The following is a 122,443-nucleotide window of genomic DNA, read 5'->3' as shown; positions in this document are numbered from 1 at the left end:
TACCAACTGTGTGGTACTGCACTTAAGGTGGTAGAAAATGAAAAAGACCTGGGAGTAATTGTGCAGGCAGATATGAAGTTTTCTGAGCAATGCAGACAGCGCAGGTCATGGGATTTTGTCAATGATATATAGGAATTTTGCTTGCAGGGAAAAGGAGGTGATTGTCCCTCTGTATAAGGCAATGGTCAGGCCACGCATTGAGTACTGCCTACAGGTCTCGATGCCTCATTTTAGGAAGGATTAGATTTGCTTGAGCGTGTACAGAGAACGGCAAAGATTGGTAAGGGGAATGAAAGGATCCTCTTGCCAAGAGAGGATTAACTTCTGCAATTTGCATTGGCTGGAGACTAGGCACCTGCCCAGTGATCTGATTGAGATGTATAAGGCCTTGAATCAGTTGAGCACGCTGAATTCTGATGGGATCCTCCGCTTGTTCAGATTACGAACCTAAGGGGGCATAAATTCAAATTGAGGAAGGACAGATGTAGAATAGATGTGCAGAAATTTGCCTTTAGCCAGCTGGTGGTTAATTGCTGGAACAAACTTCCATCTGTCGTTGCGGAAGTTTAGCATTAGTAGAGGCATTTGATGCAAGAAAGCAAGCTTATGCAGCATCAGCTAAAAAAAAAAAAAAAACACTTCCACTTCACCCCTCTGTTCGTTCAAAATACCTGTCCACCTGAGCCTTAAACTTATTTAGGCTAACAACTTCCACGACAAGGGATGGAAGTCTGTTCCGCCCGCTGGCTAAAGGCAAATTTCCTCACGTCTATCCTACATCTGTCTTTCCTCAATTTGAATTTATGCTCTCTCAGGTCATTATTCTGAGCGAGAGGAAGAATCCCATCAGCATTGAGCATGCTCAAACCATTCAAGGCTTTGTACACCTCTACCAGATCACCTCGCTGCTGCCTAGTCTCCAGACACTGTAATTTGCAAAACTTAAGCCTTTCTTCATAAGAGCACCCCTTTGTTCCATTCACTAATCTTGTTGCCCTTTTCTGTACTCCAGCAGCTCTACATCCTTCTTGAAATGAGGTCTCCAGGATTGTATACAGTACTCTATTTGTGGCCTGCGCATTGCCTTATACAAGGGAATAATCACCTCCTTATCCCTGCTAGAAAAATTCCTATATATCATTGACAATACACCATGAGCTACTCTTGCAGCCCGTCTGCACTGCTCAGAGTACTCATATCTGCCTGCACAACCACCCCCAGGTCCCTTTCATTCTCTACCACTGTCAGTGTAGTACCACAGAGTTGATACGTTGCTCTCTGGTTGCTGTTTCCCATGTGTAGTACTTTACATTTGTCAATGTTAAACTTCATTTGCCACCTCTCCGCCCATCTGCTCAACCTTTCCAGATCCTGTTGCAGCAGCATAGTGTCAGTAGTGTCCTTGACAACCCTGCCAACCTTTGTATCATCTGCAAACTTGGACATTAAGCTTGATATACCATCATCAATATCATTTATAAATACAGAAAACTAATGGACCCAACACTGAGCCCTGAGGGACTCCACTATTAACATTAGTCCACGACGAGAAGTGTCCATTGATTACCACTCTCTGACTTTTCCCCCTCAGCCATCCTTTTATCCATAGCAGCAATTTGCCTCCAATGTCACACTGCTCCAATTTGTGCAGCAGTCTTCCATGTGCAACAGTATCAAAAGCCTTTCTAAGATCCAAGTATATAATATCAAAGTTATTCCCTGCATCCAGTTCCTTTGTGACTGCATCATAGTATCCAATCAAATAGGTCAAGCAAGACTTCCCCTTAACAAAACCATGCTGTGTCCGAGCTATAACTGAAGTCTTGTCTAAATGGTCCTGCAGTGCTTCTTTAACTAGTACCTCCATTAATTTTCCTGGAACAGAAGTTAAACTCACAGGTCTATAATTACTTGTGTCAGCCTTTGATCCTCCTTTGTGAATTGGGGTCACATTTGCACATCTCCAGTCTGTGGGTACCTCCCCTGAATCCAAGGAAGCCCTCATAACTATGGCTAAGGGTTTGCTTACTTCCTTTGCTGCCTCCTTTAATATAACTTGATAGATCCCATCCACCCCAGGTGCCTTTCTTGTGTTTATCTTCAACAATTTCTCTTCCACTTTACTCTCAGTTATTACAAGATTCTCTAGCTTACTGCTAGAGTTGAATACACCTCTGGCTTTCCCCTCGCTGTATAACTCCTCATGTGTGAATGTCGATGCAAAATATTCATTTAGTTTGTTAGCTACCTGAGCAGGATCATCAACAGTGGACCCATCGATATCAAGTGGACCAATCTGATTCATCCCCTTCCTTCTAGAGTTTACATAAGTAAAGAACTCTTTGCTGTTTTTCTTTGCATCCCTTGGCAAAGATTTCTCGTAATCTTCCTTCGCCTGCCTAACCTCCTTTGCGACTTGGTTACAGATCAACTTGTATCTATCATAGGCTTCTGTGTCATGTGTTAATTTGTATGTATCCCATGCATGTTTCTTCTCTGCCATATGCCTCATCAGTTCATCTGACTTCCATTTAGGCCTAAACTTTGAACAATATTTCTTAGTTGGTATGTAAAGCCTAGTAGCTTCCAAGTTAAGTTCTTTGAATGCTTCCCATTTTGCATTTGCTGTTGGTAACATCATCGGTTGGTACCACTGTATAGAATTTAAGTACTGTCTAAGCCCATCGTAGTCGCCTTAAGAAAGCAATAACCCTTCCCTTTTCTCTTAATGGTAGTTACCTCTTTGAGTAAATCCCACTTCAGCACACTGTGATCACTACTTAGTGGTTCATTTATCTGCAGATTCTTAATGCATGAAGAATCACTGGTGATAATCAAATCAAAAGCATTCCTCCCTCTAGTTGCCTCCCGAACATGCTGATGTAGAAAACAATCATCCAATAAATCCACAAAAGCCTTGCTAGTGTGTGAGTGACCAGTCCCCAAATTCCAGTCAATATCTGGGAAATTAAAATCTCCCATTATAAGACTCTCTGATTTACTGGCCCACTCTATTTCCCTGTACAGTTACTTATTATACTCATCAGAGTCATTAGGCCTATAGCCCACTCCTACTCTCAATTTTGATCTCCCAATGCTTATGTCACACCCAACTGACTCGACACTGCACTGTCCACTGGCTTCACTTCCTCGGATTTTATGTATTTCTTAACTAATAGCATAACCCCTCCTCCCTTCCTATCCAGTCAGTCCTTTCTGTAGACGTTGTACTCCCCAAATTCCAGTTCTGCATTGCTGATATCTGTGTGACACCACGTCTATGATATCTCAACAATATCTGCCTTTGATGTTTTGAGCAATACCTCAAATTCATCAAATTTATTTATTAAACTCCTAGCATTGGTGTACATGCAAGTATACATGCACCTATTTCTATTCTTAGCTACCCTAACACAACCCATGTGTTTACTTGTACCGCAATGACTCCCGGCAGTCTCTGAAATATCCTGCATCTTGTTTTTCAGGCTTCTGCTCATTCCAATAGAAGCAGTGCAAGAATCTCTTTCACCTCTGCCAGTGGCTACTGTTAATCTATTCGTCTTTGTCTCCTCCCAACCTAACACTGCCTGGGTGGCATCAGCAAATATTCTTGCACCCTTTCTATTTAAGTGTATCCCATCCCTGTAGAAGCAGTCTCTCCTGTTAACAAGTACAGTCCAGGCTGAAAAAAATTCTACCCCTTGAGCCTTGCACAATCTTTCCAGGGCCGAATTGATCGACAAGGCTCTCATCATATACTCCCTCCTATCGTGTCTGGGCAGAATTGCAGACACTTTCAAATTCAACCCTATTTCACGGCTTTTTTTCAACAGTGACCTGTACTTGTTAAGCAATTCTGCCGGTCTCCTACTCTTGATATCATTAGTGCCAACGTGTACAACTATATCACCTTTTGTGCCCTTAAAAGATGATATCTGCTCTACAACGTCATCAACCTTTACCCCTGGCAGACATACCCTGGTCCTGTTCCACCTGTCCTTTTGACAAAGCATGTTACCCGTTTCCCTGACAATAGAGTCACCAACAACTACTAGCTCCTTTGGGACCAGCGCATTCTGCCTTGGGGGTTGCCGCTGTGTTGCGCGACGACCAAGTGCAAGATCTGGCGTTGATGTGGGCAGCTGAGAGCTTGATGGGCCCCTCAATTTAGTTCCTTCGAGGGCATCCACCCTGTCCTTCAAGCTCTCATATAGGCCCATAAGAACGCTGAGTTGTTGCCTGATTTCGATACACTTCTTGCATCGCGCACACACAAAGATACCCCCCCATGGCAATATCATGTCCCGTACCTGAATTCTCCACAAACATCATGCAAGCTGTGCATTTTAGAAGGCTGTAATTCAGAAGGCCACTGCCCCCTTCAGTTCTCCTCTGAGCCACAGCACTTCCATTAGCTTGAGCCTTTTGTTTTCCTGCTCTGGTCTGAGTCATGATTTCTTTTAATTTAAATAAAATTTCAATTTCAGTTTATAACCCTAACTTATCTCCCAACACAGTTATAACGGGATATATATTTTTTAGTGTCAAGTATTAATTATCTCCGAGTTCCCTTTATATAACTTCCGTATCAGTTATGTATTAATTAATTATGTTACGTTTGTAATCTAAGTCGGTATATGTATTTAATTAAAAGTACAATTTAAATGCCAACGAAGTTCAACAAGTTTAATAGATTTTACCGATCACTGAAAATATTATAACCTATACTATACTAACGTTATCTAGGTTCGATATATAACGATCGTATGACAAAGACAAAGGCGGGAAGTTACGAACGGTAATTCTATGGACACTTAAGTATTAATTAACTTTCAAATCTCGCTGTAAATAGTTGATAGGTTAAATAAATTTAACTATATAAAGTTGATAGGTTAAATAAATTTGACTATATAAAGTTGATAGGTTAAATAAATTTAAGGAGGAACTGGACAGGCATTTGGAGGGAATGGTGTGATTTTTTTTTTTTTTTTTTGGCTGATGCTGCATAAGCTCATACACTTCTTTCTTGCATCACATGCCACTACTCTTACTACTACCACGACATTACACTACAGAACAATACCCATATACTTTTTAAATCTCTGGCCTCCACAGAGTACTGTGTTTCACAAACAATACATACAATGCGGAGATGGGGGAAACCCCTGGTGCCGTTAGACTCTAAATACTTTACTTTACAAATACTTTATCTAAACATCATTGCTGACCAGGTACACCCTTTATGGCAACGGTCTTCCCCTCAGGCAATGCTGTCCTTCAGCAGGATAATGCGCCATGCCACACCGCCTGGATTGTTCGAGACTGGTTCGCGCAACATGAGGAAGACTTCCAGGCATTGATCCGATCGAACATATGTGTTTTGTGTTTGAACAGTAACTCCGATTTGCGGCGTCTCAACCACGTACTTTACAGGAATTAAAAGGATCTGCTGGTTACGTGTTGGTACCAGATACCACAAGAAACAGAAGCCCGACTGTACTTATTATTTGTCTGCGCGGTAGCACAGTGGTATCATCACCGTTATACCCACACCGGGTGGAAAAGGCCTGGGTCGAATCCTGTCGATGACGCGAGGAACTTTAATGGGGTGTTTTCACTCCGTAGCTGAGTTAGTTGGTCTCAGGCGTAGATAGCAAGGTTTTTCTCCCCAGTAACTGGGGTTTTTTCGTCCAGCAAAACAGGCAAATCAACCATAGAACATACGCAATTTACAGACACAAAATACGGGTTAATGTATTTAATTACGGCCAACCCTAAAATAATAATTTTTAATTTGTACTTATTATTTATTATAATTTTACCAATTATCGAAAAAAAGGCGCGTAGCCAGGAATTTGCCAAGGGCGCCGAAAACCTCGCTACGCTTCTGGTAGGGAGGACAATGATGATACAACTGTGCTACCGTGCAGACCATTTTTGAGTATAGTGGTCATACATGGATCTGCATCAGTATCCCGATAGGTACTTAGGGATATGGTCTCACATCCAGACATAAGCATTGCGAAAGCAAAAATAAGAGTAGGAGTGTGTTATAGGCCTAATGATGCAAATGAGTACAATGAACAATTGTACAGAGAAATAGAGTGGGCTAGTAAATCAGAACGTCTTATAATGGGGGATTTTAACTTCCCAGATATTGACTGGAACTTGTGGATTGGTCACTCGCACATTAGTAAGACTTTTGTGGATTTATTGGATGATTATTTTCTGCAGCAGCATGTTCGAGAGGCAACCAGAGAGGGTAATACTCTTGATCTGGTTATCAGCAGTGATCATTCGTGTATTAAGAATTTGCAGATAAAGGGACCACTAGGTGGCAGTGATCACAGTGTACTGATTTGGGATCTGATTAAAGATATAATTACCATCAGGGGTAAAGGAAAAGGTTTTTGCTTCCGTAAAGGTGGCTATAGTGGTCTCAGACAGTTTTTAAATTCTGTACAGTGGGATCAACTGATGATGTTGCCAGCAGCAAATTCTAAGTGGGAAGCATTCGAGGAATTAATCGTGGAAGCTACTAAACGTTTCATAAGTATTAAGAAATATTGTTCAAGGTTGAGGCCTAAATGGTTATCAAGTGAATTAATGAGCCTCGTTGCAGAGAAGAAAAATGCATGGGATGCATACAAATTATCAGGCGACACAGAAGCCTATGGAAGATATGAGCTAGTTTGTAATCAAGTCACAAAGGAGGTTAGGTAGGCGAAGGCAGATTACGAGAAATCTGGCAAAGAATGCTAAGAAAAAACAGCAAGGATTTCTTTACTTATATAAACTCTAAAAGGAAGGGGATGAATCTTGATATATCACTTGATATCGATTGTTCGACTGTTGATGATCCTGCTCAGATAGCAAACAAACTGAATGAGTATTTTGCATCTACATTCACTACAGTTATTAAGGATTCAGAATGGCAGAAGGTTATCAGATTGTAGCAGGGTGCTTAATGATTTTGTAATAACTGAGAGCAAAGTGGAGGAGAAATTGTTGAAGTTAAACATAAGAAAGGCACCTGGGGCGGATGGAATCTATTATACAAAGGAAGCGGCCAAGGAAGTAAGCAAACCCTTACCATAATTATGAGAGCATGCTTGGACTCAGGGGAGGTCCCCACGAACTGGAGATGTGCAAAGGTATCCCCAATTCACAAAGGGGGATTGAAGGGTGACACGAGTAATTACAGACCAGTTAGTTTAACTTCTTTTCCGGGTAAAATAATGAAGTCACTGGTTAAAGCTGCATTGCAGGATCATCTAGACAAGATTGCAGCAATAATTCAGACACAGCATGGGTTTGTTAAGGGAAAGTCTTGTCTGACAAGTTTGATTGAATATTATTTTGTGGTTACAAAGGAACTGGATGCAAAAAATAATTTTGATAACATATACTTGGATTTCAGGAATGCTTTGACACTGTTGCCCATGGAAGACTACTGTACAAATTAGAGCAGAATGGTATCAAGGGTAAGTTGCTACAATGGGTAAAAGGATGGTTGAGTGGGAGAAGACAGAGGGTAGTAATCAATGAGCGCTGCTGTTCGTGGACTAATGTTATTAGTAGAGTTCCACAGGGTTCGGTGTTGGGTCCACTGTTGTTTTGTATATTTATCAATGATATTGATGAAGATATATCAGGCTCAGTGTCGAAGTTTGCAGATGATACAAAGGTAGGCAGGGTTGTTAATGACTGTAATGGCAGTGTGCTACTGCAACAGAATGTAGAACATTTGGGAAGATGTCCTGAGAAGTGGCAACTGAACTTTAACATTGACAAATGCAAAGTACTGCATATGGGTAGAAGTAAACCAGAGGAACGTAACAGTTGTGTGGTACGACACTTAAGGTGGTAGAAAATGAAAAAAACCTGGGAGTAATTGTGCAGTCAGAAATGTAGTTTTCTAATCAATGCAGACAGTCCGCCAGAGCAGGTCATGGGGTTTTGTCAATGATGTACAGGAATTTTGCTAGCAGGGAAAAGGAGCTGATTGTCCCTCTGTATAAGGCAATGGTCAGCCGACGCCTTGAGTACTGCGTACAGGTCTGGAGGCTTCATTTTAGGAAGGACGTAGATTTGCTTGAATGTGTACAGAGAAGGGCAACAAGAGTGGTGAGGGGAATGAAGGGATCCTTTTACCAAGACAGAGAGAGGCTTTAGTTCTGCAAATTGCAACGGCTGGACACTAGGCACCTGCGCGGTGATCTGATTGAGGTGTATAAGGCCTTGAATGGGTTGAGCACGCTGAATTCTGATGGGATTCTTCCACTTGTTCAGATTACGAACCTAAGGGAGCTTAAATTCAAATTGAGGAAAAACAGATGTAGAATAGATGTGCGGAAATTTGCCTTTAGCCAGCGTGTGGTTAATTGCTGGAACAAACTTCCATCTGTCGTTGTGGAAGTTGATAAGTTAAATAAGTTTAAGGAGGAACTGGACAAACATTTAGAAGGAATGGTCGTGTGAATTTTTTTTTTTTTTTTTTGGCTGATGCTATATAAGATCATGCGCTTTCTTTCTTGCATCACATGCCATGATTACTAGCAAGTATTTTGGTCATGATCAATATCCTCCTAGACCTTGTGGAGAAGACCTGATTTCGTATCCTGTCAATGATGCCAAGAATTTTTATGAGCTTTATTGGCAATTTGGCTGAGTTAATTGGTCTAAGGTGGGGGGTTTAATGATTTTTTTTTTTTTTTTTTTTTTTGCCAATTCTTCTGCAATCATCATTCTTCTCTTTCTTGCTTTCTTGGTGATTTTCTTCTACTTCTGACTCTCTCTCTCTCTCTCTCTCTCTCTCTCAGGGTAACATGGAAAAATTTTTTTTTTTTTTTGGTTGGTGCATCATAAGCCTCAGGCTTCCTTGCACCATATGGCTAATAATAATAATAATAATAATAATCCGGAGACGTACTTCCTTTAACTGTATTATAGTCTATTGTTGCTATTGTAACTACCGAATGGGGATATTTGGATGTTTCTATGACAACACGTAAGCAATTGGAACTAGCACGTACTGATGGGGGTCACAGCCGTAATACTAATTTTTGATGAGAGAGCAACTAATTTGATAGGAATATATAAATACAGTATATAAATTTTTCTTAATTGTAACGTTTCGAGACTATTTAAATTTATTACAATAAATTTAAATATTGTAATCCACGAATACAGTAGTGGCGTGCTCAGTTCATCAATTTAATGAGTAAACGTCATTTTAATTTCTAAAGTGTAATTCTTATAGGGACAACAGTTGCTTTGGTGCTAAAACTTCCATTAGAAACAAGATTGAGTAGAAAGGTAATATATTTCATTAGATACGATTAATTTTGCGGTAGTAATGGTTGATAATAAGTTTTAAAAATATATACTACATATTTACATGATGTAAATATGTCCCTTCACCACAACAGCTGAAAAGTTTACACAAAGATAAAGATAGGAAAGGGATATAATCACGAATATAATAACAGTAATTAAAAACACATAGTCATTGATTTTCAGAGCATTAATTCTAATTCTTTAAAAGTTTATGAGTAATACAGCTAGTCTGCCAATTCAGTATGCTGGAAAATTCAAAAGTAGCCTTACAACATTTTAAGTATCTAAATTTATGTATTAGAGCTAAAAACATGACCATACCATCTCAGTGTGATTATTGGCAGCTTTGCAGCATACATTTCAGTGATGGGGAGGATTCATAATGGCTAATTAATGACTTCGTAACAGATTTTTAATGGTGTATTATAACATCTTGGATTTATACTCAGCTTAGGTTTACTTAATTTTATATTTGTACTATGTCTATTATTGGTAGTATAAATGATGCAAGGAATAACAATAACAAGGAACAGCAAAAACAAGAAAAAAAAAAAAAAACTGATCTCTGCATCCTCTCTAACACTTCGTCTAATGCTTCCTTAAATTTATTTATTCAAACCACCCACTTCCATAACACAAAATGCAGTTTTGTTTCAGTAGTCGGTTCCTCGTATTGAAAGCAAGTTTTACATTTATCCTGCAATTGTCCTTTTTCAATTTAAATTTGTCTCCTTATGTGCACTGTTTCAGAAAGAGCAAAGATGCCACCATCATTTAGTTTACCCAACCAATTTAAAGCCCTAAACACTTAAATTCGGTCTCGTTGCAGGTGCCCAGTGTATGTGACCCCAGTTCACAAAGGAGGATCAAAGGGCGACACAAGTAATTACAGACCTGTTAGTTTAACTTCTGTTCCAGGGAAGTAAATGAAAGCACTGGTTAAAGAAGCACCGCAGGATCGTCTAGACAAGACTTCAGTTATAGCTTGGACACAGCATGGTTTTCTTAAGGGAAAGTCTTGTCTGACCGATTTGATTGGATGCTATGATGTGGTCACAAAGGAACTGGATGCAGAGAATAACTTTGATATCATATATTTGGATCATAGAAAGGCTTTTGATACTGTTGCACATGGAAGACTGCTGCATAAATTGGAGCAGTGTGGCATTGGAGGCAAATTGCTGCTATGGATAAAGAGGACTAATGTTATCAGTGGAGTCCCTCAGGGTTCAGTGTTGGGTCCATTGTTGTTTTCTGTATTTATTAATGATATTGATGATGGTATATCAAGCTTAATGTCCAAGTTTGCAGACGATATGAATGTGGGCAGGGTTGTTAATGACACTAATGATAGTACACTGCTGCAATAGGATTTAGAAAAGTTGAGCAGATAGGCTGAGAGGTGGCAACTGAAGTTTTTTAAGATTGACAAATGTAAAGTACTGCATGTGGGAATCAGTAACCCCAGAGTAACGTATCAACTATGTGGTACTACATTGACAGCGGTAGAGAATGAAAAGGACCTGGGAGTAATTGTGCAGGCAGATATGAAATTTTCTGAGCAGTGCAAAAAAGGCTGCAAGAGTAGCTCGTGGTGCCTTGTGAATGATGTACAGGATTTTGCTGGCGGGGATAAGGGGGTGATTGTCCCCTTGTATAAGGCAATGATCAGGTCACACCTTGAGTTGCGTATACAGGTTGGAGGCCTCGTTTGAGGAAAGATATAGAGCTGCTGGAATGAGTACAGAGAGGTGCAACGAGATTGGTGAGTGGAACAATGGGTTGGTGTTACCAAGAAAGGCTTAAGTTCTGCAAATTGCAGCACCTGGAGTGTAGGCACTTGTGACTTGATCTGATTGAGGTGTATAAGGCCTTGAATGGGTTGAGCTAGCTGAATGCTGATGGGATTCTTCCTCTTGCTCAGAATAATTGCCCGAGAAGGCATAAATTCAAATTAAGGAAAGACAATTGTAGAATAAGTGTGCGGAAATTCGCTTTTAGCCAGCGGGTGGTTGATAGTTGGAACAAATTTCCATCTGTTGTAGTGGAGGTCAGCAGCTGAAATAAGTTCAAGGCAGAACTAGACAAACATTTAGAGTGAATGGATGGGTGAAATGGGAGGGGTGTTTTTTTTTTTTTTTTTTGGCTGATGCTATATAAGCTTGCTTTCTTGCATCATATGCCCTGCTAATGCTAATGCCAAGTCATGGGGCAAGAACCAGACTATTACTCTAATCTGAGTCGCAGAGCTTAAAAAGTTAAGAACCATTGATGTACACTGTTAATTTTTAGGAAATACACAAGAAGGAAGATTTTTTTTCTTAGAATAGAAGTTGAAGGGGGAAAATGAAAATCCAGCTGCTGCATGAATTCAGACTGGTTTAGAAAAAAAGAGATAAAATTACAGATGCATAATTCAGAAGAATGATGCCCATGGAAGTATCTGCAGAAAATTAAGAAGAAAAATTACATGCAGTAGAAACTGAACATCTGTGTGACCTAGAAAATTGAGTGAGTTTGTAAGAGAGGGATCATTGACTAACCTACTACTCCTTAGGATAATGTGCCTCCGTAGCCAGGTACACACTTCTAGCACACGCTTCTTGATTAGACTGGGATTCGAGCCCGTACCCACCAAATACGGAGGGTGCGGAAAGGTCAGAGAATGACCGCTGCATATCCCCGGAGCAATATGGCCTTAGTTGCTAATGCTCCTAAAAACCAAATAACAAACAAACAACAAACCTTAGGATAAAATCTAGTAGTTTTAATAAATATTTTGGCGGAATGAATATATTCCATGGTTGGGATGTTTTGTGATTTGTAAGGGTTAATAGCTGTTTGGAAGAAATGTTAATTTTATTCAATGCAGAGGAAGGAATATTTTTGATATCCTTATGCCAAGGAAAATTAGAAGTAGAGTTATCACTAATAAAGATATGTTTTTGAACAAGTTTAACATTTTTCTGTTCTTGAACTGCTCTATTGTACTTATGTACAGCAGGCATTTTTTTTTTTGCAACATTAGACTAATTTTTTTTTATAAGGATTGAAGTTAAATAAATTTTATTCTCCTTATTGGTGACCAGCATTTGAGGAACTGGTGGTTACTTGCACAGAGAACATTAGGTTGAACTGGAAAATGGATTATAATTGGGAGGTTTTCACTGGGGTGTTAATGTACCCAGACCATCTGTTGGAGAGGGGCCTCCAAATCCAAACATGTGGCTCCTCCTTGTTTGAAAGGAGGAACCACATGTGGTTCCTCCTTTCAAACAAGGGCAACTGGGTGATTCCAACATTAATTCTTGCACAACCCCCCCCCCCAAAACTTTAGGATTGGCTTCAGACTGTGATGTGCTAACACCAACAAAATTATGGATAGGATTTAACAGTTATTGAGAGAAGATCCTTGTTGGGATGGAGAGAATGCAATTCCAACTGCCGAAGGTGCAGAAATTAGCTGTTGTTAAGTTATAGGAGGAAAAGGTGGGAAGAAGATAAGAACCTGAGAGAACCCCAGCATAGTTGAGAAATTATGGGATATAAGTTTAGGGTTATATTTTGTATTGGAATTTTATTGAACTTGAATAGAAATCATGACTCAGACCAGAGCAGCAAAGCAAAAGGCTCAAACTAATGGAAGTGCTGTGGTTTAGGGGAGAACTGAGGGGGACAGTTGTCCTCTGAATCACAGTCTATTGAAATGCACTGCTTGTTTGATGTTTGTGGATCAGTCAGGAACGGGACATGATATTGCCAAGGGGAATGCCTTTGTGTGTGTGCGTGATGTATGGAGTGCCAGGAAATCAGGCACCAACTCAGCATTGTTATGGGCTTATATGAGAGCTTGAAGGACAGGGTGTATGCCCTTGAAGGATTTAAATTGAGGAGCCCATCAAGCTCTCAGCTTCCCACATTAATGCCAGAGCTTGCACTTGAACATCAAGCAAAACAGCAGAAAACCCCAAGACAGAATGCGCTGGTCCCAAAGGAACTAGTTGTTGTAGGTGACTCTATTGTCAGGGAAACGGGGAACATATTGGGCAAAAAGGATAGATGGACCAGCAGGACCAGGGTATGTCTGCCAGGGGCAAAGGTTGATGACGTTGTAGAGCAGATATCATCTTTTAAGGGCACAAAGGGTGATATTGTTGTACAGTTGGCACTAATGATATTAAGAGTAGGAGACCGGCAGAATTACTTAAGAAGTACAAGTCAATGCTGAAAAAAAGCTGTGAGTTAGGGTTGAATTTGAAAGTGTCTGCATTTTTGTCCAGACACGATAGGAGAGAGTATATGATGAGAGCCTTGTTGATCAATTCGGCCCTGGAGAGATTGTGCAAGGTTCAAGAGGTAGAATTTTTCTCAGCCTGGTCTGTGCTTGTTAACAGGAGAGACTGCTTCTACAGGGATGGGATACACTTAAATAGAAAGGGTGCAAGAATATTTGCTGATGCTATCGAGGCAGAGTTAGGTGGGGCGGAAACTGCTAGCTTGGGGGGATACACGGATTAATATATTAACAGTAGCCGCTGGCAGAGGTAAAAGTAATTCTTGCACTACTTCTATTCAAATGCAATTGAGCAGCAGCCTGGAAAGCAAGGTAATGGGGATTTCCAGGACTACTGGCAGTTATAGTGGAACAAGTAAATACATGGGCTGTGTTAGGGTAACTAAGAGTACACCAATGCTAGGAGTATAGTTAATAAATTCGATGAGCTTGAAGTGCTAGTCAAGACATCAAAGGCATATATTGTTGGGATATCAGAGATATGGTGTCACACAGACATAAGCAGTGCAGAACTGGAATTTGGGGAGTATAATGTGTACAGAAAGGATAGAGAGAGTAGGAAGGGAGGTGGGGTTATGCTGCTAGTTAAGAAACACATAAAATCTAAGGAAGTGCATCCAATTGATGTTGGTCGACAATGCAATGTTGAGTCTGTTTAGTGTGACATAAGCACCGGGAAAGGAAAAATGAGAGTAGGTGTGTATTATAGGTCAAATGAATCTGATGAGTATAATGAGCAATTGTGCAGAGAAATAGAGTGGGCCAGTAAATCAGTGTCTTATAATGGGGGATTTTAATTTCCCAGAGATTGACTGGAATTTGTGGGTTGGTCACTCACTCACACACTAGCAAGGCTTTATTAGATGATTGGATGATTGTTTTCTACACAGCATGTTCGGGAGGCAACTACAGGGAGTAATATTCTTGATCTGATTATCAGTAGTGATTTTTCATGCATCAAGAATCTGCAGATAAAGGAACCACTAGATGGCAGTGATCACAGTGTGCTGAAGTGGGTTTTACTCAAAGAGGTAACTACCATCAGGAGTAAAGGGAACGGTTTTTGCTTTCGTAAAGGTGACTACGGTGGTCTAAGACAGTATTTAAATTTTATACAGTGGGACCAACAGCAAATTCAAAATGGGACGTATTCAAAGAATTAATCTTGGAAGCTACTAGGCTTTTCATACCAACAAAGAAGTATTGTTCAGGATTTAGGCCTAAATGGATGTCAGAAGAACTAATTAGACATGTGACAGAGAAGAAAAATGCATGGGATACGTATAAATTAATGGGTGACATGGAAGCCTATGATAGATATAAGCTGGTCTGTAATCAAGTCACAAAGGAGATTAAGCAGGCAAAAGCAGATTATGAGAAATCCTTAGCAAAGGATGCAAAGGAAAACATTAAAGAGTTCTTTACCTATGTAAACTCTAGAAGGAAAGGGATGAATCAGATTGGTCCACTGGATATTGATGGTTCAACTGTTGATGATCCTGCTCAGGTAGCTAACAAACTAAATGAATATTTTGCATCGACATTCACACATGAGGAGTTATTCAGCGAGGGGAATGCCAGAGGTGTATTCAACTCTAGCAGTAAGCTACAGAATCTTGAAATAACTGGGAGTAAAGTGGAGGAGAAACTGTTGAAGATATAACACAAGAAAGGCACCCGGGGTGGATGGGATCTATCCAGTTATATTAAAGGAGGCAGCAAAGGAAGTAAGCAAACCCTTAGCCATAATTATGAGAGCTTCCTTGGACTCAGGGGAGGTAACCATGGACTGGAGATGTGCAAATTTGACCCCAATCCACAAAGGAGGATCAAAGGGAGAGACAGGTAATTACAGACCTGTTAGTTTAACTTCTGTTCCAGGGAAAGTAATGGAGGCACTGGTTAAAGAAGCCTTGCAGGATCATCTAGACAAGACTTCAGTTATAGCTCGGACACAGCATGGGTTTGTTAAGAGGAAGTCTTGTCTGACAAATTTGATTCGATACTGTGATGTAGTCACAAAGGAACTGGATGCAAAGAATAACTTTGATATCATATATTTGGATCTTAGAAAGGCCTTTGATACTGTTGCACCTGGAAGACTGCTGCACAAATTGGAGCAGTGTGGTATTGGAGGCAAATTGTTGCTATGGATAAAGGGATGGTTGAGTGGGAGAAGACAGAGAGTGGTAATCAATGGACAATGCTCTTCATGGACTAATGTTATTAGTGGAGTCCCTCAGGGTTCAGTGTTGGATCCATTGTTGTTTTCTGTATTTATTAATGATATTGATGATGGTATATCAGGCTTAATGTCCAAGTTTGCAGACGATATGAAGGTTGGCAGGGTTGTTAATGACACTAATGACAGTACACTGTTGCAACAGGATCTAGAAAAGTTGAGCAGATGGGCTGAGAGGTGGCAAATGAAGTTTAACATTGACAAATGTAAAGTGCTGCATATGGGAAGCAGTAATCCCAGAGTAACGTAGCAACTCTGGTACCATATTGACAGTGGTAGAGAATGAAAAGGACCTGGGGGTAATTGTGCAGGCAGATTCTGAGCAGTGCAGACTTCTGCAAGAGTAGCTCATGGTGTCTTGTCAATGATATACAGGAATTTTTCTAGCAGGGATAAGGAAGTGATTATCCCCTTGTATAAGGCAATGGCCAGGCCACGCCGTGAGTACTGTATACAGGTCTGGAGGCCTCATTTTAAGAAGGATGTAGAGCTGTTGGAACAAGTACAGAGAAGGGCAACAAGATTAGTAAATGGAACAAAGGGTTGCTCTTGCAAAGAAAGGCTTAAGTTTTGCAGATTATAGTGTCTGGAGACTAAGCACCCGAGGTGACTGATTGAGGTGTATAAAGCCTTGAACGGTTTGAGCATGCTCAATGCTGATGGGATTCTTCCTCTTGCTCAGAATAATCGCCTGAGAGGGCATAAATTCAAATTGAGGAAAGATGGTTGTAGGATAGATGTGCGGAAGTTTGCCTTTAGTCAGCGGGTGATTGATTGGTGGAACAAACTTCCATCTGTCATTGTAGAAGTTGATAGCTTAAATAGATTCAAGGCAGAACTTGACAAACATTTGGAGCGAGGGGATGGGTGATATAAGGGTTTTTTTTGTTTTTTTTTGGCTGATGCTATATAAGCTTGCTTTCTTGCATCATGTTTCCATGCTAATGCTAATTATTTATAGAAACCTGCATGCCAACACTTCAGTTAAAGAAAAACTAGCCACCCAGTCTCAAAAATTGGAAGGCAAACTGGAAGATCAAAGCTTGCTTATAAGGCCTTTGTGCCAAGCACAATCTTAGATTTGTTGACATCAGCTGCCTGAATTTCACAAGACTTTTCCATGGAATTTATTCAGAGATGGATAAATTCCATGGTGATGATTAATCAGATGGAAGGTTTCAAGGTAATGTAATTAGTATTTTTTTTGCTTATTTTCCCTGAATATATTGTATTTCATTTCAAATTTAGCTTTTTTTGAGTTGGAGTTAGAAAATCATAAATAGTGTGATAAATATATTTTTGTTTAATTGTACCTGAGTAGTTTGAAAAAAAGAATGGAAGCATTTGTTTCATGCCTCTTTTTTTTCTCTGTTGCTGTAGATATGAAGGGGCATTCTTCTGCTAGACCAACCACTGCACCTATACCTGTAAGAAATATGTCACTAAATTTGGATCGTCCTTCTTCTGCAAGGTTAGAGAAACTATTTTTATATGAAATGTGATCAGAGTTTTATATTATTGTAAACATTTTGGGATTTTAATATCTTAAATCTTAATTTACATGAGATGAATTTGCGCATTTTTGAGCTGAAATTATTGATATACTTAGAAACTAAATTCTTTTAAATAATCATCATCGTTGTGTTTTTTTTTTTGCCTTACTCTCCCCTTGAAAATGAATGTGTTATAAAGGGGGGAAGAATCTCTGAATGTAATAACAGAAAGCCACTTTGATGCATTATTTTATTAGTTGTTTGCTCAATTAGTCCATTAGTCAGTCATTGTGGTAGATGCCAATTAAAGAATACGATGTTTAATGGAATGTCAATAAGAGAATATGCTTGTTCAGTTTATATGTAAAATCCATCATCTGTTTTGTGTCCTAGTTTGAAGTGATTTTTATGCAAGGACATATACAGAATATATGCTGCGTTCTGCATTGGATAAAACAGTAAAAACAAATGATTTGAATTTTCTGATTTTTAGTGAAGGACAGATCAGTAGTGATGGGTAAATTAAAAGCCATAATAATCAATTATGAGAAACAGAAAGAATAGAATGAGAAAACATGGGGGGGGGACACAATTCAATCTAATGTTCTCAAAAATAATGATAATGTGCTGTTTCTATTCAGCCAATATATATATATTGGCTGAATCGTAACATATATATATATATATTATGGGTTAGCTATGGTGTATTTACACCGATATTATATAGTTAATTACTTAAACCCATAAGGAATTATGCCTTGTGCATTTATTTTTCTAATATATATATGCCAAAAGTTTGTTAAAATCATCTATTCAAAACTAATAAAACATTTTCCCACATAAACAATGTGAAAATGCAAAACAAATGTAAACTTTGTTATAAACACTAAATTAATAAAAAAACTCCATAACTCACAATGATTATGCTATCAGAAAAAAAAAAAAAAATGGTGCTTTTCCTTCATTTCTGTTTTACCTGCCCAGTGAATTCTGTCTGTTTTTATTTGCTGAGTGAATTCCAAACAAAACTCGCGGCAAACAGCGATCTTTTTTTCTCTTCCCAGTTCATATATCACTTTATATTTTTCCTTCACACTTAAAACTGTTCTTTCTTTTCAACTGCACCAAATAACAAAAAAATAAAGAAAATTGCCCATTTTGCTCTTTACTTGTTGGCAGACTGAATATTTCACTTCAGAACCATAAAATTATTTAGCACAATACAGTTGTTTTACAGGTTAGGAATCTATTTTGAGCATTTGTAATTGATTTATGATGGGGCAGTTTTTCTGAAGAGCAAAGGACTGTTCATTGCTATATCGATATTGTAAACAATATCAATATAGCTTTCACATGTTTGTATTTGATTCAAAAAAGAAAACAGTACTGTAATCTGCCTCTAATTCACTACATATGAGTAGTGAACATGCTGTATATATGCTGTACCCATTGTATGTTATCACCGGCTAAAAATCGAGAAGGTGAATGCTTTGTTTTGACTAGTAAAAAAGAATGCAGACATCTTTTAAGAGGAATTTGCTTATTGAAACTAACCATCAAACATCTATCCATTGAAATTGCATGTCAGAGTGACTGATAGGTTCATTTATGCAATGAGCATATATTGGAACTACTCTAAGTTTCCAAAGTGTTAAGTTAGCTCTTTCACTTTTTTTTTTGGTACAAATAAAAAAATTGCTATAATAAGCTTTATATACAAGCAAATAACATTACTTTGACTCAGGGACGTCCATCTTTTTTGCACTTGAGATTTGGTTTCTCTTTTTGGATGTGAATTGATCTACTTTTATCAACAGAAAGTATGGACAATGTGGTTTTCTTTGGAATTCAGAATTAAGTTAGAATTCAGTGGCACAATGTCATTTTCAACCATCATTCTTAAGTGACTCATATATGTTTTTGTCTATTAATGTTTCAGTGAGCACACTAAAAAAAATCGGATAAACATATTGCATACCACTCAATATTTTTGAAATACAGGAAAGAAATATTGTAAAGTTGTGCTCTTTTTTGACAAGATTCTTTATTTTGATATTTGAATACAAGAACGAAATATATATATAGTAACAAAAAAGAAAAGTAAGGAAAGTGAAAAAAAAAATAATACAAATAATAGATACAGGAACCTTTATGGCATTACCAAGGGCTTAAGACCATTTCATTACATTACTAAGAAGGCTACTAAACATTACTGTTCAATTATATTAAGGTGCCTCCGTAGCCAGGTGGGCAGGAGCTGCAGTGCGTAGCACACGTTTCTTGATTAGACTGGGGTTTGAGCCCGTGACTACCAAATATGGAGGATGCGGAAAGGTCAGGGAATGACCACCGCATATCCCCGGAGCAATATGGCTTTAGTTACTAATGCTCCTAAAAACCAAATAACAACAACCAAATATATTAAGGAAAGCAGCAAAGGAGATAAGCAAATTCTTAGCCATAATTATGAGACTATCTTTGGATTCAGGGAAGATCCCTATGGATGGAAGATGTGCAAATAAATATGCAATTCATGAGGGGGATCAAAAGGTAACGTGAGTAATTACAGACCTGTTAGCTTAACCTTTGTTTCAAGAAAAATAATGGAGTGATTGGTTAAAGAAGTAATGCAGGACCATCTAGAGAGGAATATGATTATACTGCAGTCACAGCATGGATTTGTTAAGGGGAGATCTTATCTGACCGATTTGATTGGATACTATGATGCAGTAACAAAGGAACTGGATGCAAAAAATAATTTTGATTTCATATACTTGGATTTCAGGAAAGCTTTTGATATTGTTGCATATGGAAACTACTGTACAAATTGGAGCAGTATGGCATTAAGGGCAAGTTGCTAACGGATAAAAGGGTGGTTGAGTGGGAAAACACAGAGAGTGGTAATCAATGGACACTGCTCTTCATTGACTATTCTTATTAGTGGAATCCCCCCCCTAGGGTTTAGTGCTGTGTCCATTGTTGTTTTCTATATTTATTAACGATATTGAGAAGGCTTAAAGTCTAAATTTTCAGATGATACAAAGATTGGCAGGGTTGTTAATGACAGTAATGATAGTACGCTACTGCAACAGGATCTGGAAAAGTTGAGCAGATGTGCTGAGAGGTGGCAACTGAAGTTTAACATTGAAAAATGCATGGTATACTGCATATGGGTAGCAGTAATCCCGAACTAACGTACTTACTCTGTGTTACTACGCTCAGGATAGTGGAAAATGAAAAAGACCTGAGGATAATTGTTCAGTCAGATATGAAGCTCTCTGAGCAATGCAGACAGGCTGCCAGGACAGCTCATGGGGTTTTGTCAGTGATGTATGGAAACTTTGCTAGCATGGATTGCTAGCAAAGTTTCCATACATCACTGACCTTAAGCATTGGTCAACTTCAAGTTCATGACAACTTCAAGGACCTTCAGCATTGGTCCTTGAAGTTGTCACAGACATTCTCTCAGATATGCCAGACAAGCTGTACTTGCTACCTGGGAGTCTAAAACGCTGATGGAACTGATATTCGGGTGACACTCAAGTCAAGTGGACCCAATTTCGGTGAAGTCTGGACGGTCTGTGACAGCCAAATCCTCTGCTTGCACCTTCATGATGGTGGGACTGTTTGTAATCCTGGGTATAACCTCCATGCACAAGTACATGGTGGGTGACCACCCAGGTGTGAACCAACATAAGCAGGGGTCGAGGTGTGGTGCCCACACCACATGGAGGAACGCTGCCCCTCTATGTTACCAGGCAGTACTAGGTGGTAGATGACTCTCATAAACCGGTGAAATACCACCACTTGGCTTATTGGAGGCTTGAAGTGGTGGAACCCATGTTTAGTCTCTAGAGCTAAGTTCCGGTCAACCCTTCCCTATCTCTTCCATCATGCAGTATGATTGACGACTTTTGAGGTTATGATGAACATCGTGGCGAGATCCAATATTCCTTACATTTCGAGGTTACAGCTCTAAAACGGTGTTCGCAAGCCGGCCGCTAGTTAGTACACCGGACCGAACCTATTGGTAACTCTCTAGGAGGCTTCCGGATCAGCTAGTGTATAATCTTGCTACCTCTACTCTGCCAGATAGTGACTGGAGGGAGTCCGAGTAGTGTGTATGCTAGGAGCATTGTCGAGGCCACGTTATGTCAAGGATCTGGGTATATTCTTACCACGTGTACGTCATATCCAAAAATTTCATTACTTCATACAGCATGTCCCACCCACTTTTTCTTACTATTGAATACACCACGAATTGTCAAAATAATAGAGCAAGCTTATCTGCGAAAACATCTAAACTTCCCAAGCACTTCCTAATTCATTTCACAAATATACGTGGTCTCAATTCTAATCTCAACGATGTCCATTTCCACTTGCAGTCTTCCAAACCCCATGTACTTTTTCTGACAGAATCTCAGTTATCGGTTGATTCAACTACTGCTCATCTCAGATGCCCAAATTATTCGCTGTATGATTCCTTTCTCCTCAAAGGTGGTACTTGTGCATATGTCCGTTCTGATATTCCCTGTCAGAGACTTGGAAATTTGGAATCTCCTCTCTTTGATCTTCTCTGGCTTAAAATCTGTCTACCTTATTGTGTCAAATTCATCTGTTGTCTCTACCGTTCTCCCAACTCCACTAATCACTTGGAGCTCTTTGACTTTCTCTCTTTGCAACTTGACTTTCTCCAGTCCAACTTTCCTAACAGTGAGGTAATTTTCCTTGGTGATTTTAATGTTCACAACTCCAGCTGGCTTCCGTTTTCTAGTCACACTGACCCAGCAGGTCGAGATGCTGAGGCTTTTGCAATTACTAATGACCTAGCACAGATTGTTCATTTACCTACAAGAATTCCGGACAATCCTAATCATACAGCCAATACGCTTGATCTTTTTCTCACAAACAACCCTTCTAAGTACACGGTCGAAGTGAGAGGTCCTTTAGGCACTTCAGATCACAACTTGGTGATTGTCTCTTCTCCAATGGAATCGTTATCTCATGGCTATTCCCAACCTCGTGTTGTTTGGCATTACAAGAATGCAAAATGGGATGACCTGCGAGACATCTTTTCTTCTTTTCCTTGGTCGGATTACTGTTTCAAAACTTCTGATGTCAACTTTTGTTCAGATCGTGTCAGTGAAATTATTCTTGAAGGAATGGAATCCTTTATCCCACACTCCACTTTAAAATCTCGTCCTTTATCGAAACCTTGGTTTTCCAATAAATGTGCTAAGGCTGTTCAAGAGAAGAATGTTGCATATCGTAATTGGCTTGTTTCTAATTCTTCAGTTTCATTTTCTGCCTACACCAAAGCTCACAACAATTGTAAAGCAGTTATTAATCAGTCCAAACTAGAGTTTGAACAGGCTAAGAGTAGAAAACTTGCTTCTTGCCCTAATGGTAGCCAAGCATTCTGGTCTCTTGCCAAAGCTATTGGCCGCAAATTTTGCCCATCTCTGTCCAGACCAGATGGGTCTGTTGTCACTTCAGCCAAGGATAGAGCTGACCTGCTAGCATCCCATTTTTCTTCCAGCTCGTGTATTAATGATCTTGGTAAAACACCTCCCACCATTCCCAACACACTCCATTCAATGCCTCCTGTGGTCTTCCGTCAAAAGGATATCAGAAGGATTTTGACGAATCTCAATGCTAAGAAAGTTCCAGGTCCTGATGGTATTTCTCCACTTGTTCTCAAAACCTGTGCTCCTGAACTTATTCCTATTCTTTGCCACCTTTTTTGACTTTCTTATTCCAAAGGTGTTTTCCCTTCTGCTTGGAAATTTGCTCATATCCAGCCAGTTCCTAAAAAGGGTGACAAATCCCTCCCATCCAATTATCGTCCCATTGCAATTACTTCTACTCTTTCTAAAGTAATGGAGAAATCAATGAACCGCCAACTCTGAAACTACCTAGAAACCTTCCGTCTGATCAACGATCGCCAGTATGGATTCCGTCAGTGTCGATCCACTGGTGATATTCTCGCTTATGTTACCCATTTATGGACTAATTCAATGGAAAGGTTCGGTGAAACACAGGTAGTTGCTCTTGACATCTCAAAGGCTTTTGATCTTGTTTGGCATAAAGGTCTTCTAAACAAGCTTCCATCTTATGGTTTGCCAACTGTTTTTAGTAATTGGTTATCCAGTTTTCTCTCTGATCGCTCACTGAGGGTGATGGTGGATGGCTCTGTCTCCTAACTTCTCCATTAATGCCGGTGTCCCCCAAGGTTCAGTTCTTCCCCCCACTCTTTTCCTCTTGTTTATTAATGACCTTCTTCCATTAACTGGAAATCCAATCCATAGTTTTGCCGATGACAGCACATTGCATTTGACTTTCCATTTTGAGAAACCTTGTCCTGCTCAATCAGCTTCAACTTCTCGAAAATCTGCTACCAATTCCTTAAATACCGATCTTCAGGTAATTCTCCAGTGGGGCAAAGACAACTTAGTTGATTTCAACCCTTCTAAAACTCAGTCTTGTCTTATATCTCACAAAAAGGATTCTTCTGCTCCTATGCTTATCTTTAGTGACACTCCGATTTCTAGGCAAAATGATATATCTCTTTTAGGGATTACCCTGACTTCTAATCTCTCTTGGCACAAGCACATTACAAACGTTGCTTCCTGTGCATCTAAAAAACTTGGTTTTCTCTTTCGCTCTCGGCGCTACTTTTCTTCCAAACAGCTGCTCACTCTGTATAAATTGCAAATCCGCCCTGCCATGGAATATTGTTCCCACATTTGGGGGTGGTGCCCCCAAAACCTCTCTCAAGCTTCTTGATTCCATTCAGAAGAGGGCAGTTAGGTTAATTAATGATACATCTCTAACAGAGTCTCTCCACTCGCTTTCTCATAGATGTACTGTTTCTGCTGCATGCCTCTTCTACAGATACTTCCATGGGCACTGTTCTTCTGAATTGGCTTCTATAATTCCTGCTCTCTCTTTCAAAACAGTCCGAACACGTGCCGCCACCAGCCAACATCCATTTACTGTCCAACTTCAAACCCACAGAACCAACTTTTCGTCTTCCTCATTTATTCATTCAACTGCCGTTTTCTGGAACAACCTTCCTTCATATGTATTTCCTGAAAATTACAATCTACAGAAGTTCAAGTTCAATAAATACCTTCTTTCGTCTTCTCAACCTCCAACCCAAGCACGGTACTAAGTACTATAGGTTCTAATACTTCTCGTGTTTGGGGTTCACATAAAAAAAAAAAAAAAAAAAGAAGGTGATTATCCCATTGTATTAAGGCAATGATAAGGCCACATCTTGATTACTGCATACAGGTCATGAGGTTTCATTTTAGGAAGAATGTAGATCTGCTAGAACAGGTGCGGAGAAGGGCAGTGAGGTTGTTAAGTGGAATGCAAGGATGATCTTACCAAGAAAAGTTTCAGTTTATGAAAATTGCATAATCTAGAGACTAGGCACCGGCAAGGTGATCTGATTGAGGTGGTTAAACTTTTGACTGGACTGAGCAAGCACAGTGCTGATGGCATTGTTCATCTTTCTCTGGAGTACACACACGAGGGGTATAAATTTAAATTGAGGAAAGATGGTTGCAGGTTGGATGTGAGGAGAAAAACTTCCATTTGTTGTGGAAGTGGGTAGTTTGAATAAATTCAAGGAAGATCTGGACATATTATTAGAGGGGATAATCAGGAAGTGTTTTTTTTTTGTTGTTGTTGTTTGTTGCTTTATAAGCTTGTTTTCTTGCATCATATGGCACTACTAATACTAAGCAGTTTAAATCCTGCTGGCCACAAAAAAAAAAAAAAAAAAAATGTCTTTTCAATGCAGCTGGAGATGAGGGCTGTGCAAAAGGGCATGATAAAACTTTATACTTGAATAATTTTTTTTTTATAATTACAGAGAGGACAGAATAGTTCTAACTACATATACTTTAATTTAATAATTATTTTTTAATTTATTAAATTTATAATATTACTATAATTTCGTTCAATTATTATCTAATTCTGTATCCAGATTTATAGAATGGTATTTGTTTATTTTCAATATTCTTTAAGTTTAGGCCATTTTTTCAGGGATTTGAACAAGAAAAAATGGCACGCCTTTCCTACAGTGGATTAATAGTGTTTTTTATGTGTATGTACAAACTGTGATTATAGTGCTGTTCCTTTTAGTGCTCTTTTCTTCTGGTCAAATGTCAATATTATAAAGTGCCATGCTATTTTTCAACTTCTGTAGCACCCCCAGAGTACCATTGCATATATCATTGCATCTGTAGCACATTCAGAGTATCATTGCATATATCATCTCTTTTTTGGGATTCTAAGAAGGAATAAATATAGATATAAACCTCCTTCCCCTTGGGGTTTAGGTAAGGGATAATAGAGACTAAATTCTGGGAATTGTTTATTTATGGTGCAGTTTATTTACTTCATAGAAATCATTTTTAGTATAGGTGATATTTTATTTTTAACTTTGAAGATAGAAAGAATGCTCCTTACAGTATCTTCCCATTTGTCAGTGCATTTGCATGCTCTCCTCAGTTTTAAATTCAACATTGTTTATCCACTTTTCTTGCTGGTGCAGTAATCACTGTCTTTTGTGTATGTATATGTGTGTTCAACATTGCATCAATAAATTTCATTAATGACATCACCATTTTCATGATAGTGTATTAACATAATAATCATTAAGGTGTTATTAACATGGTAGTGTATTAATGTTTAGTTTAATGTAATAAAATCTTTTCATTTTTTTTTGATCCTTGGTGACATGCAAAAAAAGCAAGCATGTACGTTAAGTGTGCAGGTATTCAGAGTATCATTACTTCATAAACACTGCAGAAAAAAAAAGAAAAAAAAAAACCTTGAAAAATTGATGGTATCTACCAGAATATGGAATATGAAAAATAGGCTCCAAAGAGAAGGAATCACTCATAATGCATTCCCACTCTTTAGAGCTGGTCCTGTAGAAAGCACTGTACGTGCGTGTGTGTGTGTATATACATATACAGGAAAGATAAAACTTTATACTTGAATAATTTTTTTTGTTGTTATAATTACAGAAGGAAAAAACCAGAGCAAATAGTACAACAAGTGACAGAAGTTCAGACTGATTATATTGAAAATCTCCAGCAACAGGTTTATCTACTAGAACAAGAAATTGGTTATTTATATCCTTTATTTGAGATTTGTGTTTTAAATATATCTTTTAGATAGTGAAGAGGAGTGGAAAAATTGTAAAAATGTAATGAACTACACTGTGTGTAGGGTGTAGAATGTGAAAATTAAATTTAATTAAATGAAATAGATAGAATATAAACAAAATAGATACAGTTTAACAGAAAATGATAGTACTCTAATGAACTTACTCTTATAAATCTCTATAGGTTTACAATTTTGATATAGCTGGGATGAATAAGTGCCTTTAAATTTAGAAAAATAATAAACAATGGCCACCCATTTCGGCCCTCTTTTCTGGTACCTCTACTTGTTGTTTAAAGTTAAACAAATAGCAGAAAGTAAATGAAGTGATAAAATTTGTAATATGGGATATTAAAATTTATATATCAAGAAATTAAAAGCATCCAAAGAAGATAACATCAATTTGCAATTATTATATACTGATAATTCATTCATAGACAATAGAATATCCAGTTTTTTAAGGGCCTAAAGATCACATATATATTCCAAAAAAATAAAATTTAAAAATTAGTTATATATCTAAAAAAAAAAAAAAAAAGAATCGCAACTGACTGTGGGAAAAAAAGCTGAAGTAAAGATATGAACAACTATGAAAATCCAGCTTGTTTTAGATATAACATAAAATATATATACTACCAATACAAAGGAAACATATAGAGAAATAGAACAAAAAAATTTCTGAAGAATAAGCTGTCTGCAGAAGTGGAAGATATTGATTGATGCAGTTTTTACACTTAAGATCTTTACAGAAAAACAGGAGTTTTATTCAACATGAAAGAGCTAAGGGATTAATAATGCCAAGATGGACAGTTTATAAAATAAACACTCCATGATGCATTGTAAGAATAACAGCCTATCAGAGTAACAGCATGTGTTTATTTGTTTTAAATTTATATATTATTCCCTGCAGAAGAAGGGGCTAAAAAATTTACAAAAAATTTGGTTAATCTGTATTTAATGTTTATTTAATTAAAGTTTCTAAATTATGTCTTTTCAATGCAGCTGGAGATGAGGGCTGTGCAAAAGGGGCATGATGATGGATGTCAAGTACTTGGCCCCAACACAGGAGCAGGCACTAAATGTTTTTGTTAGATGGTTATAACAAAAGGTAGAGACCACTCAAAATCAACCATGTACCTGGGTCTCGATTATTGTTTTATGATCTTGCCAGAAACCCATGTAGCCTTCATAAATTATGATAAAATATTTGACAAGGTCAACAGGAATATGTTGTTCAAAATTTTCAAATCCTTGCTAAACTACTTCTAATACTGAAAGCTATATACACAGGAAGAAATTTTGCCTTCAAAATCCTAAAAGAATAATCCTCAGAAAACTCATGAATATGACAGGGCTGTAGTCTTTCATCTGTTTTATTAAATGTATGTGGTATGATCTAAAAAATTTGTGGATTATATTAAAAACTTTTTATCACTTTCACAGGTATTCTTCATTGTCATCCTCAGAGTAGGCTCTTTGAGACTTTATGCAGCAAGGCCAGCAGTTTTGACACTGTTGGAAACACTTCTGGACCGCTTGTTTTCTGATCTCCTGTGCATCCTACAATTTTTTTTCCATGATCTTTGAAATTTCATGAAATATCACCCTTTGAGTGCAAAAGTTTACTTTTTAGGAATAATAATATTAGTCATATAGTGCAAGGAAGCCACAGGCTTTTGCTGCACTGGAAAAAAATATATAAATATTAAAAATAAATAATTAAAGAAATAAATAAAATAACAATAATTAAAAATAATGAAATTAAATAAAAAAGAATAATAATAATCAACAATAAATAAAAGAATAAAATAAATCAAAAAATAATAAAAGTTGCTACCTACAATAACTACCTATATTAATATAGGTAGTTATTCAGTTGACTTTGAACTTCTTCAAACTGTTAGCTTCAACTAATTGCAGAGGCAACTTGTTCCAGTAATGAGCAACTCACTGGCTAAAAGGAAACTTCTTGCCATCCAGCCTAACCCTAAATCTCTTTTCTCTTTCCCCATAATATTAATTTATGGGCCCAGTTCTGAAATCCCTTATAATACTGAAAATTTCACTCTCATCCATTTTACTCTCCTCTTTCAGAGCCTTATAGACCTCAATCAGGTCCACTCTAAGGTCCATGGTTGCCAAGCTCTGTAGTCTGCATATTTGAATTGCAATTTTGCCAATTCTTACCATGCGAGTTGCACATTTTTTGATCCTTTTAGGAAGCCAAATGTCTTTTTTTTTTTTTTTTAAAATAAGGTCACATTTGTAATACTGGACACAGTATTCCAAGTGTGGCGTTACAATTGCCTTATGCAGCGGGATTATGACTTCCATATCTTTACAGGCTATTGTTTGATAAATCATCAATAGGACACCATTGGTTTTCTTACAAACATATTTGTAGAAATTCCAATTGGCAGTTTAGCTCAGTGAAATGAATTATTGATGCATGATCCTGCCAATGTCAAAAAACACAATCAATTTTCTCCTGAAATTTGAGATGACCTGGTCCTGCTAACTTGAATATGTGACAATTTCTAGATTAAATAATGTAATGAACACTCTTATACACATGAACAGTTCAAAGTTCATGTGTATAAGAGTGTTCATTACATTATTTCATTTTCAGTCCATTGAAGACATTCAGAAAAAAAAAAAGATGACTGAAGTGTTAAAAGGGTTTACAGAAGATGACTTCCAGAAATGTTCTTGTGCTTGGAAGAAACATATGGAACAGTATGTGCAAGCTCAAAGCAATTATTTTGAAAGGTACAAAACTTGTACCCTTCAAAATACCTTATAACTGTATAACTTGTAAGGTACAAAATATTTCATTATATTTATTTTATTGCAACATTCTCGTTATTTAATATCCATACTTTGCATATCACTGGTTTCCCTTGCCTTGTTATCTGGCAATGGCTATTATTTTCCAGAGTGAGGAAAGTTGTTTGCCTTTACTGAATAATAGATATTTCCATTTGAAACAGCTTATAAAATAATGCCTGTGTTAAATTTTGCAGTCAGCCATGGATTAAAATTCTTATTAAAATGGATTTGAAATGGTCCCCTTTTATTATTATACTAGGATATTTCCTTATTTAAAAAATGCAAAAATTTAAATTTCTGAGATTGCTAATCTTTATATATATACACATTTCCAAATACAGTATATATATATTTTTCCTGCTTTTATAGGGTTGTCAGGTTTTCCTAAAAAAAAAAAAATATTTTAATTGTACTTATTTTAACATTTTGCCCTTTTTAACAGTTGTTTATCCTGTTTTACATACTGAAGGAACTCTTTACATGTAAAAGAGAAATTCATTGCAATCTGCAACTCTGCTGCGATTAATTCTCGGTGACTTCTGTTTCTGAAATCTGTCCACTTCGATTTCATTAACGAAAACATCCTTTCCACTACAGCATTTGAGTCAGGAATACTTAACAAATATCCTACTATTCTACTGATATTGGGTATATTTTCTTATATTTTCAAACCACTTGTGTACATCACTTCCTGTACACCTAACACTTGCCAGCAACTTCAACCTATTCTCACAAAACTCTTCATACAACTCGTCCAGATTTACATGTCCTTGGAGTTGAAAAATATCAATTACTATTTCAAAATCTTGATACTTAATTTCTTCTGTTTCCAGAGAAAAGTTTATTAACTTAGAACACTTATTTTTCTCACTGAAGTCATAGTTTTTTTTCTAGGTATTGCAATAGATTTGAATAAAAATCACAACATTCATCAAAAATCTTTTTCTGTTTGCATTGGGGTAACTTTTTCAAAAATTGCTTTGCATAATTTCCGAAGTATCGATCCTGGATTCTTTGATTGTATGAATCCATAATACTCAAGTCACTTTTCTCAAGAATTTTAGTAGTAAAATCTAGCAATTCTCCAACGTTGACAAAAAAGTTAAAAACCACTTGCAGTTTTATTTCAGAATCTTCATCTTCACTTTGAAATAATCTGGAGAAAAATTTGGGGCAATCATCAATACTTTGGAAATAGCTGTTAATAGCAGGCCAGTTTTGAAGTAATCTTTTGACAGCTGGTGTCAAGGCAACCATCTCATTGGTGCATGCCATACCAATTCAGACCACTCAAAAACACAAAGTCAAAAAATGATTCTAAGTTTTTCCTTCTTTTAGCTGATACAAAAAAAATTGTAAGTTTTCAGTATAATGTTTTCTATATCTACTTCAAAACTGTCACAAGCATATTTCATGGCATTATGCAATATATGGTTAGCACATGTGAACATGTAAGGGCGGCACCTAGAATGTTTGTTCAACTCCGCCTTGTATCTCTGTGAAGAACAGTATCACTACAAATGGGCCAGATATGTGTGTGATGTAGGTTTGTGTGTATTATGTGTGTTCTGTTATTAAGTTCTGGTCTCTTCGCTCTACCCAGTAGCATCAATCACCTGGACAGATGATTCTGGGTACTCATCCACACCACGGGAAGGTGGGCCAGTCCCAGCAAAACCCGTACTGTCTCAAGAGAGACTCTGACCCACCTAGTGTTGTCAGGTGGACCAGATTCCTCTGGGGGTCCCATTCAGAGGGAGGAGGAAAAAGAAAGAAGAGAGGAAAAAATAGAGGAAAAAAAGAAGGGGAAAAAAAAAAAAACACAGTCACCCATGGTGCAGTTAGGAAAAAAAAAAATCAAGAAATAATAATAATAAAAATAACAATGAAATAAATGCACTAAATGGGAACTCAAGGCAGAGTGCGTGAAGAATAAATAAGAAAAAAAATAATAATTTAATAAAATAAAATATTAAAATAAATAAATGAAATGAAAATAAATGAATAAATAAACTAGCTGCACTAGAGTGGGAATTCCAGGCAGTTGGTTGTGTTAGCACGTGGAAAAAAAAAAAATAAATAAAAATATATATATGTATATATGGTTAGCGCTACAATATCAGCCTTACTTGCCCTTAACAACTGAAAAACAGTGATATTTTTCAAAATTTACATTTGCATTATCAGCACTGTGTGCAGAAATATATTTTGGGTTAAGGTGAAAAGCCTGAAGCTTTTCTAACAATGTTTGAGATATAGAAATAGTTGTTTCATCAGCCCTTTCAACAACACCTAATAATTTATTTTCTATACCTTTAGTAGGATCAAAATATCTAATGCATATGGGAAAAAGCTTTCTGTTGCCCTTGGCTTAAGTATCTGTAGCAATACAAAAGAACTGACTGCATTTAGTTGGATCATTAAGAATGTCCACAAAGTCATCTACACTTTTAGGAGCTAGAACATTTTTAACTAACAGTTCTGATTTTGTTCTTCCACAACACAATTTTGTTGCAGTATCAGAATCATGGAATAAGGATGATGCCAGTTTGTTACCACTGTCCAAACTATTATAACTATGATTATGTTTCACATTGTGGTATATTAACCCTAGTTCACATGCTGTCACACTGTTGTATTTTGGTTTTTTAAAACTAACAAAATAGCTTGATAACTTGTTTACATCCACATTTCCCTTTTCTTTTTGCTAATGCCCTTTGTATTGTGCATGCTGCTTAAAGTCGACTGATAGAACCATGACTGATAGAAAAATTCATGTTGCACAATTTGCAGTAGGCACAATCCTCTGAAGAAGCTGGAGCTACCCACGCAAAAGTTTCTTCCCACTTCTTTAAGTAGACGCTTATACTGCAATTTCTTTTTTTTTTTCTTGGGAGGAGTGCTGGGGGAACTAATGGACTGTGATTCTTTACTCATTCTATCAAAAATTATTCAATGGCAATCTGAAAATAAAAAAAATTTAATAGTAAAAGTTGCACAAATATCAAATATTGTCTGTCAGCTTAACAATGTATTTCAAACGTGGAGAAAATTAAATTAGCATTTTAGCATTAGCAACTCCGTAGCCGAGTGGGCAGGAGCGGGAGTGCAGTAGCACACGCTCTTTGAGTAGACCGGGGTTCAAGCCCCTGACTGCTGAATACGGTCGATCTGCCAACCCGCACTGGACCAGCGTGGCAGATTACGGTCCATTTCCCTCAGCATGAATTGTTGAGGAGGCTTCCATCCTGCAGTGGGATGATAATGGCTGCACTTCACTTCACTTCATTAGTAGAGGCATTTGATGCAAGAAAGCAAGCTTATGCAGTATCAGCCAAAAAAAAAAAAAAAAAAAAAACCCACTTCCACTTCATCCCTCTGTTCGTTCAAAATACCTGTCCAGCTGAGCCTTAAACTTATTTAGACTATCAACCTCCACCACAAGGGATGGAAGTCTGTTCCACCAACCAACCACCCGCTGGCTAAAGGCAAATTTCCGCACGTCTATCCCACATCTCTCTTTCCTCAATTTGAATTTATGCCCTCTCAGGTGATTTTTCTGAGCTAGAGGAAGAATCCCATCAGCATTGAGCATGCTTAAACCATTCAAGGCTTTATACACCTCTATCAGATGACCTCGCTGGTGCCTAGTCTCCAGACACTGTAATTTGCAAAACTTAAGCCTTTCTTCGTAAGAGCACCCCTTTGTTCCATTCACTAATCTTGTTGCCCTTCTCTGTACTCGTTCCAGCAGCTCTACATCCTTCTTGAAATGAGGCCTCCAGACCTGTATACAGTACTCTAGGTGTGGCCTGACCATCGCCTTATACAATGGAATAATCACCTCCTTATCCCTGCTGGAAAAATTCCTGTATATCATTGACAATACTCCATGAGCTACTCTTGCAGCCCGTCTGCACTGCTCAGAGAACTTCATATCTGCCTGCACAACCACCCCCAAGTCCCTTTCATTCTCTACCACTGTCAGTGTAGTACCACAGAGTTGATACGTTGCTCTGGGGTTGCTGTTTCCCATGTGTAGTACTTTACATTTGTCAATGTTAAACTTCATTTGCCACCTCTCAGCCCATCTGCTCAACCTTTCCAGATCCTGTTGCAGCAGCATAGTGTCAGTAGTGTCCTTGACGACCCTGCCAACCTTTGTATCGTCTGCAAACTTGGACATTAAGCCCGATATACCATCATCAATATCATTTATAAATACAGAAAACAATAATGGACCCAACACTGAGCCCTGAGGAACTCCACTAATAACATCAGTCCACGATGAGCAGTGTCCATTGATTACCACTCTCTGTTAGTTATTAACAGTATATAATAATTTGTTAATCTTATCTCATCAACAAATAATTCAAAGCCCACGTCTCTCCTAGGATCTTGCTCTCAATTTGAGAAAGAAAGAACTGTTAAGAAGAAATAATGTGTACAAGTGTTTTTATATTTAATAATAGTGCACAATGTACATTAAATTTCTATAAAGTTCAATATTCCTTACTATAACTTATTAACAACTTCACATTTCAACATGTTTATTAACAACTTTACATTTCAACATGTGATAAACTACATTGCATCCTTCTCCCACACGATGGACAATGAAAGTGTCCTTCCTTCTTCCGCCTTTCTCATGGTAGGCAACTGTTGAAAAAACCTTGTTGCTAACAGTTTTTGAATAGTTGCACTGTCATCTGATGGTTGTGTTAGCAACCAACTTTTAACTGTATTTACCGGGACGTTTAAAACATGATTTTCATCGTAAAAAGAAAAAAAAAGGAAGACACCTACTTACAGGCAAATTAAAAACGTAAACAGTAAAATCAACCAAAAAAACGTAAAGCTTACAGGAAAAATAGGACTTGGCAACCCTATGCTATTATTATATTGCAGCCTCATAAATGCTGCATGCTCAATACTCTTCCCTTTATGTTGCGGCACAAGTGTGTCAAGTTAACCCTAGGGGCTCACATCTGGTGAGTATGGGCTTGGCACACCCAAGGTCCTGAGCTGGATATCATCATTCTTCTCTTTCTTGGTGATTCCTTTTTACTTCTCTCTCTCTCTCTCTCTCTCTCTCTCTCTCTCTCTCTCTCTCTTCTCTCTCTCTCTCTCTCTCTCTCTCTCTCTCTCACAGGGTAACCCAGGAATTTTTTTTTGGCTGGTGCAGCATAATGCTTCCTTGCACCATATGGCTAATAATAATAATAATAAAGAAATCTACCAATATGAATTAGTTTTCTGTTTGTTTTTAATGAAACACAATCTTTATAGATGTTGAGATGCAAAAAAATTATGCTGTTATTTTGTTTAATCTTGATTATATAATTTGTTATTGTATAGCTATTAATTGTAACAGAAATAACAATAAAATGAGATTGAATTATTTACCTGAATTATGATCAAGAGATCTCATTTAGAAGATTCCAATAAAAATCATCCTAAAATGGTTACTGAAGCAGAGAGAATGGTGAAGAAGCTTGTGGTAAAGTAGAATAATAATTATAATTTTATTATTATTATTTTGAATATTTGTTTATTTGCAAGAGGAAATACAGTGATATACAGATGTTTTACAATATACATTCCCTGAAACAGCATTCAAGCCAGAGGGACATATATTAACCCCAGGGACTCACATCTGGTGAGTATGGACATGGCATACCCAGGGTCCTGAGCTGGATATCATCATTCTTCTCTTTCTTGGTGATTCCTTTCTCTTCTGACTCTTGTTTTCTCTCTCTCTCTCTCTTAGGATAACTCGGAAATTTTTTCTTGCTGGTGTAGCATAAGCCTCGGCTTCCTTGCACCATATGCCTAATAATAATAATAATAATAATAATAATAATATCAGAGAAATTGATAATAAATTACATTTTTTTTTTGTAAAACATTTTTTTTACAAAAAACGTACAAAAATATCACCTTTTGCATCCTTAACGGATGATATCTGCTATGCTCTACAACATCACATACCTTTGCTCCTGGCAGATACCTTGGTCCTATTCCTCCTATCCTTGCACTGTATATTTCCCATTTCCTTGACAGTAGTCACCAACAGTAACTGACTCCCGAGGGATCAGCACATTCTACATTGGGAATTGCTACTGTGTTACCTGATGCACAAGTGTAAGTTCCAGCATTCAGTTGGGCTGCTGAGAGCTTGATGAGCCCCCCATTTCAGTTCCTTCATTGGCATCCACCCTCTTCTTTAGCTTCTTATAAACACCTATCAGAATACTGAATTTGTCTAATTTCTTCATACTCTTTGCACTGAACACACACACACACACCACATCCTTGGCTGTATCATGTACCATTCTTCAGTTCTCCCCAAGCCATAGCACTCCTGCTACTTTGAGCCTGTTGCTTTGCTGTTCTAGTCTGAAGCATAATTTCCCTTTATATTATATTGAGGATATGCTGCATTTTATTTAAATTTTACATCCTATCCATGTTTTTTTTAAATCGTAATTAAGGCTTTCAGTTTTAAAACTAATTGTAAATTTCTGAAATGTAGGATTCTCAAAAAGAAATTCAGAATCTTAAAGTAGACTTAAAACGAACACAGACCACACTGGATATGATGAATTCTGAAAAGGAAAGAATTTTATATGAACTTCGTGAAATTGAAGGTAACTAATTTGAAAACTTTTTTCTTAGGAACATTTTAGAAGTTTAAAATTTTCTGTGGTTCTCGAAACAATAATAACACTACTACTTTATGGATATCATTAGGATTTGGAGCATGCATGCATGGAAATAATGCCTTAATTCAGACTCAGCTAGGTCACAGCTCTCAGGCATTATTACCCACACGTTATCAGTACAGTAAAGGGACAATATATATCATTGTATCGAAATTTTGTTCTAATGAATATTGCTTAAAATTATTTCAAAAGAACATCATAAAATAAATTCTTCTGCTCTTCTAAATTTCTACTTTTGATATGTAAGAAGTAGTAATTTCTGTTTTTTTTCCCCTTAAATATTGACTTTAAAATCAATAATAAATAAATAAATTGACAGAATCTTATACAGTAGACTCTCGAAATAACGGAACGTTTCAGCTAACGGCACATTGAGATCAGATGTTTACGTACAACGAAGAGTGCAGTGCCCAAAAAAGAAAACATCAAGTCATGTGATTACAGTATTTATTTACGTTCACCATCTTGAAAGTGAATTCTGTATTGTTATTATGGATTATACCACTGTTTTACATTTATTTTAAATTAAAACCCCTCACTATGGCTCCTAAACCTTATACAGAGAAGAAAAGAACAGCTCAGTGAAAAACTCGATATAATAAAGAAAATAAAACGGGGCATAAGTAGGAGTGTATTGATGGCAGAATATAACATTGGATCATCAACATGTTTATGATTTTTATGTGTAGTTAATAAAATTTCATTCTTAATCTCTGTTTTTTATTTAATCTTATTATTTCTGCATTAAATATATTAAAAATCAAACTTTCTAGATAACCAAAAAATCGAAATAACGGCACCTTGAATCCCTGATGGTGCCGTTATTCTGAAAGTCTACTGTACTACAAAAGAAAAAATATTTTGTATAGAGAGTATCATTGAAGGCATATTTTGTTTATAAGAAATAACACACATTCAGAAATAAAATACAGTTGATCAACTTATTGTATCTACATTAATATGGGAATTGAACTTTAGTGCAGTCAAAAATATATAAGTTCAGCTTGCACCAATTCTGATACTTTTTATGGTGGTCAAGAGAACCTTTACACAAATGCAAGTGAAAGAGCTTGAAATCACAGAAACACAAGGCATTTTTTGTTACTCTCCCAGTTTGCTTTTCATACTTTTTCTTCGAGATGAGCACGTTTTGGAATTAAAAACAGAATAAAAAATGTAACAAGCACAAAAATTCAAAATTGTGCATTTTTTGTGAAATATTGATGGAATGCTGTACTGGCTGCATGTCCTATGGCATGAACCAATATAATGCTACAAAATCATCTGATTAATGGGCTCTCTAGATAATGACTGCAGGAAGGAGAATGAGCTGATGTAAAAATTAAAAACCTCTGATTAAAGAGAAGTTAATGTTCACTAATTTAGGCAACATTATTCATTTGAAAGTTTGAATTTTGATTCAGAGTGGCCAACAAATGGAAATGGTTGACGAAGGAAGAAAAAAAATTTAAAATTTTAGTGTCATTACAAAAAAATAAAATAAAATAAAATACATAAGCCATTGTCAGTTAGTTGAAAAGTAAGTTGAACAACAATATTTGGGCAGTACATTATTTTAATTTTTGATTTTACAGTTTTAACTTCAAAATTATAAATTTCCTTATTGAAATTATTAAATTAAGTTAGGAGGAATGTCTTTTCCATTCACGTGTTTTGTGGCTAGTAAGATTTAAACTGCATAGTAAATGATATGGCCTTAATTGTTCACAGCAGAACAAACTTTGGCCTCACAATGAGTTTTCATGGTATTGCACCAAAATCTGCCATTTATTTAAAACATGAGACACTTGCAAACAATCTTATGGGAACCTATTTCAGGACTTACTGGTCTCTCATCAAGTAGCAATGATGTTAAAAGCAAAGAGACCACACTTTTTTAAAGTTATCAGCCTTAATCACTTCAGGGTTAAATAGGGAGGCAACACTATAGGTCGATGTATTTATGGTTAAACAATTATAATTTCCTTCTTTAAAGGTTTAATGTTGTAAAAACATAGATTGGAAATATTTTAAAGACCAAAGAGAATATTTATAAAATCTGGAAAGAAAATGGAAATTCTACTTCGAAAAAAGAAACAAAGCTGATTCTGCAGACAGATTGTACTATGTACTTTCTTCTACAAAACTCCTTTATTTTCACATTAACAAACACATCTTTATAAGGGATGCTTCAGGCAGTCCTCAACTAGATCTGCTAATCAGAGATTCCACTGCATATGTATTTCTGATTATGTATTTAATAAGTGAAGTAAATGTCTGCATGCATAATTTTGAAATTTTGTCCATTAATGGAGACCGGCAGAATTACTTAACAAGTACAGGTCACTGTTCAACAAAAGCCGAGAATTAGGGTTGAATTTGAAAGTGTCTGCAATTCTGCCCAGACACGATAGGAGGGAGTATATGATGAGAGCCTTGTCGAACAATTCGGCCCTGGAAAGATTGTGCAAGGCTCAAGGGGTAGAATTTTTTTCAGCCTGGACTGTACTTGTTAACAGGAGAGATTGCTTCTACAGGGATGGGATACACTTAAATAGAAAGGGTGCAAGAATATTTGCTGATGCTATCGAGGCAGTGTTAGGTGGGTCGGAAAACTGCTAGCTTGGGGGGACACAAAGACCAATAGATTGACAGTAGCCACTGGCAGAGGTGAAAGAGATTCTTGCACTGCTTCTATTAGAATGAGCAGAAGCCTGAAAAACAAGATGCATGATATTTCAGAGACTGCTGGGAGCCATGCGGTACAAGTAAACACATGGGTTGTGTTAGGGTAGCTAAGAATAGAAACAGGTGCAGGTATACTTGCGTGTACACCAATGCTAGGAGTTTAGTAAATAAATTTGATGAATTTGAGGTATTGCTCAAAACATCAAAGGCAGATATTGTTGGGATATCAGAGACGTGGTGTCACACAGATATAAGGTACGCAGAACTGGAATTTGGGGAGTACAACGTCTACAGAAAGGATAGACAGGATAGGAAGGGGGGAGGGGTTATGCTATTAGTTAAGAAACACATAAAAACCAAGGAAGTTAAGCCAGTCGACATCGTTGGACAGTGCAGTGTTGAGTCAGTTTGGTGTGACATAAGCATTGGGAGATCAAAATTGAGAGTAGGAGTTTGCTACAGGCCTAATGACTCTGATGAGTATAATAAGAAACTGTACAGGGAAATAGAGTGGGCCAGTAAATCAGAGTCTTATAATGGGAGATTTTAATTTCCCAGATATTGACTGGAATTTGGGGGCTGGTCACTCACACACTAGCAGGGCTTTTGTGGATTTATTGGATGATTGTTTTCTACATCAGCATGTTCGGGAGGCAACTAGAGGGAGTAATACTCTTGATTTGATTATCAGCAGTGATTCTTCATGCATTAAGAATCTGCAGATAAATGAACCACTAGGTGGCAGTGATCACAGTGTGCTGAAGTGGGATTTACTCAAAGAGGTAACTACCATTAGGGGTAAAGGGAAGGGTTATTGCTTCCATAAAGGCGACTACGATGGACTGAGACAGTATTTAAATTCTATACAGTGGGGCCAACTGATGATGTTACTAACAGCAAACTCAAAATGGGAAGCATTCAAAGAACTTATCTTGGAAGCTACTAGGCTTTACATACCAACTAAGAAATATTGTTCAAGGTTTAGGCCAAAATGGATGTCAGATGAACTAATGAGGCATATGGCAGAGAAGAAAAATGCATGGGATACTTACAAATTAACACATGACACAGAAGCCTATGATAGATACAAGTTGATATGCAACCAAGTTACAAAGGAGGTTAGGCAGGCGAAGGCAGATTACGAGAAATCCTTGGCAAGGGATGCAAAGAAAAACAGCAAAGAGTTCTTTACTTATGTAAACTCTAGAAGGAAGGGGATGAATCAGATTGGTCCACTTGATATTGATGGGTCAACTGTTGGTGATCCTGCTCAGGTAGCTAACAAACTAAATGAATATTTTGCATCGACATTCACACACGAGGAGTTATTCAGCGAGGGGAATGCCAGAGGTGTATTCAACTCTAGCAGTAAGCTACAGAATCTTGAAATAACTGGGAGTAAAGTGGAGGAGAAACTGTTGAAGATAAACACAAGAAAGGCACCCGGGGTGGACAGGATCTATCCAGTTATATTAAAGGAGGCAGCAAAGGAAGTAAGCAAACCCTTAGCCATAATTATGAGAGCTTCCTTGGACTCAGGGGAGGTACCCATAGACTGGAAATGTGTAAACGTGACCCCAATTCAAAAAGGAGGATCAAAGGCGGACACAAGTAATTATAGACCTGTGAGCTTAACTTCTGTTCCAGGAAAATTAATGGAGGCACTGGTTAAAGAAGCACTGCAGGATCATTTAGACAAGACTTCAGTTATAGCTCGGAACACAGCATGGTTTTGTTAAGGGGAAGTCTTGCCTGACCAATTTGATTGGATACTATGATGCAGTCAAAAAGAACTGGATGCAGGGAATAGCTTTGATATTATATACTTGGATCTTAGAAAGGCTTTTGATACTGTTGCACATGAAAGACTGCTGCACAAATTGGAGCAGTGTGGCATTGGAGGCAAATTGCTGCTATGGATAAAGGGGTGGTTGAGGGAGAGAAGACAGAGAGTGGTAATCAATGGACACTGCTCATCGTGGACTAATGTTATTAGTGGAGTCCCTCAGGGCTCAGTGTTGGGTCCATTATTGTTTTCTGTATTTATAAATGATATTGATGATGGTATATCAAGCTTAATGTCCAAGTTTGCAGACGATACAAAGGTTGGCAGGGTTGTCAAGGACACTACTGACACTATGCTGCTGCAACAGGATCTGGAAAGGTTGAGCAGATGGGCTGAGAGGTGGCAAATGAAGTTTAACATTGACAAATGTAAAGTACTACACATGGGAAACAGCAACCCCAGAGCAACGTATCAACTCTGTGGTACTACACTGACAGTGGTAGAGAATGAAAGGGACTTGGGGGTGGTTGTGCAGGCAGATATGAAGTTCTCTGAGCAGTGCAGACGGGCTGCAAGAGTAGCTCATGGAGTATTGTCAATGATATACAGGAATTTTTCCAGCAGGGATAAGGAGGTGATTATTCCCTTGTATACGGCAATGGTCAGGCCACACCTAGAGTACTGTATACAGGTCTGGAAGCCTCATTTCAAGAAGGATGTAGAGCTGCTGGAACGAGTACAGAGAAGGGCAACAAGATTAGTGAATGGAACAAAGAGGTGCTCTTACGAAGAAAGGCTTAAGTTTTGCAAATTACAGTGTCTGGAGACTAGGCACCAGCGAGGTGATCTGATAGAGGTGTATAAAGCCTTGAATGGTTTGAGCATGCTCAATGCTGATGGGATTCTTCCTCTAGCTCAGAATAATCACCTGAGAGGGCATAAATTCAAATTGAGGAAAGACAGATGTAGGATAGACGTGCGGAAATTTGTCTTTAGCCAGCGGGTGGTTGGTTGGTGGAACAGACTTCCATCCCTTGTAGTGGAGGTTGATAGCCTAAATAAGTTTAAGGCTCAGCTGGACAGGTATTTTGAACGAACAGAGGGGTGAAGTGGAAGTGGGTTTTTTTTTTTTTTTTTTAGGCTGATGCTGCATAAGCTTGCTTTCTTGCATCAAATGCCTATGCTAATGCTAAAGGCTTTATATACATGAAAATGGAAGCAACTAATAATTTCATATTTATATTTTATGTTTATGTCTCTTATTTCTTTTGTTTTTCGTTTTTTAAATAACATATCTAAATTACAAACAATTTTAAATATTTCAAATTTTCAAATATTCAGAAAATACAAAAAAAAGTAGAAAGTAAAAAGTCTAACATTGGCATATTTCAGTGCTTGAACTTCAGAGAAAAAAAAAAAGAAAAGAAAAAGTTAGTTGTCAGGTCCCCCACCACTACTGTTAAATTCAGATTGATAGAAGATGCCCTTTGGTACTTTAATTGCTTGCCCATGGTGCACTGGGCTAATATTCTCACTGGCTGAACAACAGTTTGACTATATAGTTTGTACCTGGAATGCTATTCTGCTTCTAATGCAACTTTACTAATATTTTTCAGTTACACTTTTGGCATGATTAAGTTGTTCAGTGTTTTTCTAATTTTGTCAGAAATTATCTGTCTGAGTAACATTTTGTTGAGAGTTATGACTTCTTTCCCTCACCTCCCTCCCTAGCTGTACTTATCATTACAATATTCACTTAAAAATTTTAGGATATCCTTTGTAAGTAGTATAGTTTGTTTTGAAATATATTATTAAAAAATCCATTTTCCATATCATTTGTAGTTTCCAGTAAAAACCAGAAGAGTGCATGTTTAGATGAGATAGTAGGACTAAAGAAAGAAAAGGATGAATTGGAAGAAAGGGTGATTGAACTTGAAAAATCATTAACAAATGCAATGCATAGTGAGGATATGTTACAGAATCAAGTATCTGAATTGACGGTTCAAGTTGAAAATCTTAAACAAGAGGTAAAGTCATTTTTACCCACAATTAAATATAAATGTTCGATATACCTTTTTAATTTACCAAAATTTTTTAAAGTAGTAGTAATTTTTTTAATAACGTATGAACAATAAAAATCCATTACCTTATTTTTAAGCTAATAGTAACCAAACATTTACTTTTAAAGAAATAGTGTTTGGTTAGTTTTCAACTTTATGTGCTGTTCTGGTATTAAGATCAGTCTACTTCCCAAAAGAGAGTTTTTTTTTTTTTTTTTTTTTTTTAATAAAAAGAGCTTGCCACCCATACAGCTATTTTGCTACTCAGTGTCAGCCCTTCAATATAGCATGGAAGGTCATTGAATCCTAACTTTCATCACTTTCCTGCTAAGCATTTCTTAAACTCTAAAATGTGCGAATAACATGCCTTGAATTGCCATATTATAATTTTTTTAGTGTGTCGGTAATGAACATTGAGGCATGCACATGGTTTTAGTGATGCAAGCTAATAACAACTCAGGAAGATTACTGGTTACTGACAACCAGTTGATAGGAAAGACATGATGTTACATTATCAATCTGAATACCTAGCCTCACTTTTGCTTTCTGACTTCCCGCTATAAAGATTTAAATTGATAATAGGACAATGGCCTCTGTAATGGGATATAGTAATTGTAAAGCCAGCAAATCATTCATTTTCTGCCCAATCTTTACATCAAAAACATGGTACATCATTGAAATTCCATGTATAATACTGAATACAAAGGACAGCAAAAGTTTACCTTTTGCTGTAACAGTCAAATGTCAAGATCAAACATTCATTTGCATAGATCAGAATAAGCTGATCTTTGGACATTGTCTGTTACTCTGTCTTGATGTTGAACTGTGGCTAGCATCAAAATTCAAATTACAGGTATCAAAGATATCACAAAGGCTAATACAATTTGCAGTGTTGTGTATAAAGAAGTTTTCAACAGTTTATCCTCAGGGTAAGAAACAGGTTAATGTAAAATTTTACTTTTTCAGTTTATCTTTTAATTGTTATTTGATTTACTCCTACTAAATACAAAATTTGTTGAATTTATTTTGAATCAAGATTCAAAATACATTCATTACATTGATTGTTTTAAAGTCTGAGGTTGGATGGCAAAGAGAGCAAGGAATGGATTCTCCTTATATATTGAATTTCAGTGTACAAGTTGAAATTCAAAAGTTAGTTCATATAATTTATTTAATATATGAACTTCTGTTTAAACTATCATTGGGAGGAGTGTCATTTGTCATTTGAGTGAGCTTCCATCCCAAGTTGGCACCCGGGTTTTCACCCATATGCGACTTGGTTCTCATTCGTATTTCTTCTTTTACCAGTCTAGGTTATTTCAAGAAAAAACACAAGACCAACTGGTCAACTCAATTCAAACAAACAAAAACAATTAATTTATCTGCAATTTCAACCATTTGGCCTCGTGGCAGGGACAGGCTTATCGCACCCCACACCACGAGGAGGTAGTTTGCTACTACTAGCTGGGCATCACCCTACTTCTTACATAAGCGACTCTTTAGCAAATTCTAAAAAGTAACTGTTACAATCATTAAACAATTCCTTTAAATTGTAATCAATCAGTAAGAGCAAGCCTCCCTCACTCCAGTCTTGCTCTAATGTTCTCGTACAATAGACACTCCAGCACCATGTGGAGGACAGTCTCTGGCTCTCTGCAAACACATAGCTCCATCAGGGACAGCCCCATCCGAAACAACCTCGACTTCAGACCATGTCCAGTGAGAACAGCACAAGCCGCAAGCCAAAACTGGAGCCTAGAACGTTGTTCTCAGCTCACAACATGAACCGAAGGCATAAAGGTGTACAGATGAAGACTCTTCTCAGAATTGGTCCACTGCAATTGCTAGATGGCCTCCAATTCATCAGTGACCCGCTTTCGTTCAGATGGTAAGTCAAGCATTGCAGCAGCCTGCCCCTCCGGGCATGACTCAATGCCAAAAATCTGTCTAGAGATTCCTCTCTTAAGGGTAAACCACAAAGAATACTGTGCCACCACTAACTCAGCTGGCATCTTCCCAGCAAGGATGCACAACGCGTCGGTAGCCACAGTCCTGCAGGCTCTGGTGATTCCCAGAAGAGCAAAACTTTGAGCAGAAGACAAAATCCTTCGTATATGTGAATGTTCAATTGACCCTCCCCAAGCTCCAGCTGCGTAAGTCAAGATCGGGATAAAGATGTTATCATAAAGGAGGTGGAGAGCCCCCCCCCCATTTGTGCCTCAATCTACGTGAGTCACTCCTGGAGCTTGGCATACAACTGTTTCACTTTGTCTCTTATATAAATAGCATGCATTATGAGGATTTTTCTCACCACTCTAAGAGAAAAATCTCCAGAGCAGCAAACCGGTGGTCTGGTCCAACTGAGGCGTCCCCTCAGAAGAACGGCAATGGATTTTTCCTCAGAAACTTGCAGCTTATGCAGACCTGCCCAGTCTAACAATTGAGTCAGAGAAGCATTGGGAGGAGGGGGGGAAATGGCCAAAGGAGGTTCTCCTGTGAATCAAAGCTGTATTGTATGTACTGAGTGTTGTATGTATGCAGACCTGATGGTAGCGAGACAGTGCCACAGGAAATGCCTTTGTGTATCCTAGGTGCAGAGGAGTGGGAATTAAGTGGAAGTATAACATTTGACTTCTTGATGAAAACTGTCATTGCCCTGGAAGGAATTAAATCAAGGGAATCATCGAGCACTCAACTGCCTACCTTAATGTTAGAGTCTATACCCTTGTGCATCTGGCTGCATGAAGGGATCACTGTGAGCAGAATGCACTGGTCCTGCAAGGGGTAGCTGTTCTTCATGACTCCATTGTCAGACATTTTTTAAACTCTCTTTGGTTTTATTTTAACGTTTTGGACTGACTGATTTGTTAAAAAATGTAAATATCAAATGAGAAGTGTTTAGAGAGATGATCACAGAGGCTGTTGCATACCTCCATCAGATAATCTCCTGAACCTCTCTGTGCATAACAAAATTTGTTATCTGAAATGGGGAAGTAAGTTTAACATGTGGATTCATGGTATTAATTCTTTTAGCCAGTGAGTTGTTAATTACTGGAATAAGTTAAGATTGATAATTTGGAAAATTCAAACATCAGCTAGATCAATACCTATATGGGGGAGTGAAGCACCTCTTTATTTTTGCTGGAGTTGCAAAAGCTTAGGACTATATTTGAATTAAAGATAAGAAATAAAACTTTTGGGAATTAGAAAATGGATATTAAACTTCAAGAGTTTTATGAAACACAAACCTTATTTAATGATAAAAAATATTTTCAAAACATGACTTTTAGTAAACTCTTATAAAACACCATTTGGGAAAAGAAACTGAAAATTTCAGTAGTACTTTTTCACTGAAAACATAATACAATAGAACCCAGATAAGAAGTTTTCCAAGGGACTGGAGGTTTAGAATTTCTTATGGGGGGGGAATTTCTGAGAAGGGAAAATGGCCAAAGGTTATGAAATAATAACTACACAAATAAATATGAAAAGATACAAATAGCATTAGCATTACTAGAGGCATTTGATGCAAGAAAGCAAGCTTATGCAGCATCAGCCAAAAAAAAAAAAAAACCACTTCCACTTCATCCCTCTGTTCATTCCAAATACCTGTCCAGCTGAGCCTTCAACTTATTTAGGCTATCAACTTCCATGACAAGGGATGGAAGTCTCTTCCACCAACGAACCACCCGCTGGCTAAAGGCAAATTTCCGCATGTCTATCTTACACCTGTCTTTCCTCAATTTGAATTTATGCCCTCTCAGGTGATTATTCTGAGCAAGAGGAAGAATCTCATCGGCATTGAGCATGCTCAAACCATTCAAGGCTTTATACACCTCTATCAGATCACCTCGCTGGTGCCTAGTCTCCAGACACTGTAATTTGCAAAACTTAAGCCTTTCTTCATAAGAGCACCCCTTTGTTCCATTCACTAATCTTGTTGCCCTTCTCTGTACTCGTTCCAGCAGCTCTACATCCTTCTTGAAATGAGGCCTCCAGACCTGTATACAGTACTCAAGGTGTGGCCTGACCATTGCTTTATACAAGGGAATAATCACCTCCTTATCCCTTCTAGAAAAATTCCTATATATCATTGACAATACACCATGAGCTACTCTTGCAGCCCGTCTGCACTGCTCAGAGAACTTCATATCTGCCTGCACAACCACCCCCAGGTCCCTTTCATTCTCTACCACTGTCAGTGTAGTACCACAGAGTTGATACGTTGCTCTGGGGTTGCTGTTTCCCATATGTAATACTTTACGTTTATCAATGTTAAACCTCATTTGCCACCTTTCAGCCCATTTGATCAACCTTTCCAGATCCTGTTGCAGCAGCATAGTGTCAGTAGTGTCCTTGACAACCCTGCCAACCTTCGTATCATCTGCAAACTTGGACATTAAGCTTGATATACCATCATCAATATCATTTATAAACACAGAAAACAATAATGGACCCAACACTGAACCCCGAGGGACTCCACTAATAACATTAGTCCACGATGAGCAGTGTCCATTGATTACCACTCTCTGTCTTCTCTCCCTCAACCACCCCTTTATCCATAGTAGCAATTTGCCTCCAATGCCACACTGCTCCAATTTGTGCAGCAGTCTTTCATGTGCAACAGTATCAAAAGCCTTTCTAAGATCCAAGTATATATATCAAAGTTATTCCCTGCATCCAGTTCTTTTGTTACTGCATCATAGTATCCAATCAAATTGGTCAGGCAAGACTTCCCCTTAACCAAACCATGCTGTGTCCGAGCTATAACTGAAGTCTTGCCTGGATGATCCTGCAGTGCTTCTTTAACCAGTGCCTCCATTAATTTTCCTGGAACAGAAGTTAAACTCACAGGTCTATAATTACTTGTGTCAACCTTTGATCCTCCTTTGTGAATTGGGGTCACATTTGCAAATCTCCAGTCTGTGGGTACCTCCCCTGAGTCCAAGGAAGCTCTCATAATTATGGCTAAGGGTTTGCTTACTTCCTTTGCTGCCTCCTTTAATATAACTGGATAGATCCCATCCACCCCAGGTGCCTTTCTTGTGTTTATCTTCAACAATTTCTCCTCCACTTTACTCTCAGTTATTACAAGATTCTTTAGCTTACTGCCAGAGTTGAATACACCTCTGGCATTCCTCTCCCTGATTAACTCCTCATGTGTGAATGTCAATGCAAAATATTCATTTAGTTTGTTAGCTACCTGAGCAGGATCATCAACAGTCAACCCATTGATATCAAGTGGATCAATCTGATTCATCCCCTTCCTTCTAGAGTTTACATAAGTAAAGAACTCTTTGCATCCCTTGCTAAAGATTTCTCGTAATCTGCCTTTGCCTGCCTAACCTCCTTTGTAACTTGATTAAAGAACAACTTGTATCTATCATAGGCTTCTGTGTCATGTGTTAATTTGTATGTATCCCATGCATTTTTCTTCTCTGCCATATGTCTCATTAGTTCATCTGACATTCATTTAGGCCTAAACCTTGAACAATATTTCTTAGTTGGTATGTAAAGCCTAGTAGCTTCCAAGATAAGTTCTTTGAATGCTTCCCATTTTGAATTTGCTGTTAGTAACATCATCAGTTGGTCCCACTGTATAGAATTTAAATACTGTCTCAGTCCATCGTAGTCGCCTTTACGAAAGCAATAACTCTTCCCTTTACCCCTAATGGTAGTTACCTCTTTGTGTAAATCCCACTTCAGCACACTGTGATCACTGCCACCTAGTGGTTCATTTATCTGCAGATTCTTAATGCATGAAGAATCACTACTGATAATCAAATCAAGAGTATTACTCCCTCTAGTTGCCTCCCGAACATGCTGATGTAGAAAACAATCATCCAATAAATCCACAAAAGCTTTGCTAGTTTGTGAGTGACCAGCCCCCAAATTCCAGTCAATATCTGGGAAATTAAAATCCCCCATTATAAGACTCTCTGATTTACTGGCCCACTCTATTTCCCTGTACAGTTTCTTATTATGCTCATCGGAGTCATTAGGTCTATAGCACACTCCTACTCTCAATTTTGATCTCCCAATGCTTATGTCACACCAAACTGATTCGACACTGCACTGTCCAGCGATATCAACTGGCTTCACTTCCTTGGATTTTATGTGTTTCTTAACTAATAGCATAACTCCTCCTCCCTTCCTATCCTGTCTATCCTTTCTGTAGACGTTGAACTCCCCAAATTCCAGTTCTGCGTACCTTATATCTGTGTGACACCACGTCTCTGATATCCCAACAATATCTGCCTTTGATGTTTTGAGCAATATCTCAAATTCATCAAATTTATTTACTAAACTCCCAGCACTGGTGTACATGCAAGTATACATGCACCTGTTTCTATTCTTAGCTACCCTAACACAACCCATGTGTTTACTTGTACTGCAATGACTCCCAGCAGTCTCCGAAATATCCTGCATCTTGTTTTTCAGGCTTCTGTTCATTCCAATAGAAGCAGTGCAAGAATTTCTTTCACCTCTGCCAGTGGCTACTGTTAATCTATTAGTCTTTGTCTCCCCCCAAGCTAGCAGTTTTCCGACCCACCTAACACTGCCTTGATAGCATCAGAAAATATTCTTGCACCCTTTCTATTTAAGTGTATCCCATCCCTGTAGAAGCAGTCTCTCCTGTTAACAAGTACAGTCCAGGCTGAAAAAAAATTCTACCCCTTGAGCCTTGCACAATCTTTCCAGGGCTGAATTGATTGACAAGGCTCTCATCATATACTCCCTCCTATCGTGTCTGGACAGAATTGCAGACACTTTCAATTTCAACCCTACATCACGCCTTTTTTTCAACAGTGACCTGTACTTGTTTAGTAATTCTTCCCCTCTCCTACTCTTGATATCATTAGTCCCAACGTGTACAACTATATCACCTTTTGTGCCCTTAAAAGATGATATTTGCTCTACAACATCATCAACCTTTGCCCCTGGCAGACATACCCTGGTCCCGTTCCACCTATCCTTTTTACAAAGCATGTTCCCCGTTTCCCTGACAATAGAGTCACCAACAAATACTAGTTCCTGTGGGACCAGCGCATTCTGCTTTGGGGGTTGCCGCTGTGTTGCAAGATGAACAAGTGCAAACTCTGGCGTTGATGGGCCCCTCAATTTAGTTCCTTCGAGGGCATCCACACTGTCCTTCAAGCTCTCATATAGGCCCATGACAACGCTGAGTTGTTGTCTGATTTCGATACACTCCTTGCATTCTGCACACACAAAGACATCCCTCATGGCAATATCATGTCCCGTACGTGAATGCTCTACAAGCATCATGCAATCAGTGGATTTTAAAAGGCTCTGATTCAGAAGGCAACTGTCCCCCCTCAGTTCTCCTCTGAGCCACAGCACTTCCATTAGCTTGAGCCTTTTGCTTTGCTGCTCTGGTCTGAGTCATGATTTCTATTAATTTCAATAAAATTTCAATTTCAGTTCAAAATTATAACCCTAAACTTGTATCCCAACACAGTTATAACGGTATATATATTTTTCAGTGTCAAGTATTAATTAATTACGAGTTCCCTTTATATAACTTCCATATCAGTTATGTATTAATTAATTACGTTACATTTGTAATCTAAGTCGTTATATGTATTTAGTTAAAAGTACAATTTAATTGACAACGAAGTTCAACAAGTTTAATAGATTCTACCGATCAACTGACAATATTATAACCTATACTATACTAATGCTATCTAGTTCGGTATATAACGTATCGTATGACAAAGGCGGCAATTACGAACGGTAAATCTACGGACACTTGAGTATTAATTAACTTTTAAATCTCGCTGTCTCAATACATAAGTTAAAGATGATTTTAAGTATTATTTCAGAATTTATAAACATTTTACTCTGCCTATGAGAAACATTTTTATACTGAGCGATTTCTAATCACTTAACATTTTGTTCATTAAAGTCATTACCAAGTTTGAATTTGAAGTTTGAAGTTTGAACTCCAAAGGAGTACATCCTTCCGACTATAATCCTTCAAATTAGAAAAATATAATATAATTAGTATAATTATATTATATTTTTATAATATATGTAATTATACTAATTGTGTAATTAGGGCCGATATGGTAGATAGACAAAAATAGGGTTATTCTTTAAAGAATTACCAAAAATACTAATTATAGTCTACAGAAATAAATAAAGTATTATAAATTCAGCTTTCAATATACCTTTAAAGGTCACAATTACAATGACACACAGCAACAATCCACTAAGTAATTCAGACCTGTTCAAAACCACCAGAATTTAATGGAAAATGCTACACATGGTTGACAATATCCAATTAAGGATATCGATGAAAACAATTGCAATATGTCACTTCCATTATATCAAAATGCTTATACTAAAAAGGTTTTAGGGCTGAAAGCTTCAGACTATGGAAAATATACCAATTGAACTAACAAGTTAGTACATAGCATCATTTTAGTTCATAGTAAATCACCAAAGTAGGTGAAATGGATAGTTTTTATTACATCTCATATTGGGAATGCCTTCACAACAAATTGCCCTGATATTGCACTACCTTGAATAAGCAACCCTTCGCCAGTAGAAAAGACTATGTTACTTATTCTCGGCAGATACCACCACCACCACCACTACTGCCCCTGGGTGGTGGTGGTAGTATCCTTCACAAGTTGCCCTGATATTGCACTACCTTGAATAAGCAACACTTCAACAGTGGAGAAGGTTAATGTTACTTATTCTCGGCAGATACCACCACCCAGGATTGGGGTGGTGGTATCCGCCCAGAATAAGTAGCATCTGTATCCACTGAGAATAAGTAACATCTCAGTATTTGCTGAGAATAAGTAATGGCAGACATTTGTTTGTTTTCATCCATTCAGTCGCAGCCTACTTTCGGAGACTTATGGGTGAGCTGCCTCCATGCTGTCTGGTCTTCAACAGCATCTTTTAAGTCCATGCTCATGCCAGTGTCGCTCTTGATGGTGTTGAGCCAGTGTGTTCTTTGCCAACTTCTCCTTGTTCCACTGACCTTTCCTAGCATTATCGATTTTTCCAATGAATTGGATCACATTATGTGACTGAAATACGTCAATCATAGCTTGATGATCTTGGCTTCCAGTGATGTTTCTGGCTTGATGCGAACCAAACCCTCTCTGTTCGTAAATTTCACTGTCCGTGGTATGCGAAGCAGCTTTCTCCAGCACCAGAGTTCAAATTTTTCAGAAGAATGTCAATTTTTCTTCTGTCTGCTTTTTTCATTGTCCAGCTTTCACAACCATAAGTTGTTATGGGAAACACTATAGCATTAACTATTCTGATATTTGTCATAAGGCTGAAGTCTTTGTCTTTCCATATCTTTTCCATGCTCATCATTGTGCTCCATCCAAGTAAAATTCTTCTTTTAATTTCAGCGCCTTTCTCATTCTCAACCATTAAAATCAATTATATTAGATCCTTCCTCATTTTCTGCAAGTAGAGTTATCATCATCATCAGCCATTTTCAATCCACTGCAGGATGAAGGCCTCTCCAGCAACTTTCCAATTCCTTTTGTTTTGTGCAATGGCCATCCATTTACTACCCACAAACTCATGAATTTCATCTATTCATCTCTGTTGTTGTCTTCCAGGTTTTCTTCTAGCTCCTCTTGGGTACCATTCTGTTATTTTCTTAGTCCATCTGTCATCATGTCTTCGAGCTATGTATCCTGCCTAAGACCATTTTAGTTCTTTAGTTTTGATAAGCATGTCCTTTACTTGAGTTGCTGCCTAATCCATGTGTGTCTCTTCTAATCTAACAGTCTGATTCCTAATATAATTCATTCCATTCTTCGCTGTGTAGTTCTCAGCTTCGCTTACATTCTTTTGGTGCGTGCCCAAGTTTCACTTCCATAAGTCATGGTGGGGGGTATACATTGGTTCATTATTTTACATTTCAGACAAACTGGGATATTGCTCTTCAGTATGTGACTATATTTCCTGAATGCTATCCATCCAAAATTTATTCTTCTCTTGACTTTCAGCCATTTATCATTGTTATAGCTAATGACTTGTCCCAGATAAGTATATGAATCCACCTTTTCAATTACTGCTCCTTCAATGATTATATCCCTTTCTGTGGCATACTTGTTCACCATTACTTTTGTTTTAGCCATATTCATCTTTAGTCCAAAATCCTTACTAACTGTGCATAACTGATTAAGATTTTCCTCTAATTCTTTGGGATCGTGGCTTATGACCACAACGTCATCTGCAAACTGTAAATGGTTTAGGTACTCTCCATTCACATTGACTCCTTTCTGTGACCAGTCTAATCTTCTGAAAGCTTCCTCAAGGGCAGCTGTAAACAACTTTGGGGATATTGTCTCCTTGTCAAACTCCTTTTTCAATATTAAATTTCCTACTGTCTTTGTTTAGTCTAATAAAGGAGGTAGCATTCTCATATATTTTCTTCAAAATCATAATATATGGGGTAGAGTTGCATCATCTGCATATCTTAAATTATTGATGTTTCTGCCGCAAATTTTCACTCCAATTTCTGATTCATCCAAATGCAATTTCCTCATAAGTGATTCAGTATACAAATTAAATGGAAATGGGGATAAGATACAGCCCTGTTGCACACCTTTTCCAATTCAAACCAGCCTGTATCTCCAAATGTTCTGACAGTGCTTCTTGATTGGTGTATAGTGATCTTATTAGTGTGTATAGTGATCTTATTAGCTCAACCAAGTGTGCCGATACCCCCAATTCTATCAAAGAATTCCACAATTTTTCGTGTTCAACACAATCAAATGCTTTGGTATAGTCGATGAAGCACATGTATACATCTTTCTGAAATTCATGGGCATTTTCCATGATCCAACAGATGTTTTCAATGTGATCATGAGTGCCTCTTCCTTTGCGGAAACCAGCTTGAACATCAGGCAGTTCTGTTTCCATGATATACAATCATGCTTGAATGATTTTCAATAGAATTTTGTTTGTGTATGATATCAAGGCTATTGTATGCTAGTTCCAGCAGTTTCAGGTGTCTCCCTTCTTCGGGATTGAAATACAAACTGATCTCTTCCAGTCTTTTTGGCCACAAATTGCTTTTCCAAATCTCCTGGCACAAAGCTGTGATAACTGTAATTGGCAAAAGGGTTAACAATTCTGATGGTATTCCATCATTTCCAGGCGCTTTTCTCCTTGGCAGTTGTTGCAGCACCCATATTACCTCTTCCTCTAAAATATCCAGTTCTAGTTTATCCTACCCTTTCCCTTCAATCTACTGATATTTGTTTTTATTTGTATGCAGTTCTTCCATGTATTCCTGCTATCTTTTCCTAATTCCTTGTTGATCATTCAGTTCATTTCCATCTATGTCTTTTATTGAAAGCAGTGAAGAGTGTCTGGATCTTCTTTATTTGTGTGAAGAGATCTCTCGTTTGCGCCCTTTTTGTTATTATCTTCCATTTCTTTACAACATTCGTTCCAGTATTTTTTATTGTCTTTTCTGGCTGCCCTTTGGAACTATGCATTAAGCTTTCTTGTCTCATCTCTATCTCGAGCAGCTTTAGCCTGCCTTCTGTTTTCAGCAGTTTTGATAGTTTCTTCTAACAGCTATTTACTCGATTTTGCACATGTTTTATATGGGATGTATTGCTGTGCTGTGTCAGTGATGATGCATCTTATTTCCTCCTAAAGTATGTCTGGTTGCCTTTCCATGTAGTCAAATGAGTACAATCTGTTTTTTATCTCAACTGTGTATAGTGAAAAATTTTATCTATGTCATATTTCCGTGGTGCAGCATTTGTTTTGATGTTGCAGAATTTCAGCCTGACTTTGGCTACTAACAGTTGGTGGTCCGAGCTGCAGTCTGAACCAGGTAATGTTTTCACTGAAAAAAACAGAGCTTTTCCATCTTTGACTACATATGACGTAGTCAATTTGATTGTGGTGCAATTCATTTGCGGATGCCCATGTATACAAACTTCATTTAGGTTGGATAAACTATGTGTTTGTAATCCAGTTTGTAAACCCTTTCCAGGGCTGAATTGATTTCTGCCCTGGAAAGATTGTGCAAGGCCCAAGGGGTAGAATTTTTTTCAGCCTGGACTGTACTTGTTAACAGGAGAGACTGCTTCTACAGGGATGGAATACACTTAAATAGAAAAGGTGCAAGAATATTTGCTGATGCTATCGAGGCAGAGTTAGGTAGGTCGGAAAACTGCTAGCTTGGGGGGATACAAGGACTAATAGATTAACAGCAGCCACTGGCAGAGGTGAAAGTGATTCTTGCAATGCTTCTATTGGAATGAGCAGCAGCCTGGAAAACAACTTGCAGGGTATTTCAGAGACTTCTGGGAGTCATTGTGGTACAAGTAAACACATGGGTTGCATTAGGGTAGCTAAGAATAGGAACAGGTGCATGTATACTTGCGTGTACACCAATGCTAGGAATTTGGTAAATAAATTTTATGAATTTGAGGTATAGCTCAAAACATCAAAGGCAGATATTGCTGGGATATCAGAGACGTGGTGTCACACAGATATAAGGAATACAGAACTGGAATTTGGGGAGTACAATGTGTACAGAAAGGATAGACAGGATAGGAAGGGAGGAGGGGTTATGCTATTAGTTAAGAAACACATAAATTCCAAGGAAGTGAAGCCAGTCGACAGACCAAACTGACTCGACAGTGCAGTGTCGAGTCAGTTTGGTGTGTCATAAGCATTGGGAGATCAAAATTGAGAGTAGGAATGTGCTATAGGCCTAATGACTCTGATGAGTATAATAAACTGTAAATCAGAGAGTCTTATAATGGGGGATTTTAATTTCCTAGATATTGACTGGAATTTGTGGGTTGGTCACTCACACACTAGCAAGGCTTTTGTGGATTTATTGGATGATTGTTTTCTACATCAGCATGTTCGGGAGGCAACTAGAGGGAGTAATACTCTTGATCTGATTATCAGTAGTGATTCTTCATGTAAGAATCTGCAGATAAAGGAACCACTAGGTGGCAGTGATCACAGTGTGCTGAAGTGGATTTTACTCAAAGAGGTAACTACCATCAGGGGTAAAGGGAAGGATTTTTGCTTTCATAAAGGCGACTACGATGGTCTGAGACAGTATTTAAATTCTATACAGTGGGATCAACTGATGATGTTACCAACAGCAAATTCAAAATGGGAAGCATTCAAAGAACTTATCTTGGAAGCTACTAGGCATTACATACCAACTAAGAAATATTATTCAAGGTTTTGGGCCTAAATGGATGTCAGATGAATTAATGAGACATATGGCAGAGAAGAAAAATGCATGGGATACATATAAATTAACATGTGACACAGACGTCTATGATAGATATAAGCCGATCTGTAATCAAGTTACAAAGGAGGTTAGGCAGGCGAAGGCAGATTATGAGAAATCTTTGGCAAAGGATGCAAAAGAAAACAGCAAAGAGTTCTTTACTTATGTAAACTCTAGAAGGAAGGGGATGAATCAGATTGGTTCACTTGATATCGATGGTTCAACTGTTGATGATCCTGCTCAAGTAGCTAACAAACTAAATGAATATTTTGCATCGACATTCACACATGAGAAGTTATTCAGCGAGGGGATGCCAGAGGTGTATTCAGCTCTGGCAGTTAGCTAGATAATCTTGTAATAACTGAGAGTAAAGCGGAGGAGAAATTGTTGAAGATAAACACAAGAAAGGCACCTGGGGTGGATGGGATCTATCCAGTTATATTAAAGGAGGCAGCAAAGGAAGTAAGCAAACCCTTAGTCATAATTATAAGAGCTTCCCTGGACTCAGGGGAGGTACCCATAGACTGGAGATGTGCAAATGTGACCCCAATTCACAAAGGAGGATCAAAGGCTGACACAAGTAATTATAGACCTGTGAGTTTAACTTCTGTTCCAGGAAAATTAATGGAGGCACTGGTTAAAGAAGCACTGCAGGATCATCTAGGCAAGACTTCAGTTATAGCTTGGACACAGCATGGTACTGTTAAGGGAAAGTCTTGCCTGTCCAATTTGATTGGATACTATGATGCAGTCAAAAAAGAACTGGATGCAGGGAATAACTTTGATATTATATATTTGTATCTTAGAAAGGCTTTTGATACTGTTGCACATGGAAGACTGCTGCACAAATTGGAGCAGCGGGGCATTGGAGGCAAATTGCTGCTGTGGAGTGGGAGAAGACAGAGAGTGGTAATCAATGGACACTGAGTGGGAGAAGACAGAGAGTGGTAATCAATGGACACTGCTCATCGTGGACTAATTTTATTAGTGGAGTCCCTCAGGGTTCAGTGTTGGGTTCATTATTGTTTTCTGTATTTATAAATGATATTGATGATGGTATATCAAGCATAATGTCCAAGTTTGCAGACGATACAACGGTTGACAGGGTTGTTAAGGACACTACTGACGCTATTCTGCTGCAACAGGATCTGGAAAGGTTGAGCAGATGGGCTGAGAGGTGGCAAATGAAGTTTAACATTGACAAATGTAAAGCACTACATATGGGAAACAGCAAATTATCAACTCTGTTGTACTACACTGACAGTGGTAGAGAATGAAAAGGACCTGGGGGTAATTGTGCAGGCAGATATGACGATACAACGGTTGACAGGGTTGTTAAGGACACTACTGACGCTATTCTGCTGCAACAGGATCTGGAAAGGTTGAGCAGATGGGCTGAGAGGTGGCAAATGAAGTTTAACATTGACAAATGTAAAGCACTACATATGGGAAACAGCAAAGTATCAACTCTGTTGTACTACACTGACAGTGGTAGAGAATGAAAAGGACCTGGGGGTAATTGTGCAGGCAGATATGAAGTTCTCTGAGCAGTGCAGATGGGCTACAAGAGTAGCTCATGGTGTCTTGTCAATGATATACAGGAATTTTTCTAGCAAGGATAAGGAGGTGATTATTCCCTTTTATAAGGCAGTGGTCAGGCCACACCTCGAGTACTGTATACAGGTCTGGGGGCCTCATTTCAAGAAGGACGTAGAGCTGCTGGAATGAGTACAGAGAAGGGCAACAAGATTAGTGTATGGAACAAAGGGTTGCTCTTACGAAAAAAGGCTTAAGTTTTGCAAATTACAGTGCCTGGAGACTAGGTACCAGCGAGGTGGTCTGATAGAGGTGTATAAAGCCTTGAATAGTTTTTGCATGCTCAATGCCGATGGGAAACTTTCTCTTGCTCAGAATAATCACCTGAGGGGGCATAAATTCAGATTGAGGAAAGACAAATGTAGGATAGGTGTTCGGAAATTTGCCTTTAGCAAGCGGGAAGTTGGTTGGTGAAACAGACTTCCATCCCTTGTTGTGGAAGTTGATAGCCTAAAGAAATTTAAGGCTATGTGGACAGGTATTTCGAACGAACGGAGAGGTGAAATGGAAGTGTTTTTTTTTTTTGCTGCTGCTGCTGCTGCATAAGCTCGCTTTCTTGCATCATATGCCTCTACTAATGCTAATCCTTAATTTATTGTTTTTTTGGAAGAACTGTACCATGCAGTTCACTGCCTCATTCCTGACCCCCAGACCAAATCTGCCAACGACCCTATCTTCTCTGCCTCCTATTTTCCCATTGAAGTCTCCAAGAACATATACAATATCTTTTTTTGGTGTGTTTGACTCAGTACATCCTGAGCTTCAGCATAAAACTGTTCAATTTCATCTTCAGTTGCATCTGTTGTTGGTGCATAGACTTGAAGAAATGTGACTTTAAGCGGTTTACCCTTAATGCGGATGGCCATCACTCTCTCACTTACTGATCTATAACTTTCAACCGATCTGGCAATTCTCTTGTTCACTATGAATGCCACATCATTTCTCAAGATTTTTTCATTCCCAGAAGTAGTACACTATAAAATCGTATGACTGAAAGTAACCATTTTCCATCCAATTAATTTCACTGACACCGAGGATGTCAGTCTTGGTCCTAACCATTTCATTCTTAATAATATCCAGCTTTCCGAGATTCAAACTCCAAACATTCCATGTGCCAGTCTTATGCGTTTTTGTAGAGCACAGATTGTTCCTTCCATCATAGCCTGCCTCAGCAACAGGCCTCCCTAAGGCTTTAACCAAATTGTGTCATCCGTACCCACATTGCTAGAAACAGGTCATCATTCTTCTCTAGTATCATGTTTGATACATTCCAACCTGGAGGATCCACCTTCAGGTAACATCTCTGATAAATTCTTGAGCTCGTTCATATAGTTTTCTGGTGAAAAATATTGGAGTAGGTCACCATGTCTTTCTCCAGCGGTGGCACTATTATATGGCTGCAGGCCTTTACTAATTAAAATAAAGTCTTTAGAAAACTATATCTTTTCCGAAAAGGTGATATTTTGTCCTAAAATTAGATACAATTAATCAATGTGACAAACTCCTCCACCTAATTAAAGTTCCCTGGAACCATAACTTGTAGAATTTAAAAAGCAGCTCTTCAGACTTTCAAATACCAGCGCTATGCTAAAGCATAGGCAGCTGCAATTGACAATTAGAACAAAGAATGCTCTAACTGCCAAAACAGGCTTATCACAAATTTAGCATAAATATTACCTTTCCTTGATTATAAATAGTCAAACCTGATGAACCTTATCATGTTATACTCGAGTTTCACAAAAGAATTTAAACAGTGGATACCACTACCCCAATTCTGTGTGGATACTACTACCACTCTGGGGTAGTGGTGGTGGTATCCGCCGAGAATAAGTAACATTAGTCTTCTCCATTGGTGAAGCATTGCTTATTCGAGGTAGTGCAATATCATGGCAACTCGTGAAGCATTCACAATATGAGATGTAACAAAAACGGTGCCATTTCACCTACTTCGCTGATTTACTATGAACTAAAATTATGCTATGCACTAACTTGTATAATTACCAAAATGTTTACGTTGTTTAATTTTTTCAAATATAAAAATAAAGAATTTCTATATTTAAAAAACGTATTAAGTGGGAAAATGTCATTATAATAGTACACTGTGTATTCTTTATCACGTACTTCTTATGCGGAAAAGCTTTTTACCAAGAGAAGCTTCTTATGTGGGAAAATAATACATTACAATATATAGAGTTGACAGTGGGAATTAAGAAACCAAACCTAGAACAGGGGAAAACTTCTTATGTGTTAATTTTTTATCCAGATTCTACTGTATTTAATATTATGAGGGCTTGCACACACTGTTCCATACATTTCTTCCTTCCAAGATAGAAACATTTCTAATCTTGTGTAAGCCCTTTTAACACTTTGGTCATTTTTTTTATGAATGTCTTCAATGTACTGAAAATGGGTTCCCTTAAGTACACTTTTCAGTTTAAGGAAGTGAAAAAAAAGTTACAAGAGTCTCTAGTTTTGATGAGTAGGAACATGGATTTATTTTTTGGCCAGAAACTTTGCAAACAGAGAGCACTTTGTGTCCTGGAGCATTGTCTTGTTGGAACATCCAACAAGCCTTCCACAGTGCCTGTCTCTTCCTTCAAATTTTTTCATACAGTCTTGTCAGAACTTCAGTTTAGTATGTTTGATTGACAGTCTGATATGATGGGATGTATTTTCAGCCATAATAATTCCTTTAATTTTGAAGAAAACAAGAAGCACAGTATTCATTTTTGATTTTGACATTCTTGATTTTTTTGGTCTTGGAGATTGTTTTATCATCCATTGCATTGGTTGCCTTTTAGTTTCTGGGTTTGTACTGGAACAGCCAACTTTCATTGCAAGTAATTACAGTACTCAGAAAGCTGGATCTTCAATTTTTTTTCAAAACATCTTCACAAACTTGGAGTCTTTTCATTCTTTGATCTTCATTTCAAATTTGTGGCACCATCTTGGCACACATTTTTCTTATGCCTAAATTTTCAGTTAAAATTGTCTCTGTTTCTTCATCCATGTTGAGTTTTTATGCAACCATTATAATGCTCAACCAATGGTCATATTTTTTTTTTCTTTTTTTTTTTTTTTTTATGTAAACCCCAAACACGAGAGGTATTAGAACCTATAGTACTTAGTACCGTGCTTGGGTTTGAGGTTAAGAAGACGAAAGAAGATATTTGTTGACATTGGACTTAAACTTCTGTAGACTGTAATTTTCAGGAAATACGTATAAAGGAAGGTTGTTCCAGAAAATGGCAGTTGAATGAATAAACGAGGAAGATGAAAAGTTGGTTCTGTGAGTTTGAAGTTGGACAGTAAATGGATGTTGGCTGGTGGTGGCACATGTTCGGACTGTTTTGAAAGAGAGAGCGGGAATTATAGAAGCCAATTCAGAAGAACAGTGCCCATGGAAGTATTTGTAGAAGAGGCATGCAGCAGAAACAGTACGTCTATAAGAAAGCGAGTGGAGAGACTCTGTTAGAGATGAATCATTAATTAACCTAACTGCCCTCTTCTGAAAGAAATCAAGAAACTGAGAGAGGTTTGGGGGGCACCACCCCAGATGTGGGAACAATATTCCATGGCAGGGCGGATTTGCAATTTATACAGAGTGAGCAGCTGATTGGAAGAAAAGTAATGGCAAGAGTGAAAGAGAAAATCAAGTTTTTTAGATGCAGAGGAAGCAATATTTGTAATGTGCTTGTGCCAAGAGAGATTAGAAGTCAGGGTAATCCCCAAAAGAGATATATCATTTTGCCTAGAAATCGGAGTGTCACTAAAGATAAGCATAGGAGCAGAAGAATCCTTTTTGCTAGATATAAGACAAGACTGAGTTTTAGAAGGGTTGAAATGAACTGAGTTGTCTTTGCCCCACTGGAGAATTACCTGAAGATCGGCATTTAAGGAATTGGTAGCAGATTTTCGAGAAGTTGAAGCTGATTGAGCAGGACAAGGTTTCTCAAAATGGAAAGTGGAATGCAATGTGCTATCATCGGCAAAACTATGACTGGAAATCCTTCCAGTCAATGGAAGAAGGTCATTAATAAACAAGAGGAAAAGAGTGGGGGAAAGAACTGAACCTTGGGGGACACCAGCATTAGTGGATAACTTAGAAGACAGAGAGCCATCTACCATCACCCTCAGTGAGCGTCAGAGAGAAAACTGGATAACCAATTACTAAAAATAGTTGGCAAACCATAAGATGGAAGCTTGTTAAGAAGACCTTTATGCCAACACACAATCAAAAGCCTTTGAGATGTCAAGAGCAACTACTTGTGTTTCACAGAACCTTTCCATTGAATCGGTCCATAAATGGGTACCATAAGCGAGAATATCACCAGTGGATCGACACTGACGGAATCCATACTGGCGATCGTTGATCAGACGGAAGGTTTCTAGGTAGTTTCAGAGTTGGCGGTTCATTGATTTCTCCATTACTTTAGAAAGAGTACAAGTAATTGCAATGGGACGATAATTGGATGGGAGGGATTTGTCACCCTTTTTAGGAACTGGCTGGATATGAGCAAATTTCCAAGCAGAAGGGAAAACACCTTTGGAATAAGAAAGTCAAAAAAGGTGGCAAAGAATAGGAGTAAGTTCGGGAGCACAGGTTTTGAGAACAAGTGGAGAAATACCATTGGGACCTGGAGTTTTCTTGGCATCAAGATTCGTCAAAATCCTTCTGATATCCTTTTGACGGAAGACCACAGGAGGCATTGAATGGAGCCTGTTGGGAATGGTGGGAGGTGTTTTGCCAAGATCATTAATACATGAGTTGGAAGAAAAATGAGATGCTAGCAGGTCAGCTTTATCCTTGGCTGAAGTGACAACAGAACCATCTGGTTTGGACAGAGGTGGGAGCAGATATGGGCAAAAGTTGCGGCCAATAGCTTTGGCAAGAGACCAGAATGCTCGGCTACCATTAGAGCAAGAAGCAAGTTTTCTACTCTTAGCCTGTTCAAACTCTAGTTTGGACTGATTAATAACTGCTTTACAATTGTTGCAAGCTTTGGTGTAGGCAGAAAATGAAACTGGAGAATTAGAAACAAGCCAATTACGATATGCAACATTCTTCTCTTGAACAGCCTTAGCACATTTATTGGAAAACCAAGGTTTAGATAAAGGACAAGATTTTAAAGTAGAGTGTGGGATAAAGGATTCCATTCCTGCAAGAATAATTTCACTGACACGATCTGTCAGTGAAATTATTTTGACAAACATTGACATCAGAAGTTTTGAAACAGTAATCCGACCAAGGAAAAGAATAAAAGAAGTCTAGCATGTCATCCCATTTCGCATTCTTGTAATGCCAAACAACAAGAGGTTGGGAATAACCATGAGATAAAGGTTCCATTGGAGAAGAGACTATCACCAAGTTGTGATCTGAAGTGCCTAAAGGACCTCTCACTTCGATCGTGTACTTAGAAGGGTTGTTTGTGAGAAAAAGATCAAGCATGTTGGCTGTATGATTAGGATTGTCCGGTATTCTTGTAGGTAAATGAACAATCTGTGCAAGGTCATTAGTAATTGCAAAAGCCTCAGCATCTCGACCAGCTGGGTCAGTGTGAGTATAAAACGGAAGCCAGCTGGAGTTGTGAACATTAAAATCACCAAGGAAAATTACCTCACTGTTAGGAAAGTTGGACTGGAGAAAGTCAAGTTGCAAAGAGAGGAAGTCAAAGAGCGCCAAGTGATTAGTGGAATTGGGAGAATGGTAGAGACAACAGATGAATTTGACACAATGAGGTAGAGAGATTTTAAGCCAGAGAAGATCAAAGAGAGGAGATTCCAAATTGCCAATCTCTGGCAGGAAATATCAGAACGGATATATGCACAAGTACCACCTTTGAGGCGAAAGGAATCATACAGCGAATAATTTGGGCATCTGAGATGAGTAGTAGTTGAATCAACCGATAACTGAGATTCTTTCAGAAAAAGTACATGGGGTTTGGCAGACTGCAAGTGGAAATGGACATCGTTGAGATTAGAATTGAAACGACTTATATTTGTGAAATGAATTAGGAAGTTCTTGGGAATGTCAGATCTTTTCGCAGATAAGCTTGCTCTATTAGTTTGACAATTCATGGTGTATTCAATAGTAAGAAAACGTGGGTGGGACATGCTGTATGAAGTAATGAAATTTTTGGATATGGCATACATATGATAAGAATGTACCCAGATCCTTGACATAATGTGGCCTCGACAATGCTCCCCTCATACACACTACTCAGACTTCTTCCAGTCACTATCTGGCAGAGTAGAGGTAGCAAGATTATACACTAGCTGATCCGGAAGCCTCCTAGAGAGTTACCAATAGGTTCAGTCTGGTGTACTAACTAGCGTCCAGCCTGCGAACACCGTTTTAGAGCTGTACCCTCGAATGTTAGGAATATTGGATCTTGCCACGATGTTCATCATAACCTCAAAAGTCGTCAATCATACTGCATGATGGAAGAGATAGGGAAGGGTTGGCCGGAACTTAGCTCTAGAGACTAAACGTGGGTTCCACCACTTCAAGTCTCCAATAAGCAAAGTGGTGGTATTGCACCGGTTGATAAGAATCATCTACCACACAGTACTGCCTGGTAACATAGAGGGGCGGCGTTCCTCCATGTGGTGTTGGCGCCACACCTCGACCCCTGCTTAAGTTGGTTCACACCTGGGTGGTCACCCACAGTATGCTTGTGCAATGGAGGTTATACCCAGGATTACTAACACATGTAATCAATGACCTTACCAAGCTCACATTTTCATCACTTTTTATGGATACCAGCCTGGTCATTCGTCATCTTCCATATTCTCTCTTCCATCTAAAAATCTTTTATGCTCATTCAAACATGAGCTCTTGACAGCATTTTTCCCATAAACTTTATGTAAGAACTCATAATTTTAGTTGTTTTCTTTAGTTTTGTTAAAAATTGAGGTTGATTCATCATTCAGTTCTTTTGTCTGTCTTATTTCCCTGCAAACTGCAAAAACACAAGGTAATTAAAACCTGTCTCAGTGCAAAGCGAATGAATGTGTTAGAACGTGACTTGGCAGACAACTATGGAAAGGTGCAAGGGCAACTGCTGTGCCTTTGTTTCACAGGTGGTGCTTGATGTGTAGTGCCTGCACTTGCAGTCTCGTTATTTAATAGTCACACCTTGTATTAGTAATGATCTTTTTTTTAAATACTGTAGTTGTTTTTGTCATCTAGAATAAATGATAATTGTTTATTCTGAGCTACATTAATATTAACATTAATAGTCACAAAAGATGCAAAGAAAGCAAACTTATACAGGATTAGTCAAAAATAAAAACAGAGATAATAACACTTCCCATATCACCTGTCCATTCCCTCTAAGAGTTTATCTAGTTCTTCCTTCAATTTTTTCAAACTATCCACTTCTACAACATCAACTGGAAGTTTGTTCCAACAATCAACGACCCACTGGCTGAAGACAAATTTCTGCACATCTATCCTGCAACTATCCTTCCTCAATTTGAATTTACGCCCCTTCATGTTTGTAGATTGTGCAAGAGAAAGCATATATATATCAGCATTGAGCTTGCTCAGTCCATTCACAGCCTTAAACACCCCAAGCAGATCGCCTTGCATGTGCCTAGTCTCCAGATGCTGCAATTTGCAGAACTGAAGCCATTTTTGGTGAGAGCATCCTTTTGTTCCTATCACTAATCTTGTTGCTCTTATCTGCAACCATTCCAACAGATTCACCTCCTTCCTAAAATGAGGCTTTCAGACCTATATATAGTACTCAAGATGTGGAAAAACCATTCCCTTATACAATGAGATTATTGCCTCCTTTTCTCTGCTGACAAATTCCTGTATGTTATTGACTAATTCCACGAGCTGTCCTGCCACAGCCTTTCTACACTGCTCAGAGAACTTCATATCTGACTGCACTCTTATGCCCCAGGTCCTTTCATTCTCTCCTAACTTGAGTGGTCATACCATATGGTGTGTTAATTTTGGATTATTTCTAACTGTTATGTAGTACTTTGTATTTGTCAATGATAAACTTCATTGTCATTTCTCAGCTCATCTACCTAATTTTTCCCAAATCTGTTGCATTAGCATACTCTGATTACTGTCATTAAGCACCCCATCAAACTTATTTCATCTACAAACTTAGACATTAAGCCCGTTAATGCTTTTATCAATATCATAAATAAATATTTAAAACAATAATGGGCGCCCAGCCAATAACAGAAGACCAAACAGATCATTGCCCATTCATAACCACTCTTTGTCTTCTCCCACTCACTCATACCTTTATCCATAGCAGTAATTTTACCCTAACATGACATTGCACCAATTTGTACAGCAATCTTTTATGTGGAATAGTGTCAAAAGATTTTGTAAAATCTAAGTATATAATGTAAAAATTTTTTTCATCCACTTCCTTTGTTACTGTATTATAGTATCTGCCAGATTGGTCAGACAAGGTTGCCTCTTATCTAATATATGCAGTATGACTGCATTCCTGGCTAGATGATTTTGCATTACTTCTTTAACCAGTAATGCAAGTCAAGCTAATAGGTCTGTAATTACTCATCTTACTCTTTGATTCCCCTTTGTGAATTGGGGTTATATTTGCACATTTACAGTCTATAGGGACCTTCCCTGAATCCATAGATGCTCTCATAATTATGGCTAAAGGTTTGCTCACCTGTTTTTAGTTATCACAAAATGTAGCTCCCTGTTGGAATTTGATACACTTCTGACATCCCTATCCTTAAAAATATTCCTCCTGTGAATATAGATGAAAAATATCTATTCAGTTTGTCAGCAACCTGAGCAGTATCAACAGTAAAACCATTCATATCTAGCAGACCAATGTGATTCATTCCCTTCTGTTTATATAAGTAAAGAAGTCTTTGCTGCCCTTCTTTGCATCCTTTGCCAGAGATTTCTCATAATCTGCCTTGGCTTGCCTAACTTCATCTTGCTTTGTCACTTGATTTGGAGACTAGTTTATATCTATTGTATTCCTCCATATCACCTGATACTTTATATGCATCCCATGTATTTTTTCTTCTCTGCCATGAGTCTCATCAGTTCATCTGACACCAATTTAGGTCTAAGCCTTAAACAGTATCTCTTAATTGGTATAAAAAGCCTAGTTGCATCCTGTATAGAATTTACTATCTGTTGGTAACTTCATCAGTTGGTCTCGCTGCACAGAATTTAAAAAATATCTGAGACTGCTGTGATCACCTTTAGATGTTGTTGTTATTTGGTTTTTAGGAGCATTAGCAACTAAGGCCATGTTGCTCTGGGGATATGCGGTGGTCATTCCCTGACCTTTCCGCATCCTCGGTATTTGTTGGTCACGGGCTCGAACCCTGGTCTAATCAAGAAGCGTGTGCTACGCACTGCTGCTCCTGGCTACGGAGGCGCCCACCTTTAGAAAAGCAAAAGCAATTTTTTTTGCCTTTGACAGTAGTTATAATTTTTAAGTAAATCCCACATCAATACATTATTAGTGCTACCACATAGTGGTTCTTTTATTTGCAGAATCTTAATGCATGAAGAATCACTGCTGATAATCAGATCAATGATATTACTTCCTCTTGTTGCTTCTCTAACATGCTGGTGTAGAAAACAATATCCAGTAAATCTGCAAAACTCTTGCTACTTTACAAGTGGCCAATCCACAAGTTCCATTCAATATCTGGAAAGTTAAAATCCACCATCATAAGACATTCTGATTTACTGGTCCCACTCTCTTTGTTTGTAGTTTTGTTATAATCCATATAGTGTTGTTTGTTGTTCACTTACTGCATGTTAAATTACCTTCAATCCAGGTGTCATTGCTGGAAACAACAGGGCTCCTTTCATTTCTTATTTGTTTCATTTTCTGTAAATAATTCATTCCCTTAAGTGTGATATCATTTCTTTCCATTAAAACTTTTCTTTTGTTTTGAGATTTGTTCTAAGAGTATACAATCTTGTGAAGTTTAAAGGTTTTCTTTGCCAATTCAGATTTATTTTTTTTGTTTTAATTTTTTATTTTATTTATTAGCTATTAATTAAAAATTAATTAATTTTAGTATGGTACCTTTTATCATAAATATAGAAATCCTGAATTAAACTCCTTATGACATCATTATCAAATTAGTCCAGAAAATAGCATGTATAAGGTTTTTTTTACATTTCTTGAATGATAATAAACTTGCAGAAGATTTACTCTTGCTTGCCCTCATATTATTTTTATGAATTATCCTGAAAATCATGTTGCTGTTAGTTAGCACAATTTGTTGCTTGTTTGATTGGTATACTTAGTTTATCATTTAATGTTTCTTTATCAAAATGTTCAATAATGTTGAATACATTTTCTTACCTTGGCTGTGTACAGATTTTCCTCTCTTTCTGTTTGATTCACATGCCAGTTCATCCATTTGTATATTTTTATAATGCCTATCAATTGTGTATAGCCACATGTAACACACGCGCGCGCGCACACATGCACAGTAATACATATGTATGTGATTTTAAATCTTCTGCCAAGATAAGATTCCTACTATACAAATAAAATGAAATATGCTGTTAGTGTGGTGCCTAATTAAAATGAGTAAGCAGTACTAAGTGTTTTATACTGATTAAAAGATATTGTTCAAGATTTAGACAAAAATGGATGTTAAATGAACTGATGAGCTAAGTAGCAGAGAAAAAAAATTCAAGGGATGATCATAAATTGTCAGGGGATACAGAGTCCTACAATAAGTACAAACTAGTGTATAACAAAGTTTCTCAGGTGATTAGGCAGGCAAATTGCAAAAATTCCTTGGCTAGGAGTGCAACAAAAAGAAGCAAGGAACTCTTTGCTTATGTTAACACTGAAAGGAAAGGAATTAATCAAATTGGTCTAATGGATATGGATAGTATGGCTATTGGTGATCCTGTACAGATTTCTGATAAATTGAATAAATATTTTAAATTTGCATTCACATGTGAAGAATGTTTTTGGAGATTGGGACAGCAGAAGTCTGTCTTATACTGATTTGGAGTTAAATGATTTTATAATAATAGAAAGTTAAGTCGTAGAGAAATTTCTGCAGCTAAAAGAAAACAAAGCACCTGGAGCTGATGGAATCTATCCAGTTAAATAAGCTTCAATTATAGTGATCACTGGTATTAGATTCAGCCACTTTATAGAATCAAATTTCAAAGATAAGTTACTGGTAGAAATCATTATAAATAATACAATACAGGAACTGTCTTTGTTGAGCAGAACTGCTTTCAGTTCCAAATACACTTCATAAAAAAAAAAAAAAAACCATTGACCCCTGCCCATATGACATCCATTTTCATGCATAGTGAGACTTCATTTGTACAGTTTGAAGACTAGATGCAACCATCAACACTCTCATATCAACACTATATCACATAATCAATACCATACAAATTACGGGTGAACATACAAATTAAATTCAAGTCGTGCACAAAAGTACGTTTTGAACATGTTAAACAATTTCTTTCTTACACATATGGAACATTCAAATCAATAAAATGTACTACACTTTCATCGTTTATTAGAATCACATCTTCGGTTATAAGAATAAATTTTGAATGCCTCATTATTGTGAAATGTGTTTCCCCTTCACTGAAGTCTTCAATCATATAAAAAACATAAATAAATTTTCAGAATCTGCTCTTCATTCCCATATCTAAACTTCATAAACTTTTTACTCTGTAAAAAGTTGGGCATGTCATGTTAGTTACAATTTGTGTGTGATGTGTGCTTTGTTATTGATTGACGTTAATCTTTTTTTTTTTTTTTTTTTACTGTGTTTTAAATTTTACCCAGAAAAAAAAATGTCAGTGAACAGAAAAAGAGTGAATTTGACTGCCTGGAATGAAGTTTCTGAAACTTGCATTAGCAACTGTTTCAAAAAATGTGGATTAATTATTCATGATGGTCGACTAAGTCACGATACTGATCGATGACGTTGAAAAGCTTGAAGACATGGGTGAACAGGAGTTTAAACCCTTCCTGGAACATTTTTTTCCTGAAAATGTGCCATAATGGATCGACTTTTTTTATTTTACAGATTAAAAGTATGCATCATGCGAATACTCATTGTATAGTTATTTGTGTTTTTTATAAATTTTTTAGTAGAAAATGCGTGGGAGTAATTAATCCATTTGGACTATCCCGAGTTATCTCATATATATGCCAAAAAGTTTGCAAATTATACAGACTTTTTTAATAAATTAGCGCTTGAGCTAAAAGAAAGGAACAGAAAAACACTCTTTACTACTCTTTATATAAATAAATTTAAAAAATCAAGTGGAATGCACAAGCAGTAACCTCCCACCACAAGCAATAATTGTGAACGAACTAACTACATTCTGACACACGGCCGTCGCAAGTGGATAGGTGAGGTAAGCATCGCTTACGGGTGGCAGTTCGAGAGGACCCCGAAATATTGTTCGATATAGATTTATAATTGGTTAAAGCTTATCAGTATTCAGCATTTAGGACGGCAAATTTTATTTTGCTTACTGGCGACACATAGGAACGTGAGCTACTGTTCTGACATGCTGTACAATAAGTAAATATAAGTAAAATGAAAGCCAGTCGTCCACTGCCAGACGTAAGAAAATCCCGAGAAATCTCAGGATTTATCTGGCTAATGCAAAATTAGCCAGATAAATTCCCGAGAAAATACATTTCAATCCTAAATTTGGGGGTATTATTGCTTGCTTTGGGTATTATTGTATCCCGAGATATTTCAGGTAGTTCCAAATAACTTTTAAAACTAAAAACGAAATATCTCGGGATAATCCATGAAGGGGTTAATGATTGGATGAACATAGATGGTTATCTACATTACTACAGCTTTAACAGCTGAAGAAATTGCCCAGTCTGTTACTGATAATTTCACCAAGGAGGAGGAAAATGAAGATGAACCTGAATGAATTCCATTTATAAAATGGCAAAATCATGACGCTATAGTCATCCTGAGGAGAGTTTTGGAAGAAACTGGTGGAGGTGATCGTGAATATAGACTGTTATGCAATACTGAAAAATCTATAAATAGACTTTGTAGTGATAATTTAAAGCAATCTAAAATGAATGACTAGTGTATTTTAAATTATAATCATATTACAAAGTGTGTTTAATATGTATATTAATTTAGCTATGTACGTAAGTATAAATTTACTTTTATTTTGCTAACCTGTAGATGATATTCTACAGGTTAGCAAAATTAAATGATCCGATCGTGTCACCTTTAGATCCTCCTTTGTGAAGTGACTACAGTTACTGTTATATAGTTACCATTCTTTAGCTTCCCACTTCTTTTAACTTACAACTTTTATATATATGTATATATACACGTATGTCCAAGGCTGTCACTAGCACAGATGGGAATTTGCACTCCTCGACAAATTGAATTTTGACTCTAATAAACGGCGATTCTAATAAGCGAAAATTGATGAATATTATCCATAGGCTATAAAAATAAAGATATACAGTAAACCCCTGCAAATAGCGGGGGTTACGTTCCTGAGAAATGCCGCAAATACCGAAAATGCGAATACTGAGTTATGGCTCCCATAGTAATAAAAGGGTTCCGTTCCAAAGTATGAAATATATAAGAAAAACTAGTCTAAAATTTTGTCTATGTATGTATTATATGTACCTTCATAATATGATTATGTACATAGACAGTACACTGTGAAATGCAAGCATATGGCATTGAAATGAAAATAAGAAACAATTTAATATTAAATGTAATATTTATTAGAAATTTCAAACCAGCGCCTTTGCTAGCTAAAAAACTTATCCCGCCAGTGCTATCACCAGTTTCGCTAAAGTGTTGATAAAGGAGTTTTGCCCATTCACGAATGATGAGTGAACTTAACGGAATTTTATTTTGAGTTCGGTCTTCTATCCGCAGATTTAAAGCCTTTTCCATTTTTTCTAATTTAACATTACGAGTTACAGAGCAAATTTTTGAAGCAATTAGCGCGTTTTCACAGACACTGGCGGATTTTTTCTTTGAATTTCTTGATTTATCGTACTGTTGACTCATTGATTTCATAATGTTTTGCTACTGAGGAGACACTTTCACCATTAGAAATTTTATCTAACTCAATTTTATTCGCTAATGTCATCACCTTCTTTGATCTTTTCACATTTCCCTTGTTATTCATAGCCATATTTTTGTACGGGTTAGAAAGAACTTGTTCACAATAAAGTCACTTTCTTCCATTAACACGCTTGAAAAAGTCTGTTTTACACTGCAAAACGGTAGATTTATCACTTTTGTAAGCATATCAATTTATAAATTGATAAATTTATTCAATTTATTCAAATTGATAAATTTATTCAATTTATAAGCATATAAATTAAAAGCAAACGACGAAACCTTCCATGACAAGTGCATAACACATACTGAACAAGGATTAGCAAGAAACATCCACGCTCGCGATTTTATCACCCCCCCCCCCCCACTGAGCGCTGTTTTGATTGGGAAAGATAATTTTAGCCATGTCCATGTTTTTTTATGGCGGAAAATGTTCACGGCACTTTCAAATTCACATTTTTTTAGGTTTCATTTTATATTAAATCAGTGACCGCGAATAGCGGGGGTTTACTGTAAAGCACAAAATTACACTTTATTACCAATTAAATGATATGTGAAAAAAAATGTTATCGCTATAACCGGCACTTACTGTATATTACGAGAAGCCACAAAAGAGGTAACTAAACATTTGCCCATAATAATGAGAACATCCTTATATTCAACTTTACGTTCGCCCTTAGACTGGAGATCTGCAAATATATCTCCTATTTACAAGGTGGTTCAAAGAATGAAGCAGGTAGCTACTGATCTCCTAGTTTAACCTTTGTGACAGAGAAAATAATGGAATCATTAGTTAAAGAAGTAGTGCAAGACCATCTTGATAGGAGTGGAGTCACAAAGCAATCACAGCATGGGTTTGTTAAAGGGAAATCATGCCTAATAAACCTGATAAGCTACTGTGAGGTTGTCACAAAAGAACTGGATGCAAAGAATAATTTTGGCATCATCTATTTAGATTTCTGTAAAGCCTTTGATACTACAACATGTATGATTGTTGTATAATTTAAGAAATCTAGAATTATATTAGAAATCTAGCCTAACTGCTCCTTCCTCTACTACTGTAGAGGAAGGAGCAGTTAGGAGATAAAGAGTGGTTATAAAAGGCCATTTCAGGACCTCCACAGGAGCTGGAGATCTACTGGTATTGGGCTCCTTACTGTTTTGTATTCATTAATGATATTGATGTAGGTATTTCAAGTTTGCTGATAATACAAAAGTGGTCAATGATAATAATTAAGGTATGCTACTTCAAGAGATCTAGATAAACTAAGCAGATAGGCTTAGTTTATCTAGATCTCTTGAAGAGTGAACTAGATTAACAGTGATAAATGGAAGGTACTGCATTTGGTATCTGTAATTCCAGAATAATATACTATTTGGGGTGGTACCAAATTCAAAAGTAGTGAAGTATGAAAAAGATGTAGGGTAATACTGTCTGACGTTAAATTCTCTCAACAGTCCAAACAAGCTACTAGAATATCTCATGGGGTTGTGTCAATGATATACAGGAACCAGTAGAGACAAAGAGGTGATTATTCCAATTGTATAAGGCAGTGGTTAGGCCACATCTGGAATACTGCATACATATTTGGAAACCTCATTTTAGGAAGTATATAGATTTATAGGAAAGGGCACAGAGACAAGCAACAAGGTTAGTTGTTGACACAACAGGATATTCTTAACAAGAAAGACTGGGATTCTGTAAATTGCAGTCTCTGGAAACTAGTTTGCATGGTGGCCTGATTGAAGTGAATAATGCATTAAAAGAGTTAGGTAAATTAAATGCTGATGGCATCTTTACTCCTCATACGAAACATACAAGGGGGCATATATTTAAATTAGAAAAGGATGGTTGCAGAATATGTGCAGGGAAATTTGCATACAGCCAAAGAGAAGGTTTTTTTTTTTTTTTCCCTTTCTGGTGGTGCTGTATAAGTTGTTTCCTTGCTTCATATTACCAGTACTAATGCTAATATGAGTTCCTATTTGGTATTCTTGTCTGGTAAAAATATTTAACTACAACTACTTTTGAGCTTTAAGTGGGGGGGAGAGTCCTCCTGTTAGACATTTTAGAGGATAAACTAAATTATAGCCATTAAAAAATTATGGTAATTGTTATGCACTCCTACAGAAAAAGAGATAAGCAAGCATGCTTACATTTTATTAAGAAAATTAGCATAGTTATTTGGGTGTTCATGATATTTTAATGTAAAATTGTTTCCTAATATGCAAAGTTATATATAAGTGTGTTATACAGTAGGTTAGGCTACAGACCCCCACCGAAAAGTGGAACATAGCCTTTTTTTCACTTGCGAATGTGTATAAAAGCCTAACAACATGTTTACACTATCATATATTAAGTGCGCAACAAAGCTTGGCCTAAAAAAACTATACAAAAGTAAAATGAATATACAGTACACACATTGCTCATGTTATTATTTTCACCCTTAGCTTATAGTGACTGATGAATGTAAATTTGATTAATGAATATATTGTATGAAGGAGATGGCACATTTTCATCTCATCAATGAATCTTATTCGTTTTGACAATGGAACTTGGTTGAAGCTCTTGAAGGGATTTGTGTTCAAGGATAGCTGTTTCTGTCGAAGGTTGCGATGGCACTTTCTTAAAGTAGGAAAACAGTGAACTTTGTCTCATGAATTTCCATCTCCTTTCCCTTAGAATTTCTTTATAGCGTTCAGTATCGTCTAGAAATCTTGCATTCACTTTAGAACTTCTTTCGAAATTTGGATCAATCCTCTAAAAAGCTGCCATCCCCGTTTCTATACAGTTGATAGCATCTTCCAATTCTTCGTTACCTAGTTTCCAAGCATTGAAATTTGCTGTCATTTGTGGTAATATTACCCTTTTATGTACTTGACTAACCTTGTTCTTCTCTACACCCTTTCCAATAGATCCATATCCTTCCTAAAATGAGGCTTCCAGATCTGTATACAGTACTCAAGATGTATCCTAATCATTGCCTTAGACAGTGGAATAATCAACTACTTGTCCATGATGGCAAAATTCTTGTATATTACTGACAAAACACCATGAGCTGCCCTAGCAGCCTCACTGCACTGTTCAAAGAACTTCATGTAAGATTGTACAATTAGCCGTAGGTCTGTTTTGTTCTCCACCACCTTGAGTGTAGTACCACTCAGTTGGTATGTTATTCTAAGATTACTGCTTTTCCCATTTTTTTTTTTTTTTTTTTTTTTTGCAGTAGTACACCTTCATTTCTGTCTTAAACCACTCTGCTAACCTTTGTATTAATCAGAAAACTTAGACAATAAGCTTGGTTGTCTTCGTCAGTATCATTAATAAATATTGAAAACAGTTAAGGATCCAGCACTGAACCCTTAGTGCAATGGTTTTCAACCTTTTTTTTAATAACAGCACCCCTAAGTATTTTATTTTATTTTATTTTGCGGCACCCCTACTCAGTCTACTCAATTTTCTGCCTGTTAGATCTGATTCTCTCTCTGTATGTATATATATATATATATATTATATAATAGTTATTACAATAATATAATTATAAAAATTATATTTCATAATACAAATTACACACACACACACACACACACACACACACACACACACACACACACACACACACACACACACACACACACACACACACACACACACACACACAGTGTGTCAACCTCTATATAAAGAATAAAATAAAAAATTTTATTCTTTATATAGAGGTACTAAGTAAACATCAATTATAAATCACCACAAAATTAAAAAGATACTGTACACCGTTTTATAATGAAATAAACATAAATAAAAAAAATAATACGTTTAAGTAACTTAAACCTAAATTACTTGGCACCCCTGGAATGTTGTTGCGGCACCCTGGTTGAAAACCACTGCCTTAGTGACTCCACTAATATTTGTCCAGTAAGAGCAGTGCCCATTAATAACAACCCTCTGTCTTCTACTCAACCACCCATTTTTCTATAGCAGTAGCTTGCACTTTATGCCACAGTGCTCCAATTTGTATAGCAGTCTTTTATGTGCAACATTATCAAAGGATTTATTGAAATCCAAGTATATGATATCAAGATTATTTTTTGCATCCAGTTTCTTTGTTACTGCATCCTAGAATCCAATCAAATTGGGCAGATAAGATCTCCCATTAACAAATCCATACTCTGATTGCAGTATAACTGCATTCCTGTCAAGTTGATCCTAAAGTAGTTCTTTAACCAGACTCCATTATTTTTCCTGGAACAGAAGTTAAACTTACAGGTCTGTAGTTACTCACTTCATCCACTGATTACCCTTTATGAATAGGAGAAACATTTTTGGATTTCCAATCCAAAAGTGTTTGATTTGATTGTAGACTAGTTTGTACTTATTATAGGTTTCTATTTCCCCTGATTATAATCATCTCATGCATTTTTCTTCTCTGCCACTTGTCATTAATTCATCTGATATCCATTTAGGTCTAAACCTTGAACAGTATCTCTTAGTTGGTATAAAAAAGTTAGTAGCCTCCATGATTATTTCCCTGAATGTTTCCCATTAAGAATTTGCAGTTGGTAACATCATCAGTTGTTTCTCTAAAAAAGCATTTAAAACTTATTAAGACCATTGCAGTCACTTTTATGAAAGAAAAATTCCTTCCCCTTCCCTTGATAGTAGTTATATCTATATATAAGTAAATCCCACATCAGTATATTATGATCACTGCCACTTAGTGGTACCTTTCTCTGGAGATTCCTAATGCATGAAGAGTCACTGCTGATAATCAGATTAAGGGTATAGCTTTCATTTGTTGCCTCTCTAACATGCTTGTGTAGGAATCAGTCAACCAATAAATCTAGAAAAGGTCTACTGCCATGTGAGCAACCAATCCACAAGTTCCAGTCAATGTCTGGAAATTTAAAATCCTGCAGTGTTATTTAACTGTCTAAATTACAATTAAATATTTAGATTATAATAATAAAATTCTTTCTCATAAGAACATTTTTTTATATATTCCACATTCTTATAGATTCTGTTTAATCTTATAGATTAAACAGAATCTGTAAGAATGTGGAATATATATAAAGCCAAATTAATTGTAAATTAATGCAATTATTATTAATTTACTTGGTGTTAATTTACTTAGTATCAAATTATTTATTTAAAAAATTTACTGTAATTATTTAGCTATAATTTTTTTAAAATTAAACACAAAATATGATTTGGGTTAATGGTTTTATGCAGTTTCTGCTATAACTGGCAACAAAATAGCGGGAGTGCTGTGGCTCGGGGGAGAACTGAAAATGTGCAACTTGTGAAATGTTTGCAGACCTTTCTAGAACAGGACATGATCCAGCCAAGGGGGATGTGTGTGTGTGTGTGTGTGTGTGTGTGTGTGTGTGTGTGTGTGTGTGTGTGTGTGTGTGTGTGTGTGTGTGTGTGTGTGTGTGTGTGTGTTACATGCAGGGAATATGAAGAAATTAGATGCCAACTCAGTGTTGTGATGGGCGTTTATGAGAGTTTGAAGAGTAGGGTAGATGCACTCAAAGGAATTAAAATGGGGAGCCCATCAAACTCTCAGCTATCCAGCTCAACAACAGAGCTCACACTTGTCCATCAGACAACACAGCAGCAATCTCCAAGGCAGACTGCGCTGGTCTCACAAGATGTGGTTATTGTCAGGGAAAAAGGAAATGTGTTGTGCAAGAAGAATAGGTGGAATTGGACCAGGGTGTCTGCCAGGGGGAAAAAGTAGATGTTGTAGAGCAGATATCATCTTTTAAGGGCACAAAAGGTGACATTGTTGTACACCTTGGCACTAATGATATTAAGAGTAGGATCTGAGGACTTACATAAAAAGTACAGGGAAATGTTGGGAAAAAAGTCGCGAGTTAGGATTGAATTTGAAAGTGTCTGCAATTCTGCCCAGACACGATAGGAGGGAGCATAATGTTGAGAGCCCACGTCAATCAATTTGGCCCTGGAGAGATTGTTCATGGATTATGGGGTAGAATTTTTCTCAGTGTGGTCTGTGCTTGTTAACAGGAGAGACTGCTTCTACGGGGATGGTACACACTTAAATAGAAGGGATGCAAGAATATTTGCTGATGCTATTGAGGCAGTGATAGGTGGGTTGGAAAACTGCTAGCTTGTGGGGGGGGAATCACAGACTAATAGCTTAATTAGAGCCACAGCCAGAGATGAAAATGATTCTTACACTGCTACTATTGGTACCTGCAACAGCTTGGAAAGCACGGTGTCTGTGACTTCAGGCCCTGCTATGGGCCATCATGGAACCAATAAATATGTGAACTGTAAATATGTGAACAATAAATATGTGAACTGTATGTGAACTGTAAGAGTAAGAACGTGTGCATTTATAATTGCATGTACACTAATGCTAGGAGTTGTAAATAAATTGGATAAATTTGAAGTATGGATTAAGTTATCAAATGCAGATGTAGGAATAGCAAAAACATGATATTACCCAGACATAAGTGATGCTAAATTTGAAAATGGGAAGTACAATGTATACAGGAAGGACAGATAGGATAGGAGAGCATATTAAATCTAAGGAAGTGCATCCAGTTGACATGAGTGACGAGTGTGCTGTTGAGTCAGGTTGGTGTAATATAAGCACTGGGAAAGCAAAACTGAGAGTAGTAGTGTGTTATAGGCCTAATCGCTGTGATGAGTATACCAAAGAGCTATACAGAGAAATAGAGTGGGCCAGGAAATCAGAATGTCTCATACTGGGGAATTTTAACTTTCTAGATGTTGACTGAAATATGTGGGTTGGTCACTCACACACTAACAAAACATTTGTAGATTTCTTGGATGACTATTTTCTACAGCAGCAGCAGCATGTTAGAGAGTCAACAAGAAGAAGCAGTATTCTTGATCTGGTTATCAGCAGTGATCCTTCATGCATTCAGAATCTGCAGGTAAAAGACCCACTGCATTGCATCGAACTCAGTGTACTAAAGTGGAATTTAATTAAAGACATAACTATTGTCAAGAGTAAAGGGGAAAGGCTTTTGCTTTTGTAAGGGTGCTGCAGTGGTCTCGGACAGCTTTTAAATTTTGTGCAGTGGGACCAGCTGATGTTATTATCGACAGCAAATTCTAAATGGGGAGTATTCAGGAATGTAATCAAAGAAGCTGTTAGACTTTTCATACCAATGAAGAAATACTGTTCAAGGCTTAAACCTAAATGGATGCCATCTGAACTATTGAGACACGTGGCAGAGAAGAAAAATGCATGGGATTCATATAAATTATCAGATGATATAAAAGCCTATGACAGATATAAATTAGTCTATAATCAAATCACAAAGGAGGTTAGGCAAACTAAGGCAGATTATGAGACGTCTCCAGTGTTTTCCCCAGGACCTATCGAATGAGCACACCGCCCAGTGAATTTAACTGACGGCCCGGCTAAATTTAAGTGATTCTCGTGGTACCATATATGGTACTGCTCACTGATCTCGACCAACATTAATTCGAACATACTATGTGATTGAGGTCAATGCGACAGGGGCATATAATGTTAAATTATGCAATTAATTTTTGCTCTAGATCGCTTAAGTCACATTTATAAATAAAAAAAAAAATTTATAATTTTCGAAGTATTACACTTCCCCCACCTTGCTACTTCATAATGCCACCCGGATGGCAAAATTTTCTGGGGAGAACACTGGTCTCTGGCAAAGAATGCAAAGAAAAACAACAAAGGCTTCTCTATATTTATAGGTTGAATTACATTGGGCCACTTGATATCTATGGGTTAACTGTTGATGAACCTGCTCAGGTTGCAGACAAATTGAATAGGTATTTTGCATCTACATTCACATGAGGAATTCTTTAGGGAAGAGGATGCCAGAAGTTTATCAATAAACTTCTGGCATCCGGTTTGTGATAACTGAAAGGAAAGTGGAGGAGAAATTGTTGAGGATGACATAAAAAAGAAATCTGGGATGGATGGAATCTATCCAGTTATAGAAAAGCAACAAAAGAGGTAAGCAAACCCTTAGCCATAATTATGAGAGCATCCTTGGATTCAGGGAAGGTCTCTATCGACTGGAGATGTGTGAATATATCCCTAATTCATAAAGGGAGATCAAAAGGCGACATGAAAAGCCGTTTTAGCTTACTGTCCATTCCAGGGAACATAATGGAATCATTGCTTAAAGAAGTAATGCAGGACTATTTGAACAGGCATGCATTTATACTGTAATCACAGCATGGATTTATTAAGGGGTAGTCTTGTCTAACCAATCTGAGAGGTTACTCTGATGCAGTGACCAAGGAACTGGATGCAAAAATTAATGTTGACATCATATACTTGGATTTCAGGAAGTCTTTTGATACAATTGCACATAAAAGACTGCTGTACAACTGGAGCAATGTAGCATTAAGGGAAAATTACTGCTATGGATAAAGGGATGGTTAACTGGAAAAAGACAGAGTAATTATCAGTGGGCACTGCTCTTTGTGGACTAATGTTGTTAGTGGAGTTTCCCAGGGTTCAGTGCTGGGCCTGTTGTTGTTTGGAATATTTATCATTGATATTGATGAAGGTATATCAGGCTTAATGTCTAAGTTTTCAGATGATACAGAGGTTGGCAGGGTGAGCTACTGCAACAAGATCTAGGAAAATTGGGTTGATGGGCTGAGAAATGGAAGTTGAAGCTTAACATTTACAAATGCAAAGTATTGAATATGGGTAGCAGTAAACTCAAAGTAACTTATCAACTGTGTGTAGTATTACACTCAGGTAGTGGAGAATGAATAAAAGCTAGGAGTAATTGTGCAGTCAGACATTAAATTCTCTATGCAGTGCAGACATGCATGCTGTCAGGACAGCTCATGGGGTTTTGTCAATGATATACAGAAACTTTGCTAGCAGGGATAAGAGGCGATTATCGCTTTGTATAAAACCATGGTTAGGCTGCATCTTGAGTACTGTATACAGCTCTGGAGGCCTCACTTTAGGGAGGATGTAGATCTGCTGAAATTGGTGCAGAGAAGGGTTACCAGACTGGTGTAGGGAACAGAAGGGTGTTCTTACCTAGAAAGGCTTCAATTCTGTAAATTGCAGCATCTCGAGACTAGTTACCTGCGAGGTGATCTGATTGAGGTGTGTAAACCTTAAATGGATTTTGTAATCTGAATGTTAATGGCATTCTTCCAATTGCTGAGACTACACACATGAGAGAGCATAAATTCAAGTTAGGATGCAGCGATTCAACGATGGTTACAGGATAGATGTGCAGAAGTTGGCCTTTGGCAAGCAGATGGTTGATTTTTGGAGCAAGTTTCCATCTGTTGTTGTGGAAGTGGATGGGTTGAATAAATAGGAAGAACTAGACAAATTCTTGGTGGTTATGGATGGGTGAACTGTGTAGGTTTTTCTTTCTTGCATCATTTGCCATTACTACTACTACTACAGATTCATTTTCCAACTGTTTGATTGCACTATCTTTTGTCAGGTACTCTCATGTCCATGTGGATTTAAGTGAGTTTGCCAAATGGACTGCAGAATCTCTCTCTCTCTTTCTTTCACACACACACACACACACACACACACACACACACACACACACACACACACACACACACACACACACACACACACACACACACATTTTGCCATTACTTTATTTACATTTAAACTATTATATTTAAAGATTTATACATTTAAATTATTATTAGCAGTTTTTTTTCAAATTGCATTTTGAAATGCTTCAAATGCATTCTGCAAATAAACTTCATGTCACTTTGGTAATACATATCCAGAAGCTGTTTATGCCTTGCACTTCTGAAAGTACAAGTTGCATATAACATTATTCATGTAATAGTAGTAATGCATACACACATTTATATTAAAGAGTTTTTAAACATACTGGCAGTCAGTAAATTATAAGATCCAGTTTATCAATTTAGTTGCTGGTTAAATTTAATGCTTTCATAAAAATTGAATTCAACAAATCAAATACTAGAACACGCTGTCAGATTCTAATTTGCAGAGCTTGGTATGTGTTGCAGCACTAAAGATGACTTCCAGTATAAAAACAGCTAGTTGACAAAAGCAGCTACAAGCTTCATGCTAACCACTACTTTATTGGATGATATTACACAAGATATATAGGCTACATATATTATCATCAGCCAGGTAAGGAAACTGTTTCCACTAATGATAATGTTGGCTTAGGCATAGCAATATATTTTAAATCAAAAATCATAATAACCAATTGTAGTTTCTTAATTAATACTTGTTGAGGATACTTCTTTAAATGAATATTCTCAACTGGAAATAGTACATTATATTAATGTGTGTTTTAAAAAAAATGTTAAGAAAATGGTTCATGTCAATTTGTGGTAAGAAACAAGGATGTTAATATTCAAAAGAGAGAATGTAACTTGCAAGATTCAGTAATTTGTTTCAATCTTTTGAATTTGATATTTATTGAAACAAGTTTTGATTGAAGCTGGTAAATAAGCTTGCAGATTCAAATTTTTGGTTCCACCTTTTCTCTTAAAAAAAAAAAGAAAAAAAAAAAAGTGTGTTGGGTGTTCAAGAGAATATCATAATTACCAAGGTTTACAGCCACTAATTGCAGTATAAGATGAAAAATCATAAATGCTATTTTCCACTACTCTTAATCCTCATATAACTTTTGTTAAAATAACTTTGTGTTTTTTTTTTTGTTTAATTTGGACATTAAAGTTTATTTTTTATTAATATTGTGCTACTTTTATTACATATCATTAATAAATTTTTAAATTGTATAAAATACTAAACTATTTAAATGTTGCACTCATAATTTATAAGTCAGCATTGTGTATTTTATTATATAATGGATTATTGTAGTCCAATGAATTTTTCTGTTGCTGTATGCCTTCCGCCATTAGCAGATTGCATGATAATTATTATTTTATTGTTTAGCTGTCACACAGTAATGATGCAATTCAGAAACATAGGCAGACCATAGAAACTCAACAGAGAGAACTTTATACTAAACAGCTAAAGAATGAAACTATGACTGTATGTCAGAAAGAAGCTTCATTAAAGCAACTTAAGGTATGTAAAGTCTGAAATGAGAATAGCACATTTTAACAGTAAAATATGGAATTTGCTTCAATCTGAAATGAAGTATCAAATTCTTTTACTATGAAGTTGCAGATATATTTCTATTGATCTTTATTTTTTAAAATTATTTCTGAAAACAATGTATGTATAAAGTGGAATATATTATTACTTGAAAATATATTCAGTGAAATGGTTTTTCCAACAAGCTGAATTTCACAAAGCAAAATTATATTTGCATCATCATTATAGCCTGAATAGGAAAAAAATTAAAATAAATTATTACAGTAGAACTGAAATTTACAATTAAAAGCAACATAGTGTCTTTTATTTTACAATTTTATTACATAGACATAAAAGATTAATTAAATGATAGAAGGCAGAGTGATTATAAATTACTATTACCTTGAGTGGATTACCTATCAGACACCACAAGTGGAGTCCCTTGTTGCATCTGATAATGTATTTGTTAATGAGTTTAATGAAGGCATAACAGACTCAATGTCAAAATTTGAGGATGGTACAAAGGTTGGAAGAGTGGTAAATGGTAGTGACCAAGGTATGCTTATTTAAGAAGACCTAGATAAATTTAGTTGGACTGAAAAATGGTGGTTAAATTACAGTGCTGCTAAATGTATGGTACTGTGTGAAGTTTTCTCACAACAGTACAGACAAGCTAGTAGAACAGTACATGTTTTATCTGTTATGTACAAGAATTTGCTAGATAGGACAAAGAGGTAATTGTTCCACTAAATAAAGCTTTGGTTAGGTCAGACCTTGAGTAATGTATACAGATTTGGAGACTCCATTTAACAAGAATGTGGATCAATCTGCCTGAAAAGGTGCAGTGAGGAGCAACAAGATTAGTTATTGACAAAGAAATATTGAGAGAGAGAGAGAGAGAGAGAGAGACCATGTCAGTTTTGGGTTGCTGTTTTGATATTTGATGTCTGCTTGGGTACTAGATCAAAGTATTTATGTTAGCATATATTAGAGGTCATGTGCTTATATTAAGGAAGGAAGGATAGCTGTATACTGAAGAATTTTTTCCTTTTTTTTTTTTTTTTAAATGATAAGGAAAAGGAGCTTAGTTTTAAATGTAGAGAGTAACTGTAGATTGATTGTCTGGAAATTCTTTCATTTAGACTGATATACCACTAGAACAGTTACTACCTGAACTTGTTGAGCCATGAACAGTTTAATTAATACCCCCCCTTAATTCACTGAAGAAGCACAAGGAGAGGTGGGACTTATGAAACTTGTATTATATTTAATTCAATTAATTCATCTTTGGACAAATACATCCAGTCTGATGTTGGATGTCTACAAGGTGTGCTGTGTTTAGAAATCACAGTGCAGTGCAGTTAAACACTGGTAAATATTTTTACATTAATTACATTGGAACAATTGACTTTGTTACAGTTTATTGACAAAATAAAATTAAATACAGTGCAATCTTGATAGAACACAGGTGTCAGGTGATGGCTTTAATACCTGCATGTATTATTCAGCTATAGTGCACTTTGCATTATTGCTGGAAAAATTTTTTACTATTTTTTCCCAGTTTTTTTTTAATAAATGCACTTTACTTAGTAAATAAATACTTTATTTACTAATGTTTTATGGGTATATAGACTAAAAGGTAAATTATTAAATGTCACATCATTACTTCTGTTTCTTCCTCACTTGGGTAATGCAGAGCTAGTAGGTAATGCTTCACAACTGCCATAAAGTACATTACAAGCAGCCTTTGCTTGTTCTGAAAATGCTGCTAATTCGATGCTGTTATTATTAGTGATCTTGTCTTTTTCCAATAAATTTTGTCCAGCAGTTTCCAATTGTTGTTGAGCTTACTTTCTCCCCTGCTAATCCAATATTGTATGCAACGTCTTTCATGTTAATATTTTCAGAAATTCTAGAACTTGAATTTCTGAGTTCATGACACCAGCAAGTAGTTCACCATGATAGTAGGCTTTGAAGGCTATTAGTGCAGTTGTGTTCCTTGGTAGAAATGCGACTTTGATCTTGCCATCTTTGGATTTCAGAACATCAGCCAAAGGAGGAGCTGGGCAGTGATCCAACAGTAACAGAGCCTTTTCTTCAAGTTTTTTTGAAAGAAAGTGACATCTCACCAATGTACAAAATCACTTTAAAACCATGAAGCAAAAATATCATTTGTCATCAAAGCATTGGAGCTATTTTTATAAATCACAGGTTAGATTTCATGTTGATGTGCTTAAAACACCGGCGACTTCAACTTTTATCAATGCACAATGGCTTTAGCTTGTGATTTCATGATGATAACATGTTATCATCTCCACTAAGTATCTTATGAAATTTAAGTGCTTTCAAAATTACCCCATTTATCGGTACTCCTTCATTACGCTTCTGTAGAAGCTATTTGTATAAGCATTGGTCCACATCACTATTTTTGGTTTAGTTTTCTTTTTGGAGGACTACTTTATCTTCTATGGAGTCTACAAATGAATGCAATTTTTCTTCCTCTTTCACTGAATCGTGGGTTGTTCTTTCCGGAATTCCACACTTATGAAATATACTGCACTTTGTTTCACTACTCTTAACTCTTTTGATAAACTTTTTAACTTTTCTTCAGTTGTGTAATTTTTTTCTTTTGGTGGCCATTGTTTCAGTCTTATGATTTACTAATTTTGCTGTGTATTTATTTCTGATACACTAGGATTTACTGTGTTTTGAGAAAACTAAATCAAAACCAAACTATTCAGCCTATCATGGTGCCAAAGTGAAGTCTCATGATTTCTCCATAAATCGCTTGTCAGTTCATGTATATTTTTGTCTAGTTTAGTCCTTAGCAGCTTTTGCTATCCCAAGTATAACTTCTGGTTGAAGAAAGAATGTCATGTGCTGTTGTTTACAAAAGTTTACTTTTTAAGTAATGTAATGCAGTTTACAAATGGTAGCCATATTTCCCTCCAGAGGTAGCTGTTTGTAATTAGTGTTCCACTGATATATTCTTTTATTACATCTCTAGCTGAGGGGGGAAACTGGATGTCTGCAGTAATTAATCTCTGACGAGTCTTGTTGTTGTTTACAAAAATTACTGTACAACTGAATACATTGAACTGAATATACAGCTAATTTCCGCTTTTGGAAATAGGGTAGTAGGATGTACAGTAGACATGAGTATATACCGTATTCACTTTTTCTAGTTTCCAGTATGAAATTGCTAGTTCTTTGAACACACTACTTTTTTTCATAATTCATTTTGGAGGACATGATCATATGTGCAATATATCTGAAACTGTGGTACGAAGAGGCACATTATATCAAGATTGCACTGTATTTCTGCATTTTCAACAAATGAAATACTGGTGACCTTCATTCATGAAGAAGAACAGTCTTATGGTTTTGGAAAAAATGAAAGATATTTATTTTTTCAGGATGAACTTCAACAGGTGCATGAAAAACTGCGTAGGTCTGAGCAGACTACAGAGCATGAAAGGTTGCTGAGAACGAGATTAAATGAAGATAATGCTATGTTAATTAAGAGGAATTCGACTCTTGAGGCAGAGTTGGCTGAAGTGAAAAGCTCGTTAATTGATGTAAGATGTGGTTATTTTAATTACTGATTAATAACATAAATTAATAACAATATTTTATAATTTAATTGAAAATTTATTTTTGAAATTCATACATTATCTAACAAGTTAGATAAAGTGTGCATTTCTTTAAATTTCAGCCATATTCAATTATCAAATAAAGCACTTCAGGAGTTTAAAAACTCTTACACTGTACCACTCAGGAAGTAGTTACTAACACTTCACCATATGATGTTCATAGGATAATTAGCCATAATGTGGAAGATACTTAACATGAAAATTGGTAAAAACGTTCATAAGAATATTTTAAGTGCCTTTAAATTTTGAAAATGATTGGAACTGCTGTTCCAAATTTATAAAAATGTTTCTGTGCAAGAGAAGCTGGCAGAGGTGCTGTGGAATCAAAACTGGTGCAAAAACCTCTTCAGAGACCAACAGAATGTAACATTAAAATTTGGTATTGATTAGAGATGTTTCCATTTTTAGTATTGCCTGAATATAATCTCATTTAAATATAACTTTGGGGTAGTGGGGAACTGGATTGGCAGTGAATCTGAATTGAGGCTAAAGCCTTCCCAGAGATCACCAGAACTGAAACTTTGGTGTTGATAACATCTAGACATCAAAAACATTTCATTTATACACTCTGATATTATTGTTATTAAGGCCATGTTATTAAGTACACTTATCCTTTGCACAAAATGGAGCACATCTTCAGTAACCACATCACATTTTCATACCATGCAACCCTGATGGGGCTTATACATATAATTGTCTAAGATGTATCAAGATTGGTCTGGTTACCAAATAATGTTTAGCCAGTGGCGATCCTGTGGCCACAAACAGCTCATTGATGCAAGTGGCCTACAGAGACTAACAAGACTTGTGCCAAGTAATATGAAGTTCTCTGAGCAGTGTAAACGGGCTGCAAGAGTAGCTCATGGTGTATTGTCAATGATATATAGGTATTTTTCTAGCAGGGATAAGGAGGTGATTATTCCCTTGTATAAGGCAATGGTCAGGCCACACCTTGAGTACTGTATACAGGTCTGGAGGCCTCATTTCAACAAGGATGTAGAGCTGCTGGAACGAGTACAGAGAAGGGCAACAAGATTAGTGAATGGAACAAAGGGGTGCTCTTATGAAGAAAGGCTTAAGTTTTGCAAATTCAATGTGTCTGGAGACTAGGCACCAGCGAGGTGATCTGATAGAGGTGTATAAAGCCTTGAATGGTTTAAGCATGCTTAATGCTGATGGGATTCTTCCTCTTGCTCAGAATAATCACCTGAGAGGGCATAAATTCAAATTGAGGAAAGACAGATATAGGATAGACGTGTGGAAATTTGCCTTTAGCCAGTGGGTGGTTGGTTGGTGGAACAGACTTCCATCCCTTGTCGTGGAAGTTGATAGCCTAAATAAGTTTAAGGCTCAGCTGGACAGGTATTTCGAACGAACAGAGGGGTGAAGTGGAAGTGTTTTTTTTTTTTTTGGCTGATGCTGCATAAGCTTGCTTTCTTGCATCAAATGCCTCTACTAATGCTAATAGAAGACTACAGTCAGTGATATAACACAAATACAACAATAATAACCAAGGAGGTATTTAAAAACATACAGCTTTGTTGTACCTTGTTGTAGATGGGGTATTGCAGCTCACTACCAAACTGGGTTCCCTCTGTCAGCAAAAAACAAGAAGGGACAAGTGAGCCATGTCCTGTCAAGACGTAGCACACGCTTCTTGATTAGACAGGGGTTCGAGCCCGTCACCACCAAATACAGAGGATGCGGAAAGGTTAAGGGAATGACCACCGCATATTTCCAGAGCAATATGGCCTTAGTTACTAATGCTCCTAAAAAAACAAACAGTCCTGTCAAGATTCATTAGTCAGATAGACAAAATCATCAGGATGTAAGAATCACTAATGCCATTACGTCAGATAAATTTAACATGTACAGAATTGATTAGAATTTGACTAGGGTAGAAAGAAGTTCAATAAAATATGATTCAGTAGTCTTTGGCTTCTGACTTATTTTATTAATATGGCCTTAGTTACTAATGCTCCTAAAAAAACAAACAGTCCTGTCAAGATTCATTAGTCAGATAGACAAAATCATCAGGATGTAAGAATCACTAATGCCATTACGTCAGATAAATTTAACATGTACAGAATTGATTAGAATTTGACTAGGGTAGAAAGAAGTTCAATAAAATATGATTCAGTAGTCTTTGGCTTCTGACTTATTTTATTAATATGGCCTTAGTTACTAATGCTCCTAAAAAAACAAACAGTCCTGTCAAGATTCATTAGTCAGATAGACAAAATCATCAGGATGTAAGAATCACTAATGCCATTACGTCAGATAAATTTAACATGTACAGAATTGATTAGAATTTGACTAGGGTAGAAAGAAGTTCAATAAAATATGATTCAGTAGTCTTTGGCTTCTGACTTATTTTATTGTAATACTGCTTAATTATTTTTCAAGTTATTTTACAATATATTAAATATTTTCTCTTTTATTAACAAATATCCCTTAGCAGCTGAAGTGACTTACAACTGAGTTTAACAGTGATGCAATATTAAAACTTAATCAGCATTAAAGGATTGAGTGAGAAACTAAATAAGTTTTCACTACAAGCTAACTTGTTAGAGTTTGATAGTTATATTCTAATAATCTTAGTAATTCTATACAAAGAAACTTTATTATGCTAAGCTGTTATTGAGCTTTCATTTTATTGCAACTGAAAATTTGACAGCTTAGCATAATAAAGTTACAACCATTGTTTTATTATTTATAACTTTGTAAGCAGTTATAAATAATAAAACTCATTGAGATCACCATACAGGAACAAGAGCTGAGAGCATCACTCGAAGTTTTGCATTCCAAATTCACAGAAGATGTCTCAGAAACCAGAAGTCAAATTGTACAGTTACAGACAGAAGTTGAAAGCTTACGTGATTCTTTGAAATTGGAAAAGGAAAGGAACGCACAGTTGCTGATTCAGGCATGTTATTTTTACAATATATTATACAGGATATTTATTTATGAAATAATTTCCTTGAGTATTACTATATATATATATATATAGTAATTAATGTAATAATAATGCTGTAATTAATGACATTTATTGATGCCATGTTGAACACATGCATACACAAAAGACATTTACTGTACCAACAAGGAAATTGGATGAATACTGTGGAATTTACAAAGCAATGTACCAAGAAATGTTCACGTTACAAGTACTTTCATAATACCTACTTTTTTACATGCTTCATTATTCATAGCTTATAATGCAATTATTGTGTACGGAAGTTTCTCTTTATATATTTTTGTCGGTTAACAACACTAAAAATAAAATAACTTTATAGCAACAATTTTTTTTGTATCCTTGCTAATTGCAAACACCATTTTTTAAAAAAAATTATGCAGCAGCAACTAGAGAAATTTTATTAAAAATATTTCTAGTCATACCTTTTCTATTTATTGTGAAAATAAAATATCTTATTATAAATATTATTACTTTAATTTTTTTTCTTTTCATTTTAGCTAGTTGTTTTTGGTAAACACTGCACATCATGTTTAGAAATAACTTTGTAGTAAAGAGTTTTAGCAACAATTTTTTTTTCAGTCAAGACACATCTAAGCACTATATAGACTATTAGTTATTTTTGTGACCATTTTTACAGAAATGTGGAAATTTTATTTTTACAATAAAAAAAATTAACTGCACTTCATTTTTAGAAAAGTAACATAGCAGTGCTTATGAAATTTAGTTTTTCCTCTTACTGTAATTGCATTTATAAAAATTATTTACCACAAAAAATAAAATAAAGTCAATAAGAACCATATGTATTTTAGCCTAAAATAACTTAAATTGCAATTCTGCTTTTTTGCCAAATCCTGTTAGGCTTAACTCTCCTCTTCAGTGCACTAATCATTTTGAAAACATTAATGTTTGAATGTGCTAGTTAACCATTGTTCACTTGATGACAGCTGCTCCTGAAATACATTTTCTGCTACCTAACTTCCTTTCATGTCTCTGAAAGGTACTGAAAGTACCTTTCAGAGTACTGAAATTGAATACTGCATTTTTGGTACAATTGGGATACTTCAAACATGCCAAGTGACTATTCAAGAATTAATGAATCTTAGCACAATTGGGATACTTCAAACATGCCAAGTGACTATTCAAGAATTAATGAATCTTAACAACTTCAACTCCCAACAACTGCTTCTTTGTGGAGCAGATGACCAATCTTTGATGCATAGATAGCTACTGGTATCACCTTAAACAAATCAGTTAACAATTTGAACAAATTTAATACAGGCAACCCTCGTATAACACGGTAATTCTACAACACGGTTTCGCTCTAACACGATTGATAAATTGGGCGCCTCTGTAGCCAGGTGGGAAGGAGCAGCAGTGCATAGCACACGCTTCTTGATTAGACCGGGGTTCGAGCCCGTCACCACCAAATACGGAGGATGCAGAAAGGTCAGGGAATGACCACCGCATATTCCCGGAGCAATATGGCCTTAGTTGCTAATGCTCCTAAAAACCAAATAACATAACATGATTGATAAATTGTGGCAATCCTCGCACAACACGGTACTTATATAACACGGTTAGAGAATTGCGGGGAAACCTCACGTAACACGGTGTTTTTGAGCTTTCGTGCTGGGAAAACCCTGCTATTATGTTGGATGCACATTTCCATTCGTTTTTGTGAATCCCCGCTGTTGACTTGCTGTCATTATCGCCTTCATGGTATTTATCTAAAGCATATTTCTGGAGGTCACTATCATAAAACTGTAAAAACAATTAGCAGTTTCCAGTTTATTGGGCTTTTCTGTTAGTTTAATCAATTATAAATGGGTAGTAAACTCGATCTTATTGCATTTACGATAGTTCCGATAGCTGGAATTCTGGGTTTTCACTTTATTATGGTGAAATATGTTTCTGTGAAATATTCAGTCATATAAAACACACAAATAAATTTTCAGAAACTCATTACTCCGTATCTCACTTGAGCATATTGAGTTTGTTGCAACTTGTACGTGCTGTGTTCTTTGTTATTTATTAAAGTGGGAAAATCTAGATTTCAAAGTTTTATTACTATTGGATAACGTGCCACACCATGCAAAAGGTTTTAAGTCATCTAAACGTTGAAGTAATGTTCCTACCACCTAATACAACTTCTTTAATTCAGCCATTAGATAAAGGAATTATATCTATCTACCTTTAAAACTCATTTCATCAGAAAAGCGTTACAATGGATTTTGGAAAAAATTGATTCCGAATCTATTGAAGTGATGGAGGCATGGAAACATTTTTCAATTGTGGACTGTATCGGAATCATAGCTTTATTGCTCAAAGAAGTAAAACCATCAACATTAAATGCATGTTGGAAAAATGTATGACCAGGATCAGTTCATTCAGGAAATATGGTCGAATCGGTGCAATAGTAGAATTTTCTAAGTCGGTAGGAGGGGAAGGTTTTGATGATATGACTACTGGAGACGTTCAAGAATTACTGGTAGAAAAGAGGCTGGCAAAGCAGATATGGTGGAAATGGCATTGGAGGTAAACCAAATCAATTCAGAGGATGATAGGGCAGTTGAAAATTCTGAAGTTCCAAATTTTACACTGAAAAGCATATGGGAAGGCATAAACTTAGCCGAGCAATTAGAATCTTATTTTTTGAATGCAGATCCTTGTACTGAAAGGAGCACAAAGTTCAAAAGGGAGCTTCAAAAATGTTTAGCACCATACCAAGAAATTTATAAAGATCTATCAAGCAAAAGCAAACAAACCCAGATTACTGATTTTTTAAAGGGAGCAAAAGATACGAAATCTAGATGCTGCAGAAGAAAGTTCAGAAGGTGATATTGAGTAATAGACAAAAACGTTCTCTTTTGATTGTACTTAGCAGCAATGAAGAGGAATAAAATTAATTGAACGTACATTATCTGACATATATGTATCACAGTTTGTAAGGTGTAAGACATTTGTTCAGTTATTACTATTTAAGTTACTACTATTGTAAAAATAAAGTTAAAATATTTAGTTATCTCTCTATACATTGAAAATACATTTCCTCCTATCACTAGGAGGAAAACTCCTAACATCACTAGGAGTTTTCCTCCTAGTGATATTAATTCGAGCCAATGGGAGAAGAGGGTGGGGCAATTACGTCACTTATTCGAGCCAATGGGAGAAGAGGGTGGTGCAATTACATCAGGTATATAATTACACAGATCATTTTCCGATTAGATTTTGATCAGTGCATTATAATGTTAGTATATTCGTATAATATTATTATTATGCAAATAATAATATTATACAATACAAAACTATACAAATATTTGCAAAAAAACTAAAATATTTACAAAATACTGAACTATTTACAATCATACCTCTACGTTGGTGAACGTTATATGGAAGGAACACAAATGGGCAGAATCAGACACTTGCTGTTACAACTTAGAGCATGTATGTGGGGCTCATGCCAATGTTCGTGACAACAACTGCCTCCATAACGTTCACCAAACGTGCTTGGGGCAACAGATGGACTGTTTTGCCCCATTTATTGTTGGAATTAAACTACTGAAAGTTGAATGGAGGTCCTATAGAGCAACATATTTCATTTCAGACTCTTCAGATTTGACAGTTTAGTATGGATCGGGAGAATGTTTCATACAATTCTGTATCATACAACAGTAAAGTTTGGTGGTAAAAGTTTTTTGATATGCACCTACTTAAAACCATGATAGTTATATTCCTACTTTGATCTTCGGAACAACTGTGTGCCATCCGTTCTGTATTTTAAATATTTGTATAGTTTGTATATATTTTATTCCTGCTCTTTCAGATGCAACAGTATTCCTCATGCATTATGGAACCGGAAGCAAAGGGCTTTTTCCTAAGTGACCTATATAAACGCAGGTAAATAATTACATAGTGATATTTATTCAACCTTGAGAATGCTGTGTGGTGGGGTAGCCAATGGGAGAAGAGGGATGCAGGTCACGTAGTACAAGTGGGCGGGGCAATTACGTCACTACAAATGCACAGGTAGATAATTACATAATTACGTAGGTCATTTCCTGATTAGATATCGATCAGTGCATTTCAACAGGTGTGTGTCTTTTACGTAGAAAAGATTTGACTTACTCTGTCATACCTCTACATTTTACTTAGAAAAGCGTGCACAAGGGTTAGCGAGCAGGGGGCAAAACCCCCTAGTTACTATTATAAAAATTAAGTTTCCGATAGTTATAAAAAAAATGGTGTATTTTTTTTAGCGTTTTGAACGTAACCTCCCTTTTTTGTACTAGTTCTTAGTCCCGTATAACACAGTTTCGCATTACACGAGATTTTGTAGGAACCAAACTACCGTGTTTATATGAGGGTTATCTGTACTTCGAAACCCAGTAGCTCCTGTTATGTAAACTAGAGAGTAATGAAGGATTTATCCCTTGCTTCCTTGAAGTCCCATGAAAGGACAGGTTTCCATCTCAAACCAAATAGGTCTGAAGGTTGACATTTCTAATTGTAATTCCATTGGATTTATCTTTGTCCTTGTCCATTTTCATTTAACTCAAGATAGATTGAACGAAAAAGCATATTAATATTACAGATTTGTAGTTTGGTGGACTGCTAGTATTTAATCCAGCCAGCCTGAGTTGTTGGATAATTTCAAATCATCTACATATCACATTATGTTCTTGAACTTAGAACAGCAGGGATTCCAATGTTGGTTAATGTTGTGAATAAATCCACAGACAAGACAGAAAAATTCAGTGTTTAGCAATAAGAAAACTACTAATTATTGCTACAAGATGAATTATAGAAAGTAGTTTTTATTATTGCTACAAGATTAATTATTTTCAAAGAAGTAACTACTTCCAGATTTCAATGTTAAATTCAGTTTATAATCAGGTTTAGGTTTGAAAAACAGCATTCTTTAACTGGGATGCATTTCAGGATAAATAATGTTTAAAACAAACTTGCATCTCACAAGTCTTAAAGTTCTTTTATCAAATAGTGAAGTGAGTTACTTAAAAAGAAGCTCTTGGTATTTTTAATATTAGATTAGTAAAATACAATAACTAGCAAGTAATCGGATTATAATTGATGTCTGAATTCTGTGTGTAAAAGTTTCAAGCAGGTTTGTGGTAGTAGCTCTATTAGATGTAACAGAGTGAATGAAGTTGGTAAGATTTATGAAGAAAGCAGGGATCAGTAAAGTAGCTACAAGATAGCTTTCTTGAAAACCTTAAGGAAAAAGCAGCCAACTGCGATCAGACAAAAATCCCCTAATGCTTTTGACTGCAAGTTCTTTGGAGTGAACTCCAAGTTATTGAGCTTTCGTTTTCCAAGACATTTTGGACAGCAGTATGTCCAAATTTGGATACTAGAAGCTCATCTTAAAATGGTGTACTTGAAATTTTTATTCTTAATTCTTACACTATATTGGATATAGGAACAAATAATATCTTTAGTAACAGCAGCCTTACCAGCTGAAAAATATCTATTTCCTAGTCCCCTTATAGCCAGATTTTAGAATCACAAAACAGAATTGAAGGGAAGCTAAAATTGTGCAGAAAATTAACATATGGGTGAGCACATGGCACACTTTTTTTGCATGAAAACAGAGCCATAAATATAATCAGTGATGTAGATCTAAACAGATCTACATCATTGTGAAATACTAAAATTTGTGCTTGTGTAATTTTAATATATATATATATATTTTTTTTTTTTTAAAACTAACTTTACCTACTTTTCACGTACACCACATGTGGCATGTATTTCATCTTTACCTGCTTCCTCCTTTGATTTCGGCGGCTGACCCCTGAAAAAGGCACTGAGGTCGCAGGATGAACGACACCAAGTTTTTATTCTTATTAATTCTTAATATTTCTTATTACTTCTCCTTTATCTTAGCATCCTTCTTTGTTCACCGTGATGGCAATTTCTGTTCTATTTGCCCTTTGTTCTTCATACTTAGTGTTACTTAGTACTGTAACATTAACATTGCCTTTCATGACTACTAACTTATATATGTATGCGTGCGCGCACACACACACACACACACACACACACACACACACACACACACACACACACACACAGGTGTGGGGCCATTTATCTGGCTACTCAGTAACCTGAGGGTTGCCGGATAGGAGGTTTTTCTGGAATTCGTGTAGCCAGGCCTAAAATGCACAAAAAACACAAGAAGAAATGCAAGAAAATAAAATATGAATATTTATTGAGTTGAGTTGATTCATATCAATTACACGGCATCATCAGAAGAAATATCTTGACAGTTTTGGGAAGATGTAGTTGATGGGATAGACACACCAGAAATTGAAGGCTGGGATATTCAGGCACAGATACTGTACATGTGCCTGTAGAGTTTACCTTGGAAGCTAGTTTCTGAAATATATCCTTTAAACTAAGTTTTTTTTAGATATTTTCGTCTTTATTTTATAACAATTCTTGAATTTTTTAAAGAGACATTATGTGATGCTCTGTAGCAGAACTCCTCTGTTCCATTCCACGAATCAGTTCTTCCATAAGGCTCATCATTCTTTCAATACCGATCTTTTCTTCAACAGTGTCATTACTCTCTTTATCTTCATTTTCATTGATTACCATGTCACAGATTTCACTGTCTGTTAGTCTGAGGGTAACTGGAGCATCATCATCAATATGGAGGCACTCTTCCACTGCATCATAATCCAACAGATGGGCCTCAGGACATGACAAACCATTAGCAAAATTCATTAAGTCATCAACAGTTTTCTTCTTTCTCTCGACACCCCAAGTCCAATGAAATCATGTTCATGATGATCATCAAAGTCTGATTCTTTCCATAAATTATGCCAACCATATTTTAAAGTGTCTTCATCAACCCTGTCCCAGGCTTTTGCAGCAATTCAGATTGCATCCTTGATATTAAAATCTTTTTTGAAATGTCTTTATTCCAACACCCTTGTTGCTTGTTGTTGTTTTTTTTTTAGGAGCATTAGCAACTAAGGCCATATTGCTCCGGAGATATGCGGTGGTCACGGGCTCGAACCCCGGTCCAATCAAGAAGCGTGTGTACGCACTGCTGCTCCTGCCCAACTGACCCTTGTTGCATTCTATGCATGAATTCATTCTTATAGATTGCCTTGAATGACCTCAAATCACTTGATCCACTGGCTGGATCAGGGACATACAGTTTGGTGGCAGATATATGGAAAACACATCATTTTTGATAAGAAACTGTGCGTCAGGATGTGCCGCACAATTATTATGAATTAACATTATTTTGCTGTCACTGGGAAGCCCTGCAGACTTATAATGTGCTTTAGCCTCTGGTACAAAATGGTTTTCAAACCAATCAAGGAAGATTGGTTTGGTAATCCATGCTCGTTTGTTTGCCTTGTAAATAACTGGAAAGACACCTACTCCTTTGAAAGGTCTTGGATTTTTGCTTTTACCAATAACAAGCAGTTTCATTTTATGTGACCCCACAGCATTTGCACAACCTAAAACTCTTATCCTTTCCTTTGAGTCTTTAAACCCATTGAGTGCTGATTCCTCGGGTGCAACAACAGTTTTTCTAAGAATATACCTCCGATATAAAGAAGTATCATCAGCATTATACACCTGCTCTGTTGTAAGCTTGCTATCATCAATTAATTTTGCAAACTCGCCCAAATATGCCTCTGCAGCATCATAATCAGCTAATGCTTTTTCACCACACACTGCCAAGATACAAAGACCATTACGTTTCTTAAATTTTGCATACCAGCCTGATGTATACTCACGTGTTGTTATGCCTGACTGCTCATGGAAAAGTTTTTCCTGGGCCATGATAATAGAATGAGTGAGAGGATATCTTTCTCTTTGGCACTGTTGGATCCATTCCATTAACACTTTGTCTGTTTCTACATTCTTTGTCTGGTGTAATGTCTTTCTCAGTTCCATTAACTCAGGTAAATCACTATCACTATAAAATTTTAAGTTTTTCTTTCTATTTCATCAAATCATAGATGGTAGATGAACCAATATCATACTCATCACACAAAAACTTGACTGATGCACCTTTGGCCAGATGTTTTAGTAACTCCACCTTATCCTTAAGGTTTAGAGACACTGCATTATTGTATTACAAATAATCAATGCTTCACTTATTAGAAGTTTATTTATTTGCAGTAGTAGTCTGTCAATTTGACAGTTATTACCATCTCCCAGAAGTACTTATTAGATGCATTCATCAGCAGCCTACTGGGCTTTGAAAATTTTAGTTGAAAAGCAATCAAAATTTAGCAGTCGGTGACACGTTTTTATTGCTTTATCTATAAAGTGTGGATGTAATTCCCCCACCACAATTAAAATGCTTTATTCTCTAGGATAGAGTCCAAACTTTTAAAGCCAATCTCTTTTTTATTGAAATTTTTGTTCTTTTAAAATCCAAAATGCATTCTCCTTGAAAAAAATTAAATCTAGATTTCCATATGTTTATACGTGTCAAAGAATAAAAGCTAATTGTTTCACTCAGATGTTTTTTTTTATTCATTCATTCATTTAAGGTAGCTGAGGAACAGCGTCAAAAATCACGGGAACAACAAAAGGTGGCACTCTTGGAAAAGAGACTGGAACAAAAAGAAGAAAAACTTAGGATAAGAGACCAAGAAAATACAGAATTTCAAAGAGACAGCATTATTTTAAAGGATCATATTACTGCTCTCAAAAAACAGGTCAGTTTTATAAATAAATTGTTAATATCACATAAAGCACTAAAATTTTTGTATTTAATTGTTTTTGTTAGATTTTTTTTCATATTATTACATGAAATTCATATGATATAGAAAAATCTAAATTAACTTGGCAGTGGTGGCACAAATGTTGGCATGGCACCTGACTGGTACCAATCCCCTTCCCTAGAAAAAGCTTTTTGGTGTTTTTGAATTATCTATGGAATTATACCAATATTTCAGCTTTTCTTAAAAGATTGCAGTACTTATTGTGTGATCTTTTTATTTATTGTTTTTATCACTTATTTTCAGAAAATCATAAAAATTTTAATTCTTCTGAAAATTAAAAAAAAAAGTATCAGCCAAAAAATATAAACCCAAATCTAATTTTTCTGATCCATTTTGTGGTTGAAAAGACCACCACTAAGCACAACAAATTTTAAATGTTTGCTTGCACACATACATGTCTGCTTATTATATGTGAAAATACATCTTTAAAAAAAAATTACATATTAGATAGAATTCTACACTTCAATTTTCATATTTTTGTAAATATTTTATTTCAAATTTGGAATGCTTCACAATGTGGCATCCATCTTGAATGAACATCATGTTGCATTTCTGCATATTTACTATGTGAAAACACTAACAGAATCTTTCAAAAACAACTCCCTATGACAATAGATGCTTACTTAACTTGTAGAAGTGGACAGGCAATTAATCTTGAACGTTTAACCAAACATGGACTTTGAAATGTTGTAGCAAAGTTAATTCCCATGGTACCTTTCACGCAAATGGAAGTGTTATACAAATGGTGGTGCAGCACTTGACAAGTGCTCACATTTAATTACTTGTGGGGTGCAAAAACTGTAAATTATTCAGGAAATATTGTAATAAAAGCAGGAAGCTGGAAATAATTTCAGATTTTTAATCATTAATATAGGGTAACATGGAAGCATTATTTTTGAAGGGCACCTACAAATGTCACACTGCCAGGTTAAATATTCACAGTAGTTTCAGTGTGACTATTTTTAATGACATCTATTTAAATAAAATATTGCTGAAATAATTTCTGAAAACTTTTAAATTGATTAAAAAAACAGGCACTTAACAGAATGAATTCATTTTTAGCTTTTTCTCTCATACTTTCAGAGAATGTTATTTATAAACCTCTATAATTATTGTACTAGGTGTGTAGATGGTGTAATGTAATTACACAACATTACATCATCAACAAAAAGAAGGATGCTTTATAACAGCGTTTTCCAAACTTTTTATTCATGATATATTTATGGAACACAAGTTTAGCAGGAGCCAAAGAACTGTTTCCTAGTATTTTATTACATACGACATGCTTTACATCAGGAGCATCTTTATTTCCAACACATGTAAAGCCAAAATTTAAATAACTGTCATCATACTTTCGTTTTGGTCTTTTATTAGTTGGTACCAGTTTTTTCACTTCAGATTTTTGGGGAACAAAAGGCTGCTGATTGTTCATCCTTACTTTGAGGTGTGACAATATGTTAGTTTTCATCGACCACACTTGCAATACTAGAAGTATTTGCTTCTCATTTTAAAGTTCCTTTTTTTTTAACTACAAATCTGTGGTCATTTATTTTAATAATAATATTTCGAATACTGATAATTATCAAAAAAACTTATACAAGGAAGTGAATTTAGTTATGATATCGGTTTGCTTCCCCCTCTCCTTCAACCAGTGTACTCCAGGCTAAATTACATATGAATGGTATATTAGATCACTAAATTGCTACTTTTTTTGTAGATGTCATACCTCTACACACACTTCTCTATGCAAAAGCTTGCCAAAATAGTGTTACAAAATAGTATTAAAAACAAAAAAAAATTATGTTAAAAATTACAATGATACAAAACTGGTGTATGCTACAAATATTCAAAATTTATTTATTTTATTATTATTATTTTTAATTATTAATTACGATTTTTCACAGAACACTTGTTCACATCTCACTTAAGTTTCGCAGAACACAGTTTGGGAAACACTGCTTTATAACATTACACTTACATTATTACAAAACATCTTTGAATCCAAGGATGCTTTTATAATAATGTAAGAGGTCCAAATAGATGAAAGAACATTAAATAATAAATTTAAGCTTTTTTTTTTTTTTTTTTTTCCTTCTAGAAATTTGGTGCTTCTCTCAAAATTTACCTCAGAATTTTTAGGAATATAAAAATTTATTTCTCCTAAAAATAAAAATATCCTGTATATCACCATATTTAGTCACTTTTCAAAACTTTTTTTATTGATAATTTGAAATGCATGCAGTATTTTTGACTCTTATTAATGACCGACATTGATCATCCACTACTTTTGAATCTCATCTCTTGATTCCATTGCCAAATAGTTTAATGGAAAATCTCTCATCATTTATTTATATTTGGGAGGGGGAGTCAAATATGGAAATACAAAAAATGCATTTTTAATAATGTATATTCCCAGATAACATTTTACTTCTGCATGAAATACTTTCCCTCGTAAAAGCCATGGTGGTTTACTTTAATATTTAACACTACCCTAAAAATACTTTAAAATTTTTCACCACTTATTTTTGAATATATATATACTTATACATATATTTGAATAACATTTAAAATAGTTGGAAACTGAATCTGAAAAAGCCACACTACTGACAAAATTAATCTTAACCGTTAGCAATTCGCCCACTACTGTCATGACAGTAGTGGGCGAATTGCTAACGCTGTGTCTGTGCTGCCATCCATAGTTCATTTTTTGTCTATATAAACTGGTTTGTCAATTTTGCCAGTAGTGTGGCTTTGCACTGGAGTGCTCGTATCTGTTCCATTTTTAATTTTCGCTGCATCAGGACCACCGCTATTCAAGTCCTCTGCATTGGCGGTTCGATCTGGAGATTGGGTGGCGAATTGATCTTTCGATCGACTCGCCTTTGCGGCGATTTGTCTAGCAATTAAAATGCAGCGATTCCCTGACCATTATTGGCCTTGTGGTCCTCTGTTGAGATGGGGCATAATGGTCAGTCTATTTTTGTTTTATTTTACTGTAGTGGTCTAGATCTTTGTTGGTGATATTTCACATAAATTTGGACCTGGTGCCTGTCAGAGGGGCGCAGTTAAATTTCTATTTTAATTGGCTTTCAAAATTTAATGAATTATTATTTATTATTCTTATAATTAGATGTTCTAAATCATCTTAGAGATTTTCTGCTGCAATATTTTTACTCTTGTTACCCCTCTTTTCCCTCCCTGTTTGGTTTGATTCTTAAGTTTAATTTCGACTATTTTTGCTCTTGTCTTGCCATACTGCTGGCATTATTTTATTTTTTATTTTTAACTCTCCTAATTTATTTGTATGGTTATATATATATATATATATATTTATTCATTATCAAAATTAATTAATTTCTGTTCTTTACTTTTATGAAATTTGTCATCAACCCTTTCCCCCATGAAAGGGTTGATACTCTTATATTTTAAGGTTGATCAGCTGTTTGTGTGTAATATCCCTTAGACTAACATGCCTATCTTTATAACGAGAACCATACAGAATTATTCCACTTACATAAAAGCAACAATATCTTTTATACTGATTTTTATAACTGCTCCTTATGCATGCATTATTTATTAAACAATGAGTTTAAATAAACCCCATACAAATAACATTTGTCCATAAAGAGGAGTGGCCATTAGTAACTAATATCTCCTACCACTCAACCATCCCTCTATTCATGGCATTAACTTTCCCCTAATACCATACGGCTCCAATTGGTACAGCAATATTTTATATGGAACAGTATCAAAAGCTTTTATGAAATCTAAATATACACTGTCAGAATTATTTATTGCATCCATTTCTATTGTTTCAACATCATAGTAGCTAATCAGATTGGGATTGGTCAGACAAGGTCTCCCCTTAACAAATCCATGCTGCGATGGCTGTATAACTGAATGAGTTATACAGGAGTCAAGATGATCCTGAATTACTTTTTTCGTTACCTGATTTACTACTGATTCCATTATTAACCCCGACACATTTTCATATCACCGATCTCTGGGTGCGCACCCCCCCTCCCCCCCCGAATCCAAGGATGCTTTTGTAATGGATAAACATTTGGAGCAATTGGATGGGCGAAATGGGAAGTGTTTTTTTTTTTTTTTTTTTTTGGCTGATGCTGTATAAGCTTGCTTTCTTGCATCATATGCCTCTACTAATTCCCAATTATGGCCAAAGGTTTGCTTACCTCTTTTGTTGCTTCTTTCGATATAATTGGATAGATACCCAGGTGCCTTATTTACTTTTTTAGCTTCAACAATTCCTTTTCTACTTTTCTCTCAGTTATCACAAAGTCATTTAGCTTCCAGTTATAACTTTGTATCCCCATCCCTAAAAACTTCTTCACATGTGAATGTAGATGCAAAATATTTATTCAGTTTGCCAGCAACCAGGAAAGGGTCATTAATGGATATGCTATTCATATTATTGGGCCAATGCGGTTCATCCTTTTCTTTCTAATGTTAACAGAAGCAAAAAATTCTTTATATTCTTAGTCAAAGAATTCTCATCTGCCTTAGCTTGCCTAACCCCCTAAGTGACTTGATTGCAAACTAACTTGTACTTACTGTAGGTATCCTTACTGCCTGATAATTTATAATTAGCCCATGCAGTTTTTTTTTCCTGCCACTATTCTCATTAGTTCATCTGACATCCATTTGGGTCTAAACCTTAACAGTATCTCTTCGTTGGTGTAAAAACTTTAGTAGCTTCTACAGTTACTTCACTGAACACTTCCCATTAGTTAATATCAGTTGTTCCTACCAAAAAGAATTTAAAAAGTCTAAGGCCATTATAATCACCTTTGTAAATCAACATCCCTTAACAGTAGTTATACTCTTAAATAAATTTCACATCAGTACACTGTGATCACTTAGCCTGAAGATTCCTAATGCAGGAAGAGTTGCTGCTGATAATTAGATAGAGTTATTCTTGCTCATGTTGCCTCTCTTAACATGTTGGTATATAAAACAGTCATTCAATAAATCCAGAAGTTTTCTGCTATTATGCAAGTGAATAACCAATCCACAAGTTCCAGTCAATATCTGTAAACTTAAAATCCCTTGCATTACATTCTGGTTTACTGGTTCATATATTTATCAGTATATTAGTTCATTAGAGTCATCAGTCATTCGGCCTATATATTATACTGGCAACCCATGAATATTGGGTATTCTGCCTTAATCGATGTTCTTCTTAACTGAAAGCATATCCCCCCCCCCGTCCTGTTTGTCCTTTCTGTACATGTTATACTCACTCTATTCAATTCTGTATCCCGCACATCAGAATGGCACAATGTTTCTGGTATCCTTATAATGTTTGCATTTGATTTCATTAAGTTAGATTGATTAATTATATACTAGCTAGGTGTATAAGCAAATATATGGATGCCTGTTTGTGCCCTTAGTAACCCTAATGCAACCCATGTATTTGCTTGTCCCATGAGGATTTCCAGCCTTGTAATCTCCCATCCCCTGCTTTCCAGGCTGCATGTCCTGATAGAACACTGCAATAAATTTTTGCCTCTGTGTATGGCTGCCATTATTGTATTAGTATATGTATTAATTAATCCTCTCTATTTATCCCCCATCCCCAGCTAGCACTTTTCCTGTTAAAAAGTACAGGCCATGCTGAGAAAAATTTTACACTGTGAGCCTTCCACATTCTCTCTAGGGCCAAATTTATTGACTAGTCTCTCATCATGTACTACATTCTTACACTTGCAAATTTAGCCTAACTCATTGATTTTTCTCAATATTGCCTCATACATGCAAAGTAAATCCTCTGATCATCTATGTTTAAACCAGCAGTGGTTGGTCTGATTGTAACTAACATGATTGCACAGACCTGATGACAGGTGCTAAACTGTTTTTTAATTTATGGAAAAGGTTTTTGGGTTTTTTGAATTCTGCTTGAAATATACCAATGCTTGATCTTTTACAAATGGATTATAAAGTGTCATTTTTTTATGAAAAAAAAAAAATAAAAAATAAATTTTTTTAAATGTTATTTTCAACAAAACAGACTTTTATTAGATTTGCAAGGTGGGGGGGGGGATTACAATCATAATATATAAACATTAAGGTAATAATCAATTCCATTTTCTGGTTCAGAAAACTGTTAACTTCAACAGAAGAAAGTTCAAGATTAATGAAAAATTCAAATTAATTTACATCGATGAGCCAAAACATTATGACCAGTGAGTTGTTATGCAAATCGAAGCAACTGCAGGTGAACTACGGCACATGCGTGGGTCACGACACGGTAAAAAAAACACCTGATACTGAGCTCTGTTAATCAGTGTTACTTTTGTTCTTCAGATGGGAAAGGCAGCAGACTTAAGCGAGTTTTATAAAGGCCAAATTGTAATGGCCAGTTGATTGGATCAGAGCACATCCAAAATGGCATGGCTGGTGGAGTGCTCATGGTCAGCCATGGTTAGTACCTACTGAAAGTGGTCCGAGGAGGGGGAACCCACGAACTGCCAGCGAGGTGTTGGATGACCACGGCTCGAGGTGAGTGAAGGCTCTCCCAGATGATACATGGGAATAGAAGGGCAACTGTGGTGCAACTCGCCGGTAATTGGAATGCTGGTGACAGGAGCAATGTGTCACAACGCAGAGTACATCGAACCCTGCTGAAAATGGGGCTGCGTAGCCGCAGGCCACTCAGAGTACCCATGCTAACCATGGTTCACCGGCAACAGCACCTACGATGGGCACACGAGCATCGAAACTGGACTTTGAGTGATTGGAAGAAGGTCGCCTGGTCCGATGAATCACGTTTCCTGTTGCACCATGTGGACGGTCAGGTATGTGTGTCGTTTACCTGGGGAAGTGATGGCAACTGGATGCACCATGGGACGAAAACAAGCTGGTAGCAGCGGTGTCATGCTTTAGGCGATGTTCTGCTGGGATATCCTGGGTCCATTCATCCATGTTCTGGGCACTCTGACGTCTACCACCTACCTAAACATCATTGCTGACCAGGTACACCCTTTTGTGGCAACGGCCTTCCCCTCTGGCGGTGCCATCTTTCAGCAGGATAACGTGCCATGCCACACTGCCCAGATTGTTCAAGACTCTTTTGCACAACATGAGGAAGACTTCCAGGTATTGCCCTGGCCTCCAAATTCTTCAGACATCAATCCCATCGAGCATGTGCGGTTTGTGTTGGAGCAGCAGCTCCGATCTGCGGTGTCTCAACCATGGACCTTACAAGAGTTAAAGTATGTTACATGTTGGTACCAGATACCACAAGACACATTTAGAAATCTTGTAGCATCCATGCCTCGCTGGTTACGAGCTGTTTTGGATGCACGTGGAGGGCCAACATCATATTAGGTAAGTGGTCATAATGTTTTGGTTCATCAACGTATGTGCATGTATTAATGTTTTGTCAAATAAATAAATAATAACAATAATCAAAACAAGAAATCAGTTTAGATCAATAATAATAAAACATTTTGTAGAATAAGTAAACATAAGACAAGATGTATCCAATTTCTGTAGGAAAGTCAGCCAGCTTTGCTAGCTTCAGTACCTACAGTACGTTTACATTACATCGAAACTTGCACATTGCAGCAGAAGGTAAAAATGGTAAATAGTCATATGGTATCTGACAGGGCCTTTGCACATGTAATTCTAAGTAAACAATTTTTCGCTTCCAAATCTGCTTAAATAAAAGTTTGACCATATTTAATAAAGCACTGAAAGTTTCGTTCATAGCAGTGAACTAAATTAATGTGCAGCCAGGCATTATTTTGGAGAGGAATTTATCAGGTCTCTGCAACCACCACTGGGTTAATATCATTAGTACCAACATCTACAATATCACCTTTTGTGTCCTTAAAAATTACAATTGTTCTACAAGTTACTAACTTTTGCTCCTTGCAACAGACCCTGATCTTTATTCTGTCGATTGTGTCTTAATCTGTTCTATCCCTTTTGCATAACATATTTCCTGCTTCTCCTAGAGTAGTTATCAAGAATAGAATGTATAAATAAAATTAATATATTAATTAAAATAAAAAACATTTTTATTTAATTTACTTGAAATTTGTAAAATTTCCATAATAAACATTCTGATATTACCACATGCAATGGTGTGTGGGTATGCACACCCACCCACTCCTGTCTGAGTACTATGATTATTCCTTTAAATAAGTATTCCTAAAAGAAATGAATATCTGTGATACAAATTAAAAACTACAGTATTATGGATAAAAGAATTATTTTTTAAAATTTTAGTTGAAATAAGTTTAACTTAGCTGTAATATTGCTTTAGTTTGATCTTTTAAAATTTAATTTCATATTTATATGAAATATGCCTATAAAAAATTTGTAATCTTTATTTATTATAGTTGGTTGAAAAGGAACAACAAATGGGAACACTTAAGCAGAAAGTTCAAGAAATGCAGATATCAGTTGAAGAATTCATACACAGCTCTCAAGCTGCAAGTCGGCTTCAAGGCCATCGTTGGAAGCAGCTGTTGCACTTAGCACAAGGAATACAGTCTCTTAGTCAAAAAGCTGCTGATGAGCATGAATTTTGAACATTAAGTGATAAACCTTTTAAAAGCGTAAAACTGGGTCTTGATTTGCAAGCAGATGATGGATGCATTACAGTCAAAGCTTTCTTTTTAAAAAGCATATGCAACTAATTTGAAATTTTTTTTACAGATGTTCTACTATATGTAGGTTGAACAAACTTACTTTTTAACATACTTCCAGTATTGTTGGATATGCTTAGTACTTTGTAATTTCTAAGCATAAAGAGATTTATATATATATAAAAAAAGTTTGCTGACTATGGAAAGGTTTTTATAGATAAAAAAAAAAAAAGCGTGTACATTATATATAGTTCTCTGCATCCAACATTTTTAATTTAGTGCAACAAAAAAAATTGTATTTATTATTATACTTGCAGTATCGGTATCAATAAATATAAATTGAGTAGAAAATGTATTTTTTAAATTGTAAATATTAATTCATCTGTGAATCTTGCTACGTACAGAGGAAGTGTGGAAAGCTTTCTTGGTGGCTGCTCGCAGTAGGGAATTTTAGCATGATAAAGAATTTTTGAGTTGTTAAAAAGGAAAAAAAAAAATCACAGGTTACTCTGTAGTCACTGCTATGGAATTATATATATAACTGAGCTTCTAAACAGCAATGAATGCAGCTCGCAAAGCTTAATCAAAGATGCAGTAAAGAAAACCATTAAGAATAATGAAGTTAAACCATAAATTCTAGAATCAACAGCAAGAAATTCATTATTCCATACATGGCTGGCATTAGCCTTATTTGCACTCTGGGTGAGATGCTTTCCCTTTATTGGCACCAGTACCAATTTAATTATTCCTAACTGGGCCACTGACACAACATCTCAGGCAGTTGTTTGGTTCACCTATCCCTACATTAGTGTATTTTTTAAATCTTTTTCTGCCAACACATTCCTGAAGCTTTCAAAGTTTCCATATATAACCCCCCCCCCCCTCCAATATATGTTATACCCAGGGCTTTTTTTCTGCTGGAAAAACAGCATTCTGGAAGTTAAAAAGAAATTAAAAAAAATCACATATTTAAAACAAAAAATATTTATTTTAAAATAAAAATTATTTATTATTACTAATGTTGTTGGCACATTGTGCATCAATGCATCAATAGAGAGTTAAGCTAGATGCACAGCTTGACTTTGTGACTCATCTATTGAAGCATTCACCAATCTCAGTGCTTAATTAATAATTAAAATGCTTAATGTTTTATTAACATCATGGCTTATTCAGGCCATCATGCAACCATAGACAAATAGTAAAAAAAGAAATTGCAGTAAGAAATATTATAATGTGCTTTTACTGTAGATCTTTATAAAAACATTTTCAATAATTAATAAATAAATAATACCTATTAAATTAGTTTTATTAATTAGTTTTGCCCAATTTACTATACTTCTGTAATTTGCAATGTCAGATTAGTGCTTATGATGCCATTATTTAAAAGCATCACTGGAAAATGCGAACACTCATTTATTGTGCAAGTATGATATTATTTAAGTATCAAATAAAGCAAAAGGTGACTTAATTAAATGCATCGCAACAGAGAAGTGAGTCGCAAGGTGAGCAGCAAAAGTAACAAGTGGTTAAAATGATAATTTTTTTTTCCCTTGAGATTTCAGAAAAAAAAAAAAAAAAAATCAAAACTAACTGTTTTAAATCTTTGTAAAAACCCCCAAATTCAAAAATTTGGCACCATGATTTTCTAAAAATTTTTCTGGGACCCCTTCTTTTCTAGAGAGATTTCCTCAGTATTCCAGAAGTTAATATTTTACAAAAAAAAAAAGCCATGGTTATAACAGAATTGGAGATATGGGCCCACATGATACTCATTAACTATATTTCACATGGGCTATGAACAGTTTCCATTCATTTGTAAAAATAATATTAAATAAAATATTTTTTAAATTACAAGAATGTATATAAAATAAAAATAAGGAGAAAAGAAACACATGCAAAACACTATTATCAGAGAACATTATTGCTATCAGTTGCATTTATAGTTAACTCCTTGCACCTTAATAGCTACTACCTTCTTGCTCAGATTAGATGCACACTCCTTTTATAGTTGGCAACTGGTAAGAATTGTTTCTTTTGTTTTGCTTATAAAATATGAGTCTATACTGCCCAAAGGCACAGTTGCCACATTTTGTACAATGAAGCATACACACTGCATCCTTTCTTGTTTCTCATTTGTCCAGAGGGAAAAAAAAAAAGATTTTTGTAAAAGGTGGCTGCAGAAAACTACTTGCTATTTTTAAATCTGTTATTCAAGTCAAGTGAACCTAGTGTATTATTAACACATTTAGTAAAACAGTCTTGTTTGGACTCTTGTTTTTTTCACCTTCCTTCCACATTTTTACAATGACAAAATTGAAAATCTGAAGCTAAATTGTACAGTTTAAAATTTTTACAGTTTGTGGAACAACTGATTAATGTTATAATATGCTATTTAAGATAGTGACCCCTCTCTGGGGTTATATATCAATGAAAGAAACCAAAACTTTAACCCCAGGTGATGGTAAGGAGGTAAAGATTTTGATTAAGAAAAGATGAGGTATGGGAAAATTAGACCAAAAACCCAAGAAACAGTATTGTTTTTATATACGTTGCATTATACCCAAAGAATAAATCCAGTATTCATATCCACTTCCATAAAAGAACCAAAAACATTAAAATTAATATAAGAATTTTTGACATAAAAGTATAACTGAACTTAAAAATAAAAGAGATCATGGAATATTTACCTGGCTGTCTATAGTTCTAAGTGGTCCTATTGAATGTGGGATGATTTGTTCAAATGAGGACACCACCTTGGTCCAGGGGTCTACTTAACAGTAGTACCCAAAAAAAAATAAATCAAAGTAGAATAGTAATTAACCTAAGCTCTAATAACATGAGATATAGAGGATGACAGTGAAGTAACTAATACATTGGAATGAATAGAGAAAGGTTCTTACAATCAGAAGTGTAAATATTTTAAAGATTAATTATAAAAAATTAATTTTTAGCTTTTTTACTGAATTAAAAATGATCTATTATTATTTGCTAAACCCAATTAAAAATATCAAAAGAAAATAAACAAGAGTAACCAATAATCATAATAAAGCTTTTTATCATTTTTATTTTAGAATTTAAGGTTATTGATCCACAGATTGAAATCCAGATGCAGCATGAATGTCTGTATTTTTGTCTATCTGGTGACATCAAAGGTGCTATGGCAAGATTAGACACCCGTCACTGGCATCTCATAGACTCCATGTGGGAATGGAAATTAGCTCGAAGAAAGGTAGACTCTTTTGCTCACCTGTCATCTGTTAAATGACAAACAAAAATTTAATATCTCATAATTCTTTACCCCTGATGGTAGTTGAAGGTAACTAAGATCAGGGGTAAAGGGAAGGGTTATTGCTTCCGTAAAGGCGACTACAATGGACTGAGACAGTATTTAAATTCTATACAGTGGGACCAACTGATGATGTTACCAACAGCAAATTCAAAATGGGAAGCATTCAAAGAACTTATCTTGGAAGCTACTAGGCTTTACATACCAACTAAGAAATATTGTTCAAGGTTTAGGCCAAAATGGATGTCAGATGAACTAATGAGGCATATGGCAGAGAAGAAAAATGCATGGGATACTTACAAATTAACACATGACACAGAAGCCTATGATAGATACAAGTTGATATGCAACCAAGTTACAAAGGAGGTTAGGCAGGCGAAGGCAGATTACGAGAAATCCTTGGCAAGGGATGCAAAGAAAAACAGCAAAGAGTTCTTTACTTATCTAAACTCTAGAAGGAAGGGGATGAATCAGATTGGTCCACTTGATATCGATGGGTCAACTGTTGATGATCCTGCTCAGGTAGCTAACAAACTAAATGAATATTTTGCATCGACATTCACACATGAGGAGTTATTCAGCGAGGGGAATGCCAGAGGTGTATTCAACTCTAGCAGTAAGCTACAGAATCTTGAAATAACTGGGAGTAAAGTGAAGGAGAAACTGTTGAAGATAAACACAAGAAAGGCACCTGGGGTGGATGGGATCTATCCAGTTATATTAAAGGAGGCAGCAAAGGAAGTAAGCAAACCCTTTAGCCATAATTATGAGAGCTTCCTTGGACTCAGGGGAGGTACCCATAGACTGGAAATGTGCAAATGTGACCCCAATTCACAAAGGAGGATCAAAGGCTGACACAAGTAATTATAGACCTGTGAGCTTAACTTCCGTTCCAGGAAAATTAATGGAGGCACTGGTTAAAGAAGCACTGCAGGATCATTTAGACAAGACTTCAGTTATAGCTCGGACACAGCATGGTTTTGTTAAGGGGAAGTCTTGCCTGACCAATTTGATTGGATACTATGATGCAGTCACAAAAGAACTGGATGCAGGGAATAGCTTTGATATATACTTGGATCTTAGAAAGGCTTTTGATACTGTTGCACATGGAAGACTGCTACACAAATTGGAGCAGTGTGACATTGGAGGCAAATTGCTGCTATGGATAAAGGGGTGGTTGAGGGGGAGAAGACAGAGAGTGGTAATCAATGGACACTGCTCATCGTGGACTAATGTTATTAGTGGAGTCCCTCAGGGCTCAGTGTTGGGTCCATTATTGTTTTCTGTATTTATAAATGATATTGATGATGGTATATCAAGCTTAATGTCCAAGTTTGCAGACGATACAAAGGTTGGCAGGGTTGTCAACTACACTACTGACACTATGCTGCTGCAACAGGATCTGGAAAGGTTGAGCAGATGGACTGAGAGGTGGCAAATGAAGTTTAACATTGACAAATGTAAAGTACTACACATGGGAAACAGCAACCCCAGAGCAACGTATCAACTCTGTGGTACTACACTGACAGTGGTAGAGAATGAAAGGGACTTGGGGGTGATTGTGCAGGCAGATATGAAGTTCTCTGAGCAGTGCAGACGGGCTGCAAGAGTAGCCCATGGAGTATTGTCAATGATATACAGGAATTTTTCCAGCAGGGATAAGGAGGTGATTATTCCCTTGTATAAGGCAATGGTCAGGCCACACCTAGAGTACTGTATACAGGTCTGGAGGCCTCATTTCAAGAAGGATGTAGAGCTGCTGGAACGAGTACAGAGAAGGGCAACAAGATTAGTGAATGGAACAAAGGGGTGCTCTTACGAAGAAAGGCTTAAGTTTTGCAAATTACAGTGTCTGGAGACTAGGCACCAGCGAGGTGATCTGATAGAGGTGTATAAAGCCTTGAATGGTTTGAGCATGCTCAATGCTGATGGGATTCTTCCTCTAGCTCAGAATAATCAACTGAGAGGGCATAAATTCAAATTGAGGAAAGACAGATGTAGGATAGACGTGCGGAAATTTGCCTTTAGCCAGCAGGTAGTTGGTTGGTGGAACAGACTACCATCCCTTGTCGTGGAAGTTGATAGCCTAAATAAATTTAAGGCTGAGCTGGAACAAACGGAAGGGTGAAATGGGAGCGGTTTTTTTTTTTTTTTTTTTTTGACATGCTGCATAAGTTTGCTTTATTGCATCATATGCCTCTACTAATGCTAACTCACATTGGTGAGATGAGCTGCTGAAAAAGAAACTTACTGTTATTCATGTTAAAATTAGTAAGATAGTAACTAGCAATCATAAGGCTATATCAGTATTATAGTTATGCATGAAGTATACACTGAGTGATCACTGAATTATGACCACTATGAAAATTGAATGCGACCCGTTTACCACGTGCGGTACGAGAGTGCGTAGTTAGTCGACCTACATAGCATAGATAAGGTTTTGGTGGTTCAGTAGGAAGTAACATTCCATGCGTGATGGGTAAAAGGAAGGATTTATCGGACTTTGATAAAGGACAGATTGTGAAGGCTCGATGAGCTGGTGCTTTGATTTCCCAAACGGCTGAACTGGTGGAGTGTTCGAGAGCCGCCGTTGTAAAAGTGTACCAGGACTGGCATCAGAATGGTTAAATGACGACCTGACGGCAAAACTGCAAAGATCAGTGAAAGGTTGATGTTAGAGGTGAGCGCCTGATCCGACGACTCGTACAGGCGCAGCACTGTTGTAGAGTTCACTACTCAATATAACATGGGCCAACCCGGAACAATTTCTGGCATGACCATGCATCGCACGCATGGGCTATACCAGCAGATAACCCCTACGGCATCCTCTCCTAACCAAGGTTCATCGGTGTAAAAGACTCACAAGGTACAAAGAGCATGCAAGTTGATGTTAGAAGACTGGAAGAAGGTGTTCTTGTCGGATGAGTCACATTATTTATTCCACACCGCGGCCATGTATGGATTTGGTGTCAACAGGCTCTGCATCCATCATGCATGGTATCAAAAGTGCAGGTCAGTGGAGGCAGTTGCATGGTGTGGGGCATGTTTACTGGCAGGAACTTGGACCCCTGGTGCAGGTGGAACAATGTATCAGTGGTCTCCACTATTGTCAACTGCTTGCTGACTGTGTACATCCCACTGTTACATTTTTTTCCGAATGGTGATGGTGTCTTCCAAGATGGCGCCTCTGTAGCCAGGAGCAGCAGTGCGTAGCACACGCTTCTTGGTTAGACCAGGGTTCGAGCCCGTGACCACCAAATATGGAGGATGCGGAAAGGTCAGGGAATGACCACTGCATATCCCCGGAGCAATATGGCCTTAGTTGCTAATGCTCCTAAAAACCAAATAACAATCTCCTAAGATGACAATGCGCCGAGCCATCGGGCACTTGATGTGGAGAAATGGTTTGAGGAACACAGTTCTGACTTTCAGCATATCGATTGGCCTCCGAACTCCCCTGATATCAAATACACAGAGCACTTGTGGGTCACTATGGAAAGGCATATCAGGCATCTGGATACACCAATTACCTCCATACCTGCATTGCTAGCCGCATTACACACAGCTTGGTTGGCCATACCTCCCAAACGTTTCTGACATCTTATTGAATCAATGCCACGTCAGATGCAGCTGTACTGAAGGTAAAAGCTGTACAGGAGGACCCACAAAGTATTAGGTAGGTGATCATAATTCAGTGATCACTCAGTATATATCTACCTATATATTAAAAAAGTTTTCCTCCTAGTGATATTTATTCGAGTCAACGGGAGAAGAGGGCGGAGCAATTACGTCACTACATCTTTTTTTTTTTTTTTTGGTAGTTGTTGGCGCATAGGCTTCTGTGGCCATAATGCACTTCCCAAGGTTTTTGCAGTACTTTGATCCAAGCCCGAGGCGGAAATCGAACCCGCGACCTTTGGGTTGCCAGGCAGGCACTTTACCCACCCGGCCCACTACAACTGCCCAAATAAATAATTACATAGGTCATTTCCTGATTAGATTTCGATCAGTGCATTATAATGTTATTATTATACAAATAATAAAACTATACAAATATTTACAAAATACTAAACTATTTACAGTCTACCTGTAAATAGTTTAACTATTGTAATCCAAACTATTTACAAAAAAGTTACAAAGGAACATCAAATGATGCCAGGTATGGTCATGTATTAGACAGTGAAGCACGTGCATGAGGTTGGTAAACATTAAATGGAAGAAACACGCTGGGCAGGATCAGACACTTGCTGTCGACAACGCAGAGCGTGTACATGGGGCGCATGCCAAAGTTTTCCGCATTGCAAGACAACTGCCTCCATAACGTTCACCAACCTTGTGCATGTACTTCACTATCTAATAAATGACCACACTCAGCATCATTTGATGTTCCATTGTAACGTTTTTCGTATATTAATGTCAGCTGATGAAGGGACCCATCATCCCGATATAGTTTGTATATTTGTAAATATTTTAGTCCTGCTCTTTTGGATGCAATAGTATTCCTCATGCATTATGGAACCCGAAGCAAAAGGCCTTTTCCTAAGTGATCTATGTAAATGCAGGTAAATAATTACATAGTGATATTTATTTGACCTTGAGAATGGCACATGTTGGGGGTGCGGTAGCCAATGGAAGAAGAGGGATGCGGGTCAGGTAGTACGAGTGGGTGGGGCAATTATGTCCTACAAATGCACAGGTAAATAATTACATAGGTCATTTTCTGATTAGATATCAATCAGTGCGTTTCGACAGCTGTCTTTTACATAGAAAACATTTGACTTCCTACATCATACCAATACATTTTATGTGGAAAAGTGTGCATGGGGGTTGGCGAGCAAAACAAGCAGTGGGTAAAGCCCCTAGTTTCTCATTATTTGTGAAATATTTTGTAAAATACTGTATTACACTAAACTCAACAAAGACAATACAGGCATACCTCGAATAACGAATAGGATGCATTCCACGAAATTACTTCGTTAAGCGAAACTTCGTTTTCAGAGGTAAAAATACTATGGCCAGAATAGGGATACGTTCCTACGTAAAGAAAATGAAAAGCTTTTTTTTTCGAACAAAGAAAAGTTTTATTAAATAAACAGTCAACTTACATACAAAGTAAAATCACATTTTAAAATATGAGTCTAAAGTTGACTGTTTATGTTCTTTTTCTCTTTCATTTAACAATTGCCTATACGGAGTTATTGCATTTAACACTGATCGCTTAAAAAATAACACTTCTTCCTAAATCAGGATCATTTTCACTAAAAAAATTTAAAACGTTTTAAATGTCATTTAAGGACCTTTTTAAATCTTTGGTTGTTAACACTTTTTCGGCAGGAACTTTTTTAACTTCGTCTTCATTAACTTTGTCTTCGTTGCTAACAAGGTTTTCTAAATCTTCCACTGAAAAACCATCATCTTCTGCATTCAATAAATTTCTAACATCCTCTTCATCGACATTTTCGAAACCTATTGATTGAGCCATCTGGATAACTTCATTTCTAATTTCTTGGATGTTATTTTCTTCTTCTAGTACAACTTCTGGCCATATTTTGCGCCAAACTCCATTTAAGCATTTCTTAGTGCCTTCTTTCCAAGAACTATCAATGTTTTCAATTGCGTTTTTCCAAAAAGTTTTAACTGTCATTTCCTCTTTATCCTGGCGCCTCCGTAGCCAGGTGGGAAGGAGCAGCAGTGCGTAGCACACGCTTCTTGATTAAACCGGGGTTCGAGCCCGTCACCAACAAATACGGAGGATGCGGAAAGGTCAGGGAATGACCACCGCATATCCCGGAGCAATATGGCCTTAGTTGCTAATGCTCCTTAAAAAAAAAACCAAACAACAAACTCTTTATCCTCTAGTTCAGTTAAACTGCTTAATGCTCGACGCAGATAATAAGCTTTAAATGATGCTATTACTCCCTGATCCAATGGTGGAATCAGGGAAGTTGTGTTTGCTGGAAGAAACACAACTTTGACAGGAATGCATGTGTCCAACGTGTTAAGATCAGTAGGATGTCCCGGAGCATTGTCTAACAACAAAAGAGCTTTTTCTTCAAAGTTATTTTTTTTTTGACAATACCGTTTTACTTCAGGACAAAAGTGGTTAACAAACCAATCAGTAAATAACTCCTTGGTAACCCACGCTTTTCTATTTGCTTTCCGTATTACAGGTAAATTCATTTTTATGTTACCTTTTAACGCCCTCGGATTTTCTGAATGGTAAACTAATAACAATTTTAATTTATAATCGCCAGAGGCATTTGATCCAAAGAGTAACGTTAAACGGTCTTTGGCTGCTTTGAACCCAGCAGCTGATTTTTCTTCAATAGAAATGAAGCTTTTTGTTGGTAGCCGTTTCCAGAACAAACCGCTTTCGTCAACATTGCACACCAAATTTGGAAAATTTTCACGTTCAATTATTTCCTTTAATTTTTCTGGAAACTTATTTGCAGCTTCTCCTGTTAATTTTACACTATGAATCCTGGCCCGTTTTTTAAATTTCTCGAACCAACCACGAGAAGCCCCAAAGGTTTCCGTAATTTCTTCAGTTTGTTTAGATTTCAGGTGATTAAAATGGAATATTTTTTTTATGTTAAATGGGGCTTGAAATTGCCGACTTCGTTATATCGAAGCTTCGTTATCAGAGGTAACGTTAACCGAGGTATGCCTGTATAAGAAGCAACTGAAAGATAATGAAATTTGATTTTGACACTCCTTTATTTTCTGTGTATCCTAATGGAGGTTTCAATTTTAAGGATAAACTATAATTATTTATTCCGTTACTCGGCTTTTATATATCAGGCTTGGGAAAAAGTTTTCCCTTAAGGCATCAGTGTAATAGTATTCTTAATTTTTTTTTCTTTTTAAGAGTGATTCTGCTCACAAAACTCAATGTTTTCCAGCACAGAGGACCTAATATTATTATTAGCCATATGGTGCAATTACGACTGAGGCTTAAGCTGCACCAGCCAAAAAAAATTCCTGGGTTACCCTGTGTGAGAGAGAGAGAGAGAGAGAGAGAGAGAGAGAGAGTGAGTCAAAAAAGTAGAAAGGAATTATCAAGAAAGAGAAGAATAATGATATCCAGCTCAGGACCCTGGCTGTGCCAAGCCCATACTCACAAGATGTGATATGACAATATCGAATTAGAGGTGGTTTTAGAACATGCAAGAGAAAGTGCCACATGTGACTTGCAAAGGTTGTCGATACTGTACCAACTTCTCATTTCTTCGCACGTCAAATGTACTGCAAGAGATATCAAATGGTGTTTGTGCGTGAAACACTAAGCAGAATCTTAGTATATTCAATTCCTATAAAGATCTTACTTCATTTTAAAATAAATGAATATACTTCAACATGTACAGCTGTTCAAATGCAGAACTAATAACAATAGCAGTATTTAGGCACTTTCAGAATGAGTTAAAAAAAAAAAAAAAAAAACATTCTCGAACTACAAATGGATTTTTTATAAAAATAAAAATATGAAATTTACATAAAATTTAGGTTCATTTAGTTAAAGATTAGTAATAATTTTTTTTTTCAGTATACTCTAAAATTTTTGTTAGCCACAAAGTCCCTGTGCACTTTAAAACTGCAATAGCTTAGGTTCTATGAGATAAAAATAATCTGCAAAATGCATTGAAAAGGTAATTTTTTTTATGTACAATAACTTACTCTAATTTTGTTTTTTAATTTTTTTTTCAGATAAAAAAAAAGGTTTCCCTACAAAATATGGTTTCAACAGAAGAAAAAGTGAACCATGTACTTTGTCTAGCAGAGCTTAAGTCCATATCCGCAGTTAGAAGAAAATTTTACATATTATGCAAAAGAAACAGTGCACGGAAATTCAATTTTAAACTGGATGAAGAAGCTTAGAAAGACTGGTTCCATTAATGATAATCCATGAACCTTAAGGCCCAGATTAAATAAGGAGATTGTGGCATCTGTCAAGGAAGCTTTTCAGCAAAGCCCATGAAAATCACTAAGACAGGCATCTCTGGAACTCAGTATTCCTAAAGCAACAGTGCACAAAATCCTTAAGAGTGAAATTGCACAAGCAACCTTACAAGAAGTTTTCTGTCACTAATTTATGAAAATGTTACAAACTGCATCTCTTGAAAATGCAATGTTTCATATTAGTAGCAAGGCTAACTGCCATCACTGGTAGTAGCAGGATTTTCTTGGGGGGGGGGGCTAAAGCAGTGATTCGGAGAATCATTAAGCTTTAATCATCATGTAACAGTAGAAAAAAATCCACATTATTTTGATCATGTGGGGGTTATAGCTAATGTGACAATCAGTGCAGTCCTTACCTGGGACTGCACTGATTGTCACATTAGAAAAATCACAAGAAGTCTGGGAACATTAAAGGAATTCCCCCAAAGTCAATGTATGGTGTGTTCTGTGAAAAATTCTTTAGTGGTTAATAGGTTATCTTGTAGTGATATTTTTCATAAGATTTTTATTCCTGTGCCAAAACAATTAAGAATTGAAGCCAATATAGTTTTTCGGCAGGATGGAATGCCTTTACCACTCCACTCATAAATGTCTGACAGTTTTTAAATGAAGTCTTCCCAAACAGATAGATCAATAAAGGTGGGTCAGCTCACTCATCCAATTTATTTCCTCTGGACTTTTTTTTTATAGTGGCATGTTAAAAGCATGGTTTATTCCCAAACACCTCTTTAAATTATCACAAACGATCCTTTACCACGATCACAAATGCAATTAGTGCTATAACTGAAACAAACTGGAGAATATGTTTATGGAATAACAAAATCATACACTTTGTATCAATAATTATGGAGGTTATGTTGAATCGTAGCAATCATGATTACATACCCTAAAAACTTGAATAAATCACCTTCCAAATGCATTTTACAGATTGTTTTTATCTTGTATAGAGCCTAAGGTATTGCAGTTTTAAAATGCACAAGGACTTAATGGATGCCCTGTAGTCTAAACCGAATGCCAATTCTGTTCACTGATATGAAGTTGTATTTACATGGTCATGGTAAGAGGTTTAAGTAGGGTGTGATGAATGTGGCCCTGGCCACAGGTGCCAAAGGGAGCTAAAAACTTAGAATGACTGAATTTTTGATTTTAAAAATGACAGTCATTATTTAAATCAATTACAGTGTGTATTATAAAATCCTCCCTTTTTATTGAATAAAAGTACCATCTCTTGAATAATAATAATTTTTATACTTTAATTAATTAATACTATAATATAAACTAATTATTTTAATAAAACAAAGGTGCATTTCTGATACTTTGCCATACATGGTAAAATTCATAGTTATACTTATGCTCACGGTTTTCAGATCATAAGCCATCAGCCTGTTATAATTGTGCATGCAAGTTGTAAGTGTTCTGAAGCCATTCTTCTGTTATGTAAAAATATATAAGAGAACAATCATACATTTCAACCTGGGGCTGGTTGTATATAATTTGTATAGTAAAAAACAATTCTGCTTTTTTAATGCAAATAAGGTGAACATATACAATTTTTAGGTGTTGATTCAAAGTCTGCTATAATTAATTTTGCTATACCACATCAATTTATTTGCATATAAAGTGGAAAATAAAAAATGTATTTCAAACATTCACCAGATGGTTTTCGATAAAGAGCATTAAGAACATGTTATGTATGTAGATGAAGTTGTGCTGTTTTGAAATTTTTTTGGTGCTTATCATGCAAACTGCTTTTCAAACACAGTAATCTGTCATCATTGCTTCATTCCATTTACCCTGGTATTTTATTATTATTTTTTTTTTTTGTAGTTTTGATGTCTTGGCTTTTCACTTGCAGCACCAAGTTTCTGTGGAAAGTATTCAAGGTGGCTGTGCAAAAATTGACCTTCGTATTCATAGTGTAACCTAGTTTATTATTTTTTAAGTAGTAAGCACGTTGTTGACATTCTTCTTCTTGTAGTCCTTTGATTTAAAAAGGCCTAAGAGGTTTTTCCATGTAGTGTTGCAGAAGTGAGTTTGAATAAATTTAAGATTCAATAAATTGTTAGAAGGAATGGGCTGGGTCAATTTTTTTTTTTTTTTTTTAGTTTATTCTCTATAAGCCTTGCTTTCTTGTATACTTTTTGCTAATACCAATACTAATTATTATTTTGAAGCAGCTTGCTATGTGGTTTGTCAAAAACACCAGTATTGGAGTTGAGCATTATTTACTTCAGGAAATTTTGAAACTAATTACCAAAAACAGCCTTCCACTTTATCTGTAGCCTTGACATACTATTTCATTAACCCCAGTTTTATATGTATTGATACGTCCAGATATGTGACTAGTCTATTTTTAATCCACATCTTTCTAATCAAGTGATCAGCTGTAGCTCTGCTCCCATTTATATAGAAATTAATGAAATTTTGTTACTGTTGTCCAAGCAATGTGGTTAGCACCTTCAAAATCACCATAGACTGCATTCTTTGATCACAATTTTATAACAAGAATTTCAGACTATGGAATAGTTCCCAGAAGGATAACCATTGTAGGACAGAGCTTGTTTTAAGCTTGTCACTGAGCTGATAATGAAAAATCTCCATTCTGATGGATCATATATAACACACAATGCATTTATTAAACCACATACATCATTACAAAGCATAAGAGATCTGGAGGAGAAGAGAATGAATGTCATCTTTTTACCTTTACCAAACAAATGAAAGGTCAGATTCCAGTGGATTCTTTTCAAACAGGTTAAGTGTAAGTGCTATAGAGTGATCATGGGAGAACATTCTGTTCCCTCCTAAGATTGATTAAGCTTAGTCATATTTCCACTGAGGCATAAAAACCATTATCCATGGTTTTACCTAAGTTGTTAATATCATATCAGCAACTTAAGCTGAACTCTGCCTGTATTTAATTTTTGCATTAATACTACCTGCATCTCTATACAATAGGATTCTTTTCATTCAATTTGGAGTCTAAGAGCTGAATTGAACTAGGAAAGAAAGTTGAATTCTTTCGTAGTTCAATTCTTTTACTAGATCATTTAGTTTAGCTTATGTAACCTGTGTTAGAAGTATCAAAGGCACGAGGCTTCTCAGGAATTAGTACATCTTCACTGTGCGGAACAGGATGACAGCAGATTTAGATATTTTATTTCAGCTTTATTGTTAGGGTTCTATTTTGTAACACTGCATACGCAAAAACTGCAGTACATTGTGTAGTCTCTGGGTTCACTCCAGACCATAAGCACATTTATTAGAAAACCAAGGTTTAGGACAAGGACAAGATTTTAAAGTGGAGTGTGGAATAAAGGATTCCATTCCTACAAGAATAATTTCACTGACACGATCTGAGCAAATGTTGACATAAGTTTTGAAACAGTAATCCGACCAAGGAAATGAAGAAAAGAAATCTTGCAGGTTGTCCCATTTTGCATTATTATCATTATTACTACTAGCCATATAGTGCAAGGAAGCCTGATGCTTGTGCTGCACCAGCTAAAAAACATTTCCAAGTTACTGAGAGAGAGAGAGAGAGAGAGAGAGAGAGAGAGAGAGAGAGAGAGAGAGAGAGAGAGAGAATAGAAGGGAATCACCAAGAAAGAGAAGAATGATGATATCCAGCTCGGGATCTTGGGTGTACCAAGCCCATACTCACCAGATGTGAGCCCCTACAATACGAGGTTGGGAATAGCCATGAGATAAAGGCTATATTGGAGAAGAGACAATCACCAAGTTGTGATCTGAGGTGCCTAAAGGACCACTCACTTCGACCGTGTACTTAGAAGGGTTGTTTGTGAGAAAAAGATCAAGTGTGTTGGCTGTATGGTTAGGATTGTCTGGTATTCTTGTAGGTAAATGAACAATCTGTGCAAGGTCATTAGTAATTACAAAAACCTCGCATCTCGACCAGCCAGGTCGGTGTGACTAGAAAACGAAAGGCAGCTGGAGTTGTGAACATTAAAATCACCAAGGAAAATTACCTCACTGTTAGGAAAGTTGGACTGGAGAAAGTCAAAGAGCTCCAAGTGATTAGTGGAGTTGGGAGAATGGTAGAGACAACAGATTAATTTGACAAAATGAGGTAGAGAGATTTTAAGCCAGAGAAGATCGAAAAGAGGAGATTCCAAATTACCAAGTCTCTCACAGGGAATATCGGAACAGACATATGCACAAGCACCTTTGGGGTGAAAGGAATCATACTGCAAATAATTTGGGCAACTGAGATGAGCAGTAGTTGAATCAATCGATAAGTGAGATTCTGTCAGAAAAAGTACATGGGGTTTGGCAGACTGCAAGTGGAAATGGACATCGTTGAGATTAGAATTGAGACCACGTATATTTGTGAAATGAACTAGGAAGTGTTTGGGAGGTTTAGATATTTTCGCAGATAAGCTTGCTCTATTAGTTTGACAATAACGCCGCCCCTCTATGTTACCAGGCAGTACTAGGTGGTAGATGACTCTCATCAACCGGTGAAATACCACCACTTT

The 122,443-nt window shown here is 36.5% G+C and overlaps 1 protein-coding gene and 1 long non-coding RNA gene across 2 annotated transcripts; both read left to right on the top strand.

The window, feature by feature from the left end:
• The first annotated feature begins 9,213 nt into the window (after window positions 1-9,213).
• Window positions 9,214-26,566, top strand: LOC150078151 (uncharacterized). Its single transcript, XR_016547607.1, has 3 exons — window positions 9,214-9,318; window positions 17,256-17,346; window positions 26,413-26,566. It is a non-coding gene; the product is annotated as an uncharacterized LOC150078151 (long non-coding RNA).
• Window positions 26,567-34,812: 8,246 nt separating this feature from the next.
• Window positions 34,813-106,691, top strand: LOC150078150 (uncharacterized). The gene is made up of 8 exons (XM_090385073.1): window positions 34,813-34,880; window positions 35,916-36,030; window positions 42,422-42,606; window positions 82,543-82,677; window positions 86,103-86,264; window positions 89,107-89,265; window positions 97,854-98,021; window positions 106,454-106,691. The coding sequence occupies exons 1-8, from the start codon at window positions 34,842-34,844 to the stop codon at window positions 106,643-106,645; spliced, it is 1,155 nt and encodes a 384-aa protein (XP_090241199.1). The 5' UTR covers window positions 34,813-34,841; the 3' UTR covers window positions 106,646-106,691.
• Window positions 106,692-122,443: the final 15,752 nt, after the last annotated feature.

Source organism: Mastigoproctus giganteus, chromosome 11 (assembly GCF_048544385.1).
Source record: "Mastigoproctus giganteus isolate SK-2022 chromosome 11, ASM4854438v1, whole genome shotgun sequence".
NCBI classification, from domain to species: Eukaryota; Metazoa; Arthropoda; class Arachnida; order Uropygi; family Thelyphonidae; genus Mastigoproctus; species Mastigoproctus giganteus.
This window is presented reverse-complemented; position numbering and strand designations above follow the sequence as displayed.

Coding starts and splice junctions, on each gene's coding strand:
- LOC150078150 (XM_090385073.1), top strand. CDS start 34,842: ATGGTTACTGAAGCAGAGAGAATGGTGAAGAAGCTTGTG. Junction 34,881..35,915: donor GAATGGTGAAGAAGCTTGTG/GTAAAGTAGAAT, acceptor TCTGAAATGTAG/GATTCTCAAAAAGAAATTCA. Junction 36,031..42,421: donor TGAACTTCGTGAAATTGAAG/GTAACTAATTTG, acceptor TATCATTTGTAG/TTTCCAGTAAAAACCAGAAG.